This window comes from Stegostoma tigrinum, chromosome 6 (assembly GCF_030684315.1).
Source record: "Stegostoma tigrinum isolate sSteTig4 chromosome 6, sSteTig4.hap1, whole genome shotgun sequence".
Lineage (NCBI taxonomy): Eukaryota > Metazoa > Chordata > Chondrichthyes > Orectolobiformes > Stegostomatidae > Stegostoma > Stegostoma tigrinum.
Window position 1 is genome coordinate 46,777,890 of NC_081359.1, and position 144,179 is coordinate 46,922,068.

At 43.4% G+C, this 144,179-nt stretch overlaps 1 protein-coding gene and 1 non-coding gene across 3 annotated transcripts; one reads left to right on the plus strand and one right to left on the minus strand.

The window, feature by feature from the left end:
- Window positions 1-53,660: 53,660 nt before the first annotated feature.
- Window positions 53,661-119,720, plus strand: cwc15 (CWC15 spliceosome associated protein homolog). Of its 2 annotated transcripts, XM_048532840.2 has the most exons (8): window positions 53,661-53,950; window positions 54,525-54,663; window positions 63,063-63,204; window positions 64,676-64,788; window positions 72,302-72,384; window positions 86,603-86,728; window positions 109,349-109,455; window positions 118,990-119,720. In XM_048532840.2, exons 3-8 carry the CDS (start codon window positions 63,074-63,076, stop codon window positions 119,117-119,119), a joined length of 690 nt encoding a protein of 229 aa, XP_048388797.1. In that variant the 5' UTR covers window positions 53,661-53,950; window positions 54,525-54,663; window positions 63,063-63,073; the 3' UTR covers window positions 119,120-119,720. The 2 variants fall into 2 exon arrangements, with proteins under 2 accessions (XP_048388797.1, XP_048388796.1); XM_048532839.2 differs by lacking the exon at window positions 54,525-54,663 and having other exon boundaries at window positions 53,815-53,950.
- A 19,086-nt stretch (window positions 119,721-138,806) lies between these two features.
- LOC125453730 (U6 spliceosomal RNA) lies at window positions 138,807-138,909 on the minus strand. Its single transcript, XR_007247838.1, has one exon. It is a non-coding gene; the product is annotated as a U6 spliceosomal RNA (small nuclear RNA).
- Between the last annotated feature and the right edge of the window lie 5,270 nt (window positions 138,910-144,179).

Genomic DNA, 144,179 nt, shown 5'->3' on the forward strand with positions numbered 1-144,179 from the left:
CTCAGAATGAAAATTGTAACAATCCTGAGTTGGGAATTATTTTTGTGAGTCTACATACCTGATTTAGGAATAAAAATTCACCTGATGATCTTAAATTGGAGCAATGAATGTCCAGCCAGTGTCTTTCGTTCACTTACTTGACAAAAAAAATCTGTACGAATTTTGGGGGGGAGGGGCAATTAATATTAACATTATTTAAGAGGTTAATTGAAGGTAAGTTAATTATCTATTGCAAATATTTAGGTGTACTTTACAGTTTGTTTGGAGTTCTAGTGAGTTTCTAGATTTGTCATAGGGTCACCACAGAGCAAATGTATGCATGTACGGTCTAAATGGCTAGTGCGGACAGAACTAACAATACTACCGAGTCTGTCTCATAAAAAGATGGTGCAGTGGCTTCTGAGAGACCAGGGTCTGTACAGTGCTCTCTACCAGAAGGGAGCCAAACACCTTTTTCCTTAGCAGTGGTGTTAAAGATGTGTGCACAGATGTCTGACTGGAAGTAAACAGTATAGATAGCAGCTTGTTGAAAGGACTCGTTTACATAAATCTAGTAACAACCAATAGCATGCACAGCAGATAAACTCTGCTGTCAGTCAGCACTTAATGTTGATAGTGTTACTATTTTATAATTGCACACTCAAGCCAAAATCCTTTGTTAACCTCACAGAGTTATTCATGACCGAGTGACCTCTTAACCATTGCTGATATTTAATTGGATCATCCACTATTTTATTCTTTATTACTGAATTAGTAGTTTTTTCTGGCTGCTAGTAAAATTATATGTATTTTGAAGCTTTCCCGTAGCAGCACGAGGTTTCAATGGTCTATAACAGGCGATTTGGCTGTTGTTGAAGCATTTGCCTGTCAACTTAAGGAATGGATACAAGAGCTAGTCTTTACTTCATAAATGTGGTTGACACCTAAAACCTGCCAATTTCTGCAACCATGATTGCAGAAGGATCGCAGTGGCTATGGTTGTAACTAATTTTACTTGTCTTGTTCCTTCCACACTGTTTCTGGAGATACAAGAACCATCTCAGTTTGTAATGCACTGCTGTATCAGGGATATCACTGAGCCTTTCTTTGCAAAGAGAAATCATTCCTTCTCGCTAGAAAAGTACAGATAAAGCTTGCACAAAGGTTTGTGCAGGTTGCTGATTCCCCCATGGTACAGGGGACCACTGACCGCATGCACATTGTGTTAAGTGTGTCTCATTTGAACTCAACTATTTTAATGAGCTGATGTATATTCCTTTGGTGTATACTTTTTGTTGAGGGTGTAGGTGTAAGTGCAGGTGTAGCACTTCCTGCAGTTGCATGAAAAAGTGCCAGGGGTGGTGGGGAGTATGGAGCAAACAAGGAAGTCACGGAGAGAGCTGTCTCTCCGGAGAGCAGATAAGGGTTGAGAGGGAAAAATATCCCTGGTAGTGGGGTCAGATTGCAGGTGACGGAAGTGGCGGAGGATGATGCATTGGATCCGGAGGTTGGTGGGCTGGTACGTGAGGATAAGGGAGATTCTGTTTCTGTTGTTATTGTGGGGAGGTTGTATGAGGCATGAGTTGCAGGAAGTGAGAGAGATGTGGTCGAGGGCATTTTCAACCACTGTGGAGGGGAAGTTGCAGCCCTTGAAAAACAGGGACATCTGAAATGTCCAGGAGTGGAATGCCTCATCATGGGAGCAGATGCGGTGGAAGCAAAGGAATTGGGAATAGGAGGTGGCATTTTTTGCAGAAAGGTTGGTGAGAGGAGGTGCATTGCGAACCACTTCAACTCCCCCTTCCACTCCTTGGACGACATGTCCATCCTAGGTCTCCTGCAGTGCCACAACAATGCCACCCGAAGGATGCAGGAACAACGCCTCATATTTTGCTTGGGAACCCTGCAGCTCAACGATATCAATGTGGACTTCACAAGCTTCAAAACCAGCCCAGATCGTCCCTGCCTCCCTGACCTGTCCATGATTCCTCCCACCTCAACCCCCACCTCCTACCTACTGGCCTCATCTCCCCCCCCCCCCCCCCCCCCTTTCTGTATTAATAACCTCAACCATACCTCAACATCTGTCAACTTTCCCATTTTCCTTATCTTTACTTCCATTACTAATCAACATATTATTCACTCTCTGAAAGCACAAAAATAAAAACACAGGAGAATACAGTTCCAATTCAATTTATTAATTCGCTTCTTTTAAGTTGTGTAATTATTGTTGTATTTTCAGTAAAGACCCTGAACACACAGTGTGGGATCAAACTATAAGATGGAGTGCCTATTTTCCATCCGCCTTTGTGTATCTTTATGCACACATTTCTCTAATGGTTGCATCATGGGTGCTGGATGGCTACTGTCTTTACTTTTGGAGGTACCCTTAGGGGAAGAACTCAAACAACTCTTGATAATAAAATGTGAGGCTGGATGAACACAGCAGGCCCAGCAGCATCTCAGGCGCACAAAAGCTGACGTTTCGGGCCTAGACCCTCTGATGAAGGGTCTAGGCCCGAAACATCAGCTTTTGTGCTCCTGAGATGCTGCTGGGCCTGCTGTGTTCATCCAGCCTCACATTTTATTATCTTGGATTCTCCAGCATCTGCAGTTCCCATTATCACTCAAACAACTCTTGTCCTGGAGTGCCTGGCTTCAATCTTTCTTTCAATTCATTCACTCATGGAATGTGGATTTGCTGAGCAACAGAGGTGAATTAGAATGCTGTCAGCCTTCCAGAAAGCCATTCATTTTCTCCAAAGAACCAACTTAATTCCAGCAAGTCAGGTCCACGTGAACTCGCAAAGTTAGCCCCCAGTTCATGGCACCATAGAAACATGACAGCACAAAAACCAGCCGTGAGTCTGGGCAAGGTGACAGTATTGGCCATCCATTCTACTCCCACTTTCTAGCACCAGATCCATAACTAGGTCATGAGTGTTTCAGGTGCAGATCTAGATTCCTTTAAAATGTATTTAAGAATTCTGCCTAACTATTAACCTGGGCAGCGAATTCCAGATACTTACAATCCTGTGAGTGAAAATGTTTCCCTTACGTCCCCTTTAATCCTTCTTACTTGTATTCGTGTGCCAGTAATTGATTTCACCATTAGGTGAAACAGATCTCTGTCCATTCCATCCAACCCCTCATTAATTTATATGCCTCAACTAAATTAACTCCTCTGCCCTAAGGAAAACAATCCTCTCCCATCCAATCTTTCCTCATTGCTACAATTTCAAGCCCTGGCAACATTTTTGTAAATCTTGAAATTGATCACATGGGATCCAGGTGGAGCTAGCCAATTGGTTACAAAATTGGCTTGAAGGTAGGTGACAGAGGGTGGTCATAGAGGTTTATTTTTTCAGACTGTAGGCCTGTGACCAGTAGTGTGCCACAAGGATCAGTGCTGGGTCCACTCCTTTTTTATGATTTTTATATAAATGATTTGGATGTGAATATAGGAGGTATAATTTGTAAATTTGCTGATGACACCAAACTGCGCAGTGAAGAAGAATTACCTCAGAGTACAATGGGACCTTAATCAGATGGGCCAATGAGTTGAGGCATGACAGGCAGAATTTAGTTTACACAAATGTGAGGTGTTAGATTTTGGTAAGACAAACCAGGGGCAGGATTTGTACAGTTAATAGTAGGGCTCTGGAGAGTTTTGCCAAACAAAGAGAACTGGGGATGCATGTGCATAGTTCCTTGAAAGTGCAGTCACACATAGATGGGGTGGTGAAGAAGTGCATTGAGTATAGGAGTTGGGATGTCATCTTGTAGCTGCACAGGACATTGAGGTCACGTTTGGAATGCTGCATACAATTCTTTTTGGCCTTCTTTAAGAGGGATGTTGTTAAACTTGAGAGGATGTAGAAAAGATTTATAAGGAGGTTGCTGGTACTGCAGGGTTTGAGCTAAAGGAAGAGGCTGAATAGTCTGGGGACTTTCTCCCCCAGAACATTGGAGACAGAAATATAACTTTATAGAGGTTTACAAAATCACAAGGGACTGTATACAGTGTATAGCCAAGGTATTTTTCTCATGGGAAGCGAGTCCAAAACTAGAGGACATAAGTTTTTTAAGGTGAGAACAGGAGGAATGTAATTGCTGCAGAGAGAATAGAGAAGATTCATAGAATTATACAGCATGAATACCGACCCTTCTGATCAACTTGTCCATGCCGACCAGATATCCTAAATAGATTTAATCCCATTTGGCAGCATTTGGTTTATATCCCTCTAAACTCTTCCCATCCATATATCCATGTATGTCTTTTAAATGTTGTAATTGTACCAGCCTCAAAGCCTTCCTCTGGCAGATCATTCCACACTTGCACATATAGTGTATGAAAAGGTTGCCGCTTGGCTCCCTTTTAAATCTTTCCCCTCTCAACTTAAATCTATGCCGTCTAGTTTTGGACTCCCCCCCCACCTTGGGGAAAACACCTTGTCGATTCATTCTATCTATGCCTCTCATGATTGTATAAACCTCTATAAAGTTCACCCCTCAGCCTCTGGTGCTCGAGGCAAAATAGCCCAAGCCAATTCAGCTTGTCTGTATAGTTCAAACCTTCCAATCTTGGCAACATCCTTGCAAATCTTTTCTGAACCTTGTCAAGTTTCACAACATCCTTCCCATAGCAGGGAGACCAGAACTGCATGTAGTATTCCAAAATAGGCCAAACTTTTACAATGCAACATGACCTCCCAATGCACTGACTAATAAAGGCAAACATACCAAACGTCTTCCTCACTATCCTGTCTATCTGGGATTCCACTTCCAAGGAACTGTGAACATGCACTGCAAGGTCCCTTTGCTCAGCAACATTCTCCAGGACCTTGCCATTATGTGTATAAGTCTTGCCCTGATTTGTCTTTTCAAAATGCAGCACCTCACATTTATCTAAATTAAACCCCATGTGCCACTTCTTGACACACCGGCTGATCTGATCAAGGTCCTGTTTTTGTCTGAGGCAACCTTCCTCATTGTCAACTACACCTCTAAATTTGGTATTGTCAGCAACCTTACTAACCATACTCGAATGTTCACATGCAAATCCTTTTATATGAATGACGAAAAGCAGTGGACCCAGCACTGAACCTTATGGCACACAGCTGGTCACAGGCTTCCTGTCTGAAAAGCAACCCCCCACTGCCACCCTCTGCCTCTTACCTTTGAGCCAGTTCTCCATCCAAATGGCTCATTCTCCCTGTGTTCCATGTGATATAACTTTGATAACCAGTCTACCACGAGGAACGTTGTCAAATGCTTTACTGAAGTCCATATAGAACATGTCCTCTGTTCTGCCTTAATCAATCCTCTTCGTTACTTCTTCAAAAATCTCCATCAATAGTGAGATATGATTTCCCATGCACAAAGCAATGTTGACTATCCCTAATGAGTCCTTGCCTTTCCAAATAGACAAAGATCCCTCCAACAATGTGCCCACCTCCGATGTTGGACTCACTGGTCTTTAGTTCCCTGGCTTTTCCTTACCAACTTTCTTAAATAGTGGCACCACGTGAGCCAACCTCCCGTGTTGCAGCACCTAACCTGTGGCTATTTGTGATAGGAATAACTCAGCAAGGGGCCCAGCAATCATTTTCTTAGCTTCCCTCATAGTTCCAGAATACTCCTGATCAAGGCCCAAGGATTTGTCCAGTTTTTTGTGCTTCAAGACATCCAGCACCACCACTTCTGTAAAATGGATATTTTTGAATATGTTGCTATTTATTTCTCCACAATCTCTATCTTCCTTACCTTCTCCATAGTAAACGCTGATGCAAAATGCTCATTGAGTATCTCCTCCATCTTCTGCAATTCCAGACATAGGTGGCCTTGCTGAACTTTAAAGGGCCCTAATCTCAACCCTTGTTACTCTTTTGTCCTTGGTGTATTTGTAGAATCCCTTTGGGGTCTCCTTAACCCTACTTGCCAAAGCCATCTCATGTTCCGTTTTGCCCCCCAATTGCCTTTATACTCCTCTAGGGATTCACTCGATCTCTGTCTGTACCTGGCATATACTTCCTTCTTTTTCTTGGCCAAAATCTCCAATTTCTTCAGCCATCCAGCATTCCCTACACCTACCAGCCTTGCCCTTCACCCTAACAGGAACGTACCGTTTCTAGACTATTGTTATCTTATTTTTTGAAGGCTTCCCATTTTCCTTTACCTGTGAATATCTGCTTCAAATCAACTTTTGAAAGTTCTTGCCTAATACTGTTAAAACTGGCCTTCCTCCAATTTAGAACTTGAACTTTTAGAATCAGTCTATCCTTTTTCCATCCCTATTTTTAAAACGAATAGAATTTGGTCACTCACCCCAAAGTGCTCCCCCTGAGTTATTTCCCAATAGTAGGTCAAGTTTTGCACCTTCCCTAGTAGGTACATCCATATACTGAATCAGAAAATTTTCTTGTACACACTTAACAAATTCCTCTCTATCCAAGCCCTTAACACAATGGCAGTCTCAGTCTGTTTGGAAAGTTAAAATCCCCTGCCAATACCACCTTCTTATTCTTACAGATAACTGAGATATCCTTACAAATTTGTTTCTCAATTTCCTTCTGACTACTGGGGGTGGGAAGGGGGGGGGGGGTCTAAAGTACAATCTCAATAAAGTGATCATTCCTTTTTTATTTCCCAGTTCCACCCAAGTAACTTCACTGGGGTGGAATCCAGCCTGGGTTCCTGGTGTCATGAGACAGCGGTGGTAACCACTCAACAAATGCCTTGGTAAAATCCATACACTCAACAGGCAATGCACTACACCAATCAATCTTCCTTGTCATTTCCTCAAAATTCAATGAAGCTAGTAATAATGACATAGCTATCTCTGATGAATCTGTGCTTCTCTAAATAACAATTAATTATATCTCTCAATATTGATTCTGGTGATCTGACCCTCCCCCATCCCCTCACTGAGGTCAGACTGGCTACTCTGAACGTATTTGGTCTATCCATCCTGAATAAGATGCAATGTCTGCAGACTGCCAATTCTCTAGTACCTCACCGTATCTTGGGAGTGTTGGAAAGTAATCCTGAGAGCATCCCTTATTTTCCCCCTGGCATCCTTTAACAGTCTAGGATACAATTTATCTGTTTTTGATTTATCCCCATTGACAGAGGTCAGTATCTCTGATTATTATGTTTTCCCTTATGCTTATTTTATCTAATATTTCATACTCCTCCTTTTAAACTAGAATGCCTGCATCATCCCTTTTTTTTGTGATGACAGAGGCAGAATATTCATTAAAGCCCTCCCCACATCATCTGCTTTCGTGCACAAATTACCATACACATCTCTGGGCCCAACCCTTTCCTTGGTCATCTTCTGGTTGTTGAAATGCTAAGAAAGCCTGTTTGGATTTTCTTTAATTTTACTGGCCAAGTTCTTTTGTATCCTCTCTTTGCTTTACTAATTGCCTTTTCCACTTCACCCTTACACTTTAGAAATTTAAGGGGCCCTAATCTCACCCTGGTTATTCAAATCCAGGTCCAGAAATTTGGCATGTGTGAACCAAGTCTTGCCATATTATTATAAACATGTGTTATTAGTGTTATATTAATAGTGCTATTTAAAACTTCTGAAAGTTTTGCTTGCTTTGAGACTGTCATAAGCTCCAGCATATGCCAGGTTTCCAGCCACACATTTAATCATTTGAATCTCCTATTTCTATGTGCATTCATACATGGGATGAGGAATAATCCTGAGATTACTACTCCAGAGCTTTTGCCTTTCAATCTCCTACCCAGGTCCCTGAAACCTGCTGTCTAACTTATGTCATTGGTTATAATGTGAACCACAATATCTGGCTGACCACCTGCCTCAGAATAATGTCCTGTAGTATTCTGTAATATCTTTCATCTGGACATCAGAGAGAAGGAATTTACTGTCTTGGACTCTGTCTGATCACCTGACTATGGAAATATTTCACTGATCCATCTGCAGAACCTCTCCCACCCCTTCCCTTGCCACCAAAACAGCGAAGCTGCAGTGGTGCCAGCTACTTGTCTCTGACTGTCCTGAGGAACCATCACCCTCACCTGTATCCAAAACAGAATACCAATTGGTAAGCTTAATAGACTCAGGGGACTCCTGAACTGCCTGACTCGGTCTCAGAGACTATGTGGCAGTCACCCATTCCTTCACTGCCTGTACATTTCAAACCTGGGGTGTGATCACGTCCTTAAATATATTATCCATTTAGTCCCCTGTCTTGGCAGTGCACACCAGTGACTCAAGCTCTGAAACCTGGGGCTCAAACTTCTGCAAACAGGTGACTCTTCCTGAAGATCAGCTAGTTAAGACATATAATATGTACATAACTTCATACACATTGCAGGATGTACATTCTACATGGCTGAGCTGACCTACCATACTATAATTTTAGAAATTATATATTATAATTAAAATAACCTTTACTCACCAATCAGCTTCTTCCCCTTTAGCAAATTACAAGCCAACTGCAGGAGGCACTACTAGTGCGGACTTCCCTCTCTGAATGATTTAGTTTTTCAGACCATACCCCTCTTAAACTGTTTTCAAGCTCTGAGAACTCTCCTTTCACATTTGAAGTCCTGCATACCAGATTATTGTATGTTGTATATTGTGCTGTATTCTATTATTTTCACAAGAAAATAAAGGTTTTTGAAAGACCCAAAAGCTAATCTAAATGTGGCTACTAAGAACAAGAACAAAGAACAATACAGCACAGGAACAGGCCCTTTGGCACTCCAAACCTGCACCAACATATTTTGCCCTTCCAGACTAAAACTGTCTTCACTTACTATTCACTTACTTCACATTCCTATTCGTGTATTTGTCCAGGTATTTCTTTTATGCTATTGTGCCTGCTAAAACTACTGTTAAATTTGTACTGCTAAACTAGTGTGTCTACTAGTGGTAAAAGTAAATTAATACATAATGCATTTGAAGAACTCCTCTTTTACTTGAAGGCAGAAATGCATTTACTTTTAATTGATTAACTTCACTATCAAAATGACCAAGAGGGAATTGTCATAAAAGCATGTGAAACCTCCACCTGCTACTATAACAAATAGCAATTTTAAGTTCTCTTAAAGTATGTAAAATGTATGCCAGTTTAATAAGCATCCAAAACTCGAATGCAATATTGAATGTGACCATTTATGATAACTGTTGTTTCATGCATAGTGGCTCACAATTAATCTACTAAAGACTATGAAGAATAGTTGTTTATTTGAGATGGTTAAATAAACAACATTTAGAACATGTAATCCTACGCATGCCTTCTGTTGGAAGTTGGGGTTAGGAACACGTAACAGTTTGCCTCATGCTTAGAATATCAAAGGGCGCATTGCTGCTTGGCATTTTTGGGTATGTGTTCGCAGTTCACAGATACTAGGGCTGAGCTTTACTCTTGGCCGTAAAGTTGAATTGAAGTCCAGAAAGTGCTGTTTTTAAAAGTTCAGAAATAATGTTTGAATTGGTGGTAGACTTCTAGTAGGCTTTATTATGTCATAAATTGCACCAGTTCACTCTCAAAATGAAAATTTCATGATGACAGTCCCAAGTTTCCCAAATAAATAAATGCCATGACTCCAACATTTAAACCTCCTTTCAACTGTCTGAAAATGTTTCCTGGATAGCATAATGAACATGGCCCTGGACTGAAATGATCGTAATATGATTTACTTTTACATACAGTTTGAGACGAGATGAAGAGGTTAACAGACATGTAGTGACAGACATTTAATGGGATGTTTTAGAATACTTGGAATAGATGTATTCCAACAAGAAAGAAAAACTCCCAACAGAGGTTCCACCATGTGTGGTTAACTAAAGAAATTTGAAGATAATATCGACTTAAAGGAAAAAAAGTACATAATTATGCAAATATGGCTGGTGGGACAGTAGATTGGGCAGAATATTTCCAAAATTGAAGGATGACTCAAAATTAATAATGGAAAATAAATTGATGGCCAATGAATTGACTAGTTATTTTTGTATTGATCTTCATCGTGAAGAGCACAAATAATATCCCAGAAGTAGTTATAAATCAGGAAGTGGAAGGGAGGGATAAAGTCAAGAGGTTGTAATCATGGTGGACTGACAAGTCTCTGGGTCTTAATGGATGTCATTCAAGGATTGCAAAAAAAATGGTGAGAGAGATATTTGGCGCATTGATCTTAATTTTCCAAAATTCCCTAGACTCATGGTGAGATTCAACTAAATTTGAAAATACCAATTTTAAATCCTTAATTCAAATGTGAAGAAGATAGAAAGCAGGAAACTATAAGCCAAAAAGAGTTAGCTTAAAATCTGCTGTTGAGAAAATGTTAGAAGCTTTTATTCAAGAAGTAATCGTAGAACACTTAGAAGTACAAGGCAATCAGGTGCTGTTATCATGGTTTGTATAAAGGAAATCATAAAGAACTAATTTATTTGAGTTCTTTTAGGAAGTACTAATACTATGGATAAAAGGAACCAGTGAATGCATTATACTTAGATTTCCAGAAGCAATTTGACGAGGTCCTAAATCAAATCTTATTACAGAAATAAAAGCTTCTATTGATTGAATAGTTGGCTTGGAAACTGAGTAGGCATAAATGGCTCATTTCTGGTTGACAAGATGCAAGAAGAGGTACATCACAGATGTGAATGAAAGGCCAAGAATACAGTTATATTTCTGATACAAAATAAGACTAAGAAATAGGAACAAGAGCAGGCCATTCGGCACCTTGAGCTGACTTCACCATTAAATTGGATCACAACTGATTCACCACGACTCATGTCCACTTTCCTGCCTTTTCCACACAAACCTTGATCCCCAACTAATCAAGAATCTATCTTAACCTTAAATATACACAAGCACTCAGCCCCCAAAGCACTCAGTGGCAAGGTATTCCAAAGATTCTCAACCCTCTTCATTGTAAAGGCATGGGGTGGCGTGGTGGTTCATTGATTAGCATTGCTGCCTCAGTGCCAGGCACCCGTGTTCAATTCCAACCTCGGGCAAGTATCTGTTTGGAGTTTACATATTCTCCTCATAACTGCATAGGTTTCGTCTGGGATGTGCAGGTTAGGTGGACTGGTCACACTAAATAGCTCATGGTGCAGGGATGTGCAGACTGGCATAGGAAATGCAGGGTGACAGGGATAGGGATGGGGGGAGTGGGTCTTGGTGGCATGCAGTTTGGAAAGTAAGTGTGGGCACGATAGGCTGAATGGCCTACTTCCAAATGTCAGCAATCTGTCATTCTAGAAGAAATTCTTCGTCCTCTCAGTCGAATGTCGGCCCCCTTTTGTTTTGAGATTATGTCCTCAGGTCCTAGGGGAAACGTTCTCTCGGTGTTTACCCTGTCAAGCCCCTTAAGAATCCTACATGTTTCAATGAGAATGCCTCTTATTCTTCTGAACTCCAGTGCATAGAGTCCCAGCATGTTTATAAGACAGCCCCTCCATACGAGTCATCATCCTAGAGCTTTCTCTGAACTGCCTCCAATGAAATGATTATATTGCCTTAAATAAGGGGACCTAAATGTGCTCCAGATGTGGTCTCACCAGCACCTTCTACAGTTGCAGTAAAAATTCCCCACTTTATTTGAGGAAGACGATTGGCAAAGTAAAGGTGTACAAGGGAGCAGCCATTAAGAGAGTGGGCCAGTGTTAAATTGGAAGTGCTGAGGCCATTGCTCAAGAGGTTTCAGTGTGGGGAGGCTGAGAAGGGGTGCAGGTTAGGACTCTTAAATTCAGGGCAGATGCATGCTCCTCTTGCAGGATGTGGGAGTTTAGGGAGACTTCCAGTGTATCCGATGGCTACACCTGTGAGAAGTACACCCAGCTGCAGCTCCTGACAAACTACATTTGGAAAATGGAGCTGGAGCCCCATCCAGGGTGCAGAGAACATTGTTGAAAAGAGCTACAGTGAAATGAATACTCCTAAGGTGCAGGCTGCAGGTAGCCGGATGACCACCAGAAGAGGTAAAGGGAGAAGTCAGGTAGTGCACGGTTCCCCTGTGGCCAGACCCCTCAACAATAGGTATACCAGTTTAGATACTATTGGGGAGAATGAACTTTCAGGGTCAAGCAACAACAGTCAGGTCAGTGGCACTGTGACCGGCCCAAGGCTCAGAGGGAAAGGGCGTAGTCAGACAGAGCAATACTGATAAGCATATGGACGTGCATGGAATAGTGCAGGTTAGATGGGCTTGAGATCGGTATGACAGGTCGGCACAACATCGAGGGCCGAAGGGCCTGTACTGTGCTGTTATGATCTATGTTCTACGTTCTATGACATTCAGTTGTGAGGGGGACAGACAGGAGATTCTGTAGCTACAGAACAGACACTAGGATGGTGTGTTGCTTGCTGGGTGCCAGGGTCAAGTGTGTCTCTGAGCGGTTGCAGAACATTCTGAAGGGGGAGGGTGAACAGCTAGAGGTCATTGTCTAACTATGTCACTTGTACCAATGTGCACAAAGAGATGGAGTCCTGCGAAATGAGCATAGGGATATAAGTAAGAAGTTAAAAAGCAGGACTTCAAGTGTAATGACCTCCGGATTACTCTCAATGCCACACACCAGTGAAGATAGAAATAAAAAGCTCAGCCAGATGAATGAGTGGCTGAAGAGCTGGTGTAGGGGACAGAGTTTTCAGTTCTTGGATCATTGGGATCTTTTCTGGGGTAAAGGTGACCGGCCCAAGAGGGCTGAGTTGCACTTGAACCAGAACAGCAGCATGGTAGCTCAGTGTTTAGCGCTGCTGACTCACAGCACCAGGGACCAGGTTTGATTCTGCCCTCAGGTGACTGTCGATGTGGAGTTTGCACAATCTACCTGTGTCTGTGTGGGTTTCCTCCAGGTGCACTGGTTACCTTCACAGTCCAATGGATGTGTAGGCTCGGTGAATTGGCCATGCTAAATTGCCCATAGTGTTCAGGGATGTGTAGATTTAAGTGGGTTTAAAGGGGGATAGGTCTAGGTGGGATGTGGTGTGGACTTGTTGGGCTGAAGGGCATGTTTCCACACTGTAGGCATTCTATGATCGACACCTACACAGGTCACCATTGAAATAAGGGCCAAAATTCCATCAGCCTTCCTGATTACCTGCAGCACCTGTGTGCTAACTTTCTGTGCTTCATGCACAAATTCTCCTAAGTCCGCTTGTGTTGTTACTTTCTACAGTTTTTTTCTCCATTTTAAATAAAAAAGCTCTTAGAACTTAGAAAAGTACAGCACAGTACAGGCCCTTTGACCCAGAATGCTGTGCCATGGATTAATCCTAATCCAAAAATAAAATAACCTAACGTACATTCCCCTCAATTCACTGCTGTCCATATGCATGTCCATCAGTTGCTTAAATGTCACTAATGACTCTGCTTCCACGACTACCACTGGCAAAGCATTCATGCACTCACAACTCTCTGGGTGAATAACCTCCCTCTGATTTCTCCTCTATACCTTCCTCCTAACACCTTAAAACTATGACCCCTTGTGGCAGTCAATCTTGCCCTGGGGAAAAGTCTCTGGCTATCGACTCTATCTATGCCTCTCATTACCTTGTACACCTCGATCAGGTCACCTCTCTTTCTCCTTCTCACCAGAGAGAAAAGTCCAAGCTCAGTTAACCTCTCCTCATCAGACAAGCCCTCCAGTCCAGGCAGCACCCTGGTAAACCTCCTTTGCACCCTCTCCAAAGCCTCCACATCTTTCCTATAATAGGGCGACCAGAACTGGACACAATATTCCAAGTGTGGTCTCACCAGGGTTTTGCAGAGCTGCAGCAAAACCTCGCGGCTCTAAAACCCGATCCCCCTGTTAATGAAAGCCAAAACACCATATGCTTTCTTAACAACCTTATCCACTTGAGTGGCAACTTTGAGGGAGCTATGCACTTGAACACCAAGATCCCGCTGTTCCTCCACACTGCGAGAATCCTGCCTTTAATCCTATATTCGGCATTTAAGTTCAACCTTCCAAAATGCATCACTTTGCATTTATCCAGGTTGATCTCCATCTGCCATTTCTCAGCCCAGCTCTGCATACTGTCAATGTCTCACTGAAGCCTGCAATAGCCCTCGATACTATCAACGGCACCTCCAACCTTTGTGTCATCAGCAAACATACTAACCCACCCCTCAACCTCCTCATCCAAGTCATTTATAAAAACTACAAAGAGCAGAGGCCCAAGAACAGAGCCCTGCGGGACACCACTCAGCACTGACCTCCAGGCAGAATACTTACCATCTACAACCACTCTCTGCCTCCTGTCAGCCAACCAATTCTGAATCCAGACAGCCAAATCACCCTGTATCCCACACCTCCTGACTTTATGAATGAGCCTGCCGTGGGGAACCTTATCAAATGCCTTGTTGAAGTCCATGTACACCGCATCCACTGCTCAACCCTCATCAACCTGTCTCATGACCTCCTCAAAGAACTCAATAAGATTTGTAATGCATGACCTGCCCCTCACAAGACATGCTGACTCCCTTTAATCATGTTTTTCCAAATAGTCATAAATCCTATCCCTCAGAATTCTTTCCAAAACCTTTCTAACCACAGACGTAAGACTGACTGGTCTGTAATTTCCAGGGATTTCCCTATTCCCTTTCTTGAAAAGAGGAACAACATTTGCCTCCCTCCAATTTTCCAGTACGACTCCCGTGGAGAGTGAAGAAGCAAAGATCTTCGCCAGCGGCTTAGCAATCTCCTTTCTCGCTTCCCGGAGCAACCTAGGATAAATCTGGTCTGGCCCTGGGGACTTATCAATCATAATGTTTGTCAAAATTTCCAGCACATCAACTTCCTCAATCTCGATCTGTTCAAGCCTGTTTCCCTGCTCCTCAAAGTTCTCATTCACCACAAGGTCCCTTTCCTCAGTGAAAACCGAAGCAAAAAACTCATTTAGGGCTTCCCCTATCTGTTCACACTCCACGCACAAGTTCCCTACGCTATGCCTGATTGACCCTACCTTCTCCCTGATCATTCTCTTATTCCTCACGTATGAGTAAAATGCCTTTGGGTTCTCCCTAATCCTTCCTGCCAAGCCTTTTTCGTGCCCCCCGCTGGTCCTCCTCAGTCCACTTTTGAGCACCTTCCAAGCAAGCCTGTAATCCTCTAAAACTGTGCTAGACCCTTGCTTCCTCCACATTACGTAAGCTGCCTTTTTCTTTTTAACGAGAAGCACCTCTGTTCCTGTCATCCAAGGCTTCTTAATCTTACCCCTTCTTACCTGTCTCAGAGGAACTAATTCATGTATCACTTGCAACAACTGCTCCTTAAACAGTCTCCACATGTCTGTTGTGCCCTTTCTGTGGAACAATTGCTCCCAATCTGTACTTCCCAACTCCTGCCTGATAGCGTCATAGTTTCCTTTTCCCCAGTTAAATATCTTCCCCTGGTAACTGCTCCTTTCCTTTTCCGTGGCTATGGCAAACGTGAGGCTGTTGTGGTCACTGTCGCAAAAGTGTTCTCCCACCGCGAGATCTGACACCTGTCCTGGCTCATTGCCGAGCACCAAATCCAAAATGGCCTCCTCCCTCGTCGGCCTGTCCACATACTGAGTAACGAAACCCTCCTGAACACACCTGACACAAACGGCTCCATCCAAACCATCTGCACTAAGGAAGTTCCAATCAATATTGCGTAAGTTGAAGTCACCCATAACAACAACCCTGCTACGTTTGCACTTTTCAACAATCTGCTGGCCTATGAGTTCTTCGATCTCCCTACTGCTGTTTGGGGGTCTGTAGAAAACCCCCAATGAGGTGACTGCTCCCTTGCTGTTCCTAACTTCCACCCATACCGACTCAGTCGACAAACCTTCATCGGCAACCTCAGCCCATACCACCTCAGTAGATGAGTCCTCATCAAAAGTTCTTTCAGCCACCTAAGGCTGTCCTTGACTAACAAAGCCACACCTCCCCCTCTTTTACCACCTTCCCTGACCTTAATAAAAGACCTAAACCCTGGAACCTGCAACATCCATTCCTGACCCTGCTCTATCCATGTCTCAGAAATAGCCACAACATCGAAGTCCCAGGTACCTATCCAAGCTGCAAGCTTACCTACCTTATTCCGGATACTCCTGGCATTAATGTAGACACACTTCAACCCAGCTTGCTGTCTGCCAGCACACTTCTGTGACAGTGAGGTCCTGTCCATGTCCTCCCTACGCTCATCCTCCTGTATACTAGGACTACACCTCAGTTTCCCATCCCCCTTCTGAGCTAGTTTAAATCTACCTGAATAGCACTAGCAAATTTCCCACCCAGGATATTAGTGCCCCTCTGGTTCAAGTGGAGACCGTCCTGTTTGTACAGGTCCCACCTTCCCCAGAATGAGCCCCAATTGTACCTGAAGCCCTCCCTCCTGCACCATCCCTACAGCCACGTGCTCAGCTGAAATCTCTTCCTGTTCTTGGCCTCGCTATCACGTGGCACGGGTAACAAACCAGAGATAACCACTCTGTTTGTTCTAGCTCTCAGCTTCCACCCTAGCTCCCTGAAATCCTGCCTGACATCCCTATCCCTCTTTCTACCTATGTTGTTGGTGCCTATGTGGACCACGACTTGGGGCTGGTCACCCTCTTCCTTCAGGACCCCAAAGACACGACCCGAGACATCACGGAACCTGGCACCTGGGAGGCAACACACTAACCGTGAGTCTCTTTCGTTCCCGGCAAACCTTCTGTTAGTCCCTCTAACTATTGAGTCCCCAGTGACTATCACTCTCTTCCTATTCCCCCCCACCTTCCCTTCTGTGCAAAAGGGACAGACTCTGTGCCAGAGACTTGCACTCTACTGCACGCCCCTGGTAAGTCGTCTCCCCCCAACAGTATCCAAAACGGTATACTTGTTTTTCAGGGGAACGACCACAGGGGATCCCTGCACTGACTGCTTTTATCCCCCCTTCTAACAGTTAACCAGCTTTCTTCATGCTTAGGGGTAACTACTTTCCTCTAACTCTTGTCTATCACTGATTCTTATGTTCTCCCTTTCTAAAATGAACAACTTTTCATATCTCTCCGTAAATTGTTTTTATCCCTCTGACAACCTGCCTTTCCGTCTATTTTTGCCTCATCAGCAAATTTGGCTACATTTCATTTGCTTCCTTCCTCTAAGTCACTAATATACATTGTTAAAGATTGTGGCCACAAAATAAATCTCTGTGGAACCCTATGAGTCACAGGTCATCAACCTGAAAAAGAATCCTTTGTGCCCACTCTGTTTCCTGGCCATGATCCAATTCTCTGTTCACATTAATATACTACCTCAAACTATGGCCTCTTACTTTATGACATTTGTGAGGTAATTGTTAATTGCCTTCTGGGAGTCCAAATAAAACACATTTACTGGTTGCACCTATCAATTCTGGTGGAGGTTTTGTCAAAAAACTTTAATGCATTAGTCAGACACAATTTCCCTTTCATACTCACACTTTGATTTGATTGCTACTGCTTCCTTAATCATTGATTCTGTGACAATACTGTGACTTTAAGAGGTGTATTTTATCCTGGTATTTTTTGAAGAGAGATTTTAAGGCAGAGGTATTGAGCGGTCTATCAGAACCACTAGAATAAACAGCTTGTGAGGCCTTGGGTTTTTTAAAATTTGGAACAATAGAAGCAGCCTGAATAGGTGTAGTCAAGCTCTCGCAGAACCAAGATTTGTAGTTTTTAGTTTTAGCTTTCAGCAGTTACTGTTAGGGCCTTGAAGAAGTGAAAGCTCTTTTTTCCCTTTCTCAGTTACAGCCAAAAGCTAGGGATTCTCTTCCGAGTATTGGAGTTGTATGTGGGACAGTCTTTTTTTTCCTGAATTTGCCTTTTGCCATGGATATATTTAAGGGATGTTATTATATTGGAACAGTTAATTATTTACAGTTACTGTATTTATTATTCTGTTAAGTTTTCCAAATAAGTTACTTCAATTCCTTCAGCGATAGCAAGAACTGCAGATGCTAGAGTCAGAGATAATATAGTATAGAGCTGGAGAAACATCTCGACCTGAAATGTCAACTTTCCTGCTCTTCTGATGCTGCCTGGCCTGCTGTGCTTCTCCAGTTCCATACCGTGTTATCTCTATTCCAATTCCTTCTTTCTTTTGTTGTATTTTTACTATAGTGGATGAATAAAGAGACAAAAACAGAAATTGCTGAAAAGCTCAGCCAGTCTGGCAGCATCTGTGGAGAGAAATCAAGAGTTAATGTTTTGGGTCGAGTGACCCTTCCTCAGAACCTATGAGGAAGGGTTACTTGACCTGATACGTTAACTCTGATTTCTCTCCACAGATGCTGCCAGACCGGCTGAGGTTTTCAACAATTTCTGTTTTTGTTGCTGCTTTACAGCATCTGCAGATCTTTAGATTTTTATTTCGTGATTGAATAAACTGTGTTTTGCTTCAAGTCTGGTAGTTTGACCAATCGAATTGTATCTAGAATGCAACACCTGAGCATTTAATTTTTAAAATGAGAAAAAGTTAGGGTCTAGACTACCATCGAGAACACTTGTGGGGGTTGGGGGGGGTGGGGTTCGTCAGGTCCATAATAATTCCAATCCATGGTTAGCTATGGTATGTTTGTCCCTCTCTTATAATCTTTCCTCCTTACTGAGATGTATTTTTGCTAAGAGTCATGACTTACCTCCTTAAACATAGGAAAGAAACTAAGTTATGAAGAGGAAGACATAAGCAGGCTGCAAAGGAATATATAAAGGTGAGCTGGCAAAGCTGTGGAAAATGGTGTATAAAGTGGGAAAATATGAGATGCAAAGGGATTTGGGTGTCCTCCTACATGAATTGCTGAATATTAATACATACTGCAATAAGCCATTAGGAAAACTAATAGAATATCATTTATTGCAAAGGAAAATGAAGACAAAAGTAGGACAGTGTGAGGCCAGCCACTATACATTGTACCTAGAGATGTTGGCACCTAGTTTCTAATATGGAGGTCATTTGTAGCAAGCTGAATTGGCCACCTACCCACTGTGGTTACCATGTCAAGTTTTTTTTGATATCTTGCCTGTTTGGCAATGTGGTAAAATAGGAAGCTAATATTAATGAGATGAGTTGGGCCATCAACAAAGTGCTTACTATCCCATTTAACTGGCATCAGCCTAGTGAGATTTGTCTTACCACTTGTTAAGAGGATAAGAGATGGTAAGAGGTACTCCTGATGTAAGATAGGCCTGGACAGGCTTCTTGTCTCATTCTGCTAAAAGTCTTTCTACAACCTACATGACTCGGGCACCTAAGATTGCATCCATTGTTTCTTCCAGAATAAAGGAAATGTTTCAAATTTCACTGTAAACATTGAGTGCCAACCACAAAGCATGCCAGTACATTTAGTTCTGACTAAGCTTATCTCAACAAATAACAACACTGCACATATGAATAAAGAGAAACAAATGTAATATGAAACAGTTACAAGTGGCATTTCATTTTGAAAAACATATGCGTCCACAGCGCAGCATAGTGGCTCAGTGGTTAGCACTACATCCTCACAGTGCCAGAGACCCAGGTTCAATTCCAGCCTTGGGCAACTGTCTGTGTGGAGTTTGCACATTCTCCCTGTGTCTGTGCAGGTTTTCTCCAGCTGCTTCAGTTTCCTCCCACAGTCCAAAGATGTGCAGGCTAGGTGGATTGGCCATGCTAAATTGCCCATAGTGTTCAGGGGTGTGTGGGTTATAGGGGGATGAGTCTGGGTGGCATGCTTCAAGGGGCAGTGTGGACTAGTTGAGCCAAAGGGCCTGTTTCTACGCTGTAAGGAATCTAATTTATTAAAAATTCATTCACATGATGTAGCTGATTCAGCATTTATTGCACACCCTTAACTGAGAGTTTTTAAAAAAAAACACATTGCTGTGGGTAACATGAGCAAATGTGAGGTTTAGCACTTTGGAAAAAAGAATACAGGCATGGACTATTTTCTAAATGGTGAGAAAATTCGTAAAGCAGAATTACAAAGGGATCTGGGAGTGTTGGTCCAGGATTCTCTAAAAGTTAACTTGCAGATGGAGTCCGTGATTAAGAAAGCGAATGTAATGTTGTCGTTTATCTCAAGAGGGTTGGAATATAAAAGCAGTGATGTGCTTCTGAGACTTTATAAAGCTCTAGTTAGGCCCCATTTAGAATACTGTGTCCAATTTTGGGCCCCACACCTCAGGAAGGACATACTGGCGCTGGAGCGTGACCAGCGGAGATTCACGTGGATGATCCCTGGAATGGTAGATTTAACGTACGATGAATGGCTGAGGATCCTGGGATTGTATTCATTGCAGTTTAGAAGGTTGAGGGGAGATCTAATAGAAACTTACAAGATAATGCATGGCTTTAAAGGGTGGACGCTGGGAAGTTGTTTCCATTAGGCAGGGAGACTAGGACCTGTGGGCACAGCTTTGGAATTAGAGGGGGTCAATTTAAAATGGAAATGAGGAGACATTTCTTCAGCCAGAGTGTGGTGGGCCTATGGAATTCATTGCCACGTTAAATCCCTTCAAGGCAGAGATCGATAAATTCTTGATCTCACAAGGAATCAAAGGTTATGGGGAGAGTGCAGGGAAGTTGAGTTGAAATGCCCATCAGCCATGCTTTAAATGGTGGAGTAGACTCAATGGGCCGAATGGCCTTACTTCCACTCCTATGTCTTATGGTCTTGTGTCTACAGTTACATGTAGCCCACGCCAGCTGGGGACAACGGTTTATTTCTCTGTAAGACATTAGTGAACCAGTTAGGTTTTTCCCAACAATCAACAACAGTTTCATGGTCATCACAAGACTCTTAGTTCCAAATTTTTATTGAACTTAAACTGTACTGTCTGCAATTGCAGGATTTAAACTGAGGTCCACAGAACATTATCTGCTGTCTGAATTAGTAGTCTAGTAATAAGACCACTGCATCATTTGTCTCCCCAGAACCTGGAGCAAATTGGACCCAATTTTTACTTAGTTAAAAGCTTTACATCAAATTAAAATTGAGCTGCTGTATTGCACGAGTAGATAAGTCTGTACTGAGAGCTCAAATTAAAATGCTGGTCTTTGCTGTACAACCTAATGTCAGAGAAATAATAGATGTTTTTCTTTTACTATATTTTTGATTGTAGGAAGAATGTGTCAAGTTAAGTAATTTTAACAATATCATAATTATTCTTAGTGTGTCGTTCTGAATGGTAGTGGACAAATTCAGAATCTTTGTTCTGTATGGAGTCATCAAATGAAGCTAGCAATTAAATTAATCATGATTCATAAATTATTCCATTAATATTTATGCAGTAGTATAATTTTTACATTAACATATGGAGTCATTCAAACCTAGAATTTCAGTGCTGCGAGATACGTATGTTATCGTACACATCAAGAATTGCACATTTACATGTGTTTTCTCCATGAACTTGTCTCCATCTGTTCCTGTTTACTCATGCAGGTTTATTGATAGGACTAAAAAAGCCAACTCGTCTCTTGCTCAATTCTAATTGCATTAGCATGTAAGAATGAATGAAAACCTCAAGTAAATTTGATACACATCTCCAACAATTGGGTAGAATCTTATGTTCCTGAGCTGGCAAGCTTGGAGGTGGGAATAGCATTGAATTAGGCAGGAAGTTTATGGAACCAAATCAAGACGCTGTCCTGCCTCTTTCAGAACTGACTTCTGGGTGGTGGGACCCATCAATTTTTCCACCCTGCTGCAATTCTTTAAGTGGCAAATTAATCATGACTTAATGGGCTCAGTTTGGCACTCTTGGCATTAACCTAGCTGCTTTTGGGCTGGTCACCATGCAGTGTTCATGATAGTTGCTCCCTAGGTACTAGTTTTTCACCTGAGGAAGATGGTTAGCTTTTTGTGATACATGAGAACTTAAGCATAGATGAAGATCATGAAGTGATGTTGCTTTATTGCACTACCATGTGGTCTTTACAAATCTGAAATTAGGGCTAAACTAGGGAAACAGCATATTTAAAGGAATTGTATCAGATATAATAGGAACTGCAGATGCTGGAGAATCTGAAATAACAAGGTGTAGAGCTGGATAAACACAGCAGGCCAAGCAGCATCTTAGGAGCAGGAAAGCTGACGTTTTGGGCTTAGACCCTTCATCAGAAATGATCTGATCAGAAATCATCTGCTGAAAGGTCTAGGCCCGAAACATCAGCTTTCCTGCTCCTAAGATGCTGCTTGGCCTGCTGTCTTCATCCAGCTCTACACCTTGTTATTTAAAGGAATTATTTGCCCATCTCTCCCGTTCTCCATGAGGCCTCTTTTGCAAAAACACATCCTTTCCTCCAGAGAAGAACAACTTGACTGCTTGGGCGCTCCTGTTCATTACCCTCCCTACGATTGTCAATTATTACTGGAAGCTCTAATACACACTTTCTAGCTTGAGACTTCCTTCCCAGCAGCTACACATAGCATATAATGATTATTTATTGGGCAGTTATGTGATCAGCAAGTTTGATTGTATCATGGTGTCTAAAATGTTCAGATCCAAATTAATGACATTATCTTCTTGCATCTCTGGTTTGGACCAAAGATGTGATGTGGGATGATATTCAACATTTGCTTAAGAAGATCTTCTCAACCTCTAATGTGCATTAGTACTTTCCATTGAGTCAGCTGATTGGCAGCACATCTTACTTCACATTGCCATCTTCCAGTAGGACATCCTTGTACCATTTTCCAGCCCTCAAGTAGGCCTCCCTACACTAGATAAGCACTCCTACATTTACAACACAAGGTCATTCAGGACCATTCCCCTTTGCTTTTCAACTCCACCCAAGGTATCTTGCGCCCAAACTATAGGTTCCACAATACTACTGAGTAAGCTGCTAACTGTCTCGATATTATCCACCTGACATATGGTCTTAAGCAACTCCACTCTGTGAACTGTTTTCTGAGGCTGTCATCCAGCTTTCAGTTCAACAATATCAGCATGGTCAGCTGTGTCCAACCACTTTTTGACTTTCTGTGGTTTAGGATCTCAGGCATCCTGTATCTTGTTCTGACCTCTCCTATGTTGATTTTTTGGATGGATGCTTTTGTGTTAATCGGAAGGTCAGTCCTGTCAGCCTTTCTGTTTTATTCTCAGGTCTTCGCTCATGTGGTTCTATGACACCATTTCAAATGCTTGGCTGGATTTCATACAATACTTGCTGTCCTGTCACTGATGTGGCCATCTCCATCAGAACATATTCTGAAGATAGTGGTCCAGAGGAAGGACTGGTTGAGTTCAAGCAAGAAATTTGGAGAATAGCTTGTGGATGAGTGCAGGTTCTATTACAAGCATAAACCAGCCTTGAAACGTACTTGGGTCATATTTGTTTCATTGTCATGAGGCAAAGTGCATTGAGAGTCATGCAGAGAATGGTTGAGTCACTCACACTGTCAATTAAACTTCCCAGTAATAAAAGGTTATGTGTTTCTTAGCAACATTACAGATGTTGCAAAGCTCTTGCAGACTCTTTTTCTTGAAATTGTGACCTTGATCACTGTGAATTTAACATGGAAAACTGTAAAGGAAAAAAACAAACATATAGTGTCACTTTGGTTTTAGTTTAGCCCTTTTCATCACAGGTGGAAATGGCGTGCATGAAATTTCTGAAGACAATTGAGTACTAAAACATACTGTGTCCAGTTGCTCCAGTGATAAGGACCGTAAAATCCATTTCAATTTATGGCAACTATGCTTGGGTGAAGTCACTTCCCTTCTTTTGGCCAAAGTCATCATCAATGCCAGGCCAATAATGCTGCTTTCTGGTCAGGTCAGCTGGCTTTTCTGTCATTTTGTAACATGCCTTGTCATGAACTGCCACCAACAGTTGATAGTCATTGAGAAGGTTGAGTTGCTTCAGTGCCACTCCTCCTCATGAACCAGCTGCTGGAGTATTCCATCCTCCTGCCTGATTCTCTTCCAGCAACTCAACAGTTTCTGAGACTTTGGAACCTTTATCAGCTGGTACTGGGTTGGTGGATATTGATGCCCATGTCAATAAAGCAAAGCTATATAAGGTCCTCTTTCAAGATAGATGGACAAAGGTGAATCCACAACTTACTTTACCTCTCTGAAGCTAGACTGGATCTCACTCACAAAGCATTGGTAGTGCTTTGCATAATCTTAGTCTGAATTTCATAGGGGCTTGGAGTTGACATGCTGACTTTGACTTGAGACATGGTAATGGTGTCCGCCACAGTGCTCTCCAGGAAGGCAGGATTGGTTTCCCTCCAATGATCAGTCTTACAATTAAGATCATCAGCATTTGCATTACTTTTGCCCAAACTGTACTGGATCTGAAATTGAAACTGCATGAGTTCAGTGGCTCAGTCTATCTCTAACGCTTAAAGCTTGGCAGATATTTGAAAGCTGAGTGGTTTATGCTTTGCAAACAGTTCAGACTCTATATACATCAGAATATCTAATTTCTAGGAACTGGCCAACCTCAAAGCCAGCTGTTTCAATTCCATAATGTAGTAACTCTGCACATTTCCTTTCATTCGGTTTGACACTCCATCTGATGTAATTGATCATCACTCTCTTCTGTTTTTGCACCAATGACAGCACTACTCCTAGGCCAAGGAAACTGACATTGGTTTCTTGTATAAAACAGTTGTAAATCTAGGTAGCCAAGGAAAAATGATGAGGCAAGCTTCTGCGTGAGGGTGCAAGAGGAGTCTTCACATGCTGGGTTCCAGCTTGCGGCAAAGCTCTGAAGTGCTATGCCTTGCCCATCCTTTCCCATCTTCTCCTTCAGCATTTTCTGATTTCCAACAGCAAGCTGTGGAATGGTTCAGCCATCTGTACAAAACTTTGTGTAAAACTTTGTATGGGAACCAGTTAGAACAAAAGACCCACACAGTTTCTCTGTTTCTTAGGTAGGGGGCATTCTGAGCTGCTTGGATTTTCTCATTGGGAGTAAAAAAAGTGCCCAAGTTTATCATACCTTTGTCCATAAAAGTTGGCACTTCTCTGGTTTGACTTTCAAATTAAACTTAAACAAATCTTGCTGGTATCGTTTTGGATGGTCATATTTAGTCACAATCGTGTGACTTGATGAGTTACAATACACAATATAATGATCATCTTTACCAAAAATTGTCTGTTAATTGGTCATAACAGAAATGAGCTGCCTTCACTGGGCCCACCAACTCATAAATATCTGCTCTTGAAATATGGTTGGAGATGTCTCCTCGAGATGGTTCATCATCCATAACAGAAGTAGCTTTAAGGAAGCCAATGAGTGTTCTTAGTTGGGGATAAACATATTTGCACTGAAATTGGCAATTTGCGTAGGTACCTTACTCTTTTCTCCTACAATGATGAGCACAGCTCCCAGTTACACCAAGTGAGAGATCTGCTACTTGTGACTGATGACAATTCTGAAAAGCCTGATGTTTGTCTGTTGAAGTCAACCAGCATGAGCCTTCCAGAGTAGTGATGATACTGTTGGTTAAAAGAATAGACCAATTCCCGGTGACTTGAACAGTCCCAGTGACTTTACAGTCTAAAGGTTCTTCAGCATGTTAAGCTAGGTCATAGACTTCTCAGCCCCCACCTTATGATATCATGCTGATCTGTAATACTGGTCATCACCATATTACTGGTTTTCCATATTCAACCCCAAAACCATGGGTATTCTCAACTTCCTTACATCCACAGGAATGCTGGCCAGGTCACAAATGACCAGAAACTGCAGGCTGGGAACAATTTGACTATGGACAAATAAGGGCAGGTCAAGGCAGCCATGATGAGGGATGTCCAACCCCTGTGAATACTGTGGACAGTTTTAGAACATAGAACAGTATAGCACAGTACAGGTCCTTCGGCCCACTATGTTGTGCAGACCTAATAATTGACTAAGATCAATCCACCCTCTATACCCTGCATTTTACTATCCTCCATGTGCCTATCCAAGAGTTGCTTAGAAGTCTCTAAAGTATCTGACTCCACTACCATTGCTGGCAGCGCGTTCCACGCGCCCACCACTCTGTGTGAAGAGTCTACCTCTGACACCTCCCCTATACCTTCCTCCAAACAGACTAAAATTATGTACCCTTTGTAACAGTCATTTCTGCCCTGGGGAAAAGTCTCTGACACTCTTGTCTATGCCTCTTATCATCTTATATCCTTCTATCAAGTCACCTCTCATCCTTCTTTGCTCCAATGAAAATAGCCCTAGCTTCCTCAACCTTTCCTCATAAGATCTGCCCTCCAGTCCAGGCAGCATCCTGGTAAATCTCCTCTGCATGCTCTCAAAAGCTTCCACATCTTTTCTATAATGAGGTGTCCAGAACTGAATACAATATTCCAAGTGTGGTCTAACCAGCGTTTTACAGAGCTTCAGCATAACCTCTTAAGCTCAAATCCCCTGCCAATGAAAGCTAACACACCATAAGCCTTCTATACATCCCTATCAACTTGGGTAACAACTTTGAGGGATCTATGGACATGTACCCCAAGATCCCTCTGTTCCTCCACACTGCTGAGAATCCTGTCATTAACCCTGTGTTCTCATTCAAATTCAATCTTCCAAAATGAATCACTTCACATTTTTCTGGGTTGAATTCCATCTGCCAATTCTGCATCCTGTCAATGTCCCGTTGCAACCTACAACAGCCCTCCACGCTGTCAACAACTCCATCAACCTTCATGTCATCAGCAAATTTACGAACCCACCCATTCACTTCCTCATCCAAGTCATTTACAAAGATCACAGATCCCAGAACAGGTCCCAGCAGAACACCATTTGTCACTGAGCTCCAGGTTGAATACTTTCCATCTCCTACCACCCGCTGTCTTCTATTGGACAGCTGGTTTTATATCCAGACAGCCAAATTTCCCTGAGTCCCATGCCTCCTTACTTTCTGAATGAGCCTACCATGTGGAACCTTATCAAATGTCTTGCCAAAATCCATGTACAGCACATGCACAGCTCTCCATTCATGATGTGTTTTGTCACATCCTCGAAGAATTCAATAAGGCTTGTGAGGCAATGACCTTTCCCTCACAAAGCCATGCTGAATATTTCTAATCAAACTGTGCTTTTCCAAGTAATCATAAATACTATCTCTCAGAATCCTCTCCAATAATTTGCCCACCACAGAAGTAAGACTGACTGGTCTGTAATTTCCAGGATTATCCCTAGTCCTTTTCTTGAACAAGGGAATAACATTTACCACCTTCCAATCTCCTGGTACTACTCCAGTGGACAGTGAGGACGCAAAGATCATTGCCAAAGGGGCAGCAATCTCTTCCCTCACTTCCCGTAACAACCTTGGGTATATCCCATCTGGCCCAGGTGACTTATCTATGCTCATGTTTTTCTAGCAGATCCTCCTTCCTAACATCAACCTGATCGAGCATATCTGCCTGTTTCATGATGTACTCACAAACATCAAGGTCCTTCTCACTGGTGAATACTGAAGCAAAATATTCAGTAAGGACCTCTCCTACCTCTTCTGACTCCACACGTAAGTTTCCTCCACTTTCCCTGATTGGCCCTACCCTCATTCTGGCCATCTTGTTTCTCACATAAGCACAGAACGCTTTGGGGTTTTCCTCGATCCGACCCGCCAAGATTTTCTCATACATCCTTCAAGCTCTCCCAAGTCCATTCTTCAGTTCATTCCTGGCTAACTTGTAGACCTCTAGACCTGGGTCTGGTCCTTGCTTCCTCAACCTTAAATAAGCTTCCTTCTTCCTGTTGTTATCCAAGGTTCCTTCACCTTACCATCCTGTCCTTGCCTCAGTGGGACAAGCCTATCCAGTACTTTTAGCAACTGCTCCCTAAACAACCTCCACATTTGTCATGCATTTCCCTGAGAACATCAATTCCCAATTTATGCTCTACAGTTCTTGCCCAATAGCATTGTAATTCACCCTCCCCCAACTAAATACTTTCCCATGCTGTCTGCTCCTATCCATCTCCAAGATCATAGTGAAGGTCAGGGAGTTGTGATCATTATCACCAAAACGCTCTCCCACCGAGAGATTTGACACCTGGCCTGGTTTGTTGCCAAGCACCAAATCCAATGTGGCCTCTCCTCCAGTTGGCCTATATAGAACATAGACCATTACAGCGCAGTACAGGCCCTTCGGCCGTTGATGTTGTGCCAACCTGTCATACTAATCTGAAGCCCATCTAACCTACACTATTCCATGTACGTCCATATGCTTGTCCAATGACGACTTAAATGTACCTAAAGTTGGCAAATCTACTACCGTTGCAGTCAAAGCGTTCCATACCATTACTACTCTCTGATTAACGAAACTCCCTCTGACATCTGTCCTATATCTTTCACCCCTCAATTTAAAGCTATGCCCCCTCGTGCTCGCCGTCACCATCATAGGAAAAAGGATCACCCTATCAACCCTATCTAACCCTCTGATTATCTTATATGTCTCAATTCCATCACCTCTCAACCTTCTTCTCTCTAACGAAAACAGCCTCAAGTCCCTCAGCCATTCCTCATAAGACCTTCCCTCCATACCAGGCAACATCCTAGTAAATCTCCTCTGCACCCTTTCCAAAGCTTCCACATCCTTCTTATAATGCGGTGACCAGAACTGTACGCAATACCCCAAGTGCAGCCGCACGAGAGTTTTGTACAGCTGCAGCATAACCTCATGGTTCTGGAACACTATCCCTTTACTAATAAAAGCAAAAAACACTGTATGCCTTCTTAACAGCCCTGTCAACCTGGGTGGCAACTTTCAGGGATCTGTGTAGATGGACATAGAGATCTCTCTGCTCATCAGCACTACCAAGAATCTTACCATTAGCCCAGTACTTTGCATTCCGGTTACTCCTACCAAAGTGCATCACCTCACACTTGTCCGCATTAAACTCCATTTGCCACCTCTTAGCCCAGTTCTGCAGCTTATCTATGTCTCTCTGCAACCTACAGCATCCTTTGTCACTATCCACAACTCCACCGAACTCAGTGTCGTCTGCAAATTTACTAACCCATCCTTCTAAGCCCTCATGCAGGTCGTTTATAAAAATGACAAACAGCAGTGGACCCAACACCGACCCTTGCAGTACACCAATAGTAACTGGTCTCCAGGATGAACATTTCCCATCAACCACCACCCTCTGTCTTCTTTCAGCAAGTCAATTTCTGAACCAAACTGCTATATCTCCCACAATTCCATTCCTCCGCATTTTGTACAATAGCTACTGTGGGGAACCTTATTGAACGCCTTGCTGAAATCCATATACACCACATCAACCGGTTTACTCTCATCTACCTGTTTGGTCACCGTCTCAAAGAACTCAATAAGGTTTGTGAGGCACAGCCTACGCTTCACAAAACCTTACTGACTATTCCTAATCAAATTATTCTTTTCTAGATGATTACAAATCCTAATTCTTACAACCTTTTCCAACATTTTACCAACAACTGAAGTAAGGTTCACTATTCTATAATTACCAGGCTTGTGTCTACTCCCCTTCTTGAACAGGGGAACCACATTTGCTATCCTCCAGTCTTCTGGCACTATTCCTGTTGACAATGACGATTTAAAGATCAATGCCAAAGGCTCGGAAATCTCCTCCCTGGCTTCCCAGAGGATCCTAGGATAAATCCCATCCAGCCCAGGGGATTTATCTATTTTCACACTCTGTAGGATTTCTAATACCTCTTCCTTGTGAACCTCAATCCCACCTAGTCTGGTAGCCTGTATCTCAGTAATCTCCTCAACAACATTGTCGTTTTCTAGAGTGAATACTGTCAAAAAATATTCATTTAATGCTTCCCCTTATCTCCTCTGACTCCACACACAACTTCCCACTACTATCCTTGATTGGCCCGAATCTTACTCTCGTCATTCTTTTATTCCTTAAATACCTATAAAAAGCCTTAGGGTTTACCCTGATCCTATCCGCCAACAACTTCTCATGTCTCCTCCTGGCTCTTCTGAGCTCTGTGTTTAGGTCTTTCCTGGCTACCTCGTAGCCCTCAAGCGCCCTAACTGAGTTAACACATCTCATCCTAACATAAGACTTCTTCCTCTTGACCAGAGATTCCACCTCGTTCGTAAACCACGGCTCCCACGTTCTACAGCTTCCTCTCTGCCTGACAGGTACATACTTATCTAGGACACATAGGAGCTTTTCCTTGAATAAGCTTCACATTTCTAATCTGCCCATCCCCCACAGTTTCCTTCCCCATCCTATGCTCCCTAAATCTTGCCTAATCTCATTGTAATTGCCTTTTCCCCAGCTATAACTCTTGCCCAGTGGTATACACCTATCCCTTTCTATCACTCAAGTAAACATAGCAGAATTGTGATCGCTATCACCAAAGTGCTCACCTGCTTCCAAACCTAACACCTGGCCGGGCTCATTACTCAGTACCAAATCTAATGTGGCTTCGCCCCTTGTTGGCCTGTCTACATACTGTGTCAAGAAGCCCTCCTGCACACACTGGACAAAAACTGACCCATCTATAGTACTCGAACTATAGTGTTCTCAGTCAATATTTAGAAAGTTGAAGTCCCCCATGACAACTACCCTGTCTCTCTCACTCCTATCGGGAATCATCTTTGCTATCCTTTCCTCGACATATCTGGAACTATTCAGAGGCCTATAGAAAACTCCCAACAGGGTGACCTCTCTTTTCCTGTTTCTAACCTCAGCCCATACTACCTCAGTTGATGAGTCCCCAAACATTCTTTCTGCAACTGTAATACTGTCCTTGACCAACAACGCCACACCTCCCCTTCTTTTACCATCTTCTCTGCTCTTACTGAAATGTCAATATCCCGGAACCTGCAACAACCATTCCTGTCCCTGCTCTGTCCTTGTCTCCAAAATGGCCACAACATCGAAGTCCCAGGTACCAACCCATGCTGCAAGTTCACCCACCTTATTCCAGATGCTCCTGGCGTTGAAGTAGACACACTTCAAACCAACTTCTTGCTTGCCGGTGCCATCTTGCTTCCCTGAAACTTTATTTCGGACCCCCCTACTCTCAACCTTTTCTATACTCGAACTACAATTTTGGTTCTACATATTGAGTCAGGAATCTTTCCTGGACACACCTGACAAAATTTGCTCTGTCCAAACTATTTGCACTAAGGAGGTTCCAGTCTATATTTGGGAAGTTGAAGTCACCCATGATAACAACCCTATTACTTCTGCACCTTTCCAAATTATGCCTCCCAATCTGTTTTCCATGTCTGTGTTGCTATTGGTGGGGTGGCAGTGGCGGGGGCGGTGGGGGAACAGGGGTCTATAGAAAACTCCCAATAAAGTGACTGCTGCTTTCCTGTTTGACTTCCACCCATACTGACTTACTAGACAAACCACCCTTGTCAATCTCCCTTTCTGCAGCAGTGATATCATCGCTGATTGGCCACTCCCCCACCTCTTTTACCTTCCTCCCTATTTCTTTTGAAACATCTGAAACCCAGAACATCCCAACACCCATTCCTGCTCTTGTGTTATCCAAGTGTCTGTAATGGCCACAATATCGTCGTCCCAAGTACTGATCCATGCTCTAAGTTTGTCACCCTTATTCCTGACACATCTTACATTGAAGTAGACACAGCTTAACCTGTCACATTCACTGCCACTTTGCCCTATCAACTGCTTATCCTTCCTCATAGATTCTCTGCTTGCTCTATCTCTCCATACGCCAGCTACTCCATCCTCTGAACTGTAGCTCCAAGTCCCATCACCCCACCAAACTAGTTTAAACCCTCCCAAAGAGCTCTAGCAAATCTCCCACCCAGGATATTGGTGCCCTGCAAGTTCAGGCACAATCCATCCTTTCTGTACAGGTCCCACCTTCCCCAGAAGGCATCCCAAAGATCCACAAACCTGAAGCCCTCCCTCCTACACCAGCTCCTTAGCCACGTGTTCAGCTGCACTCGCTCTCTGTTTCTGGCCTCACTAGCCCGTGGCACCGGTAGCAATCCTGAGATTACTACTCTGTTTGTGCTGGCTTTCAGCTTCCATCCTAACTTTTCAGGTCCTCATCCCATTTCCTAGCTATGTGATTGGCACCGATGTGTACCACGACGTCTGGCTGCTCTCCCTCCCCCTTAAGTATCCTGAATACTTGATCCGAGGCATCCCTGACCCTGGCACCAGGGAGGCAACATACCATCCAGGAGTATTGCTCGGTACCACAGGATCTCCTGTTTGTTCCCCTAACCATTGAATCTCCTCTCACTATAGCTCTCCTATTCTTTCCCTCTTCCCTTCTAAGCCGCACGTCCAGGCTCAGTGCCAGAAACCTAGCTGCTATGACCTTCCACTGGTAGGTCCTCCTGCACCCAACCCCACACAACAGGATCCAAAGGGGTACACTTATTATTGAGGGGAACAGCCACAGGTGATCCCCGCACTGTCTACCTATTCCCTTTTCCCCCTCCTGCCAGTCACGCAGCTACCTTTGTCCTGTAACTTGGGTGTGGCCACCTCCATTTAACTCCTACCTATCACCCCCTCAGCCACCCAAATGATCTGGAGTTCATCCAGCTCTAGCTCAGTTCCCTAATGCTGTCCGTGAGGGGCCGGAGTTAGGTGCACTTCTCACAGGTGAAGTCAGACAGACACTAGTAATGACTCTTACCTCCCACGTCGTACAAGAGGTGCACGCAACCGCTCTAGCTTCCATTCTCTGTACTCTAGATTGCCAAAAGAGATAAAGGAATTAAAAAACTTACCTTACCGACCCTTCAGACAGTCTTTCTGTTTGGTTAGAGGAGGAGGATGGGTGGGAGACACTGCATGTGTAGTGTTTTGGGTTTAGACAATGTCTGAATATAACAGTTCACTTCTTGGCCTTACCTTACCTTCACAGCTGCCTCCTGGCTCGCGCCCCCACCACTGCCACTGCTGAAAGCGAGAAGACCGCTGACTCATAAGGCTAATTCCTATCAGGAAAACCCTACACCCCCGGTGACCATGCTAAATTGCCCATAGTGTCCAGGGGTGTGTAGTTTAGGTGGATTAGCTTGGGAAATACATGTTTACAGGGCTAGGGTAGATCTAGGTAGGATGACCATCAAAGGGCAGGTGTGGACTTGATGGGCCTAACGGCCTGTTTCCAAACTGTAGGGATTCTGTGGTCATAGTTCATAGAAATCCCAACAGTGTGGAAATAGGATCTTTGGCACAATAGGTCCACACGACCCTGCACAGCATCCCACCTGGACCCATCCCCCTAATCTACACATCCCTGAACACTATGGGCAATTTAGCATGGCCAATTCACCTAGTCTGCACATTCTTGGACTGTGGGAGAAAACCGGAGCAATTGGAGGAAACCCGCACAGACATGGGGAGAATGTGCAAACTCTACACAGTCAGTTGCCCAAGGGGGGAATCAAACCCAGGTTCTTGGTGCTGTGAGGCAGCACTACTAACCACTGAGCCACCGTGCCACGATTATGGTTTAAGACCTGTGTTCTCAGTACCTTGCTGTATTTCTGCAGTGAAAGACTTGCAGCAGGTGTTCATCTTCTGTGCATTATGGATATATCCTGAAAGAGTGAAATTATAAATGTGATAGTACTTCAGTAAGAACAGAGAAGATGGTAAAAGGGGGGGGAGGTGTGGCATTGTTGGTCAAGGACAGTATTACAGTTGCAGAAAGAATGTTTGGGGACTCATCAACTGAGGTAGTATGGGCTGAGGTTAGAAACAGGAAGGAGAGGAGACCCTGTTGGGAGTTTTCTATAGGCCTCCGAATAGTTCCAGAGATGTAGAGGAAAGGATAGCAAAGATGATTCTTGATAGGAGTGAGAGAGACAGGGTAGTTGTCATGGGGGACTTCAACTTTCCAAATATTGACTGGGAACAATATAGTTCGAGTACTATAGATGGGTCAGTTTTTGTCCAGTGTGTGCACGAGGGCTTCCTGACACAGTACATAAAAAGGCGACAACAAGGGGCGAAGCCACATTAGACTTGGTACTGGGTAATGATCCCAGCCAGGTGTTAGATTTGGAAGTAGGCGAGCACTTTGGAGATAGCGATCACAATTCTGTTATGTTTACTTTAGTGATGGAAAGGGACAGGTGTATACCACTGGGCAAGAGCTATAGATGGGGGAAAGGCAATTACGATGAGATTAGGCAAGATTTAGGGAGCATAGGATGGGGAAGGAAACTGCAGGGGATGGGCACATTAGAAATGTGGAGCCTATTCAAGGAAAAGCTCCTGTGTGTCCTAGATAAGTATGTACCTGTCAGGCAGGGAGGAAGCTGCAGAGCGTGGGAGCCGTGGTTTACGAAGTAAGTGGAATCTCTGGTCAAGAGGAAGAAGAAGTCTTATGTTAGGATGAGATGTGAAGGCTCAGTTAGGGCGCTTGAGGGCTACGAGGTAGCCAGGAAAGACCTAAACACAGAGCTCAGAAGAGCCAGGAGGAGACATGAGAAGTTGTTGGCGGATAGGATCAGGGTAAACCCTAAGGCTTTCTATAGGTATTTAAGGAATAAAAGAATGACGAGAGTAAGATTTGGGCCAATCAAGGATAGTAGTGGGAAGTTGTGTGTGGAGTCAGAGGAGATTAGGGGAAGCACTAAATGAATATTTTTCAATAGTATTCACTCTAGAAAACGACAATGTAGTTGAGGAGAATACTGAGATACAGGCTACCAGACTAGGTGGGATTGAGGTTCACAAGGAAGAGGTATTAGAAATCCTACTGAATGCGAAGATAGTTGAGTCCCCTGGGCTGGATGGGATTTATCCTAGGATCCTCTGGGAAGCCAGGGAGGAGATTTCCGAGCCTTTGGCATTGATCTTTAAATCGTCATTGTCAACAGGAATAGTGCCAGAAGACTGGAGGATAGCAAATGTGGTTCCCCTGTTCAAGAAGGGGAGTAGAGACAACCCTGGTAATTATAGACCAGTGAGCCTTACCTCAGTTGTTGGTAAAGTGTTGTAAAAGGTTTTAAGAGATAGGATTTATAATCATCTAGAAAAGAATAAATTGATTAGGAATAGTCAGCACGGTTTTGTGAAGGGTAGGTTGTGCCTCACAAACCTTATTGAGTTCTTTGAGAAGGTGACCAAACAGGTAGATGAGAGTAAACCGGTTGATGTGGTGTATATGGACTTCAGCAAGGCGTTCAATAAGGTTCCCCACAGTAGGCTATTGTACAAAATGCAGAGGAATGGGATTGTGGGAGATATAGAAGTTTGGATCAGAAATTGACTTGCTGAAAGAAGACAGAGGGTGGTAGTTGATGGGAAATGTTCATCCTGGAGACCAGTTACTAGTGGTGTACTGCAAGGGTCGGTGTTGGGTCCACTGCTGTTTGTCATTTTTATAAATGACCTGGATGAGGGCGTAGAAGGATGAGTTAGTAAATTTGCAGACGACACTAAGGTCGGTGGAGTTGTGGATAGTGACAAAGGATGCTGTAGGTTGCAGAGAGACAAATAAGCTGCAGAGCTGGGCTGAGAGGTGGCAAATGGAGTTTAATGCGGACAAGTGTGAGGTGATGCAGTTTGGTAGGAGTAACTGTAAGGCCAAGTACTGGGCTAATGGTAAGATTCTTGGTAGTGTAGATGAGCAGAGAGATCTCGGTGTCTATTTACACAGATCCCTGAAAGTTGCCACCCAGGTTGACAGGGCTGTTAAGAAGGCATACAGTGTTTTAGCTTTTATTAATAGAGGGATCGAGTTCCGGAACCAAGAGGTTATGGTGAAGCTGTACAAAACTCTGGTGCAGCCACGCTTGGGGTATTGCATACAGTTCTGGTCACTGCATTATAAGAAGGATGTGGATGCTTTGGAAAGGGTGCAGAGGAGATTTACTAGGATGTTGCCTGGTGTGGAGGGAAGGTCTTAAGAGGAAAGGCTGAGGGACTTTCATTAGAGAGAAGAAGGTTGAGAGGTGACTTAATTGAAACATATAAAATAATCAGAGGGTTAGATAGGGTTGATAGGGAGAGCCTTTTTCCTAGGATGGTGATGGCGAGCACGAGGGGGCATAGCTTTAAATTGAGGGTTGAAAGGTATAGGACAGATGTCAGAGGTGGTTTCTTTACTCAGAGTAGTAAGGGAATGGAACGCTTTGCCTGCAATGGTAGTAGATTCGCCAACTTTAGGTACATTTAAGTCATCATTGGACAAGCACATGGACGTACATGGAATAGTGTAGGTTAGATGGGCTTCAGATCATTATGACAGATTGGCACAACATCGAGGGCCGAAGGGCCTGTACTGTGCTGTAATGTTTTATGTTCTAATTTCAAAGGCAGTGCTTCCTGGTTTGTCATCAAAGAGAGGTGATTTTGCTTTTGTTGGCTTGGGCATGAAAATAAATAAAGATCCCCTCACACTGATCCCATCAAACACTTGCGGTACATGGACAACAGAGGGTTAAAATGAAAGCTCCTTTGGTTTGTTCAAGGGTTTCTACACAAGAGGCCTCCTCTCGCCTGATTTCCTCACAGTCCCTCTGTACTCAGTGGCAGAGGTTATCACTGCTGCCTCACAACACCAGGAACCTGGGTTCAATTCCACTCTCAGGCAACTGCCTGTGTGGAGTCTGCACATTCTCCCTGTGTCTGTGTGGGTTTCCTCCCACAGTCCAAAGATATGCAAGCTCGGTGGATTAGTAATGCTGAATTGCACATAGTATTCGGGGATGTGTAGATTATATGAGGATGGGTCTGGGTGGGATGCTGTGTGGACTTGTTGGGCCAAAGGGCCTGTTTCCACACTGTAGGGATTCTGTGATGACCCTATTACCCTTTTGCTCACTCTGGCTGTAGAACACCTGGCGTGTACTGTGCCTATCACAATCTAAGGCACCTGGTTTATGGCTCAATTGTGGTCAGTTGCAGTATCTTGAATGTTTAATTTATACCGTGGCCTTTGAGTGGAGGAACTGCCCTCGTAACAACCAGCTCAGGCTGAACATGCAAGATACCAGACAAGGTTGAAAGTTCAGGTCAGAGTATCTTAGAAGGTAACTTCAAACCAAAGCCTCTTCACAGGGAGGCCAAATGTTGTCTTTGTCTCTGCTTAAAACAATTTAGAAAACTCTGAACAGAATGCTACTAGTGAATTTGCCCAGATATCCACAATACTAAAACAGTCAAATCAATACCAACATATGTTGGTGCCAAAGCAAAACAGTCCCATTTTATTCAGAACAAAATTACAATAATCTTTAAACATACGATCCCCAATCCTATTTGCTCCCTTAAGGTAATAATACTTCCTGAGTCTCTTGTAAATTTACGCAGTCACTCTCTTTGTGGCTCTATCTCTGGGTCTGCAAAGCTACTTTCTTCCTCTCTTTCTCCTGGATGGTCAGCTGGTCTCTGCCTTTTGCCGCTCTAGACTTCTTGAAAGGCCTCAGATGATCCCAGAGATTCCAGGAGCAGTTCCATGAGTGAGGCCTGCAGGTGAACTCACTTCTGATTCCTTCCAGATAGTTTTCTGGAACTTTCTGTAGTTCTGGCCAATCAGAGAAATATACTTAATGATTTGAAACAAAAGGCAATCATTTAGACTGCATGCGACTGTTAGTATCTTCATGTAGCAGAACCCAATGCCTCTCTGTCTCGGCTCTCCTTTGTTTGGAGGCTAAGTTGTTGGGCCCATTCCAGGATATGCATACAAAAATAAAGGCTGGTACATCCATGTTTTTCTGACAGAGTCCTATATTGCCAGAGGTTCTGTCTTTCAAACAAGATGTTAAATCAAGGTCCTGCCTATCCTTTCAGATGGACCCAAAAGGTCCCATGGCTCTCTTTCAAAGAACGGCAGGGTTCCAGTGTCCTGATCAATACACATCCCTCAATGTAACACAGCAGATTATTTGGTCAATGAAGATTGCAGCCTGTAGAGGTTTCTTGAGTGCCATTTAGCTGCTGCATTTCCTTCATTGTAGTAGTGACTATATTTCAAACATTCTTCATCGAATGTAGTTCACTGTAAGATGATTGGTGATCATGGAGGGAGCTTGATGTAAGTCTTCCTTTATTTCGTAATTTCACTATATCAGTTTGCCTCTGGATCTGATTGCAGACTACAGATTGAGATCTTATTGTTTCATTTAATTCCTAGCTCTGGCATTCTTCAAACAGGCGTCATCTGTGCTGTACTATTCTAAGGTTCTGTTCTATCTTGATGAGTATGGATAACTCAAATTAATTTCTTCCTGTTGTTTGGGCACTATAATGCTTTTCTTCTTAAATTTATTTCTCAGTGTTTTTCTAACCATCCCATGAATAACTAATTAATGTAATTTTTTTACTTTATTTTCCCCTTTATTTCTTTGTTGTATCTAAATTCCGTACCTATGTATTTTGTACCTAAAGATGGCGCCACATGGGGTGACATTGCAAACTTGTCACTATTCTTGCACTTCTGTACTCGAGTACACATGACAATAAAGGATATTCTAATCCCTACCTCTTTAGGTAAAATGACACGAGGCTGTTTGGTCTAGTATGGTACATGAAAACCACTCGGCCTCTTGTATTGAACAAAAAGCAGTTTGTTGCACATTAGAAATTATTTACAATTACATTAGGCATTATATGGAAACTATGAGGAGGACCTGGATGTTAGGTGTTTCTCCATATTGATTCTAAGGTTGTTTGCTCACAATTCACATTACATCATCATTGTAGATTATGCTTAAGGCATTCCCTTTCAGACACTCACCGTTGTACAAATTCAAAATGAAAAGCTTCAACAAAACACATCTTTTTTACAGCAATAAGTTCTGTACTACTAAATAACTACCTTCTCCCACACTTTGTTCTCATAACCAAAGACAGGTGCTGGAGTTGATGTATTTTGTTATACCTAAATATAACTCACTCATTCACAGCTCTGGCATTCCCTCTCCAAATCTCGTTGCCTCTTCACTCCCTCTTCCTTTAAGGTACCGTGCACCTTCTGTGTCTGTGCATTTCATCATTCTATTTCCTCCTGAAGTTTGTTTAACTGCACTTAGGAATTTCATGTCACCTGCTAATTTGCAATTTGCCGTTTACTTCAGTGCCGCTTGGTGTTACATATCAAAAACATGAATGATCCAGGCTCTAAACAAACTCAACTGCTTCACTAAGTCTGAAATATATTATTCAGCATTATTGTCCTCTAATAATTGTTTATTAAATTCTCTCCTATTTAAGGAAAGTTGGTAAATTGTGGTAAAAAGCTTCCACAATATCCAAGAACACCTCCTTCAGGATCTTAAGATTATGTAAGGTGACTTCTCCACTGTTCTATTTTCATCTTATCCAATTTCTCCACTAACTTTTACCTGCAGTATAGCACAACATCATGGGCTGAAGGGCCTATACTGTTCTGTTTTCTATTCTGTGACAGTGGCAGTATCATCATCTTTGACAAATAGAATTTATTCATTTTAGTACTCAACCATACTCCAAGTTTTTTTTATTGTACTAAATTAAAAACTGAAAGAACTGCAGATGATGTAAATCAGGAACAGAAACAACAGTTGCTGGAAAAGCTCAGCAGGTCTGGCAGCATCTGTGAAGGAAAATACAGAGTTAACATTTGGGTCCGGTGACTCTTCCTCAATTCTGAGGTACCCCTTAATTATTTCTGTGTTATTGTGCATCTTGGCAAGATGTCGGCAGAGCAGGATGCTCCATCTGCGCTTTTTTCTTTCTTTTCATTTTTTCCTCTCTTATTTTAAGCAGTCCTGAAACAGAGTTCATGGAAGCAGTCGCTGGAGCAGCGCGAGGGAAAAGGAGAGTCCCAGAAATGCACATGTTACCTTGGTGCTGCTGAGCATCTGGTGGAGTGGACTGGAGACTTGGAGCCGAATGGGACTGTTATTGGTCTGGAGGCCTGGCGTGGGTGGTCAGACCACATCTTTGCTGAGCTGCTGCAATGTAATGTCGATCTGGAATTCTTTTCCGGACTGTAATGTCACTCCTATAACAACCTTACTTCTGACTTTTTTTACACACTAATGCTACTACTTTTCCTTTCATACCTCTTTTGTATACAAAATTTTTGTACCTAGGTCCTTGTACCAACGATGGCACTTTTGAAGCAGCCATTGTAAAAAAAGCCTTTCAGTCCTCCTGTACGTGACAATACAGGGTGTTCTGTTCTGTTATATCCATATGTAAACTCACTTGCCCTTATTTCTTTTTCAGCTTCGTTATTTATTTGAGCTATTCAGTTTGCTTCTCCCCTGCAATATTTATTATAAGCTGCCTTTATTGCTTTAGTAAAAGACAGAATGCTAACTTTAGATGCACACATATTCCTGCTGAAAATCTGAGATATCTGAAGCCAAATTATCTTCTCTTTGAAAACCTCCAACTTTTTTTTAAAAACCAGCTAATCCTTGATCTTGATCTAGCACAGCCAGACCTCTTTACAATTCATTCGAGCCACTCCTCATTCATTTGCATAGTTCCACATTCCATATTTTTCCATTATTATTCGAAACCTAAGGATATTGTGACCAATGTTTTCAAAGTTTGTCTCTGCAAAAACATGCTACAATCAACACACCTCATACCCCAGAGCTAGATCCAGCATGTCTTCCTGCCATACAAAACCAAAATAATACTAATACTGGAAATCTAAAATAAGACCAGAAAATATTGCAAATACACTGAACAGGCTTTCTGAGAGAGGGGTTTCTAGCCTGTCTGCCTGAAGTTGGATGGGGAATGCATCCCCAATTATCACAGCAGTCCACAGTTGTTTAACACCATGTTAATTGGCAGAAGATAGGGCTTTTGTCCTTGCTTGGAGGAAGTCTGACTACAATTGGTGGTGAATGTCAATGGCCAACAACTCTGCAGTAAGAGTAAATCTTGTGTCAGCAGTGGCCAGGACTCTCATTTGAGGTCCAAGAGACCAGGAACAGTTAAGTGTGGGGAAGATATTTTCTCGTGGCTCACATGGCTGTGAGTGAATGTGAAACCCAGCAGAGATGGGGACAAGGGAATGGTGGTGTTGATGGAGAGGTGGGGGCTGGGTGGGAGGCAGTACCCATGGGTATCTGACCTGGAGTGTTGCCCACTATGGAAAGATAGCACTAGTGGACAGCCTGTTGGTTTTCCCCTTGAACTCGGAATCCTTCCACTAGTCATAAGGTGCTCTTGCCAAGATCTGGGCATTTGTGGATTGTACTAATGTCATTAACACTGCTTTTCCTTTATTGACAACATAATATATTAGTGAGTAAGCTTAAATTTAACATGGAGATTGACATAGTATCAATAATCTGCTAGAACTTCACACAGTTTGTCTGTTATGCTGATCAAATCAAGCTTTTGGCCAATTCCAAATTTCTAAAGTTGTCAAAAGTATCAAAATTCTTTGACTTTTTGAGCAGCATTGCAAGAATGATTAAATTTATAACCAATGACATCCACAGCTAGCTGCAAATCTTCAATGTTTTTGGCATTTGGCACACTTTGGAGTTCAGAAAATTTAGTCACACTTTGTTGTGCAGCATATAGCACTGTAAGTTTTCACTGGGTTCATCCACTTTGGACATTGTGCAGTAACCTACCCATGTTTTGCCATGAATGTTGATTCAAAAACTTGCAATGAGGAATGGTAATTTTTGTATACAGTAACAAAAGAGATTATATACAACCTTACAAAGCAACACTTTTTGAGGAAGTCATGGAGTTACGGATCTTAACTTAGGCTGCTAATTTGAAATGGAAGTCCATTTTAAACATTTCCTTATAGTTACTGAATCAAAGAAAATGAAAATCAGATTAAGTCAACATCTATATTCATTTTGCTTAATCCAACATTATAGACTGAATTTTGGTGGAGAAAGCCATCTGGAGGATCTTTTTGTCCTGGAAGTACACTCCTTTTAAAGGGTTAGTTCCTGCCATTTTCTCATCCCAATGGCCAATGTCTTCGAAGTTCACAGCCTCATCACCTGAAATTTCAAGATTCATTTCTGGATTATTTCCATGTAAAGATTTTCATTATCAGGACAATTTCCAAAGATCCTGACTGATTTAGCTAACATTATTTAATAACTATGGGTGGAAATTAGATATTAATCTTTCACACTGCTATAATCAAATCAAAAGCAGAACCAGCACTATATTGAGGTTATAGAGGAGCAGAGTGATATAGAGGAGCAGGTTCTCGGCTCAACAGTTTGGAGCAGAAGTGCTCACAAAGTACAAAGGCAATGCAAACTCAGACTTTATTTTCCTTTATTCATTCACCAGATGAGGGAGTCACTGGCTAGGCCAGCATTTATTGCCCATCCCTCATTGCCCAAAGGCAGTTAAGTCAACCACAGTGCTGTGAATCTGGAGTCACATACAGGTCAAACCAGGTAAGGATGGCAGTTTCCTTCCCTATCAGGCCATTAGTGAGCCAGATTGTCAATTGCTGGGAAAAAAAACCAATGGATTTATGGTCAACTCTAGATTCTTAACTCCAGGTATTCACTGAATTCAATTCCACCATCTGCCATGGCAGGATTTGAACCCAGGTCCCCAGAGCGTATTGTGGGTCCCTGAATTAACAGTTCAGCAATATTGCCACTAGGCCATCTGGGCTTGTGGGACAAGGGTAGTTGGAAAGAACATACGTTGCTCTGCAGCAGCTAATATCATCCAACCCATCTGAGAGCCAACCACCCAGAGCTAAGGAGGAGAAGTCTTACAGATCATTTTAGGTACTTTCATCTTCCAGTTTCCCTGGCCCCCCTATCCAAAGCCCTCATTTATGGCACATGCCTGAGTGATCTTGCACAGTTGCAGGCACTATAATTACAAATAGGCCTTAAGCAATCATCTGTACAACTGGCATGTTACTCACTGCTTTTTCAGTCAGAAAAATAAATAGCTTGCTTCCACTTGCACAGAGCCAACAAGCATGCATGATCATAGTGCACCATGTCACCTTGTTTATTGAAAGGTTCACAGTCATTTCATTTAGTTACACAATGCTAATCATTAGATTCATCCAATACGAAAACACAGTATGAATTGGTTCACATGTGGAATTAACTTTTTAAGGAATTGGAAGATGTGGGCACAATTACAACGTAATCCCACAGATTTCAGTAAATAGTCCATTGCTTAGTGATGGTACGAGTACAAAGGGTGTCATCAGCATGTCCACCAGTGGATTGCGATATCTTCATTTAGACGCTCACATAGGGTCTGTGTAAAAAACTTGCCCTTTGTCTTTTTAAATCTCTTTTCTCTTACCTTTAAAAGTGCCCTTTGTCTTGAAATCCCCGATCCTTTATTAACCCTAACTATACCCATCATGATTTTACAAACTTTAAGGTGGTCACCTCTCAACATTCTATGCTCTAGTGATAAAAATCCCAGCCTGTCCAGCCTTTTTATAACTTAAACCTCTACACCCTGTAACATCCTGGTAAATCTCCTCTAAGCCCTCTCCAGCCTAATAATAATCTTACTACAACTGGGCAACCACAACTGAACACGGTACTTTGGAAGAGGCCTCCTCCACATCCTGTACAACCCGAGTATGACTTCCCAACTCCCACACTCAAAGGACTCAGCAATGAAGACAAGACGCTAAATGCCTTTTTAACCACACTGCCTATATATGATTCAAACTTCAAAGAATTATGTACGTGAATCCCTAGGTCCCTCTTCTATAACATCCCCAGGCCCTACCATTTGTTGCCTAAGTCCTACACTTGTTTGTTGTACCAAAATGCTATACCTCACATTAATTGAGATAGAGCCGAAAATGACAGAAGGAATTCATTCATTCATTTCATAAAGATCCCTTTGTAATCATAGAAAACCTTTATCACTGTCTTCTTTGCTACCAATTTTGGTACCATCCACAAACTTACTAACCATGCCTCCTCTATTCTCATGCAAATCATTTATATAAATGATGATCACATTATCAACTTTATATGTAGAAAAGAATATGGGACTACATTCTCAGAATTTGGCCAGGTCAGATGATATCACCTGCTGCACTTCTTTTGATGACTAAAGACATGGGTGTTTGTGTGTGTGAGAGAGAATGATATCTGCTGGTGTAGGGACTGTGGCTGTTTTGGAGATTCTGAAACCATGAGCAATCATGATGAAGAACCCCTGGTCTTAGGTGGAGCTGCGATTTGCATTGGTTGTCAGTTACAGTTTCTCACTTATGCTGATTGACATTGAGGACTTTCATCTCTCTTTTGACAGGATCCCATAATCAGAGCTTTAGGTGGTCGGCTGTTATCTTAACCTAAACTACCTCCCTGTTACAGCATATCGTCACAGCGCCAAGGACCCGGGTTCGATTCCACCCTCTGGCGACTGTCTGTGTGGAGTTTACACATTCTTCCTGTGTCTGTGTGGGGTTTCCTCCAGTTCCTCCCACAGTCCAAAGATGTGCAGGCTAGGTGGATTGGCCATGCTAAATTGCCCATAGTATTCAGGGATGTATAGATTAGGTGGGTTTTTAGGGGAATGGGTCTGGGTGGAACACTCTGTGTTGGCATGGACTTGTTGGGCCGAAGCACCTGTTTCCACACTGTAGGGATTCTATGAATAAAAATTCCTCGTGATATGGCCATTGTCCATTCTGTGAACCTACCCAAACTATAGAAGATTTCTTTGCTTATTTAACACCCGGATGATTGGCATATTTGCCCTGGAAAGGACGATTTCATTGGTGACTGTGCTAGCAAGGATATGTCATAGACACCAGAGCTTGTAATTAATAAGCTTTTTCTGTTGGTAGGTATTCAGGTTTCACGGTCATATAGCAAATTGCTTGTGAGACAAGCTTTATAATAAGCATCTTGGCCTTGAGATTAGTTTGTTGGTTCTTCAGCTGATTAACAAGACAAGCACAGAAGCTGGTAGCTGCCTTTCCATTGTGTATGTTGAGTTCTTTATCAAGGGACAATTTGTCTACTACCAGAGTTGCAAGATAGAGAAATTTACTGTCCACCTCCAATGGGGTTTTGTCGAATTTGATCAAAGCAACATTTTGTCCCAAAGCAATATTTTGGTTTGATGATCCAGCAGGAATATGATGATTTTACCTCTACAAATAATTCTTAGGTGTGTTGAGGGGTCCTGTCTATGTAAGTTTTTAGACAGTGAATTCCAGATACCAATAACCCTCTGGGTGAAAATACATTTTCCTCCAATCCCCTCTAACTCTCCCAATCTTTACTTTAAAACTATGTTCACTGGTATTTGACTCCTCCACTAAGGAGAAAAGATTCTCCCTGTCCACTGTGTCTAAGCCCCTCAAAACTTTGCACATCTTTTTCATAACGCCACTCAGTCTTTTCTGCTCCATGTAAAACAACCTTAGCCTATCTAGATCATAGTGAATCTCTTCCGTCCCCTCTCTAGTGTAATTACATCCTTCCTATAGTGCGATAACCAGAACTGCACATAGGCCATTACTGGAGTACTAATGTTATATAAAGCTTCATCCTAAGCCCTCCCTCCTGCCTTGACTAATCCTATATGCCTTCTTAACCACCTTAAGAACTTGTCCTACCACCTTCAAGGATCGATGGACATACATAGGGTTCCTCTGGTCCTCTGCACTTTTTAGGGTCCTACATTGAAACGGTACTCCCTTGCCTTGTTAGTCCTCCCAAAATGCATCACCTCAATTTTCAGGATTAAATACTATTTTCCATTGTTCAGCCCTTCTGACCACCTTGTCTATATTGTCCTGTAGTGTAAGGCTTTTCTCTTCGATATTTAGCACAGCACCAATTTTTGTGTCATCTACAACTTACTGATCACACATCTTACATTCACATCTCTTTCATTAACAGCAAGGGAATGAAATAGCATGACCAGCACTGAACACTGTTGCATGCTACCAAACACAAGCTTCCAGTCACAAAAACACCTTCAACCATCACCCTGCGCTTCCTGCCATTAAACCAATTTTGTATCCAATTTATCAAACTTACCTGGATCCCAAAGACATCAGCTTCATAACCAGTATGCCAATGCAACGTACACTTCAACCATACCACCCTCCTATACACATCTACCTACATCCTTGAAAGAATCAATCAAATTTGTTAGATATAATTTCTCCCTTAGAAAGCCATGCTGACTATGCTTGATTAATCCTCGCCTCTTCAGTTGGACTTGAATTTTGTCTCTCAAATGTTTGCAATAGATTCCTCGTCAGATGTTAACCTGCAGTTTATTAGTTTATCCCTATCACCCTTCTTGAGTAATTGTACCACATTAACTGTCCTTCAGTCCTCTTACTTTCTTTCTGTGGCTATACAGGACTTGAAAATTAATGTCATAGCCCCTGAAATGTCCTCCTTTGCCTTCCGCAGCAATCTTAGAACATAGAACAAAGAACAATACAGCGCAGAACAGGCCCTTCAGCCCTTGACGTTGCGCTGACCTGTGAACTAATCTAAGCCCAACCCCCGATACTATCCCATCATCATCCATATGCTTATCCAAGGACTGTTTAAATGCCCCTAATGTGGCCGAGTTAACTACATTGGCAGGCAGGGCATTCCACGTCCTTACCACTCTGAGTAAAGAACTTGCCTCTGACATCTGTCTTAAATCTATCACCCCTCAATTTGTAGCTTTGCCCCCTCGTACAAGCTGGCGTTATCATCCTCGGAAAAAGGCTCTCACCCTATTTGGTCCTCTGATCATCTTGTGTGTCTCTATTAAATCCCCTCTTAGCCGCCTTCTCTCCAATGAGAAGAGACCCAAGTCCCTCAGCCTTTCTTCAAAAGGCCTTTGCTCCAGACCAGGCAACATCCTGGTAAATCTCCTCTGCACCTTTTCCAATGCTTCCACATCCTTCCTGTAATGGGGCGACCAGACCTGCACGCAAGGTTCCAAGTGAGGTCGCACTAGCATTTTGTACAGTTGCAGCATGACATGACGGCTCCAGAACACAATTCCTCTACCAATAAAATCTAACACACCGTAAGCCTTCTGAACAGCACTATCAACCTGGGTGGCAATTTTCAGGGATCTATGTGCATGGACACCAAGATCCCTCTGCACATCCACTCTACTAAGAATCTTTCCAATGACCCAGTATTCTGCCTTCCTATTATTCTTCCCAAAGTGAATCACCTCATATTTATCCACATTGAACTCCATTTGCCACCCTTCAGCCCAATTCTGTAGTTTATCCAAGTCTCCCTGCAATTTGCAACATTCTTCCACACTGTCCACCACTCCACCGACTTTAGTGTCATCTGCAAACTTATTAACCCATCCACCTATGCCAGCATCCAAGTCATTTATAAAAATGATAAACAGCAGTGGTCCCAACACAGATCCTTGAGGCACACTACCAGTAACCAGACTCCAGGCTGAATATTTTCCATCAACTACCACTCATTGCCCTCTTACAGAATGGCAGTTTCAAATCCAAACTGCTAAACCTCCCTCAATCCCATGCCTCCGTATTTTCTCCAATAGCTTACCATGTGGAACCTTATCAAAAGCTTTACTGAAGTCCATGTACAGCACGTCAACTGCCCTGCCCTCATCCAGATGCTTGGTCTCCTTCTCAAAAATCTCAATGAGGTTTGAGAGATACGACCTGCCCTTGACAAATCCATGTTGACTATCTCCAATCAAATTGTTGGTTGCTAGATGATTATAAATCCTATCTCTTATAATCCTTTCCAAAACTTTTCCGACAACAGATGTAAGGCTCACTGGTCTATAATTACCTGGGTCATCTCTACTGCCCTTCATGAACTAGGGCACAACATTTGCCATCCTCCAGTCCTCGGGTACTAAACCTGCAGACAATGAGGACTCAAAGATCAAGGCTAAGGGCTCTTGGAGATAATGGGAACTGCAGATGCTGGAGAATTCCAAGATAATAAAATGTGAGGCTGGATGAACACAGCAGGCCAAGCAGCATCTCAGGAGCACAAAAGCTGACGTTTCGGGCCTAGACCCTTCATCAGAGAGGGGGATGGGGGGAGGGAACTGGAATAAATAGGGAGAGAGGGGGAGGCGGACCGAAGATGGAGAGTAAAGAAGATAGGTGGAGAGAGTGTAGGTGGGGAGGTAGGGAGGGGATAGGTCAGTCCAGGGAAGACGGACAGGTCAAGGAGGTGGGATGAGGTTAGTAGGTAGCTGGGGGTGCGGCTTGGGGTGGGAGGAAGGAATGGGTGAGAGGAAGAACCGGTTAGGGAGGCAGAGACAGGTTGGACTGGTTTTGGGATGCAGTGGGTGGGGGGGAAGAGCTGGGCTGGTTGTGTGGTGCAGTGGGGGGAGGGGACGAACTGGGCTGGTTTAGGGATGCAGTAGGAGAAGGGGAGATTTTGAAACTGGTGAAGTCCACATTGATACCATTAGGCTGCAGGGTTCCCAGGCGGAATATGAGTTGCTGTTCCTGCAACCTTCGGGTGGCATCATTGTGGCACTGCAGGAGGCCCATGATGGACATGTCATCTAGAGAATGGGAGGGGGAGTGGAAATGGTTTGCGACTGGGAGGTGCAGTTGTTTGTTGCGGACTGAGCGGAGGTGTTCTGCAAAGCGGTCCCCAAGCCTCCGCTTGGTTTCCCCAATGTAGAGGAAGCCGCACCGGGTACAGTGGATGCAGTATACCACATTGGCAGATGTGCAGGTGAACCTCTGCTTAATGTGGAATGTCATCTTGGGGCCTGGGATGGGGGTGAGGGAGGAGGTGTGGGGACAAGTGTAGCATTTCCTGCGGTTGCAGGGGAAGGTGCCGGGTGTGGTGGGGTTGGAGGGCAGTGTGGAGCGAACAAGGGAGTCACGGAGAGAGTGGTCTCTCCGGAAAGCTGACAGGGGAGGGGATGGAAAAATGTCTTGGGTGGTGGGGTCGGATTGTAAATGGCGGAAGTGTCGGAGGATAATGCGTTGTATCCGGAGGTTGGTAGGGTGGTGTGTGAGAACGAGGGGGATCCTCTTGGGGCGGTTGTGGCGGGGGCGGGGTGTGAGGGATGTGTTGCGGGAAATACGGGAGACGCGGTCAAGGGCGTTCTCGATCACTGTGGGGGGAAAGTTGCGGTCCTCGAAGAACTTGGACATCTGGGATGTGCGGGAGTGGAATGTCTTATCGTGGGAGCAGATGCGGCGGAGGCGGAGGAATTGGGAATAGGGGATGGAATTTTTGCAGGAGGGTGGGTGGGAGGAGGTGTATTCCAGGTAGCTGTGGGAGTCGGTGGGCTTGAAATGGACATCAGTTATAAGTTGGTTGCCTGAGATGGAGACAGAGGTCCAGGAAGGTGAGGGACGTGCTGGAGATGGCCCAGGTGAACTGAAGGTTGGGGTGGAAGGTGTTGGTGAAGTGGATGAACTGTTCGAGCTCCTCTGGGGAGCAAGAGGCGGCGCCGATACAGTCATCAATGTACCGGAGGAAGAGGTGGGGTTTGGGGCCTGTGTAGGTGCGGAAGAGGGACTGTTCCACGTAACCTACAAAGAGGCAGGCATAGCTGGGGCCCATGCGGGTGCCCATGGCCACCCCCTTAGTCTGTAGGAAGTGGGAGGAGTCAAAAGAGAAGTTGTTGAGTGTGAGGACGAGTTCAGCTAGGTGGATGAGAGTGTCGGTGGAGGGGGACTGGTCGGGACTGCGGGACAGGAAGAAGCGGAGGGCCTTGAGGCCATCTCCATGCGGAATGCAGGTGTACAGGGACTGGACGTCCATGGTGAATATGAGGTGTTGGGGGCCAGGGAATTGGAAGTCCTGGAGGAGGTGGAGGGCGTGGGTGGTGTCACGGACGTAGGTGGGGAGTTCCTGGACAAAGGGGAGAAAATGGAGTCCAGATAGGTGGAGATGAGTTCGGTGGGGCAGGAGCAGGCTGAGACGATGGGTCGACCAGGGCAGGCAGGTTTGTGGATTTTGGGAAGAAGATAGAAACGGGCCGTGCGGGGTTGGGGAACAATGAGGTTGGAGGCTGTGGGGTGGGAGGTCCCCTGTGGTGATGAGGTCGTGAATGGTGTTGGAGATGATGGTTTGGTGCTCGGGTGTGGGGTCATGATCGAGGAGGTGGTAGGAGGTGGTGTCGGAGAGTTGGCGTCTGGCCTCGGCGATGTAGAGGTCAGTGCGCCATACTACCACTGCGCCACCCTTGTCTGCGGGTTTGATGGTGAGGTTGGGGTTGGAGCGGAGGGAGCGGAGGGCTGCCCGTTCTGCGGGGGAGAGGTTGGAGTGGGTGAGAGGGGTGGAGAGGTTGAGGCGGTTAATGTCTCGACGGCAGTTGGAGATGAAGAGGTCGAGGGAGGGTAGGAGGCCTGGGGGTGGTGTCCAGGAGGAGGACTGGTGTTGGAAGCGGGTGAAGGGGTCAGTGGAGGGAGGGTTGGGTTCCCGGTTAAAGAAGTAGGCATGGAGGCGAAGGCGGCAGAAAAACTGCTCTATGTCCAACCGTGACTGGTATTCGTTGATGTGTGGTTGTAGGGGGACAAAGGTGAGCCCCTTGCTAAGGACTGACCGTTCGTCCTCAGTCAGTGGGAGGTCTGGGGGGATGGTGAAGATGTGGCAGGGCTCCCCAGAGGAGCTCGAACAGTTCATCCACTTCAACACCTTCCACCCCAACCTTCAGTTCACCTGGGCCATCTCCAGCACGTCCCTCACCTTCCTGGACCTCTCAGTCTCCATCTCAGGCAACCAACTTATAACTGATGTCCATTTCAAGCCCACCGACTCCCACAGCTACCTGGAATACACCTCCTCCCACCCACCCTCCTGCAAAAATTCCATCCCCTATTCCCAATTCCTCCGCCTCCGCCGCATCTGCTCCCACGATAAGACATTCCACTCCCGCACATCCCAGATGTCCAAGTTCTTCGAGGACCGCAACTTTCCCCCCACAGTGATCGAGAACGCCCTTGACCGCGTCTCCCGTATTTCCCGCAACACATCCCTCACACCCCGCCCCCGCCACAACCGCCCCAAGAGGATCCCCCTCGTTCTCACACACCACCCTACCAACCTCCGGATACAACGCATTATCCTCCGACACTTCCGCCATTTACAATCCGACCCCACCACCCAAGACATTTTTCCATCCCCTCCCCTGTCAGCTTTCCGGAGAGACCACTCTCTCCGTGACTCCCTTGTTCGCTCCACACTGCCCTCCAACCCCACCACACCCGGCACCTTCCCCTGCAACCGCAGGAAATGCTACACTTGTCCCCACACCTCCTCCCTCACCCCCATCCCAGGCCCCAAGATGACATTCCACATTAAGCAGAGGTTCACCTGCACATCTGCCAATGTGGTATACTGCATCCACTGTACCCGGTGCGGCTTCCTCTACATTGGGGAAACCAAGCGGAGGCTTGGGGACCGCTTTGCAGAACACCTCCGCTCAGTCCGCAACAAACAACTGCACCTCCCAGTCGCAAACCATTTCCACTCCCCCTCCCATTCTCTAGATGACATGTCCATCATGGGCCTCCTGCAGTGCCACAATGATGCCACCCGAAGGTTGCAGGAACAGCAACTCATATTCCGCCTGGGAACCCTGCAGCCTAATGGTATCAATGTGGACTTCACCAGTTTCAAAATCTCCCCTTCTCCCACTGCATCCCTCAACCAGCCCAGTTCGTCCCCTCCCCCCACTGCACCACACAACCAGCCCAGCTCTTCCCCCCCACCCACTGCATCCCAAAACCAGTCCAACCTGTCTCTGCCTCCCTAACCGGTTCTTCCTCTCACCCATTCCTTCCTCCCACCCCAAGCCGCACCCCCAGCTACCTACTAACCTCATCCCACCTCCTTGACCTGTCCGTCTTCCCTGGACTGACCTATACCCTCCCTACCTCCCCACCTACACTCTCTCCACCTATCTTCTTTACTCTCCATCTTCGGTCCGCCTCCCCCTCTCTCCCTATTTATTCCAGTTCCCTCCCCCCATCCCCCTCTCTGATGAAGGGTCTAGGCCCGAAACGTCAGCTTTTGTGCTCCTGAGATGCTGCTTGGCCTGCTGTGTTCATCCAGCCTCACATTTTATTATCTAAGGGCTCTTGGATCTCTCTCACCTGGCCGGGTGGCTTTATTCACTTTCAAGACTGCTAAAACCACTAATATCTCCTCCTTAACGCTAATTTGTTGAAGTATGTTACAGTCACCTCCCAAATTTCTGGAGCTACTTTGCACCTATTCACAATTGAAAAGGACAAAGTACTCATTTAAAAATTTTGGCTACGTCTTCCATCTCCACACACAGATTGGACCTTTGGTTCCTAATAGGTCTCTTTACAAGGCTATTTTCTTGCCCTATATACTTATAAAAAGCCTGTGGTCTTGCCTTATTCCTAACCACCATGGTGTTTTCAACAGCCCTCTTTGATTTCCTAATTTCTTTTAAAGCAACCCTCTGCACTTTACATTTTCTTTCAGCCAACCTGTTCAGAGATATTACTGCACTCCACTGGGGCAGGTGGGTTCTTGAAACTAAGCCTCCAGAGCCATCAAGCAGTCTGACAGGAGGAGCAGCTAGACACACTTCCAGCACGTGGAGGAGTCAGGAACATTGTTAGGGTCCCTGAATTCCCACATCTCACAGGAGGAGCATGACATGGGTCTGGGATCTCCTGCCATGACTTTATCCTTATGTTAACAGCAGTAGCAAAGCAAGGGGTAAGTAAGAGAGATGCTAAATTACTCAACAGGCACAAGCCATTCACTTACCTGCTGCCTGTGACTTCACAGTTAAACTTTCTTCTACTTCTCCTTTTCCCTTGTGTCTTCAGCAGCTGCAGTAGTTCACTCCTCCTCCAACTACCTCACCCTGCTGCTGCTCACCCTCCTCTCCCAAGCCCAGTATTCACTTAAGCCCACATCTAAACCTCCAGCAGTTCAACTAGAAAGCTGCCTTTCTCAAAATGGCTGCTCTGCTACAACTTGCCTTCCTTTTATTCACTCCAGGGCAATGACTGAGATGACTCCTCCCTGAATCTTTCTCAGCAGCACTCTCTGTTAGCAAATTGCACAGACTCAAGGCAGTTATGTAGGCTGGAATTGACATGAGCCATGACTAACCTCTCGAAGCATTTCATAATTATGGAGGTCACAGCCACTGGGAGACAATCATTGAGGCAGGCTGCATAAATTTTATGTGGCACCAGGAAAATGGTGGTCTTCTTGAAGCAAGTGGGAACTTCACATCGTAGTGAGGAGAGGTTAAAGATGTCTGTGAATGTTCCCGGCTACTGGTTCACACAGGGATCTGAGTACATAGCCTGGGACCTCATCCAGGTCAGTCGATTTCTGTGGTAAAATAAAACTCCTCTTGGTGCCTCTGATGACGTTACCAAGGTTGTATTTGGATTTTCTGCATAGGTCACTGCCAAGAGGCAACACGGGCCATCAAGCGTGTGAGGCTGTTTGGTATGGATGGTGATCAAGGAACGTGGAGTCGGGGTCACGGTACTGGAGGAGCATTCTACCTAGTTTACTACCACAGACCAGGGCTTGCCAGGTTCCTTTGCAGAGGAAGTTCACAAGCGTCCGTTGGTGCACTCAGCAGCGTATCGGATACAGGATGCCTTCGAAACATCAAAGATAATGATTAAAACATCAATATTAAAATAAAAATCCTGGGAAGGTATCATTTTCAGTCCTGAAGAAGGGTAATACTAGAAACGTTGATTGCTGCTTTCCTCCTGATGCTGCCTGGCCTGCTGTGTTCTTCCAGCCTCCTATTGTCTACCTTAGATTTCAGCAGATTTTTTGTGTTAAATTTTGTTTTTATTGACGGTTAACTTACGTATTTGGAAAAAAAATGCTTGAATCATCGCTAATAGCTACAGTTGACTTGTCATGGCATTACAGAAGAAGGAACCTCCTTTACCATCTGAAACGAGATCAGACTTCGGATCAGCGACTACACGATGAATAAAATTCAAAACGGCGATCAAGCGCTTCCGTTAGTTTCCATTTGGGCCACCATAACCTACTGCATTGTGGGATATTCGGACGTGAAAACCAGCGCTGGAATTGGGAAAGGTGTTGCTCTTTAACGTGCCGGGGTCGAGAAACATCGTTGGCCGGTGTCCGCCATAAACTCGTCTCTCTACGAGGTTCGTATGCGGTATAGTTGTTGTGGGCGTTTTAAATTCAGTTCGACGTGCTTTAGGGGCAACATTAGTTGGAGCGAAGGTGTGGATTTTACGAACGGATCGGAGGTTAGAGGGGGTGGCATTGCCGAGTTGGTTTGGGTCGTACCCTGACAGGACGAGTTCATGCGAGGGGTGATACAAACAGAATCAACAGTTCCTTTTAGAATATTTGGGGTAGGGATAGGGGCATGCGCGGGGAAAAAAATATAAGTTGGATATATACACAGATCAGACCATAGCATCCCGACAGTAAGAGGGACATAATATTTGGCCCATTGAGTCGACACCGATTCTCCGAAGAACATTCCGCCCGGACTCCATGCCTCTGGACAATTTAGCATAGCTCATCCAGATAACTTGCACGTTTTTGGATGTGAGAGGAAACCGGAACGTCAGTAGGAACCGACTTGGGGCGAATGTGCAGACTCCACACCGATAGTCACCTGAGGCTGGAATCGAACCGAGGTCCTTGGCACTTGAGGCAGCAGTGCTAACCACTGAGTTGCTGTGAAATTAATAACTGTGTTTTGTGCAGTGACATGCTGCGATATGGAAGTACTTCCCGAAAAGGATTCAGAAGTAACTTTTAGATGGGAGTCGAATAAAAAATTGGAAGAGGAAAATTCTGTAGAAAGTTTGAGGAAGTGGTGGCCCTTTTGAAAGAGCTGGCAGAGGTATGGTGGATTAAATATCTTTTGTGGTTCAGTAGAAGGGTGAGCTAGTGATATTTTGGAAGTGTTGCACGCTCATGAGTCAAAATGTTGTTGGAAACCCGTCTCCAGAACATATACATAATCTCGGGTGCGATCTACATTGCCCTGCTCTGTCAAAAAGACAGATGGTCAAATGAGGGAATGATTCAACTGGATGGAAAACAAACCTTATGGCTCCATTCAGAGTGGAGCATAATATTCTCCTGGTGTTCTGGCCAGCGTTCTGCTTTTCCAACACTGCCAAAAAAGTTCTTCTACCAGGTCATTTTGTTTGTAGTTTATGGGAACTCAGTTGTAGTTTTTTTGATATTAGAAAATAGTACGAACATAATTGCACTTCAGAATTAACAAAGTATAGAACTGGATGAACACTGCAGGCCAAGCAGCATCAGAGGAGCAGGAAGGCTGATGTTTCGGGCCTAGACTCTTCAGAAATGGGGAAGGGGATTCTGAAATAAATAGGGAGAGAGGGGGAGGTGGATAGAAGATGGATCTACAGTTCCACTCTCTCTGCACTTCAGAATTGCCTGTTTCTCCATTTCTTGAGGAAATGGAGGGATGAGGATGAATTTCCTTTCTTATGTGTGTATTAACTATCTGAACTAATTTTACTGAGAGTAACTTTTTTTAAAGATTAGTTTCCCAACAGTGTGGAAACAGGCCCTTTGGCCCAGCAAATCCACACCACCCCTTAAAGCATCCCACCCAGACCCATCCCCCTGTAACCCACACATCCCTGAACACTATGGGCAATTTAGCATGGCCAATCCACCTAGCCTGCACATCTTTGGACTGTGGGAGGAAACCGGAGCACCCGGAGGAAACCCACACAGACACGGGGAGAATGTGCAAACTCCGCACGGTTACCCGAGGCTGGAATTGAGCCCGGGTCCCTGACGCTGTGAGGCTGCAGTACTAACCACTGAGCCACCGTGCCGTCTGGCTTTTCCACAAAGAATGCTTAAAATGATGCCACATTTACCAAGGGTGGCTTTGCTGCATGACAGCTGACTGAGCTGGTTGAGTAATAGAGGAGGTAGGTGTATCAACAAGAGTGACCACCACAGTACTTGTGAAGACAAAAACCCACTTTCACATGGAGACACCCTTCATTAGAACTACCATCGTGCTCAATGGGATAGGTTGTGAACTAATCTAGCAAATCCAGACTAAACATCCGTGAGGCACTGTGGGCTGTAATGATACTCCAGAATAGAATAGCCTTTATTGTACTCCCAATGCAATCTACAACTTGATGGCCTAACACGTCTAACACCATCATTACCATCAAGTCAGGAGATTAGCTCTGTTGGGTTAAGAGTGCAGAGGACATCCAAGAGTAGCACTAGACATGCCTAAAACTGAGGCAACAACCTTGTGAAGTATAATTCGGGACTACCTTTGTGAACGTAGCATAAAAGCTGCAAGTGGTAGACAAAGTGATTTACAACCCACTGATAATAGATCCTGCCAAACCTAGGTAATGGACAATTAAACAACTCACTGGAGGTACACATATATCTATCTTCATTAATAGGGGAGCCCAGCAGATCAGAGCAAACAAAAACTGAACCATTTGCACTGAGTTGACAAATATGGTAGCCCCTTCCAGAGGTACCCAGTGTCATGGATGTCTGCCTTCATTCAAATCGATTCACTATTTGTAAGACCATAAGACATAGGAGTGGAAGTAAGGCCATTCAGCCCATCAAGTCCACCCTGCCATTTAAATCATGGCTGATGGGCATTTCAACACCACTTCCCTGCACTCTCCCCGTAGACCCGATTCCTTTTGAGATATAAGACTATAAGACATAGGAGTGGAAGTAAGGCCATTCAGCCCATCAAGTAATGGTTGAAGGCACTGCATACTACAAAGGCGATGGATCCTGACAACAATACTGAAAACCTGTGCTCCAGAATTAGCTTTTCTAGTATGGTTACAACATTGGCATCTACCTGACAATGTGAAAGTGTTTCCAAATATGTCCTGCCCACAAAATACGGGACAAGTCCTACACAACTAATAATTACACTTATCGTTTACTAATGACAGTAGACTGATACAGAGTATCGTTGACAGTGTTATCAAGAGACAGTTATACAGGAATAACCTGATCACTGATAATCAGGTTAGATTCTGTCTAAGATAATTTTTTAATTAATTTAGTAATTTTCTGAAGAGGGGTTCCAACTGTTCTCCTTTTCCTCTAATGTTGCCTGGCTTGCTGTGTTCCTTGAGCTCCACACTGTATTATCTAGATTCTGTCTGACCTCATTTTAACCTTCATCTAAACATGGAAAAGGGTTGAAGTCCAGGCTGCCTGTCTTTGGCATTGAGACATTATTTGACTGAGTATGCCATAAAGGACCTTTAGCAAAACTGAAGTTGATGAAAATTGAGAGGAGAACTGCTGTCATAGGAAAGCACAAAGGAAAGTTGTTGGAGGCTAATTTTATCAGCCACAGGACATCATGTAGAAATTCCTCAGGAGATCAAGAGATTTTTGACTCGTTACAAAATTTTCTGTCATCTCAATTTTAAATGACCAACTTCTTAACTTAAACTATACCTGCTGGTTTTGCACTCTCCAGCCAAGGAAAACACTTTTTAAAAAATGGTTACAGCACTGAAGGCAGCTATACTGTGTTAAACTTGGGTGTTTGTGACTGCAGTTAGCTAATATGCATGTTAAACCATTCATAAGGAATTCTAAGATGGTTTTTTAAGTTCGTTGGGAAGCACCTATTTAGATATGTATTAGGCAAAAAAGCTGTGACAGATGAGGATGAGTCAATAGAGAACGAATGTGCACAGAGCATGCTGATCTCATTAAAGTTATGAAGGCAGCATCCTCTCTAGCTGACGTACTGTGGAACTTTCCCTAGATCTTCCTCCAATCTCTTCTAGTTCGCCTTCCATTTAAACAAGACTGCTACCTGACAAGGCCTCGCCCGTACAAATGAAACCTCCTGCAATACAAATAAAGATAAAAGTTGCCATTGTCCTTGTAGCCTCAATGGCTGCTCTCTCACTGGGGGGAGAGCACTGGTGGGTGTTTTAACCTGAGGGTCATCACACCTTGGGCGAGGGATGGGATTGAGAAAGGGAGTACTTCATGGTAACTTCAGCCAGTGCAGGAATTCAATGCTTGTTGTTGGCATCAGTCTGTGTAACAATCTAGTCCTCCAGCCAACTGAATAACCAATCCACAAAAAACGAGAAAAATCAATTTTAAAGTAGTCCAAATTTCCAACATTACCCACTTAGGGAAGAAAATAGCTTTATTTACTTTTCACAATTGAATTCTTAACCTATCAATTTCTAAAGTACAAATTTTGTTCCCGAATGTCTCAATTTTATTGCAGACAGTATGCTGCCCTTGATTGTCTTCTGTCCCTGAGCACTTTGTTTCCTACTTGCGCAAATATTTCTTATTTGTGTACTTATTTAAATGTTTTTTTAAACATTGTAACTACCCACTTCTGCCACTTTCTCTGGAAGTTGATTCCACACACGAAACACTCTCTGTAAAAACAGTTGCCCCACATGTCTTTCATCATCTTTTTCCTCTCATCTTAAAAACGTGCTCTCTAGTTTTGAAACCCCTGATCCGAGGGAAAGGACACCTGCCATTCACATCATCTATTCCCCTCACAATTTTATAACCTCTGTAGGGTCACCCCTCTCCCCCTAAGCTCCACTGAAAAAAATCCCAGCCTATCTAGCCTCCCCTGTTAACTCAAACCCTCCGTTCCTAGCAACATCTTGGTAAGCTCTTGTGAACTCTCTCCAGCTTAATATTATCCTTATTATAACAGGGTGACCATAAGTGGGACACAGTACACCAGAAGTACACCAATATCTTGTACAATTCCCTGTAGTAGAGAATTTCACAGGTTCACCACTCTGGGTGAAGAAATCTTCCCATCCTAGTCATCCTTAGACTGTGACTCCTGGTTCCTACATCTGCCCTCTCTAATCGTGTTAGAACTTTAAAGATTTCTATGACACACACACACTTCTAACTGATCTAGTCTCCCTCCATATACCAGTCCCACCACTATGCAGTTAGGAAGTGTCCTGTTGGCTTATTTATTGTACATGTAAGAACAATGTCATGAGATCTCATGTTTGGGTGTGAGTTTGCTCGCTGAACTGGAAGGTTAGTTTTCAGACGTTTGTCACCATTCTAGGTAACGTTATCAGTGAGCCTCCAGTGAAGCGCTGGTGTTATGCCCTGCTTTCTGTTTATCTGTTTAGGTTTCCTTGGGGTGGTGATGTCATTTCCTTTTCTTTTTCTCAGAGGATGATAGTTGGGCTCCAAATCAATGTACTCAACCTGAGCTACAAATCTTCTCAAAACTTGCTAGATCTCATGTTTCTTTTATCCATTAATGGGATGTGGACACCTTTGGCTTGGCCAGCTTTTACTGCCCACCTCCATCTACCCTTGAGGTGCTGTGCTGAACTGCTTTCTTGAATCACTGCAGTCCATTTGGTGATACATCACAGTGAAATGAGTTGAATCCAAGTCTTGACTTTTGATAGACCCTAGCAGAACAACAATAATTTATGACTGCAACATAAAATTATCTCTTAGCTGACCTTTCTGAAACATTTAGATATTGAGGTTGAGCTTCCTTTGCACCTTCTCTGTAACCATAACACTATATTTTGCATTCTGTTCTAATACCCTGATGTACTTAGTTAAGTTATGATTTGCTTGGTAGCATGCAAAAAAATTACTTTTTGCTGTACCTCAGTAAATTAAATCAAATCAAATTTAATACCTATGCTGTATTTTCTAGTTTGAAATGCTACGCGAAATGCAGTAATCCATCTAGGATGCCCAGTACTCTTATCGTTGTGAAAAATAATGGATAGACTTGTCTTAGCTCACAAAATGCACCCGGCTTGAGGATCACAAAATAGAACAACCTGTCAGCTAAGACCGTTTGACGAGCCAGTAAATGTACCTTCAAATTAATTCCAGTCATGCCACTATGCAGTGTAGATGTCCTTGAGAATCACAGTACCGTCCTCATTTGGGGCATTACCTACCTGTTCCATTAATGCCAACCATGTCTTCAGCAGTAGATTCTACTCCGTGATATCACTTCCGAAGTACCTTGAGACTCCGCTTCTGTGCCCTTATTTTTGTTTTTCTGCTCTATTCGTCACTGATGTAACTTGTTGATATATTGGTGTAAGTTTCTGTTCAATATGATACCTAGCTGTACCTGAAAAGCCAAAGTCCAGCTGGAGATTCCTCTAGCTGAAGATGGGAAAGCCAGGAGATAAGTGTGGCTTCTATCAAAAACTCTCTCTTCCCCTTCTTATCTAACTACTCCAACCTGATTGTCCAAGAGGAAGAAAGCTTGCAGGTCCAGCATATATGCAGGAAAAAAAATCAGTTTTAGAGGGGCTCAGTTTCCAACAGTCAGTCTTTTTGAGAAGGCAGGAGCCTTATTTTCTTTCCAATTCTTAACCTGTCTATTTCTAAAGTCAAGTTTGGGTCCCTAATTTCTTAATTAAGTACATCTGTGGACATACTAGAGCTGTTAGAACCATTGTTATCAGGCTTTGGCAGGTAATAATCCACAAAACTAACATCCTCAACCAAGTGTGGAGCTGGATGAACACAGCAGGCCTAGCAGCTTCTTAGGAGTTTGACTGATGTTATATACCAGGTACGTTCTTAAAGCTTTTGAATTTCTTGTTCTAGTTCTGCATTCTACCGGACCATTTTAAATATGTCTTTTTCTGAAGTATTGGCCCTGTCTTGTCTGATTTGAGGTTTAAAGATGATGGGAATTAGTGACCAATTTGGGAGATGGCCTGAAGGGCCTCCTTGTAAGATCTGATATTCATTTTCTGTTCTGTGTTGCTACATATGAATATGAGACCAAGAAGTGACCTCACATCAAACTTGTCTCAGTGGATTTGAAGGAAAAGGTATCCTTTCGTGATCGATGGGCACCGCTGTGGCTGGAGGGCATCATATACCTGAACAATACAGTTTCGTTTAGTAAACCTTTTTAGTTTTGTAGTATAAGTTTCCATTTTGCCTTTTGAGTCATTTTTAGTTGTGTCTTGGTGCCCCAGGAAGCGGGCTGTCTTATTTTCCCATTGTTTCAATTTTTGACCCCTGGAAGAACCATGGGCTGTTACTTTATCAAGAAATGTTTATTCCACTTTTGACCCCCTCCATATCGGAGAGGGAATATCCTTTCACTTTCCCTGGGAGACTGGTAGAAGTCATAATTGCCTTTAGCTTGTGAGCTTAAGACCTTAATTTAGGTTCTTGAAATTGCTGGAGAAACTCAGCAGGTTTGGTAACATCTTTGGAGAGAAGGCAGGCTCAACATTTCCAGTCTATTTGAATGAAAGGCCTGACTCTGCTTTCTTTCCAGAGATGTTGCCAGGCCTGCTGAGTTTCTCCAACAATTTTTGTTTTTGTATCAATGGACTATAATGGTTAAAGAAGACAGATCTGGGGGACAATTAGGGATGAGCAATAAATGATGGCCCAGCCAGTGATAGGCACTTACCACTAAAAAATACATTTTAAAAGTAACCCTGCTGCCTTGAATCTGCCCTGTTCTTCCCAATTCAATGCTTTCTGTTCGTTAACCAATGATTCGTAGTGTATGTGTTACCCCAAAGTTCATGAGCGCTTACCTTGATGGTAGAGTATGTGTTGATAGTAATGCCATTTAATCTTAAGGGAGTGTAGTTAGGTGCTGTTTGGAATGACTGTTGATGCCACATAAGTGAAGAATAACAAATATGCCAGTTGTGTGCGAAACTATTTGCCTGATAAATCTGTTAGAACTCTTTGAGGAGGTAACAAGCAAGTTAAACAAGAGAGCCAATGGACACAGAGTCATAGGGTCATACAGCATGGAAACAGACCCTTCGGTCCAACCAATCCATGCCGAACACAATCTCAAACTAAACTTGTCCCACCTGCTTGCTCTTGGTCTGAATGCCCCTAAACCTTTACTATTCATGTACCTACCTAAATGTCTTTTAAAAGTTGTAATTGTATCAACGTTCACCACTTCTTCAGGAAGTTCATTGCATATGTGAACCACCCTCATAGAATCATAGAATCCCTACAGTGTGGAAACAGGCCCTTTGGCCCAACAAGTCCACACCGACCCTTGGTGCATTTCACCCAGACCCATCTCCCTGTAACCCCACCTAAGCTACACACTCCTGAATACTATGGGCAACTTAGCAGAGCCAGTCCACCTAACCTGCACATCTTTAGACTGTGGGAGGAAACCGGAGTGCCATTCACACAGATACAGTGAGAATGTGCAAACTCCACACAGATAGTCGCTCAGGGGTGGAATTGAACCCAGGCTCCAAGTGCTGTGAGGCAGCAGTGCTAGCCACTGAGCCACCGTGCCACACCCTCTGTTTAAAAAGTATGCCGCTCATGTCTTTTTTAAAATCTGTTTCCGCTCTCCTTAAAAATATGTCCCCGAGTCTTGAAACCCTCATCCTAGGGATAAGACAACTACGTTTGACTCTATCTTTACCTCTCATTATTTTTATAAACTTCTATCAAGTCGCCTCTTAATCTCCTATGCTCTAACGAAAAAAAGTCCCAGCCTATCCAGCCTTTCTTTATAATGCAAACCTTCCAGATCAGTTTAGATTTCCAAAAGGCGTTTGACAAGGTGCCTTACAGAAGCTGCTAAATAAGATAAGAGCCCATCTATGAGGAGCAAAGTGCTGGTGTGGGTAGAGGATTGGCTGACTGGCAGCAGGCAGGGAGGAGGGATAAAGGGGCCATAGAGTTAGACATCAAAGAAAAACACCCTTTGGTCCAGCTCATTCATGCCAACCAGACATCACAGTCTGAGCTAGCCCCATTTGCCAGCATTTGGACCGTATCACTGTAAACTGTTCCTATTCATGTAACCATCCAGCTGTTTTTTAAATGTTGTAATTCTCCCCACTTCCATCACTTCCTATGGAAGCTCATTTCATACATGCACCAACTTCTGTGTGAACAAGTTACCTCTCAGGTCCTTTCCCTCTCATCTTAAACCTGTGCCCTTCTTTGTAAGAAACAAATGAGGAATTCAAGTCAGTTAAATTTACAAATGTAATCAATAACGTGTCTAATATAAATACTTTGATTATACTGGACTAAGGTAACTGTTTGATTTTGTTTGTGTATCTGTATTGGAACAAGAAGTTCCAATTTGTCTGGAACTGTGTCTGTAAATTTTGAAAATGCAAATTCTGTTTGTTTTGCTTCAACTAATTGGATAAGCACTGTAGCGCAACTGCCCTTTTTCCTGTTGAGTAATTGCTTTCTTGACGATCTTTTATCTAGCTGACTTAAAAATGACTACTGCTGCCCGACCCACTTTTGAGCCAGCTAGAGGAGGGAAGGGAAAAGGTGAAGGAGACCTCAGTCAACTTTCGAAACAGTATTCAAGTCGGGACCTTCCTTCACATACTAAAATCAAATACAGGTTGGATTATATTATTTTGTTTTAAATTATGTGGAAAGTTGCAGTTTGAATAAAGTGCTCTTTCCGTTTCTGTTCAGGTATCAATTTTTTTAAAAGAAATGTTTAGTACTTAAAATTGTAAAAGAATTTGATAGGATAGAAATGAAAATTTGCTCCCTTTGGTTGTGTTCAGAGATGAAACTTACAACTATTTGAAGTGTTTGTTTAGTAACAAAATCAGGGAGTGCTTTTCGACAAAAAAGATGATCATATCTGGACATTTAGACAAATGGAACTTTAAAGATAAAGAGAGCTTTTTATTAGTTGAAAAGATTATCAGGAGATTTGAAACAAAAGTGAGTGAATGGTATTGTGGTACACATGATCTACTTAAATGGTCATCTTACAACTCCAACTTAACCCACTCCTCTTCTCTACTTCTCCCTCACCTATGCTGGTCTGCATTACCCTTACTGGGCTTTGCATGTAAACTAATCAATTGGAAAACCTGGATGGTTAATTGATTGGGGGGAGAAAAAACTACAGAGTGATTTGGTGATGGGAGAAAAGCTGTTATCTATAATGATCCTAGGTTCAAGACCCACATATTGCAGAGTGTGTAATGATAGCCCTGAACAGGTTGATTGGAAAATATCTAATTAAATGGGCTCAAGGAACTGATTCTTTTTGTTTAGATTCCCTACAGTGTGGAAACAGGCCCTTCAGCCCAACAAGTCCACCCTGCCCCTTGGAGCATCCCACCCAGACCCATCCCCCTAGAACCCACACACCCCTGAACACTACGAGCAATTTAGCGTGGCCAATCCACCTAGCCTGCACATCTTTGGACTGTGGGAGGAAACCGGAGCACCCGGAGGAAACCCACGCAGACACGGGGAGAATCTGCAGACTCCGCATAGACAGTTGCCTGAGGCTGGAATCGAACCGGGGCCCCTGGTGCTGTGAGGCTGCAGTGCTAACCGCTGAGCCACCATGCCACCCCTTGTTTCACTTTTCCTCCTCATGAGTAAAATCATGCATTTTGCAGTTATGAAAATCACAGGATTTGTTAATGTCACAAGTTAAGATATTCTGTTTACGTTACCGAATCACATTTCCCTCCTCATTCCCCTTTTGTAGAATAAGTACATCAGATATTTTCACTGGAAAGGTGTTTAAGTGGTACTATAAGATGTTTGCCAGTTCCAATTTGAGCTGGCCACTGCAAAGCATATCTGCTAGCATGTGACTGACCTCATTATAAAGTTCCAACTTGGATTTACCATTGTATGGTGTGCCAATCCAATTAGTTCATGACAGATCTCTGGTTGGTTGAAATTGATATACCCTGAATTTAAATTGCTCTGGTTCTCCAGTATGGATAACTCTGCTAACCTAAATATAGCTTTTATACAAATTTGTTTTGAACTTGATGTAATATTAAAAACAAAATTCTGCAAATGATACAAGTATTTGTACAATTTGTATATAGGCAACAAACCCAGGATGTCCCTGAAGAGCTGCGTAGTCGTGACTTCCGTAGGGAACTGGAGGAGAGAGAACGAGTGGCAATACGTGAGAAGAATAGGGACCGACCACCCAGAGGTACTCAATGTTTATTTCCATAAGGCTATTAGGTAGGATGCCTCACATCAAGAGTGACATTGTTTGAGCATATGTTTGAGAACCTATACAATGTTGGATTTGTGCAGTGAAGATTTGTGACTATTGTTCCCTTCACAGTCAAGAGATGAATTATACCCATACAGTAATGTAATGTGCAGAGCAAACACTTAGTTACATGGTCACTTGGATGAGGAGAATGTCACCCTGTACATTTTGTCCTAACGCCTTTATGATTATTTTGGAAACAACTAAGATTGAGTTGCACTAATTTTATAATCGAGCACGTGCCTCTAGCTTGGTGTAACAGTGAGGGACAAGATATAACGTTTGTGGATAAATTTTCGTCCTTGTGCATACTTATCAATTATTGCCTAGATGCAATGCAGAGAGGCAAATTGGGAAGTGGGTTAACATATCTGATGCAGGATTTGGCCAGCTGTGCTCAGTCTATGCTCAGTAGCTGATGAATGAGATCAATATTTATCCTTAGTGCTTGCATATCTCACCTCACGGGTTGCAGTGTTGTCAGCTGACAATGCAGTACTCATGAAATATTGTGATATTCTCCTTACCATTTATTGCAGCTGAAAGATGATGCAGGCAAGGGCACGCTGAGTTGGAAAAAGGGCTTATAAATTTCACACAACGAAGAGTGCATGTCTAGAATGTGTTGCCTGAATCTGTGATGTTGTATATTACATAGAACATAGAAAAGTACAGCACAGTACAGGCCCTTCGGCCCACGATGTTGTGCCGTGGAGTAATCCTATCCAAAAATAAAATAACCTAACCTACATTCCCCTCAATTCACTGCTGTCCATGTGCATGTCCAGCAGTCGCTTAAATGCCACTAATGACTCTGCTTCCACGACTACCACTGGCAAAGTATTCCATGCGCTCACAACTCTCTGGGTGAAGAACCTCCCTCTGATGTCTCCTCTATACCTTGCTCCTAAAACCTTAAAACTATGACCCCTCGGGGCATTCAGTCCTGCCCTGGGGAAAAGTCTCTGGCTATCGACTCTATCCATGCCTCTCATTACCTTGTATACCTCGATCAGGTCACCTCTCTTCCTCCTCCTCTCCAGAGAGAAAAGTCCGAGCTCAGTCAACCTCTGCTCATAAGACAAGCCCTCCAGTCCAGGCAGCATCCTGGTAAACCTCCTTTGCACCCTCTCCAAAGCCTCCACATCTTCCCTATAATAGGGCGACCAGAACTGGACACAATATTCCAAGTGTGGTCTCACCAGGGTTTTGTAGAGCTGCAACAAAATCTTGCGGCTCTTAAACTCGATCCCTGATAATGAAAGCCAAAAAACCATATGCTTTCTTAACAACCTTATCCACTTGGGTGGCAACTTTGAGGGAGCTATGCACTTGAACACCAAGATCCTGCTGTTCCTCCACACTGCCGAGAATCCTGTCTTTAATCCTATATTCAACATTTAAGTTCCACCTTCCAAAATGCATCACTTCGCATTTATCCAGGTTGAACTCCATCTGCCATTTCTCAGCCCAGCTCTGCATACTGTCAATGTCTTGCTGAAGCCTGCAATAGCCCTCGATACTATCAATGGCACCTCCAACCTTTGTGTCATCAGCAAACATACTAACCCACCCCTCAACATCCTCACCCAAGTGATTTATAAAAACTACAAAGATCAGAGGTCCAAGAACAGAGCCCTGTGGGATACCACTCAGCACTGACCTCCAGGCAGAATGCTTACCATCTGCAACCACTCTCTGCTTCCTGTCAGCCAACCAATTCTGAATCCAGACAGCCAAATCACCCTGTATCCCATACCTCCTGACTTTAATTGTGGAATTCAAAGAGAATTGCATAACTATCTGAAAAGAGAAAATTTGCACAGCTACAGGGAATAAAAGAAGGGGAATGTGAGATGCTTTTGCAGCGAGCACAGACACAGTGATTCTATATTTATGTGATCATAGGATGCTCCAGAGCCCTTCTTACCAATTAAGTAGCTTTGAAGTATGGATACTATTGTAATCACAGTTTCTAATTTACATGCAACAGAGCCCCGGTTGCTAATTTTCTCCAAAACGGTCTTTTCCGTTTTGTTTGAGAGATAAATATTGACCCCTTTCTCTTCCATAGATATCTTTCATCTCCTAATATCTCCCACAGTATTGTTTTGCAGTGTCTGCCCAGGTTGAAGGTTAAAGACTGTGTAGTGGGACTTAGTGAACAAATATGAATCTGTTGCAGAAATATACAAATATAAAAAATAGGAGCAGGAGTATGTCAGTTGATCCTTCGAGCCTGCTTTGCTACTTGTTACGATCATGGCTGATCATCCAGCTCTAACCCGTTCCTGTTTATTTCGCCATATACTTTGGCAGTAAATACTGAAAAGCAGAATGTTTTTATGTAGTGTGAGGTGTGTATGATCATTCTTTTTTGTTTGTGGGATATGAGCATTGCTGGCTGGCTAGCATTTATTGCTCATCCTACTTGCCCTTAGGAAGGTAGCCGTGAGCTGCCTTCTTGAACTATTGCAGTCCACCTGCATTGTGGATTGACCCACAATGCCATTAGGGAGGGAATTCCAGGATTTTGATCCAGAGACAGTGAAGGAATGGCGATATATTTGCAACTCAGGATGGTGAGTGGCTTGGAGGGGAACTTGAAGGCGGTGGTGTGTCCACATATCTGCTGTCCTTGTCCTTCTAGATGGAAGTGGTCGTGAGTTTGGAATGTGCTGCTTGAGAATCATTGGTGAATTTCTGCAGTGTGTCTTATCGATAGTACACATTGCTGATAATCAGTGAACATCAGTGGTGGAAGGAGTGGATGATTGTGGATTAGTGCCAGTCAGGAAGGCTGCTTTGTCCTGGATGTGGTCAAACTTCTTGGCTGTTGTTGGAGCTGCACTTGTCCAGGCAAGTGGGGAGTATTCCATCACATTCCTGACTTGTGCCTTGTAGGTGTTGGATGGACTTTAGGACTCAGGAGGTGAGTTAATTATGCAATATTCCTAGCCTCTGACCTCTTTTATAGCCACTATTTTAGGGTGACAGGTCCAGTTGTGTTTCTGGTCGATAATAACTTCCAGGATGTTGATAGCAGGCGAATTCAGTGAAGGTAAAACCATTGAATATCAAAGAATAGTAATTCAATTTTCTTTTATTGATGAGGGCCATAGCCAGGCATTTATGTGGCCTACTTCTTACTTACCACTTGACATGAAGACTTGGGAATTTAGGGAAGTTAGTGGTAGTATCTTGGGGACAGTCCATATCACAGTAAAGGAGATGTTGGAAGTATTAAATATATGAAGCTGGATAAATCTTCTGGTCCTGAATAGATATATCCAAGAACCCTGCAAGACGTTAGAAGAAAAAATTGAAGTCCCTGGCTGATATATTTCCATCATCGCTAGCCATGGGTAAGATCCTGGAAGACTGGAAGGTAGCGAATGTTGTGCCCTTATTGAAAAATGGCTGCAAAGAAGAATCTGGGAATTATAGACCAGTAAGCTTAACGTCTTGGTAAGTAAGTTACTTGAGAGGATTCTGAGGGGTAAGACATACATGTATTCAGAAACACTGGGTTTGATTAGGAGTAGTTAGCATAGCTTTGTGAGTGGCAAATTTTTTAGAGGTCCTTGATGAAATAAGTGACCAAGAAGGTTGATCAGGGCAAGGTGGTAAATGTAGACTATATGGATTTCAGTAAGGCCTTTGATAAGGTTCCACATGGTAGCCTGCTCTGGAAGGTTAGATCACATGGAATTCAGGCGGAGTGGACAAATTGGATGCACGTTTGGCTTAGTGGTAGGAAGCAGAGACTAATAGTGGAAGGATGCTTGTTGGACTGAAGGCCTGTGAGTAGTTGTGTGCCTCAGGGTTCAGTGCAGACCCTATTGCTGTTAGTTATCTATATCAATGATTTGGATGAGAATGTACAAGGAATGATTAGTAAGTTTTCGGATGACATGACCTTCCTCACTGTCCCTAATACCACTTATTTTTATCAGAAATTACAGCAGGATCTTGATCAGCAGGGGAAGTAGGCCAAGAAATGGCAGATGGAGTTTAATATAGACAAGTGTGAGGTGTTGTATTTTGGAAAGCCAAATCAAAGTAGAAGCTTCGGGGTGAATGGTATGGCCGTAGGAGTGTAGTGGAACAGAGAGACCATGGAGTTTAGGTGCACAGTTCTCTGAAAATGGAGTTACAAGTAAACAGGGCAGTGAAGAAGGCTTTTGGCATGCTGGCCTTCATTATTCAGGGTATTGAGTGTAGAAGTTATGTTGCAGTTTTACAGGACATTGGTAGAATTGGAGTACTGTGTTCAATTTTGGTCACCTTGCTACAGGAAGGGTGCTCTTAAAATGGAAAGAGTGCAGAAGAAATTTACAAGGATGTTGCCAGGACTCGAGGGACTGAGTTATAGAGAGGGCTTGGACAAGTTAGGTCGTTTTTCTTCAGAGCATAGGATACTGATGGGTGCTCTCATAGAAGTGTATAAGATCCAATCCTTATGGGGGATTGCACTCGGTCTTTTTCCCAGGGTTGGGATATCGAGGACTAGAGGGAATTGGTTTAAGATAACAGGGAAAAGAATACATGAAAACCTGAAGGGCAACTTTTTTTACACAGAGGGTGGTATGTGTACGGAATGAACTACCAGTGGAAATGGTTGAGGCAGGTACGCAAACAACTTTTAAAAGGCATTTGGATGAGTAGATGGATTGGAAAGGTTTAGGAGGATATGGGCCAACTGCAGGGAAACGGGGTGGGTGTGGATGGACGTTTTGATCGGCATGGACCAGTTTGGGCCGAAGGACCTATCTCCATGCTGTAGGACTCTATGACTCTGACTTGTCAGCCCAAGCCTGGATATTGTTCAGATTTTGTTGCATTTGAACATGGACTGCTTCAGTGTCTGAGGAGCTGCAAATGGTGCTGAACATCGTGCAGTCAGCGGCAAACATCCCTGCTGCCAACTGTGTGATGGAGGGAAAGTCATTGAAGCAACTGTAGATGCTTGGGCCTCAGACACTACCCTGTTGAACTCCTGCAGAGATGACCTGGAGCTGAAATGACCAATGCCCAGCAACCATGACCATCTTCCTACATGTCAGGTATGACTAATCGTCAGAGAGTTTGCCCCCGAAACTCAAAAATCCCAGTTTTGATAGGACTCCTAGATGCCACGCTTGGTTGAATATAGCCTTGTCGTCAAGAGCTGCTGTTCTCACCTCACGTCGAATTCAGCTGTCTCGTCCATCTTTGAACTAAGGCTGTCATGAGATCAGGATCTGAGTGGCCCTGGTGGAACTCAAACTAAGCCTCACTGAGCAGATGCTGTTTGATGGCACAATTGATTAACGTAATTTTACTGATGATTGAGTGTATTGATTACTATTTCTGTTACAGATTGATGAGGACGTTGCTAGGACTAGTAGGCCTGAGTTATAGGGAGAGGTTTGTCAGGATAGGACTTTATTCCTTAGAATGTAGGAGATTGAAGGGTGACCTTATTATGTGTACAACATTATGAAGGGCATAGATAGGATGAATGCATACAGTCTTTTTCCCAGGGATGAGGAATTGAAAACTGGGGGGCATAGGTTTAAGGTGAGAGGGAACAGATTTAAGAAGGATCTGAGGGGCAACCCCTTCACTTAGAGATTGGTGTGTAAATGGAGTGGGCTGCCAGAGAAAGTGGTTGAGGCAGGTGTAGTCGCAAATTTCAAAAAACACTTGGATAGGTACATAGATAGTAGGATCTGCCGATGCTGGAGAATCTGAGATAACATGGTGTGAAGCTGGATGAACACAGCAGATCAAGCAGCATCAGAATATTCACCCACCTTCCTGTAAAAAGTCCATCCCCTATTTCCAAATCCTTCGCCTCCGCCGCATCTGCTCCCGAGATGAGACATTCCACTCCCGAACATCCCAGATGTCCCCTTTTTTTTCAAAAACAGCAACTTTTCCTCCACAGTGATCGAAAATGCCCTCGACCGTGTCTCCCGCATTTCCCGCAACTCATCCCTCACACCCGCTATCCGCAATAATAACCAAAACAGAATCCCCACCAGCCTCCAAATCCAACGCATCATCCTCCAACATTTCCGCCATCTGCTATCTGACCCCACTACCGAAGATATTTCCACCACCCCCCCGCCACCCTTAGTACTTTCCAGAGGGACCACTGTCTCCATGACTCCCTTGTTCATTCCACACCCACCTCCAGCCCCACCACCCCCAGCACTTTTCCCTGCAACTGGAGCAAGTGTTACACCTGCCCTTATACCTATGCCCTCACCCCCATCCAGGCCGTAGGAAGACTTTTCACATCAAACAGATGTTCACCTGCACATCTGTTAAAGTGATATACTGTAGCCACTGTTCCCGTTGTGGCCTCCTCTACATCAGGGAAGCCAAACAGAGGCTTGAGGACCGCTTTGCGGGACACCTATGCTCAGTTTGCAAGAAACAACCAAACCTCCCAGTTGCAAACCATTTCAATTCCACCCCCCACCCCCGACTCCTCTAATGTCATGACCATCCTGGGCTTCCTGCTTTGCCACAGTGACGCCACCCAAAAATGTAGGAACAGCATCTCCTATTTCGCTTGGGAACCCTGCAGCCCAAGGGTATCAATGTGGACTTCAAAATCTCCCCTCCCCTGACTACATGCCAAAACCAGCCCAGCTATTCCCCGCCTCCCTAACCATTCCCATCTCAAGCCCCACCCACATCCCCTACCCACTAACCTCATCTCTCCCCCTCTTCCCCCCCCCCCCCCCCCCCCCCCCCCCCCCCCCCCACCAACCTGTCTGTCCTCCCTGGACTGACCTATCCCCTCCCTAACTCCCCATCTACATTCACCTTCACTGGCTCTAACCCTGCCTGTTTGACCTGTCTGTCCTTTCTCACCCTATCTTCTCCTTTGTCCATCTTCTATCCACCTACCCCTGTTTCCTTATTTGTTTCAGAATTCCCTTCCCCTCCCCCATTTCTGAATAAGGGTCCTGACCCAAAACATCAAGCTTTCCTGCTCCTCTGATGCTGGATAGGTACATGATTGGGAAGAGTTTAGAAGAATGCGGACCAAATTCAGGTAGTTGAATCTAGCTGAGTGGGCAGCATGGATCAGTTTGGCCAAGTTTGGCCTGTTGTCATGCTGGAAAACTCTGACTCTATGATTCTAAATGCTACAGTTTTAGAATACAAGGCAATTAATTAGGACTGAGATGAGGCTCATGAACCTTATTCAAGTTAATAGTTTGTAATTTTTTGGATACAGAGGGAATCAAAGGGCATAGGATAAAAGGTAAGGTAAAGTTATCAATGACCCTCTTGAATTGTGGATATGGCTCAAACCCCCTAGGCCTACGTCTTTTCCATTATGTACTGTTGAGTCAAGATTGACAGATGTAAAGTAGAACAGATATCTACTTAGCAAAATTTATCTTTGTTTGAAAATTTCTAACTTTTTTGGCTATTCTTGCAGAGCACACAACGTCATCTTCAAAGAGACCGCGCCTGGATCAGATACCTGCAGCAAACCTTGATGCTGATGACCCATTGACAGATGTAGGTTATGATCATCTTCTGCTTGGTTAATTTAAAGATAACATATAATTTATTGGTGGTCTTTTCCTTAATTGCAATTTTAGATAGTTCTTGAAAACTTTACTACTAGGTGTCTGGTCTCTCAAAAGAGATGTGACCTTTCTAGTTTTGCTCAGGTTTGCAAATGAGGGATGGGTCGTATTCTATGGACCTAGTTTGGGTAAGGGAATGAAATCTTGGTTGATGTAGGCTAGAAATTTGGAACAGTAATTCTGCCAATTCTCTGTTATTCTTGTATGCTATCAATGTCTGTTTGAGTGAGTTGTTTGTCCATCCTATCCTCAGACTGTAATCACATAAGGGAGGATAAGTAGGACTGGTGGGCTGATATACTTGCTGAAATTCATACTAGTTCTACCAATATTACCAAGTCCTACTAGTTCTACCAATATTAACACCTTGCAGACTCCAGACATGTGTCGGAGAATTAATTAGACTCTGATGACAGTGGATACTATGGAGCAATCTTTTGTCATTGTGAAATTTGTTGGTTTAAGAATATATTTAGTTGCGTAACATGGTAACAAGATGCCTTTGGAACATTTTGTCAACATGAACTGTATTTCAAAAGTACTAAATTGGCAATTTAGAGGGCAAAGTGAAGGAATACAGATTGTTCAGTTGATATTATGAAAAGGAATAACTGATTCCTTGGCCATACAGAGCTAAAGTGTTGCTAAAAGGAGATGAACTTTTTATCTCCACGAGCCCTGTTTTTCCAGAAAAAATGTGCAATATATATACAAATCTCTTTTGCCTACATAAAAGTGCTCTGAGTTTAAATATGTGTTGTTCTGGTGCACACAAATACATCACACTATAACCCCTGACAATATTGAAATAGTTATTGATATAATTCTCAGTTGCATTCACGTTATTTCACAAATTATGTACAACAGCAGAATCATATTGTTACAGAGGGTAAATAGTCGAACCTCTCTGATGGTTAAACTAAAACACAAGCCCTAATCTGTCATGATGGGAGTAGGGCTCTCCTAATAATTATCCCCCCAGGAACACACAGAGAAACTTGCCTTTCCCCTCGTACTCTGTTAAAAGTTGTTAAAAGAAAGTCATTCCATGATCTCCACTTTATAAAAAGCAAACAACAATTTATTTATTTAACCCTAACAATGAACAAATTTAGAGAAATATAAACCAAACAATTTTCCCCTAAGTGTTAATTGTTCTGTAACACAACTAAATTCTGTTGGAATGTTACTCTAAAAAACACAAGTCCCATTTATATAACCCGATTTTAATAAGTAAACAATAAATTAAAACTTAATCTCTCCAAACTCACACAGACTGTCTTCTGGAACTCTCTATTACAAATGCCTTATTTCTACCAAGCTTGCTATTGGAAGGGTTTCACTGCAATATCATCAGCGAGGTCTTTAACGTAAACTGCTGTGGTACTTTTGATAGATCTTTTTGGATAACTTCCCGAGTTTGTGAGAGCCATGGTTAAACTTCTTTTGGCTACAGCTGAATGTTGGCTCACTCTTGGGTGGGAGTTGGCTGTCCTCAGATATTCAACAATGCTGTCATTTTTGTACTCATAATGACATAAGACTTCTATTATGTAGGATTGCTTCAATGTTGTCAGCACCATCACGTTTAAATTCAGTTGGCATTCTGTATGTAGGTGCTTGTTTTAAATTAACTGGCCCAATTTAAACTGTCACAACAGCAAAACAAGACTGCTGTTTTGCCTGCCACCTGTCAGGCTTTTTTGATGCACTTGTTTCACTTTTTGAGGCTGTCTGTACTGGCAACTTCCAGATGCTGCTCGCAGACATGCATTTTTTTTTAAAAGTTCACCTCTTAAGGGGACGACGCAGTCTTTTCCTCACTATTATTTTGCCAACAAATTCTAGCTTTCTGCCTTCCAATTCACAAATACTTCACAACTTCACAACACATCTTACCTCACGAAAGAAAAGAAACATCATTACGAAAAGGTGGCTTCACTTTTTTTTTCCTAAGTCTTAACACCATTATCGTGAAATACTTAGGTCAGTATTCTAAAGTTATACCTTTCATACTAAATCAGCATATGTGTACCATTCGAGCATGTTGGTTCTATCTCAACTACAGAATCATCTGGATGTTGCCAGTACAGAGAGCCTCAAAATAAAACAAGTGCATCAAAAAAAAGCCTTACAGGTGGCAGGCAAAACAGCAGTCTTGTTTTGATGAGAGATAATGGGAACTGCAGATGCTGGAGATTCCAAGATAATAAAATGTGAGGCTGGATGAACACAGCAGGCCAAGCAGCATCTCAGGAGCACAAAAGCTGACGTTTCGGGCCTAGACCCTTCATCAGAGCCCGAAACGTCAGCTTTTGTGCTCCTGAGATGCTGCTTGGCCTGCTATGTTCATCCAGCCTCACATTTTATAGTCTTGTTTTGATGTTGTGACAACGAGTTTAAATTTGGCCAATTAATTTAAAACATGCACCATTCGAACATGTTGGTTCTATCTTAACTATAGATTTTCTTTAAACGCACGATAACGCATCGGGAATAACCTTTTTACAACACGCAACATTTATAATTAGTAAATTAGAAGCCTGGAACAAAAGACTCCAATGAAGTGGTCTCGTATTCTTGTCCTTAAATCTTTGCAAAAAGCTGAGAGGATTGTGGTCTGTACACACGACCACTGCCAAAATATTTTTTGTAACATAAACAGTAAGTTGTTGTAAGGCCAGTACCAAGCTCTAATTCTTTATCAATGATGGAGTATTTTAGAACATAGAACAGTACAGCACAGAACAGGCCCTTCAGCCCACAATGTTGTGCCGACCATTGATCCTCATGTATGCACCCTCAAATTTCTGTGACCATATACATGTCCAGCAGTCTCTTAAATGACCCCAATGACCTTGCTCCACAACTGCTGCTGGCAACGCATTCCATGCTCTCTCAACTCTCTGCGTAAAGAACTTGCCTCTGACATCGCCTCTATACTTTCCACCAACCAGCTTAAAACTATGACCCCTCGTGCTAGCCATTTCTGCCCTGGGAAATAGTCTCTGGCTATCAACTCTATCTATGCCTCTCATTATCTTGTATACCTCAATTAGGTCCCCTCTCCTCCTCCTTTTCTCCAATGAAAAGAGACCGAGCTCAGTCAACCTCTCTTCATAAGATAAGCCCTCCAGTCCAGGCAGCATCCTGGTAAACTCCTCTGAACCCTCTCCAAAGCATCCACATCTTTCCTATAATAGGGCGCCCAGAACTGGACGCAGTATTCCAAGTGCGGTCTAACCAAAGTTTTATAGAGCTGCAACAAGATCTCACGACTCTTAAACTCAATCCCCCTGTTAATGAAAGCCAAAACACCATATGCTTTCTTAACAGCCCTGTCCACTTGGGTGGCCATTTTAAGGGATCTATGTATCTGCACACCAAGATCCCTCTGTTCCTCCACGCTGCCAAGAATCCTATCGTTAATCCTGTACTCAGCTTTCAAATTCGACCTTCCAAAATGCATCACCTCGCATTTATCCAGGTTGAACTCCATCTGCCACCTCTCAGCCCATCTCTGCATCCTGTCAATGTCCCGCTGCAGCCTACAACAGCCCTCTACACTGTCAACGACACCTCCGACCTTTGTGTCATCTGCAAACTTGCTGACCCATCCTTCAATTCCCTCGTTCAAGTCATTAATAAAAATTACAAACAGTAGAGGCCCAAGGACAGAGCCCTGTGGAACCCCACTCACCACTGACTTCCAGGCAGAATATTTTCCTTCTACTACCACTCGCTGTCTTCTGTTGGCCAGCCAATTCTGTATCCAAGCAGCTAAGTTCCCCTGTATCCCATTCCTCCTGACCTTCTGAATGAGCCTACCATGGGGAACCTTATCAAATGCCTTACTGAAGTCCATATACACCACATCCACAGCTCGACCCTCATCAACTTTTCTAGTCACATCCTCAAAAAACTCGATAAGGTTTGTAAGGCATGACCTACCCCTCACAAAGCCGTGTTGACTGTATTTGATCAAGCCATGCTCTTCCAGATGGTCATAAATCTTATCCCTCAGAATTCTTTCTAACACCTTGCAGACGACAGACGTGAGACTTACCGGTCTATAATTGCCGGGGATTTCCCTATTTCCTTTCTTGAAGAGAGGAATTACATTTGCCTCTCTCCAGTCCTCAGGTACGACTCCAGTGGAGAGCGAGGATGCAAAGATCTTCGCAAGTGGCGAAGCAATTGCATTTCTCGCTTCCCAAAGCAGCCGAGGACAAATCTGGTCCGGGCCTGGCGACTTGTCAATCTTAATGTTTGACAAAATTTTCAGCACAGTTTTCTCTGATGAATATTGAGTTTCTTTGAGAAATAACCAGTTGGCCTTTTAGTTCCGTCATCATCCTCCTGCATCAATACCGCTCCAAACCCTATATCGGTAGCGACTTTAAAGGCTGTCTAGAAATTTGATGTGACTAAAACTGGTGCAGTGATTAATATAGCTTTTAAATTTTCAAATGCATGCTGGCATTGTTCTATCCACTGAAAAATTTTGTGGTGTTCTTTAGCAAATCTGCCCCCACACTACTAAAGTTCAGCACAAATTTCCAGTAGAATCCACTCAGTCCAAGAAATTGCAGCCCCTCTTTCTTCGAGGATAGCCTTGAAAATTCCTCAATGGGTTTCGTCTTTGCATTCCTTGGGATCATCCTTCCAAGTCCAGTGTTGTGGTCCCAAGGCCGTCACTTCTGCATTCACACGTACACCTTTTGCTGTTTATAACCAGTTTTGCCTCCCATAGTAAAAGAGCTCTGCCAAATTCGCCATCTGATCTTTCCATGAATGGCTAAAGATTATGGCATCATCTATGCAGATGGCACATTTGGTCAATCCTGCCAAAACTCTGTTCATAAGTCTTTGAAATGTGGCTGGTGTATTCTTCATACCAAAGAGCATCACTTTAAAACGATACAGCTCATTTAAGGTTACAGACGCAGAAACTTTCTTTGCTATCTCTGACAAAGGTATTTGCCAGCAGCCACGGAGTAAGTCCAATTTTGTGACATAATTGGCTTATCCAACTTCTTCCACACAGCCCTCCAACCTTAGGAATTGGGTATGAGACTGATTTAGTTGCTGTGTTGATTTTTCGATCAGCCACACAACCATTCAGTACCATGAGGCTTCAGAACCAACACGATTGGTGAACTTCACTCACTTTGACTTGGCTCAATGGTGTCTTCTTGGAGCATCGCTTCCACTTTCTTCTGTACCTGTGTGGCTTTAGGAGGAATAAGCCTGTAGGGGTGTTGGTTTATTGGAATAGCATTCCCTACTTCACCCTCATGCACTATAGTACTAGTCCTCCCTATCCTATTCTCACTTATGTCCTCCTATTTCTGCAGCAAACCTTTCAATTCCAGTCATTGTTCCTGCTCCAGATAGCTCACTATTCTATCCCATTCTTGAAGGACTTCCTCATTATTTAATTTACTTTGAGGCGCAGCAAAATCAAATGATTTGGATTCTGATTCCTCACTCTGAGGAGCACTAATTAATACGTGTTTCTCCAGTTCCCGGTCCAAAAGCACTAGTTTTATTACTTCCTGTGGCTTTTCTACCATTGGATAAGTATGACAGATACGGCATAGTCTTGTGCAATTCAGGCCGATCGAAGTGCTCTTATATTTTAGCCCAAGTTTTCCTCACTCCTAAATGACCACCTACAAGTAATTCATGTGGTACCCGTAATACTCCCTGTCTGTATGCAACCAGTAACACAATCTGATGCGATTCTGCTCATTTCTCCTCTGCACTAACCTGCCGGGGTCTCCATTTTCACCTTAGGACTCTATCGTTAAGATAATAACACTTGGAAACACATTATAATTTCTTTTCTGAGCAGGCATTACAATATATATCTTTTATTGGCTCATCTTTTTACTGTAACTCCAGTAATCTTTCATAACTAAACACCTCTGCCTGATCTCTACCTGCTTAGGTTCTTCTTTTGCCATTTCATCAAACAGGGTCTCAGCCAACTGGACCTCAACTCTGGTTTTTCTGTTTGTTTCCCCTCCTTCTTTAACCTTTGACTGTGGGATCTTGGAAAAATTCCAGGGTATTTTTCCTTTAATTCCTCAATTCCCTGATTTTCCTTTGGCTTCTCCATTACAAGGGGCATCACTCCCACTTCTGTTCTTACGCAGTCATTTCCAAGAACAAACTGCATCCCTGGGATTGACACTGTTTCAATCATTCCCGTTTCCACTTCCCCAGACTTCATTGGACTTTCCAACCTGATCTTACACAGGGGAAAGTTAAATCTCTGTCCTTCTATTCCACAGATTATGGCTCTGTCAGGTAACATTTCAGAAGGAGTGCAAATACTTTCATCCCTTACTATTAGCTACTGACCAGCTCCATATCTCACAACATCGTAACTTCTTTACCATCTCCACCTGATTTTACTAAGTAAACCTTACACGCAGAGGTGGCATCTTTGCAGAGCTTGAGCACTGTCGCACTATCCAGCCCATAACTAGGCTGTGTACTCTCCTGTAGCTGCTTAACTCTCTTTGAGATTTCTTTCACTACCTTAACAAATTTCACTGGTTTAGCATCTTGTACCACATCCTTTTTCCCAGTGCCTTTCTTGAACCACCAGCACAGTGACTTCATGTCCCACTCCATTACAGTGAAAACCCAAGGCCTCTTGCCTCCTTTTCACCCACTTGGGGTTTTTTTCACTGTGGTAAATTGCTTCCAATGTGATCTACTTCTTGTTTCTTGTTGAAGGATCTCCCTTTTCCCAATTTCTATCCATCACGGAATGAAATTGCTGTTGGAAGCTAAATTTCCATTTTTGCATTCATTCATAGTCATCTGCCATCTCTGCAGCTCTTCTTACTTTGGTAACTTGCTGTTCCACAATATAGTTCTTATCATTTCTGGAAGTGAGTTTTTAAACTCCTCCAGCAGCATAATCTGTCTAAGATCTTCGTATGTCTTTTCTATCTTTAATGCTGTCACTCATTTCCGAAGTTGCTGTCTTCAGTTCTTTCAAATTCGCCATAACTCTGACCTTTTTTTTCTGAACCGTTGTCTATTTGCTTCCGGTACAAACTTGTAGGCGCTCAAAATAGCCAGTTTAAGTAGAGTAGAATCCCCACAATGTGGAAACAGACCCTCCGATCCAACAAGACCATCATCAGAGTATTCCCCCCCAGACCCCTATGGGCAATTTAGCGAGGCCATTCCACCTAGCCAGCACATCTTTGGACTGAGAGGAAACCGGAGCACCCGAAGGAAACCCACGCAGACACTGGGAGAATGTGCAAACTCCATACAGACGGGTGTCCGAGGGTGGAATTGAACCTGGGTCCCTGGCGCTGTGAGGCAGCAGTGCTAAACCCTGAGCCACCGTTCCACCCCATAACCTGTCCATAATCTCTTGACACCTCATCTGACAGCACTGCCAACACCTCGCTAGCTCTGCCTACTAACTTGGTCTGAAGTAACATTACCCACCCAGTCTCTGGCTAGTCTATCTGCCTAGCTAGTTCTCCAAGGAAATGGAAAAGGCTTCTATGTCTTTTTCATCGAATTTTGGTAATGTTTGGACAGATTTGTATATATCCCTAGTAGACTGTTGGCTATGATGAGTATGCTCACTCTTACTTCCATCTTGTACTTTTACTTCTGTCATTTGAAATCTTTTTGCTGTAAATTTCAACTTCATTTTCTCCAACTTGAATATGCTTTCTCTTTTTACCCTTCTGCTTGTCTTTTTTCTTTTCCCCTCCTCTGTATTTTTGCTCAGCTAAGAGCCTTCTCTCCATTTCTTTATCTTCTAACTTCAGTTGTCTGATTTGCAGTTTAGTTTTTTCTAACTCCATGGCACCTGACTGTTTCTCTGTTTCTCTGATTCACCTGAGTGCTTGACCAACTTTCAGCTTTCCTTTTATCCCTCGTTAAGCCCAATTCTAACCTGTTTGTTAATTCTAAAAGTATATCCTTTCTTTGTCCTTTTAAATTTGCTTGGCAAATTTCAGAAGCAACTTCAAATCACAGAGATAGTGGGAATTGCCAGTGCTGGAGAATCTGAGATAACAAGGTGTAGAGCTGGATGAACGCAGCAGGCCAAGGTGCATCAGAGGAGCAGGAAAGCTGACGTTTCGGGTCTAGACCCTTTTGAAGAATCTTCTCCCCTGAAGAAGGGTCTAGACCTGAAACGTCAGCTTTCCTGCTCCTCTGATGCTGCTCCGCCTACTGTGTTCATCCAGCTCTACACCTTGTTATTTCAAATCCCAGAACCTCTTTTCATTTCCCTCACTTTTAATTTAACCTACCACATTTAACCAAAATTAAACAGATTTATCTCGCCTAAGTTTTAATTAAACATCTAGGAGACTAATCCCCAAGTCTGTTGAAGTCTTTCCAAATCCGTTCAGATCCCGGACTTGAGCCCCTAATTTGTTATGGAAGGGGGGAGTAGCTGTACCCCTTCACCAATCTGTTGTGATGCAAGCAGGGGTTTCTCTTTAATAATTAGCCCCCCAGAACACCTAGAGAAGCTTGCCTGTCCCCTTGTAATCTGCTAAAAGAAAGACAATCCCTGATCTCCACTTTATAAGAAACAAATTTATATAAGGTTTTTGAGTAGATTTGTAGCTCGGGTTGTGGTTGGTTGGCTCGCTGAGCTGGTTCACTGTTCCGCAGATGTTTCATTACCCTGCTGGGTAACATCGGTGTAGCCTCTGATGAAGCGCCGTTGTGTTTTCCCGCCTGTTATTTAAACTCTGGTGTCCATTGAGCTGGGTTACCTCACTTCTGGTGTTTCTTTGCAGTGGAGTATGTATAGGGTCTAGCTCTATGTATAGAGACAAGCATGGGAATTCCTAGAGGTCTGGTTCACCACTAGGAAGTTTATCAACAAACGCAAAGAGCCAGACAGAGATTCACTTGCACATCCGTCAGTGTGTCTGCTGCTCCCATTGTGGTCTCCTCTACATTGGTGAGACCAAGCGGAGGCTCGGAGACCGCTTTGCAGAACACCTGTGTTCTGTTCGTGACAAATGACAACACCGTCCAGTCATGAGTTATTTCAACTCTGCCCTTGCCCTCGCACTCCCTGAGTGATATGTCCATCCTGGCCCTCTTCCAGTGTCACAATGGCGCCACCTGGAAACTGGAGGAGCAGCGCCTCGTCTTCTGCCTTGGGAGCCCTCAACCCAATGGTCTCAATGCGGACTTTAACAGTTTCAACATCTCCTCACCCCTGGCCTCATCCCATGACCAACCCTCCCTCTCATCCCTGCCTCCTTGACCTGACACAACTTGTCCATCTTCTCTCTCACCTATCTGTTCTTCCCACCTCATTGACCAATCCCCACCACTTCCTACCTGCACTCACCTATCACCGTCCCACCTACCTTCCCCAGCCCCATCCCTCCTCTCTATTTAATTCAGAGTTCCCTTGTCCCTCTCCCATTTCTGAAGAAGGGCCCCAACCCAAAATGTCAAGTTTCCTGCTCCTTCGATACTGCCTGGCCCACTGTGCTCCTCCAGCTCCACGCTATTATCAAAACAAGTATTTTGGAAATGGATTCAACTTGAAACTTAAGTTACGTCTTTTTAAGTTATATTTAAGGACAGCTTCTTCCCCTCTGTTATCAGACTTAGGAACAGACCTCTGATATATTAGAGTCTATCTTTCTCTACACCTTCTCTGTAGCTGTAACACTATACTCTGCATTCTGTCTATTACCCTGATGTCCTTACAAAATGTATAATTTAGAGTCATGGAGCCATACAATATGGAAACAAGCATTTTGATCCAACTTGCCCATGCTGACCAAGTTTCCCAAACTAAACTAGTTCTATAGTTATAGAACAGTCACTTTGGGGGTTTTGGAGCAGTCATTTTGGGGATTTTTTTACAGACCCCCTAATAGTTGCAGAGAAGTAGTGGAGCGGATTGGGAGGCAGATACTGGAAAGGTGCAGAAGTCACAGGATTGTAGTCATGGGTGACTTCAACTTCCCAAATATTGATTGGAAACATTTTAGTTGTAATAGTTTAGATGGAGCAGATTTTGTCCAATGCATTCAGGAAGGATTCCTGACACAGTATGTAGATAGACCACCACGAGGAGAGGCCACTGTGCATTCAGTGCTTGGCAACAAACGGGGCCGGGTTTTAGACCTGTTGGTAGGAGAGCATTTTGGCAGTAGTGATCGCAACACTTTCTTTCACGATAGTCATGGATAAGGATAGGTACATACGGCAGGGTAAAGTTTACAATTGGGGGAAGGGTAGTTTCAATTAGGCAAGAACTGGAAAACATAAATTGGGAACAGATGCTGTCAGGGAAGACCACCACAGAAATGTGGAGATTGTTCAAGGAATGCATACTGCATGTACTCGATATGTTTGTCCCTGGCAGACAGGGAAGATGCATTCGAGTGAGGGAGCCATGGTTCTCGAGGGAGAGAGAGAGAGAGAGAGAGAGAGATCGAACAACTGGTTCAGAGGAAGAAGGAAGCTTGTGTAAGGTTTAGGAAAAGAGGAACGGAAAAGGCTGTAGAGGGATACAGATTAGCCAGGAAGGAGCTGAAGAAAGGGTTCAGGAGAGCTATGAGGGGGCATAAGAAAACCTTGGCGGATAGGATCAAGGAAAACTGCAAGGTTTTTTAAACGTATGTGCAGAACAAGAGGAAGGGTAGGGCCGATCAAGGATTGTAAAGGGAATTTGTGCACAGAGCCTAACGAGATAGGAGAGTTCCTTAATGAATACTTTTCTTCAGTATTCACAACTGAGAGGGACCTAGTTGTAGCGGAGGATGTTGTGATACAGGCAGGTAGGCTAGAGGAGGTTGATGTTAGTAAAGATGATGTACTAGGAATTCGGAGGAAGTTGAAGATAGATAAGTCCCCTGGGCCTGATGGGATTTATCCAAGGATTCTACGGGAAGTGAGGGACGAGATTGCAGGGCCTTTGGTGATGACCTTTTCGTCCTCACTGTCCACGGGTATAGTGCCGGAAGATTGGAAAGAGGCAAACTTCATTCCCAGATTCAACAAGGGGAACAGGGATAACCCTGGAAATTGCAGACCAGTTAGTCATATGTCAGTGGTGGGCAAATTATTGGAAAGGGCTCTGAGAAACAGGATTTATTATCGCTTGGAAAGACACAGTTTGATTCGTGGTAGTCGGCATGGATTTGTGAGGGGGTAGATCATGCCTCACAACTTTATTGAATTCTTTTGAAGAGGTGACCAAACATGTGGATGAAGGTGGAGCAGTGGATGTGGTATACATGGATTTAAGTGAGGCGTTTGATAAGGTTCCCCACGGTAAGTTCGTGTAGCAGGTAAGAACGCACAGTATAGGGGGAAATGTGGCAGATTGGATTCAGAATTGGCTGACCCTTAGAAGACAATGGGTGGTAGTGGACAGAAAATATTCAACATGGTGCTCAGTTACAAGTGGTGTACCACAGGGATGTGTTCTGGGTCCCGTTCTATTAATGATTTTTGTAAATGATCTGGATGAAGGACTGAAAGGATTAGCAAGGGCATGGACGATATAAAGATGGGTCACGTTGTGGACAGTGTGGAGGGCTGTTCTTGGCTCCGAAGGGACATTGATAGAATGCAGAGCTGGGCTGAGAAGTGGCAGATGGAGTTTAACCCTGAAAAGTGTGAGGTGATTCATTTTGAAAGGACAAACTTGAAAGCAGAATACAGGGTTAACAGAAAGATTCTTGGCAGTGTAGAGGAGCAGAAGGATCTTAGGGTTCATGTTCACACTTCCCCTGAGAGCTGCCACCCAAGTGGATAGAGTTGTTAAGAAGGCGAATGTTGTGTTAGCTTTCGTTAATAGAGGGATTGCGTTCAAGAGCTGTGAAGTTCTGCTCCTGCTGTTCAAAAGCCTGGCTCAACCACATCTGGAGTATTGTGTCCAGTTCTGGTCACCTCATTACAGGAAAGATGTGGAAGTGTTAGAAAAGGTGCAGAGGAGATTTACCAGGATGTTGCCTGGAACAGAGGGAAGGTCTCTTTATAATGACCCAGGATGAGAAGTGACTTGTTAGAGCTGTACAAAAGGATCAGAGGTGTCGATAGAGTGGATAGCCAGAGACTTTTTCTTCGGGTGGAGGTAGCTTTTACAAGGGGACATAGTTTTAAAGTGAAAGGAAGTAGATATCGGGGAGGCATCAGAGGTAGGTTCTTTGCTCAAGAGTGCTAGGGATGTGGAATGCCATTGCCGGAGAGGGTCGTGGAGTTGGCCTCATTAGGGGCATTTAAGTGGCTATTAGATCGGCATGTGGATGATAGTATAGGGTAGCGGTGGAGGTTAGATAGACCTTAGGTTTAGGGTAAAAGTTCGACGCAATATTGTGGGCCGAAGGGCCTGTACTGTTCTATGTTCCATTTGCCTGTATTTGGCCTATGGCCCCTAAACCTATCTTATTCGTGTACCTGCCCGTTACCTTTTAAATGTTATAACTGTACCCGTATCTACCACTTCCTCTGGCAGTTCGTTCCACAATAAACCACCGTCTGCGTGGGAAAAGTATTCCCCTCAGGTACCTTTTTAAATTTTGAGAAGTCTTGTAGCTCAGGTTCAGTTTCTGGATGTGAGTTTGCTCGCTGAGCTGGAAGGTTAGTTTTCAGACGTTTCGTCACCATTCTAGGTAACATCATCAGTGAGCCTCCGATGAAGCTTGCATATGCTAACCATCAACTAAAACATAAATTAGTATATTTGTGTTTTTGTAAGTGTATGCCAAATTTCCTTGCTATTGTGCTTTTCCTAATATGCGCACAAGTGAATTGAGGTTTTATAAACCAAATTGCTGTTTAAATTTAATTTTTGGGAACGATATTTTGAACGACAGTTGAACAAAAATAGATTGCATTTGTTTCGTTTCAGAATGTATTGGTGGTTAATTTAGTTTGTCGATATTAACGTGAGCTTGAAATTTTTGACATTTCTCCTATGAAGATTCAAATCACTAGGTGGCCCAGTTGTGCAATTCATAGTACACTGAAGTTCCATGCCATGTAAATAGAATATAGCCTCTACTACCCGATGGCCAAAAAGTGAAATCCTTACCTTTCATACATTGATTATTTCTTATTTAACATGGCATATCTGAATATATAGATTCTGTTGCGTAGGCAAGGATAAATTTAAAAGATTAGATGAAAACAGCTTTGCTTTTACAGGAATTAGAAAGCATAAGATCTGGTCCACTTCAGACAAGTTCTGAATCTTTTATCGTCCCAGAGATCACAGTTCCCTGAGGATCAGTGTGGACTAGTTGGGCCGAAGTGCCTGTTTCCACACTGTAGGGATTCTGTGATCTATGATCTGTAACTACAGGAATTCTTTCCAAACACTGGGTAAGCATTTTAACTGTTAGCAATCATTTTCCAGTCTGATACACAACCAGTTGCTTTCCGCCCTTAAGCCAGTTTCTTTTTTTAATCGTTCACAGATTGTGGGCATTTCTGGCTGGGCTAATATTTAATTGTTCATTTCTAATTCCGCTTTCAGATGATGATGATGTAGTCTGTCTTGAACTGCCATCCATAGATGGTAGGTACATGCATAGTGCTGTTCAGAAGGTTAGTTTCAAGGTTTTGACGTGAGAAGGTGAAAGAATAGCAGTATCATTACAATTCAGAATGTTGAGTGTCTTGGTGGGGAATTTAGAGGTGATGGTGTTCCCATGGATCTGCGGCCCTTATCTTTCTAGGTTCTGGAGGTCACTGGATTGCATACTGCAGTCAGATAAATCTTGATAAATTGTTACAGTACAATTTGTAGATGTATACATAGGTACCACTGTGTCAGTGGTGAAAGAAGTAAATGTTGGAGGTTGGACGAAGTGTCAAATAGGCTGTTTTATTCTGGATGGTGTTAAACTTCTTGAGTGTTGCTGGAGCGACACTCACCCAGACAAATGGAAAGTATTCTGTCACATTCTTAACTGTACCTTTGTGAACTGACCTTGAGGAGTCAAAGCATTCACAACCTTTGACCTGCTGCTGTAGCTACAAGATTATTTGTCTAGACTGGTTCAGTTTCTGATCAATCATAACCCCTAAGAATGTTGATATGCTGGCTACTTGGTAGTTTCTTTAGCTTATATTTGTAATTTATAATTTCTGTTGACTTTTAGGAAGAAGAGGAGGAAAGTTCTGACAGAGACAGTAGCAGTGAAGATGATGATGATGACGACACTGCTGCCCTTTTGGCTGAACTAGAGAAAATTAAAAAAGAACGTGCTGAAGAGCAAGCACGCAAGGTAAATTTTAAATGGCTATTCAAAATATTTTGAGTTCTCCCTTAAATCTAAACGTACATGTTCTGTATAAGTACTATAATCTGTGACTTTTAAATGAATATTTATTTAAAGATTTCATTTCATCCTCTCTAGTGTTTTTTTATTCTGCTGGCTCAAAATTGCTGTGGATGAATAAAACATTATAATCGGATAAGGTCTGTACTTTGGAGAGAGGTAATTGATGGAGTGGTTGGGGGTGGTTTAAAACTAGTGTGGCAGGGGGGTGGGAACCAGAAGAGTAGGACTGTAGTTGCAAAAATTGAGGGAGAGGTAGAAACCAAGGCAAACATGACTAAGAACAAGGACAGACAGGGAAATCCTGCTGAAAGAGCAAGGCAGGTGGTCTGAAATGCATGTGTTTCAAATCAAAAAGTATAATAGGCAAGGTAGATGAACTTAGAGCTTTGATTAGCATGTGGAACTATGATGTTATTGCAGTTCTCGGGACTTGGATGAAAGAGGGACGGGCAGCTGGCAGCTGAATGTCCCAGGATTTAGATGTGTCAAGTACAATAGAAAAGGATGTAAAAGAGATGGGTTGCATTACTGATAAAGGAGCATCTCACAGCTGTACTTAGAGGATACATCACAGGACTTATGCAGCAAGGCAATATGGGTAGAATTCAGGAATAGGAAAAGTGAAATCATTGCTGGGGGTATACCACAGGCCTCCTGGGCCCATCAAGTCCACACTGACTCTCCAAAGAACATCCCACCCAGAGTCAGCCCCCTACCCTATCCCTGCGACATTAAAGAAAACAAACCCTTGGTACATTTCAATTTGAGACTAAACTATGAAAGCATCTCAGCATGCTTTGACAATAAAGAATAGGAATAGGAGTAGGCTGTTTGGCCCATTGAGCCTGCAGTGCCGTTTAATCAAATTATCGTGATCTGACATTTCTCAACTCCACTCTCCTGCCTTTTCCTCACTACCGTTGATTCCCTCACTGATTAAAGATCCATCAGCTTCTGCCGCAGATCACAATCCTTGCATCTATCCCAGTTTTCATTTAAGGAAGCTTTACAAACTAAATCATGAAATAATTTTTTTTTTGTCCTGTTGGATTCAGTATATTTTGCAGATAGCTAAGAAACTCCAGCACATCAAGAACACAAATACAATTTTTTATTGTGAATTCATAGGTTAAAATCCACATATGTAATCTTCATTGTAATGAATAATCTTAATGTGCTACTGTCTAGTTGCTGTGGTCATGATGTTAATATTTCAGACACGATGAAAATAAGTCGTTTTGAAATTTGTTAATAATACGTGATGGTCAATATATCTAAGCATTACCTACAGTGAGAAATAACAGTGTGGAACTGGAGGAACACAGCAGGTCAGGCAGCATCGGGGGAGCAGGAAAGCTGAAGCGTCCTAACCCAAAATGTCAGTTTTCCTATTCCTCTGCAGTGTTCCTGCAACTCCACGTTGTGTTATCTCTGACTCCAGCATCAGCAGTTCTTACTATCTCTGAATGAGTTATAACCTACAGTGAGAATTTTGTTCTGTCATTTGCTGCATTGAGACCCAGCAGTGCAATTAACTGAGAGCAAAAATGGCAAGCAGTTGTGGGAGTGACTTTTAGTGACTGCATCATGAAAACTGTGAACATGGCTGCTTCAGTGTAAAGGCATTGGAAAACCATGTTTAATAGTCATGATTAATTTTACAGAATTAGAACTTTAAGCATAATTTTTGAAAATTAAAATATAAACCATTTGGCATAGTGATCTTAGTCATTTTAAGAAATGGTAAAACTATGCTACTATTGTGTTAGAAGTAGTTCCCTCAGACATTCCAGGAACCTTGAAAATGCATTCACTTATCTTGGGACCAACATTTTGTCATATTCTCTCCAGGACCCAACTTTTCAGGAGATCTAAATTTTCCTGGGGAATCTTGAAATAGCATTTAGCACGGACTTCTTGGCTGCACTGCAGCCTTGCTTAAAGATTTAGCCGTCATTTTACTGGATCTTTTTATGCCCAGAGGATCTGTAAAATTTCTGACCCCACAGTTGATTCACAACTCCTGGCAGGTGCTTCTTTTGTATAAGCTAACTACAGATTGTATTCTGTTACAGAGCTCCTTGGGGACCAGTGTACATTTCTTCTTTTAACTTAGAGCTAAGCAAATTTTGAATTTCAGCTGCATGTAAACCTTACCTTCATGCAGAGAATGATACAGTTGGTATTTTTTCAGCTGAAAATGCAAGCCTGACTAGCACTTACTTCAGTTGGTGCTTTCAACTCATGTTTACGCTTCTGTTACACTAAACTAAAATCAAACAGGAATCTTCTGAAACCTCAGCCCATCTTCATGACAGTAGGGCATGCTTTGGAATATTCAAGTAGAAATGTAAGCTAATTAGTTTTATCTTTAACACAACTGTTCTATTCATGTGGGTTACAGAATTTTTTATATCTTGAATGGGGCTTTGAAGTCTCCTGTCACAGAATTATTGGCCTTGTTGAAGACTCTCTTGATCACAAATTACCTTGTTTCTTTTCATCCAGGAACCATATAACCAATTTAAGTCTTCTAAAGAGGCAAGGGTAGACTTTCTGTCTCCATAACAAAACCAACAACATGCTATTCATTGTTTAAGTTTTACAATTTTTTTATCTCTGACCATGTAAAATAAGCAAAGGTTAACTGTGAACCATTATTAGCTCCAAGTTTCTTTGGTTTTCATTCATTCTAAATACCTACCATCTCGTAATAAGGGGCACCCATTCTTCTCAATTACCTTGTGGTTTTAGTAAGCAGAGTTCTATGTTCTATGTGATTAAAATTGTGAACTAGATTTTCACAATGCTAAAAAAATGTGAAAAGACTACTTTTTTGACAAGATTGATTTAACCTGAAATCCTTTAGAAGTTGAACAATCAGCTTTAACATTAGAATAGTGTAGGCCTCTTCATTAAGTATTTGCAAATCTTTCTGCCTGTAAATATAGATAGAGAATTGTAATTAGCCTAACTCTGTGCTTGTTCTATGTCTGCGATTTGCAGTGGTGAATCCTGAAAAAGTAGGGTAGCCTACTGCAACTTTTGGATTTCTGTTATGCTGTATATGTACACTGGAAGTTGCAGGATCTGTCCAGTATCAATTGGTGTTTAATGCTGAGTGCACAATTTGTACTCTATCCTTTTGTTGCACAGATTACTGATCCACGTAATGTGTCCAAGTCCCTTGTTGCATTGACTAAGAGCAGAATTCTGCCAGCTCCTGAACGACGTAGGCCATGGTGAGAAAGTGGGGAAAATTTTATGAAGTGGCCAGTGAGGAGAATCTCAACATCAGGAACAAAAAGGCACGTTTTATAGACTATAGACCAGTACAGCACAGTGCAGGCCCTTCGGCCCATGATGTACCAACCAATTATCCTACTAAGATCAAACTACCCGACATACCCAACATTATACCTCCATATATATCCAAGAATCGCTAAAAAGTTTCTAAAGTATCTGACTCCACTACCACTGCCGGCAGCTCTTTCCACACGCCCAACACTCTCTGTATGAAGAACCTACCTCATGCCCCTCATAATAGTAATTTAAGCCCTTGGAAAAAGTCTCTGATTATCCATGCTGCCTATCCTCTCATCATCTTGAAACCTTTGAAGAGCAGGTGTGCATGCTGGAATGGATAGAGATAGACGAAGCTGATGTGCTGAAAATTTTGTCAAACATTAAGATTGACAAGTCGCCAGGCCCGGATCAGATTTGTCCTCGGCTGCTTTGGGAAGCAAGAAATGCAATTGCTTCGCCACTTGCGAAGATCTTTGCATCCTCGCTCTCCACTGGAGTCGTACCTGAGGACTGGAGAGAGGCAAATGTAATTCCTCTCTTCAAGAAAGGAAATAGGGAAATCCCCGGCAATTATAGACCGGTAAGTCTCACGTCTGTCGTCTGCAAGGTGTTAGAAAGGATTCTGAGGGATAAGATTTATGACCATCTGGAAGAGCATGGCTTGATCAAATACAGTCAACACGGCTTTGTGAGGGGTAGGTCATGCCTTACAAACCTTATCGAGTTTTTTGAGGATGTGACTAGAAAAGTTGATGAGGGTCGAGCTGTGGATGTGGTGTATATGGACTTCAGTAAGGCATTTGATAAGGTTCCCCATGGTAGGCTCATTCAGAAGGTCAGGAGGAATGGGATACAGGGGAACTTAGCTGCTTGGATACAGAATTGGCTGGCCAACAGAAGACAGCGAGTGGTAGTAGAAGGAAAATATTCTGCCTGGAAGTCAGTGGTGAGTGGAGTTCCACAGGGCTCTGTCCTTGGGCCTCTACTGTTTGTAATTTTTATTAATGACTTGGACGAGGGGATTGAAGGATGGGTCAGCAAGTTTGCAGACGACACAAAGGTCGGAGGTGTCGTTGACAGTGTAGAGGGCTGTTGTAGGCTGCAGCGGGACATTGACAGGATGCAGAGATGGGCTGAGAGGTGGCAGATGGAGTTCAACCTGGATAAATGCGAGGTGATGCATTTTGGAAGGTCGAATTTGAAAGCTGAGTACAGGATTAAGGATAGGATTCTTGGCAGCGTGGAGGAACAGAGGGATCTTGGTGTGCAGATACATAGATCCCTTAAAATGGCCACCCAAGTGGACAGGGTTGTTAAGAAAGCATATAGTGTTTTGGCTTTCATTAACAGGGGGATTGAGTTTAAGAGTCGTGAGATCTTGTTGCAGCTCTATAAAACTTTGGTTAGACCGCACTTGGAATACTGCGTCCAGTTCTGGGCGCCCTATTATAGGAAAGATGTGGATGCTTTGGAGAGGGTTCAGAGGAGGTTTACCAGGATGCTGCCTGGACTGGAGGGCTTATCTTATGAAGAGAGGTTGACTGAGCTCGGTCTCTTTTCATTGGAGAAAAGGAGGAGGAGAGGGGACCTAATTGAGGTATACAAGATAATGAGAGGCATAGATAGAGTTGATAGCCAGAGACTATTTCCCAGGGCAGAAATGGCTAGCACGAGGGGTCATAGTTTTAAGCTGGTTGGTGGAAAGTATAGAGGCGATGTCAGAGGCAGGTTCTTTACGCAGAGAGTTGTGAGAGCATGGAATGCGTTGCCGGCAGCAGTTGTGGAAGCAAGGTCATTGGGGTCATTTAAGAGACTGCTGGACATGTATATGGTCACAGAAATTTGAGGGTGCATCCATGAGGATCAATGGTCGGCACAACATTGTGGGCTGAAGGGCCTGTTCTGTGCTGTACTGTTCTATGTTCTATGTTCTATAATCACACTTCAAATTTCCCAGTAACTAATTTCGCTTTAGCCGAGAGTCCAATTTAGAGGGATATTTTTCAGTCACATCCACCAATGTGACGTAGCTGACTGGGGACATGGATTAGCTCTCTTGGCTGTTTGACTGCTTTGTAATGTGGAGTGACACCAACAGTTGAATTCCCTCACCCAGCTAAGGTTACTATGAAAGATTCTTCTTCCCAACCTCATTGTCTGATGCGTAGTGACCTTCCAGTTCCTTCCAACTACCAGTCATTTCTGTGGTAAGGCAACATCCCTACGGTCCTCTGGGACTAATGCAATTTTACCCTTTTATAGCTGGTTGGCTTTTATCTGGTACACTAGAATAAACTCAACTTTCCAACTACTAACATCCCTGTGTTTTGTAGCTGTTATTAGTTTAATCACGTTTATTAGCAGTCATGAAAATTTTCTGGGCTTGAGGCCTTCTGCTATGAGACTGCTTTTTGGCTATCATTACATAATCGAGTCTATAATCTTGTGCTTAGGTTGCCATTGAGGACTTGTTTTGGATTGTGCTTTGTGGTTTCTCCCTTCCAGCCTCAACATCATGAATGGCCCTACAAGGTTCACAACATACCGGGAATAAACAGAACTCTCAACACTCTCACTCAACCACAACAAGGTGGTAATTCATGGAAATAATTCCAAAGCAAAATGACAGAGTCAGATTCCACCAAGTGATGCTGAGGCTTTCCAGATTTTTCAGTCACGTCCCCATCACCTCTCATCAATTGCCACAGGGCTTCGGCTGTACGTGTGTGGGTTTGAATTCCTCTCGGCATATGCCTTGTGCATCTTTTCACATGGGAATGCATAATCCTTGACTTAAGGCAAATTCAGTTCCAGTGGCAAGGAAATTTCAATGACTGAGGATATCACTACTGTTGCAGCCATCATCTGCTGTCACAGCCGTTGATATCACATGATTTTCATTCTACAAATAGAAACAGCAGAGCATTATAATGGCAAGATGAGTTTCCCAATATTAAGCAGTGAGAGGCCTATTTACATGGATTAGCTAGCATTAACATCTCATTTTAGATAATTGATACGCGTTACTATGTAGTTTCCCATTCTTCCACCCATTAGGCAGAAACTCCCAACATGAAAATCAGATAATTTACCCAGTAACTCTAGCTCACAACATGCTTCTGCGAATGCCATCTTGAATATTAGGAATAAACATCTCGGGGCATTGTTCACATGCACTCCCTGTCATGACCTGGCAGTCCACGTAGACCAGCCTCGCTGCATCACAATGGCACATCTTTAATTCATTTTTAATATGCTGCGCTTTTGAGTACACCAGTGCTTTTCAGTGGAAGTGCTGCCTGGACACTGTGCACGGGCGGACAGGCACCCAAGTCATGGACCAGACCATGGCTTATTTCGGGGCTGCTTGCTTGCTGTCTTAGAATTCACTTTGAGCTTGCTTCAGGGCTCTTAGTTTTCCTGTCTAGTCTTGCTCTTCTGCATTTTGTCCCTTTTTTGTCAGTGTATACAGATTCTTAGCACTTCCATTTTGGTTTGCAGAGACAAAGCCAGTCAGCTTGTCATGTTTGCCAAGAGTAATCAGTCAAGGGGCTGACATGTCATTGTATGTTATCAGAAACAATGTAGCTGAGAAAGGCTGACACTACACCTGGAGTAGACAATGAAAGCATTTTGTTCTGAGAGGGAGGGGGCTTCACATTTGAGCAATGTGAGACTCTTCAAAGCACAACAGCATTGCATGAGACAACTGTTGTAGTGCAGATGAAAGATACTTGCAATCCTGACATGCTACGTGGCACTTGGACATTAACCTATGGTGGACACTGCAAATCCTGACCCCAAACACACTTGATCACAGCATGCAACATCAGGAATTGTGCCAATGATGGCTGAGTTGCAGAAGTGTTGTAATTTTTCCTGAAAAAAATTCACCTTAGTTGCCAAAGTAGTAAGCATCTTCGAAGCTCCTCTAATATGCATATGGTTTAGGTGCTATTCATCTCACTCCTTGGATCGTTAAACCCAATGTAACGCTAAGGATTCCTAGGCTCTGTACACTCAAATATTGTAGTTGCTAATGAATAGATATTCAGTCAACAGTTGAGGATGAAAAGTGAACATGTATTAACAAAAGTAATAATGGTGAAGCCTCACTTACACCACCTGTTTGCTATAAAGATGTAGAGATCTACAGTATAGAATAAGGCCCTTCAGCCCATTTAGTCTGTGCCAATCAAGGACAAACGCCTAACTATTTTAATCACATTTTCAAGTACATGGCGTTAGCTTTGTATGTCTTGGCATCGCAAGTACCTATCTAAATGCTTTTTAAATAATGAGGGTTTCTGCTTCTACTACCCTTTGAAGTAAGTTGTAGATTCCCACCATCCTCTGGGTGAAAAGAGGTTTTCTCACACTTCCTCCAAATTTCCTGTCCCTAACCTTAAATTTATGCCCCAAGTTTTAAATCCCTTCAATAAGGGGAAAACCTCCTAATTATCTATGCCCCTCATAATTTTACACGTTTCAGTTATGCCCTCCCTTCATTTTCCCTACTGAAAGGAAAACAGGCCCATTGTATCTAATCTCTGTTAATGATTAAAACCATCCTAGTAAATCTTCCCTGCACCCAGTCCTGTGCAATTATATTCCTTCTGTAATGTAAATTCCAGAACTGCACATATACTCTAGCTGTATTCCAATCAACGTTTTATACAGGTCCAACACAGCCTGCCTATTCTTAAATTCCGTGCCTCAACTGATAAAGGCAAGCACCATATGTGCCTTCTTAGGCACTTTATTTACCTGCCATATTCCCTTAAGGGACTGGTGGACGTGCACACCAAGGTCCCTCTGATCCTCACCCTCAGAAGATTTATTTCCCTCCCAATATGTCTCATTGCCATCCTGGGGTCTGAGACTGGGCTGGAGGAAGCCTGTCAAATAATGGAACCACATTGGAGATTTGGTTCGATGATCATGGACCCTTTATGTCCAGAGAACCAAGGCATATTGAGCATGACCGGCTCAGAAGCAAGTGCAGCCATCTCGGTTTAAACCTCCACAGGGCTGAAGATGTCTGGTAGGGTGAAGGTTCAAGACCCAGCCAACTCTGGAGTGTTCTGAGGGAATACTTATAGGGGCTTGTATGCATTTTTCCTCAGGCTGGGCGCCTGCTGGCACTGCCTGAACTACTTGTAAGGAGGGGCGCTTGAGTGAGGCCAGGGTCATTTGTCTTGGAGTTAGCATGATCTTGGGGCTGGGCATCAATGGCAAAAATGATGGAGTGCACGTCTTGGCATATATTTGGCAGATCTGCCTGCTATTTCTGTTTCCTTGTGTATCTCAATTGAGTTGTTAACTACTGACACCATGGGATTTTCTCCTGGGGCTGAGCAACTGCTTGGACTCTAGTCCTCCAAGTGCCAATGACAGGGGTGTTTATTCTTCCAGCTGTGGAGACGTGGCAGTGATGTGCTCACCAGCAGGTGTTCCTGACTGTAGCCTTGCTAACATACCCGTAAAGGTTTCAGTATCTGAACTTGTGGGGACAGTGAATGAGACAGCTTTGTTGGTGCATCCACCGAGGCATCTGTGCTCCCTTCAGTTGAATGCGATGTCATGAGAACTGGCATCTTGGCTGCAGAGACTTTGCTGATGCCACTCATGCCTGCGGGATACAAAAGAGAGAATATGTCACGAACAATGGGGCAGACATTCTGGTCTATTAACAATACATTCACAGTTGGGGTAATGAACAACAAGTGTTGGGTACCATATCAACCATTTTAGCTCCCCCGGCCTGAATGTGGAACATTTTGTCCCAGAATGAGACAAAGGGAGAACATGGAACATAGAATGTAGAACAGTACAGCACAGTACAGGCCCTTCAGCCCACGATGTTGTGCCGAACTTTTACCCTAAACCTATGGTTTATCTAACCTCCATCCCTACCTTATACTACCATCCACATGCCTATCTAATAGTTGCTTAAATGCCCCTAATGAGGCCAACTCCACTACGCTGTCCGGCAATGCATTCCACACCTCTACCACTCTCTGAGTAAAGAATCTACCTCTGATGTCTCCCCTATATCTACCTCCACTCACTTTAAAATCATGCCCGGCCGTAATAGCTACCTCCTCCCTAGGAAAACGTCGGTGGCTGTCTACTCTACCTATACTTCTGAACATTTTGTACACCTCTGTCAAGTCACCTTTCATCCTTCGTCATTCTAAAGAGAAAAGCCCTAGCTCTCTCAACCTTTCTTCGTAAGACCTTCCCTCCATTCCAGGCAACATCCTGGTAAATCTCCTCTGTACCTTTTCCAGTGCTTCCACGTCTTTCCTGTAATGAAGTGACCAGAATTGGACTCAAGACCAGACGTGGCCAAACCAGGCTTTTGTATTGCTGGAGCATAACTTCACGTCTCTTGAACTCAATCCCTCTACTAATGAAAGATAACACACCATACGCCTTCATAACAAATCTAGCAACCTGGGTGGTAGCTTTGAGAGAACTGTGGACAGCAACCTGAAGATCCCTCTGGTCCCCCACACTGCCAAGAATCATTGCGTTAACCCTGTATTCTGCTTTCGTATTTGTCCTTCCAAAATGAAACATCTCACAACTTTTCAAAAGTTGTTGGGGGACAGGTATTCACAGGTAAAAGGACGACTGGAAAATCAGAAGCCTTCAAAAATGAGATAATGGGAATCCAGAGACAGTATGCTCCTGTTAGGGTTCAGGACAGGGCTGGTAGGTGTGGGGAATGCTGGATGCTTAGAGAAATGGAGGCTCTGGTCGAGAAAAAGAAGGAAGCATATGTCAGGTATAGACAACAGGAATCAAGTGAATCCCTAGAAAAGTATTAAATGCAGTAGAATTATACTTGAGGGAAATCAGGAGGGCAATAAAGGAACATGAGATAGCTTTGGAAGATATGGTTAAAGGGAATCGAAAGGGATTCTACAGATGCATTAAGGACACAAGAGTAACTGGGGAGGGGTAAGGGTTTCTTAAAGACCAGTAGGCCGCATGTGTGTGAAACTGCAGGAGGTCGGCGACATACTAGACGAGTATTTCGCGTCAGTGTTTACTGTGGAGAAGGATATGGAAGCTGGACAACTTGGGGAAGTAAATAGCAACTTCATGAGAAATTTCCCTATTACAGAGGTGGTGGTCCTGGACGTCTTGAAATGCATAAAGGTGGGTAAATCCCTGGGATTTGATCAGGTGTACCCTAGAATACTGTGAGAAGCTAGGGAAGTGATTGCTGGACCCCTTGCTAAGATATTTCTATCATCAATAGCCACAGGTGAGGTGCTGGAAGACTCTCTAAGTCAGCTAACGAGGTGCCACAATTTAGGAAAGGTGGTAAGGAAAAGCCAGGGAACTGTAAACCGTTGAGCCTGACATCAGTGGTGTGCAGGTTGTTGCAGGGGATTCTGAGGGACAGGATTGACATGTATTTGTAAAGGCAGGGACCAACTGGGGATTGTCAACATTGCTTTGTGCATGGGAAATTCTGATTCACTAACTTGATTGAGGTTTTTGGAAAAGTAGCAAAGAGGATTGATAAAGGCAGATAAAGGATGTGATCTATATTGACTTCAGTAAGGTTTTCGAGAAGGATTCACATGTTATACTGTTTAACAATGTTAGATCACATGGAATACAGGGAGAACTAACCATTTGGATACAGAACTAGCTTGAAGGTAAGAGATAAAGAGTGGTAACGGAGGATTGCTTTTCAGACTGGAGGCCTGTGATCAGTGGTGTGCCACAAGGATCAGTGCTGGGTCCACTGTTTTTTGTCACTTATATAAACGATTTGGATGCGAACATAGGTATGTAAATGTGCACATGATACCGAACTAGGTGGTGTAGTGGATAGCAAAGGATATTACCTTAGAGTACAACAGGATCTTCATCAGATGGGCCAATGGACCATGGAGTGTCAGATGGAGTTTAATTTAGATAAATGTGAGGTGCTGCATTTTGCCAAGGCAGATCAGGGCAGGGAAGATCCTGGGGAGTGTTGCTGAACAAAGAAACCTTGGAATGCAGGTTCGTAGTTCCTTGAAAGTGAAATCCCAGGTAAACAGGGCAATGAAGAAGACGTTTGATATGCTTGCCTTTATTTGTCAGGCCTTTGAGTGTAGGAGTTGGGAAGTCATGTTGTGGCTGTATAGGACATTGCTTAGGCCCCTTTTGGAATACTTTGTTCAGTTCTAGTCACCCTGCTGTGAGAAAGATGTTATGAAACTTGAAAGGGTTGGAAAAAGATTTAAAAGGATGTTGTTGGGGTAGGAGGGTTTGAACTACAGAGACAGAGACTGAATCAGCTCGGGCTATTTTTGCTGGACTGTCGGAGGCTGAGGGATGGCCTTTTAGAAGTTTATAAACATCATGAGGGGCATGGTAAAGGTGAATAGCCAAATGGAAAGGGTGAATAGCCAAGGCTTTGAGCATGGGGTGGAGGAGCCCAAAACTGTATGGTGTAGTTTTAAGGTGAGAGGGGAAAGATTTAAAGGATATCTAAGGGACTACATGTTTGTGCACAGTGGCCTGTGCATAGAATGAGCTGCCAGAGGAAGTGGTGGAGGCTGGTACAGTTACAAAATTTAAAAGGCATTTAGATGGGTATATGAATAGGAAGGGTTTAGAAGAATATGGTCCAAATGCTGACAAATGGGGTTGGATTAATTTAGGATACCTGGTGAGCATGTTCTCATTGGACCGGAGAGTTTGTTTGCATGCTGTACAGCTATATGACTGTAAATAGGGCATTGATACCAGGATTCCTGGAATGTCCCAGTTGTAGCTAGTGTGGTGTGTAGAAGATGGGACAAGCAGTGCACCATGGTTAATTAGGTGCATTTGGAAAATAGTGCAAGAAAATCCACGAGGTTTTGCCAACTAAAAATGTGTGTGAAACTTGCCAGAAATAACACTCAGCTGTTTTCCAGTCAGACTTGGGCCAAAATGTTTTTGTATTAAGAATCATCACAGATCGTACGTAGTGTTCTACTTCAATGCCAGGAGCATCCGGAATAAGGTGGGTGAACTTGCAGCATGAGTTAGTACCTGGGACTTCGACGTTGTGGCCATTTCGGAGACATGGATAGAGCAGGGACAGGAATGGTTGTTGCAAGTTCCGGGATTTAGATGTTTCAGTAAGAACAGAGAAGATGGTAAAAGGGGCAGAGGTGTGGCATTGTTGGTCAAGGACAGTATTACGGTTGCAGAAAGGATGTTTGGGGACACGTCAACTGAGGTAGTATGAGGTTAGAAACAGGAAAGGAGAGGTCACCCTGTTGGGAGTTTTCTATAGGCCTCCGAATAGTTCGAGAGATGTAGAGGAAAGGATAGCAAAGATGATTCTCGATAGGAGTGAGAGAGACAGGGTAGTTGTCATTGGGGACTTCAACTTTCCAGATATTGACTGGGAACACCATAGTTCGAGTACTGTAGATGGGCCAGTTTTTGTCCAGTGTGTGCAGGAGGGCTTCCTGACACAGTATGTAGACAGGCCAACAAGGGGCAAAGCCACATTTAGGTTTGGTACTGGGTAATGAGCCTGGCCAAGTGTTAGATTTGGAAGTAGGTGAGCACTTTGGTGATAGCGATCACAATTCTATTATGTTTACTTTTGTGATGGAAAGGGATAGGTGTATACCACTGGGCAAGAGTTATAGCTGGGGGAAAGGCAATTACGATGAGATTAGGCAAGATTTAGGGAGCATAGGATGGGGAAGGAAACTGCAGGGGATGGGCACATTAGAAATGTGGAGCTTATCCAAGGAAAAGCTCCTGTGTGTCCTAGATAAGTATGTACCTGTCAGGCAGGGAGGAAGCTGTAGAGTGCGGGAGCCGTGGTTTACGAAGGAGGTGGAATCTCTGGTCAAGAGGAAGAAGAAGACTTAAGTTAGGATGAGATGTGAAGGCTCAGTTAGGGCGCTTGAGGGCTACAAGGTAGCCAGGAAAGACCTAAAGAGAGAGCTCAGAAGAGCCAGGAGGAGACATGAGACGTTGTTGGCGGATAGGATCAGGGTAAACCCTAAGGCTTTCTATAGGTATTTAAGGAATAAAAGAATGATGAAAGTAAGATTAGGCCCAATCAAGGATTGTAGTGGTAAGTTGTGTGTGGAGTCAGATGAGATAGGGGAAGCGCTAAATGAATATTTTTCAACAGTATTCACTCCAAAAGACGACAATGTTGTTGAGGAGAATACTGAGATACAGGCTACTAGACTAGGTGGGATTGAGGTTCACAAGGAAGAGGTATTAGAAATCCTTCTGAGGGTGAAGATAGATAAGTCCCCTGGGCCGGATGGGATTTATCCTCGTATCCTCTAGGAAGCCAGGGAGGAGATTGCTGAGCCTTTGGCATTGATCTTTAACTCGTCATTGTCTACAGGAATAGTGCCAGATGACTGGAGGATAGCAAATGTCGTTCCCCTGTTCAAGAAGGGGAGTAGAGACAACCCTGGTAATTATAGACCTGTGAGTCTTACCTCAGTTGTTGGTAAAGTGTTGGAAAAGGTTATAAGGGATAGGATTTATAATCATCTAGAAAAGAATAAATTGATTAGGGATAGTCAGCACGGTTTTGTGAAGGGAAGGTCGTGCCTCACAAACCTTATTGAGCTCTTTGAGAAGGTGACCAAACAGGTAGATGAGAGTAAACCGGTTGATGTGGTGTATATGGACTTCAGCAAGGCGTTCGATAAGGTTCCCCACAGTAGGCTATTGTACAAAATGCGGAGGAATGGAATTGTGGGAGATATAGCAGTTTGGATTGAAAATTGGCTTGCTGAAAGAAGACAGAGGGTGGTAGTTGATGGGAAATGTTCATCCTGGAGCCCAGTTACTAGTGGTGTACCGCAAGGGTCGGTGTTGGGTCCACTGCTGTTTGTCATTTTTGTAAATGACCTGGATGAGGGCGTAGAAGGATGGGTTAGTAAATTTGCAGACGACACTAAGGTCGGTGAAGTTGTGGACAGTGACGAAGGATGCTGTAGGTTGCAGAGAGTCAGAGATAAGCTGCAGAGCTGGGCTGAGAGGTGGCAAATGGAGTTTAATGCAGACAAGTGTGAGGTGATGCACTTTGGTAGGAGTAACCAGAAGACAAAGTACTGGACTAATTGTAAGATTCTTAGTAGTGTAGATGAGCAGAGAGGTCTCGGCGTCCATGTACACAGATCCTTGAAAGTTGCCACCCAGGTTGACAGGGCTGTTAAGAAGGCATACAGTGTTTTCTCTTTTATTAATAGAGTGATCGAGTTCCGGAACCAAGAGGTTATGGTGAAGCTGTACAAAACTTTGGTGCGGCCGCACTTTGAGTATTGTGTACCATTCTGGTCACCGCATTATAAGAAGGATGTGGAAGCTTTGGAAAGGGTGCAGAGGAGATTTACTAGGATGCTGCATGGTATGGAGGGAAGGTCTTACAAGGAAAGGCTGAGGGACTTGAGGCTGTTTTCATCGGAGAGAAGAAGGTTCAGAGGTGACTTAATTGAAACATATAAAATAACCAGAGGGTTAGATAGGGTGGATAGGGAGAGCCTTTTTCCTAGGATGATGACGGCGTGCACGAGGGGGCATAGCTTTAAATTGAGGGGTGAAAGATATAGGACAGATGTCAGAGGTAGTTTCTTTACTCAGAGAGTAGTAAGGGAATGGAACGCTTTGCCTGCAACGGGAGTAGATTCGCCGACTTTAGGTACATTTAAGTCGTCATTTGATAAGCAAATGGACGTACGTGGAATAGTGTAGGTTAGATGGGCTTGAGATTGGTATGACAGGTCGGCACAACGTCGAGGGCCGAAGGGCCTGTACTGTGCAGTAATGTTCTATGTTAATGTTTCAAAACTCTGTTCTTATTGATTTGGATGTGCTGAAATTGCTGACTATTTTCATGCTCTTCTTTTGTAAATTCACCAATGAGACAGTATTCAGGAGTGGGTTCAAGTAGTTCTGATGAAGGGCCCAAACCTGGAACATCGACCTGCCTGTTCCTCTGCTGGCTGACCTCCTGTGTTTCTCCAACTCCACACCGTGTTGACAACAAATGAGTAAACCTTCTTATATGGCAGGTTTCTAAGGGTCAGAGGTTGCAATTTGTGCAGTTTTTAAATCAGTGACTATTTCCAGAACAACTGTTTAGTTCAGAGAGTGGCAGGGGGGTGGAATGCATTGCTGGAGAGTGTAATGGAGTCAGCCTCATTCGGGGCATTTACGCGGCTATTAGATAACCATATGGATGATAGTATAAAGTAGCGGTGGAGGTTAGGTAGACCTTAGGTTTGGGATAAAAGTTTGGCACAACATCATGGTCCAAAGGGCCTGTACTGTGATGTACTGTTCTGTGTTCTAACGCATTTTTTAAATTGGCCCTATATAACACAGTTTTAAATGACTTTCCTTGACAAGGTCATTTTATTAGCCTGCTTAAAAAGAACTGATGCAACTTCTCATATTTTTGACTTGTTTTCCAATTGTCAAAATCTTTGCCATCATGAACAATTATAAATTTGATGTCTTCATAATACCATTCTGATAACATTGATGAAACAAGCTCAAATTTTAGCATTTCCTCATAAATACGTTTCTTCTATTTTGCTTATCTATAAACTCTCGTGTGAAATATCCTTTTAAAAATAGGTGACCAGATCTGTGGACCATGTGCCATTTAGTAGTTGAAACCATCTTGAGCAACAACAATGCAGGTTATTTGTGAAAATTGCTGTTTGGTATTGTTTCTGCAATGTACGTAAACATTCCTAAATGCTATACAGACATGCTTAATATAAACTATCAAAGGTTGACTGTCCTCTCTCTCTTTCTATGGCCTTACACTAAGTAATTTATTACAGAAGTTTATGTATGTTGTCATTATTCCTTAATTAATTTATACTTCCTTAGAAATTAGGCTCACGAATACAAGCTTGGGATGAATCTTTTTAAACCAAGGAATTGGATGCAATGGATAACTTCCATCATACGTTGGCTTCTCTTCATATTGGCTGAAAAATAGCTTGAGGTGCATATTATTAACAATAACCGAGTTGCAAGTTTGCCTATTTGATAAATAATGTTCGCATGCAGCTTCGTTTGTGTGTGCTGGGATGGTTACTATTGAAGTTCAATACCTGGTCTGTGTGTGTGGCTTTTCGGTGTACTTTCATTTGCAGTTCCCCATTTGTCTTGCGCTCTACCATGACGTCCATCAATGGGAGTTGTTTGTTCCTCCCCTCTCTGGTGAATTTTATTCCGGTGAGGGTGTTATTTACGAGTTTGTCTAACTTGGTCCATTTAATGGGCAGGATTCTCGGCAGTGTGGAGGAACAGCAGGATCTTGGTGTTCAAGTGCATAGCTCCCTCAAAGTTGCCACCCAGATGGTTAAGGTTGTTAAGAAAGCATATGGTGTTTTGGCTTTCGTTAACAGGGGTATTGAGTTCAAGAGCCGCGAGGTTATGCTGCAGCTCTGCAAAACCCTGGTGAGACCACACTTGGAATATTGTGTCCAGTTGTGGTCGCCCTATTATAGGAAAGATGTGGAGGCTTTGGAGAGGGTGCAAAGGAGGTTTACCAGGATGCTGCCTGGACTGGAGGGCTTGTCTTACGAGGAGAGGTTGACTGGAGAGAAGGAGGAAGAGTGACGTGGAAGCAGAGTCATTAGTGACATTTAAGCGACTGCTGGACATGCACATTGACAGCAGTGAATTGAGGGGAATGTAGGTTAGGTTATTTTATTTTTGGATTAGGATTATTCCACGGCACAACATCGTGGGCCAAAGGGCCTGTACTGTGCTGTACTTTTCTATGTTCTATGTAATGATGACAAAGGTGGCATCTACATAGCGTATCCATAGTTTAGGCTGGATTTGCGGAACAGCAACGCTTTCCAGTCTTTGCATCACTGCTTCTGCTATGAGTCTGGAGATGTGCGATCCCATGGATGCCCCGTTGATTTGCTCACATGTTTGGCTGTTGAAGGTGAAGTAGGTGGTCAGGCATAGGTCCAGTAGTTTAAACATGTTATCCTTGGAGATGGTTTCACTGGGGTTGTGTTCTTGTTCAAGTAGTGTTGTCATTGTTTCCCTTGCTAGTGGTATGTCTATTGATGTGAATAGGGTGGTGACATCAATGATCTCTTAGTCCTCTATCTTTATGTCTTTGACGGAGTTGAGGAATTCTTGGGCTGAGTGGATGAAGTGCGGTGATTTGTTGACTAGGTGCTTGAGTTCTTGATTTTGAAATATTTATTGTTTAATACTACCTGATTAATTTGGGTGTTTATTAAGTGCTTGATTTCAGAATTTGTATGTTGTGCGTTGTTGCCTGTCTTTGGCACACTGTGACTTTTGCATCCTGTCTTGCCATTGAGAACAAGTTTACAAAAAAATCTCCTTTGATCCTAAGCCCCACACACTCTCAAAAAAAAGACAGACAGACACACACTTGAGGGATAAATTGATAAGAAAATAAGAGTTGTAATTTGCCAGTTCGAAAATCATTTCAGTGATGACTACCAAGTCTTTATGAAATTCATTGGACAATCTGTCATAATGCAGGCACGTGGTTGATCTTGCTAAAATGTCAAAGTCACCAGTCAAAATAAACAGTTTTCCAGTAGGCCCTGAAGAATTTTTTTTCTCATAAACCAGGATTCTTTTCTTAAGACATTTGATAATTCTTCAACTGAAGATCAACTTGAGAGAGAAAGTAAGTTTCAAATCTCAGTTTTCCAATTCAGCAGCTTCGGAACACACAGCCTTCTGATTTTTTTGAAAAAAAGCACAAAGTCAGTTCAGTATATGGTTTCTCTTAGTTTTAAACATCGTCTGTTGTTGGCTGGCAAAACCAGCCTCCACTTGATTGACTGATACAGCATCCAACACCTGCCAGTCCTTGAACATACCCCATCCTGGTATCAAAATACCTAAATACTATAAAACGTTCTGCCATGTTCTTAGAATAATGAACTTGCAATTATCTTCCAGGCCAGTTCCCATCACTAACATCAGCTTGTTTATTCTCTCCTTTGAAAACAAGCTGCTTCTCAAAGTTCCATGTTGGATTTTCAACTTCAGCTCAGGGTTCCAACCAAAAATGTAAAGACAAAGGCAGCAATGGTCTCATCAACAGATTGAAAGAGTTAATAGCATTGGAGGTGATAGAAGCTACAGGTTTTTAAATAATTTCAACAGTGAGAATTTAAGGTTTGAGATGTTGGATCAGGAACCATTGTACACCAGCAAAATTAGTTTGTTTTGCTAGCAGGGAACAACATTTAGACTGAGATGAAGCTTTAGAGAATAGGAGACTGGTCAGCAGAGCATTAGAGTAATCTGGAGGCGATGAAGAAACACATCGTGAATACTATTTAAAATTAAAGTATTTTGACAGTCCCCGCTGAGACTGTTACTTCCTCCTGAGTTTTATGGGACCATGGTATAAAATTCTTTCGGTTTGCAAATGACAACCATGCTGGTCTGGAAACACCCAATTTTATCTGATCTTGGAACATAACCACACTCGGACCTCATCAGTACTTGCATGGGAAACCACCTGGGAATACCAGGTGCAGTAGGCCATACGAGCTCTTGAAATAGTGCCCTTACCTCTGGCCAGAAGGCTCAGGTTTATGTCCTATCTGCTTCAGGTTTGCAACATAAAATATCAAAAGCAAAGTGCTGCAAATCTGGAGATCTGAAACAAAAGAAAAAGAAACTCAGCAGGTTTGTCAGCATCTGTGTCAAGAAAGGCCAAATTAAAAGGCAAAAGTCTGATGTGACTCCTCTTTGAAACAGTTCAATTTTGGTACGCTAACTTCAGTTCTAAGAGGAGGTATTTACAAATCATCAAAAGTGATAGAACTGTTTATGGGAACTACAGATGAGTATGAAAAGAAACCTCTAATTTTACAATGGGAACAAAAGGACCTCAGCACACCTTCAAAACTGGCATCTTTGATATTGTGAATAAATGTAAGCCAATGACTGGTGTGCTGAGAAACCAGTTCGTCAATATTTACAGTAAAGGGAGAAAACACAAACTTGCCAGGGATATCAAGATCAACACTCAAAAGTTAGTTACATTTGGGAAAGTAGAGTGGCCAAGAGCATTCTGTGCCTTATGAACGTAGATAATGTTGACGCTACTGGTGAAAAATAAGGAAGTGGCAACATGATGCAAAATACTTGGTCAATAACATTTAGATATTTTTAATCAGCCTTTTCAGACATGTTATAACATACCTTTGGAGCAATTAGGACTTTAACACAGGCCACAATTTGCCAGGAAGAATAGAGGAGCTAAATATTATTCGAGTGGAGAAAGACTGCAGACAGCTACAGAGCAGAGAGATTTGAAAGACCCTGTGAATCTCAAAAAGCTGATGGCCAAGTTCAGCTGGTAATGGGGAAGGCAAATGGAATATTGGCTTTTATTTCAAAAGGAATAGAGTATAAAAGTAGCGAGGCTTTGCCAAAACAGCTAGAATACTGTGAACTGTGTTTTAGGCCCCCATTCTAAGACATACTGGCATTGCACGCATTCCAGATGAGAATTTGAGTAGGTTAGACTTGTTGGAATTTAGTTGAATGAGAGGCAGCCTTATTGAGACGTACAAGACTCTTAAGAGACTTGGTTTGGAAAGGTTGTTCTCCATTTGTGGGAGAGTCTAGGACCAGAGGGCATAATCTGAGAATGAAAGGCCACATATTTGAGACTGAGATAAAGATAAATTTCTTCTTGGACGGTAGTAAGTTTGAGGAATTCTTTACTGCAGAGGGCTGATGAGACTTGTTTGTTAAATATAATCAAGACAGAGAGATTTTTAACCAATAAGGGAATTAAGGACTGAATGATTTACCGGCCCTAAGTCGCACGGTCTTCTGGTTCAAAATGCCACAAGAACCCCAACTGTGTCAGCGTTTACAGTGGAGGAAAAGGTCAGTTAAGCAACCCCAAGGAAACTGTTCTAAATTTGGGAACAGTTTTCATTAATATCAATGTAACTAAATTAACTGTATTAAAGAAAATAATAACACTAAAAAGGGACAAAGTGATCCATTCTTGAGGACTTAACGGTTTCCATCTTAGGATTTCAAAGGAACTATTGACAATTTTATAGATGCCCTAGCTATTAATCTCCTAAAATTCTTTTGATTAAGGAACCCTTCGTTAATGTTAAAGGACTCCACATCACTGCTTTTTAAGAAAGGTGAGAGGGAAAACCAGGGAATTGTAGACTAATCAATCCAACCTAATTTTTTTTTGTTGGAAAATTAATTGTCAGTGAAGGGTGGTGTGCATGAAACCCTTGAATGTTTCAGTTATTCAGAATTTGGATTCATGGAAAGCAGGTCATACCCGATGTGTGTGTTTTTTTTAAAAAGATAAATACTGTTCAAAAATTATTGGTTTAAAACAGCATGGTGGCTCAGTGGTTAGCACTGCTGCCTCACAGTGCTAGGGACCCGAGCTTGATTCCACCCTCAGGCGACTGTGCAAACTCCACACGGAGACATTCTCCCCATATCTGCTTGGGTTTCCTTCGGGTGCTCCGGTTTCCTCCCACAGTCCAAAGATGTGCAGGCTAGATAGGTTGGCCATGTTAGATTGCCCGTAGTTTTCAGGGATGAGTAGATTAGGGGGCGAAGGGGAGGTATGTTCTGTGTGGACTTGAAGGCTCTGTTTGCACACTGTAGGGATTCAACAAAAATCTATGAAAACAAACTTAAATGATATTTTTAGTCACTTGGTAGTACAGAACTTAAGTATTGCTGAAACAAAATGGTACATTTTATTGAAATTTTGATGAAAGACATCGACAAAATGTCTTTTTCTGTAATGTCCAAATCGCACTTCCTTGTTTTCTAAGCCACAACTAACTTGATTTAAAAAGCAAGTGTTTTCAGATAGCTACCAAATAAGTCGTACCCTGAAATCATTGTCTTTATTATTTTGATGTTCTAAGTTCTAGTTTTTGACAAGTAACATTGTTCAAATTTCCCCCCCTCTTTCCTTTCTGGCAAAAAGATTATTGGCCTTATTGCAAAATCTCATACTTTCTGTCGAGCTTTGGAATTATAACAGAAATAGGCTGCTGTATTTCAAAAAATCGTTTATTTATGAGTTCAGCTCAGGGGACCAATTACATTTGGTATAAAGTTGTTTAAAAATTAATCTTTGTTGTCTGATTGGGAAAAGGAACAGCTATCGGTTAAGCACTCTAGGGTATGAATTTTCTCAAAACCAAATGGACATAGCCAAAATGGCACCACTGCCGAAGTTCCAGATCTCCTGCACCAAAATCAAAATGTAGCCAAAAAGCCATAGGACCAAGAGAAACTTTTCATGTTTGTTTTGCCATTCAATGGAATCATGGCAGATTTGCACATTAATTTCCATAAATCCTCCTTTTTCCCATACCTCTCATCAAAACAAAATCTATCAACCTCAGTTTTAAAATTAGCAATTCATTCACTTTCAATTGTTGTTTGTGCAAGGGAATTCCAAATTTTAAACATACTGTCAATGAAGATACGTATCTTAACTTTTGAAATATCTGCCCATAATTTTTGTCCTTGTTCGCAGCCATAAAGTTGAAATTTTGCTCCTCGGTCAGTGTACAGTTAATTTTTACTGAGGAAGTGACAAGAAATGGTTGATTCTCAGAGGCAGCTGCACATGTAAAAGTGCAATAGAATGTTTTGTAACTGTAACATCCCAAAACACAGCCCATGGGTTATGGGAATTTGTGAAAAAGAGTTAAAGCACTGAAAATGTGTTTAAAATTTGCAATTCCCTTTCACAAACAACAATTTATAGTTTGATGGATTATTGTGTTTCAAACTGAGATTGATAGATTTTTGTTGCCTAAAAGTATTAAGCAACATATGGAAAGGACGGGTTTATGCTTATAGTTTATAAAACTGCCATGACTCCATTGAATAGTGGAACAAACTTGGAGTTAAATGGCCTGTTCTTGTTTCTATGCTTCTTTGAATAAATTTTAAATGTAGAAAAAAAAGTGGAAATGAAAACTGTATTGTCGTGAAGAATTTACATAAATCTTAATTATTGTGAATAAGAAAATCTCCAGTGAGGTTTTGGGAAATTAAAAGAATTTATGTAGTTTGAATTGCAGCACTCAGTTTCCTTGCATTTAGGAAGAAAAGTGTTTTGGCAAATATCCGATCTGTTGGAGAACAAGCTTATTCATGAATAACAAATTTGTGAATAGCACTTCTGGATAATTGATTTTATAACTTTCATAGGAGCGTGAACAAAAAGCTGAAGAGGAACGAATTAGAATGGAAAATATTCTTAGTGGCAACCCTCTACTGAACCTCATTGGACAGTCAAACTTCAAAGTGAAGCGGAGGTAATGTGAAAGACAACCACTTCGAATAATCTCTCATTAGAAATTCTCATGACTGTTTGAATAGCCAGTATACTGCTCTATAGAGATGAAACATGGAAATGTAATTCTAATGTTCTGTACACCAATGCTTAAAAACTTTCTATATAGTTTTCAGTAATTTTGCTTTATGATATTGTCAAGGACAGTATTTCTTTTCTTTTACCTGCAGTAAAATATGTTAAAGCATCAAAATTATGCTATTAAACTGCGTGAGCATAGATTCCACTGTATCAAGATGTTTCACAAAACTCAAATATCATAAAATAAAATGCTTTAAGGGCAGGGCAATTCCTAAAATTTAAGAAACAGGAGTAGGAATAACCCACATGCCTGTTTTGCTTGCTTTATCGTTCATTATGGCCATGACTGATCTTCTGTTTCAACATCAGGTAGGAACTTGTGCCTTGTAAACCAGGATTCTCTGTGAGGCCAAAAATCTTGTCAATCTTAGCATTACTTAACAATGAAACATCCATATCCATTGGATGGAAAATTCCAAAGATCCACAACCTTGACATGTTGACACTTAGTTGAAACTGTACCCCCATTTTCTAGACTTCCCAGCCAGCAGAAACAACAGCTGTGTCCAAACTACTCATCCCCTTGAAAATTCTTCAAGTGTCAACTAGATCACTCCCGATTCTTCTAAGTTCCAGCAAATATTTTACTGTTTATCTGTCTCTCACTATATCTGTTCAGCCTTGGAACAATCTGTTGAATCTTCACTGTCCATCGCTTAGCTAAATGTATTCGTCCTTAGATGTGTAGACTGAAACTCTGCATAGTACTCCAGATGTGATCTCACCAAAGTCCTTTACAATTGCAGCAAGACTTCCTTATTCTTACACTCACTCCTCTTACAATAAGGTGGAGGTGCTAGTGTTGGACTGGGTGGACAAAGTCAGAAGTCTCACAACACCAGGTTATAGTGACCCATCGTCTCAGCCTGCTCCTGCCCCACCGAACTCATCTCCACCTATCTGGACTCCATTTTCTCCCCTTTGGTCCAGGAACTCCCCACCTATGTCCGTGACACCACCCACGCCCTCCACCTCCTCCAGGACTTCCAATTCCCTGGCCCCCAACACCTCATATTCACCATGGACGTCCAGTCCCTGTACACCTGCATTCCGCATGGAGATGGCCTCAAGGCCCTCCGCTTCTTCCTGTCCCGCAGGCCCGACCAGGCCCCCTCCACCGACACTCTCATCCGCCTAGCGGAACTCGTCCTCACACTCAACAACTTCTCTTTTGACTCCTCCCACTTCCTACAGACTAAGGGGGTGGCCATGGGCACCCGCATGGGCCCCAGCTATGCCTGCCTCTTTGTAGGTTACGTGGAACAGTCCATCTTCCGCACCTACACAGGCCCCAAACCCCACCTCTTCCTCCGGTACATTGATGACTGTATCGGCGCCGCCTCTTGCTCCCCAGAGGAGCTCGAACAGTTCATCCACTTCACCAACACCTTCCACCCCAACCTTCAGTTCACCTGGGCCATCTCCAGCACATCCCTCACCTTCCTGGACCTCTCAGTCTCCATCTCAGGCAATCAGCTTGTAACTGATGTCCATTACAAGCCCACCGACTCCCACAGCTACCTAGAATACACCTCCTCCCACCCACCCTCCTGCAAAAATTCCATCCCCTATTCCCAATTCCTCCGCCTCCGCCGCATCTGCTCCCACGATAAGACATTCCACTCCCGCACATCCCAGATGTCCAAGTTCTTTAAGGACCGCAACTTCCCCCCCACGGTGATTGAGAACGCCCTTGACCGTGTCTCCCGCATTTCCCGCGACACATCCCTCACACCCCGCCCCCGCCACAACCGCCCCAAGAGGATCCCCCTCGTTCTCACACACCACCCTACCAACCTCCGGATACAACGCATTATCCTCCGACACTTCCGCCATTTACAATCCGACCCCACCACCCAAGACATTTTTCCATCCCCACCCCTGTCTGCTTTCCGGAGAGACCACTCTCTCCGTGACTCCCTTGTTCGCTCCACACTGCCCTCCAACCCCACCACACCCGGCACCTTCCCCTGCAACCGCAGGAAATGCTACACTTGTCCCCACACCTCCTCCCTCACCCCCATCCCAGGCCCCAAGATGACATTCCACATTAAGCAGAGGTTCACCTGCACATCTGCCAATGTGGTATACTGCATCCACTGTACCCGGTGCGGCTTCCTCTACATTGGGGAAACCAAGCGGAGGCTTGGGGACCGCTTTGCAGAACACCTCCGCTCAGTTCGCAACAAACAACTGCACCTCCCAGTCGCAAACCATTTCCACTCCCCCTCCCATTCTCTTGATGACATGTCCATCATGGGCCTCCTGCACTGCCACAATGATGCCACCCGAAGGTTGCAGGAACAGCAACTCATATTCCGCCTGGGAACCCTGCAGCCATATGGTATCAATGTGGACTTCACCAGTTTCAAAATCTCCCCTTCCCCCACTGCATCCCTCAACCAGCCCAGTTCATCCCCTCCCCCCACTGCACCACACAACCAGCCCAGCTCTTCCCCTCTACCCACTGCATCCCAAAACCAGTCCAACCTGTCTCTGCCTCCCTAACCGGTTCTTCCTCTCACCCATCCCTTCCTCCCACCCCAAGCCGCACCCCCAGCTACCTACTAACCTCATCCCACCTCCTTGACCTGTCCGTCTTCCCTGGACTGACCTATCCCCTCCCTACCTCCCCACCTACACCCTCTCCACCTATCTTCTTTACTCTCCATCTTCGGTCCGCCTCCCCCTCTCTCCCTATTTATTCCAGTTCCCTCCCCCCATCCCCCTCTCTGATGAAGGGTCTAGGCCCGAAACGTCAGCTTTTGTGCTCCTGAGATGCTGCTTGGCCTGCTGTGTTCATCCAGCCTCACATTTTATTATCTTGGAATCTCCAGCATCTGCAGTTCCCATTATCTCAGGTTATAGTCCAACAGGTTTATTTCAAATTACAGTCTTTCGGAGCACAGCCCCTTTGTCACATGAAGTGAGAGGGAAGCACACAGACACAGACTTTATGGACAGAGAGATCAAAAGATCATACAAATCGTGCGAGTAAAGTGTCAACTGCTGAATAATAAGTGAAAGGATGACCTGTAATCCGATTTAATGAGGCAGAGAGACAATTACAGAAAAATAAAAATAACGTGGTGCTGGAGATAACGTGACTGGAATAACATGACAGGTATAACAGTCACATGCCAAGGGTCTAACCAAAGTAATAAGTAATGCAAAACTGTACAAACTAAATTAAGGTAGCGATCATAACACTCTAGCTATGTCAAGGGCGTCTTGAAACCCATTGCAGAAGGAGTACCTAGCTCCTTTCATGATATTACGGATTTCTTATAGAAACTCAGCACCCATGGACCAGTCAAACCAGGAATGTTCCTCATCACAATGAGCATTTTGGCATTCTACACCAGCTTCCCCAACACAACGGCATCACTGCAACAGCCTCATCACTCAATACTAACAGCTTCCAATTTTCAGATGTCACTCTACAACTCATGTGCTTCACCTTGACCATAATGTCTTTACCTTCGACAACCAGTTCTTCATCCAGACACGGGGAACAACCACGGGGACCAAATTTGCATCCCGATATGTCAACATATTCGTGCACAAGTTCAACCAAGACGTCTTTGCTATGTAGGACCTCCAACCAACGCTATTCAGCAGATAAATTGACATTTTCTTCCTTTGAAGTTGCCGTGAGGCATCACCTAGAAGGACTACATATAGCTATCAACAAACTACATCCCACCATTGGACTTACCATGGACTATTCTTCAGAATCAGTCTCATTCTTGGACACGTACATCAAGGACAGACACCTCAGTACCTCACTGTACCGCAAACCCACGGATAACCTCATCATGCTGCACTTCTCTAGCTTCCACCTAAAACATATTAAAGAAGCCAACATCTACGGACAAGCCCTATGCATGCACAAAATCTGCTCAGATGAGAGGGAACGTGACGGGAACCTAAAGATTTTGAAGCATGTCTTCTCAAGAATGGGAAACAATGGTTAAATTATTCGCTGTCGGTTCCAACATACCACAGCAAAAACTGCAACGACCTCCTCAAAAGCCAGGCACAGGATACGACCGATAGAGTACCCTTCATTGTCCAGTACTTCCTGAAACGGAGAGACTACACCATGTTCGTAACAGCCTTCAACATGTCATCGATGATGATGAGCCTCTCACCAAGATTATCGCTATGCCTCCACTTTTCAACTTTAAACAACTGCCAAATCTTAAACAGATCATCACTCACAGCAAACTATCCAGCCTTCAGGACAACTTCGACCACAACACCACATAAATCTGCAATGGCAACCTCTGCAAGACACGCCAGATCATCGACATGGATACAACCATCACATGTGGGAACACTACCCACAATGTACATGGCAGATACTCGTGACTCAGGCAATGTCGTCTACCTCATTCTCTGAGACACACACGCCCCCAGGCATTGTGTATTGGTGAGACTATGCAGATGCTATGACAACGGGTGAATGGACACTGTGCAACAATTGCCAGAGAAGAATGTTCCCTCATAGTCGGGGAGCACTTCAGCAGCTGAGGGCCTTAAATCTGTGATCTTCGGGTGAGTCTCCTCCAAGGCAGCCTTTAAAATATATATATAACAATGCACAATCACCAGCCAAAACTGAAAGCCAAGTTCCCTATGCATGAGGACTGCATCAACCATGATCTTGGGTTCGTGGTTCCCTGCATGTGATCACACCATTTTGTTCTGTATGTATAAAATCTTCCTTACTATCCTGTTTTGATACCATCGCCTTGGTAAATTGTTATGAGCTCTCTACCTTTATTAGTTTGTACGCTTTTGGATTACTTGTTACTTTGGTTAGACCCTTGGCATGCGACCGTTATAAACATCATGATATTCCAGTGACTTGGCTTATCTACAGTACTGCCTTAATTTATAATTTTTTTGTAATTAACACACTGTCTCATTTAATCGGATTATAGGTCATCCCTTCACTTGTTATTCAGCTGTTTATGCTCTACTTACACCATCTGACATTTTGATCACCTGCAGAGACTTATTATTCAACACTCCACTCACACTATTTGTATGATCTTTTGATCTCTCTGCCTATAAATTCTGTGTCTATGTGCCTCCCTCTCACTTCATGTGACAAAGGGGCTGTGCTCCTGAAGCTTGTGATTTGAAATAAACCTGCTGGACTATAACCTGGTATTGTGTGATTTCTGACAGAATTAGGCACAATGTTACCTCCTTCATTATAACTGTTTGTATTCCTCATACAAGTATACAATGTTTAGAAGTTCCATATCTATTTTTAAAAAAGAAATCTTTTCTTTTTGCATTGGCAGAATGAAAATTCTTTCACTTTTCCTTTTTGTACCAGCCTCATGATACTCCATCTGCCTACATCTCCTTGCAACCTGTTTCTTCTCAGCTCACGTTCTCCTATTGCTTTGTCAGCAAAATTGATACATAACTCTTCATGTCTTTTACGTTATCAAATTCTTTAGCATAGATTATAAATAGCTGAGATCCCAGCACTGATCTTGCAGCATACTAATCATCATAGTTAACTATTTTGAAAATATCTTTTTATATCTGTTTTCTGTTTCCTAATCTAATTTTTAATCTTCAATCAGTGGTAATGCATTATCCCAACAACAAGAGTAATTGCATGTTAACCATTTGTGTGGCAGCTTATCAATGCATAACGGAAGTCTACCTACTCGTTTACTTTTTTAGTTATGTCCTCATAAAGCTCTTAATAAATGTATCAAACACATATTCCTTTTTGGAAAGCCATGTTGACTCTTTCTGATCATTCTGTGACTTTATAACTGCATTATCAAGATTTTCTGATGGGTTCCAACAATTTTTTAATGACTAATGCCAGGCTAGCCAGCCTGTGAACCTGTTTTTCTTGCTCATTTCTTGTGTAATAGTTTTATTTTTGCTAATTTCTGATCTGCTGGAACTATTTCAGAATCTAGGGAATTTCAGAATATTCTGTATCTGTTATTTCTACAGCTATCTCTTTTAGAACTTTTAAGATTATGGCAATTAAGACATGGTGATTTGTCAGCTTCTCATTCCTCGAATTTCTTTTAACACTGTCTATGCTGATAATTACTTTAAATTCCTCATGATTTTTAACTCCTTGGTTGATGTATTTTCCTAGTATGTAATTTGTGTTCCCTCCTGTAAAAAAAAAAGGACCAATTGTTTGTTCATTATTGCTGCCACTTTCTCATTTGCCAGTTAACTTCTCTTTTGCTTCTAAGAGACGGATTTTTGCTTTAGCTATATGCCTTGTATACTTTTAAAAACTCCTATCGTTTTTCTTATAATCCTAGATAGTTCGCTTTCAGCCTGTTTTATTCCCCTTTTAAATCAACTGTTCGGCTGTCTCAATACTTAGGCTTACTACTAATGACTTATTACTACCTTCCTATTATTAGCCTCTTCTTTTATGTAACATTATTTCACCAGTTTAAAATTAAGATGTGTGTTTTGAGCTCAAGTATTTCACTGTCAAACTCAATGTTAAATTCAATTGTATTATGCCCACTTTTTCCTGGAAGATCTTTACAAAGAGATGAGTAGTGAATCTTTCTTACTTTATGATGCTAGCTCTAAAATTGTTTGTTCCCCAGCATATTGGTCTAGAAAACGGTCACAAATTCAACTTTCAAGCTACTTTGGTGCATCTGATTTTCTAAGTTTACTCGAAGATTATTGCCTTGTTATAATCTCCAGTTTTTGGTGCCTTCTCCAATAGTGTGATTACTATTTGCTATTAACTATTCCAGCCATTGCTTTCTGACTTTTAATTCTATTTGCTGATCTTCAAAACTCTTATTAAAATATTGTTCTAATGCTATCCTTCACTATCAGGGCTACTTCTCCTACTCCTCTTCCATTTTGCTTGTTTTCCTGAAGTCTTTTGTACCCTGGATTGTTTATTTCCCAACCTTGGTCACATTGTAATTAAGGAGTATACCAGTTGCGTTCCTACCTGTGTTATTTTACTGATGGTGGGAGGGGCCTATCCTATCAATCCAACCGTGGTCCCCGTTTCTGGGCCTGGTGATCCTTCTGGTCATACCTCCTGTCCGCAGTCTCTGATGAATCCACGTTACTCACTGCTGTTCCGGCCACCGCTCATTGTAGTGGTTTCTTTTTGTAAAATTCATTCATTCAGGAATGTGGACATTGTGTCAAGACAAGCATTATCTCTCTTTCTCATTGGCCTGGAGAAGGTATGATGAACTGCCTCTTGAACCATTGCAGTCCATTTGGTGAAGATATAACCATAATATTGCTATTGGGGGAGTTTGAGGATTTTGGCCTAGAAATGTCAAAGGAATGGTATTAGGCAAGATTATATAAGGCTTGGAGAGGAACATGCAGGTTTTGGTGTTCCCATATGGCTGCTGCTCTTGTCCTTCTAGATGATGGTGGTCATGGGTTTTGGAAGAGGCTATCTTAAGGGGGCTTGGTGAATTTTCATAATGCATTTTGTGGATAATACTGCTACTGTGCATCAGTGGTGGAGTGAGTGAATGTTTGAAGATGTGGTACAATCAAGCAGACTGCTTCTTCCTGGATAGTATCAAGCTTTTTGAGTGTTATTAAAGACTTACTCACTCAGGAAAATAGGGAGTGTTCTCGTAGGTGGCAGCTAGACTTTGGAAGTCAGAAGGTAAGCCACACTCTGCAGATTCCTTGCCTCAGACTTGCTCTCATAGCCACAGAATATGTTGATTGTTAGATTCTCTCTTCTTAGAGATAGTAATTACTGGCACCTGTGTGGTGTGAATGTTACTTGTTCCTTGTCAGTCCAAACCTGTACATTGTTTAGGTCTTGCTGCATTTAGACACGGATTGTCTTGGTATCTGAGGAGTTATAAATGGGTGCTGAATATTGTACAATGGTCAGCAAACATTCCGACTTCAGACCTTCAACTGAAGAGAAGGTCATTGATGAAGCTATTGCAGATATTTGGACCTAGCACACAACCCTGAAGAACTGTAAGAATGACGTCCTGGAGTTGAGATGACTAATATAGAAACCAAAATCATATTCCCTTGTGCTAAGTATGAATCCATCCAGAGGCTTCCCTGATTGTCATTGACTATGGTTTGATTAGGGCTTCTTGATGCCATACTTGATCAAATGCTGCCTGATCAAAGGCAGTCTCTCTCACCTGCTATTTAGAATTCAGCTCTTTTGTCCATATTTGGACCAAGTCTGTAATCAAGTCAGGAGTAGAAGGACCCTGTTGGAACTCAAATTTGAACGTCAGTGACGAGGTGATTGCAAATGTTGTTTGCTAGAACTGTTGATGACTCCATCCATCACTTATCTAGTGATCAAGACTACACAGACTCATGGGGTGACTAATTTGTGTACAGCACAGCTGGGCAATTTTAGAAATTAGTGGACAGATGGCAGTGTTTGTAGCTGTACTTGAACATCTTGGCTAGATATATAGCAAGTTCTAGGGAAGGGTCTTCAGGACTACTGTGGGCACAATATCTGGGCCTACAGCGATTACAGTATCTAGCACCTTCAGTAGTTTCTTGACATGATGTGGAATGAATTGAGTTGACTGAAGATGGGTATCTGTGATGCTGAGGATCTCATGAAGAGGCCAAGATGGATCACCAACTTGACACCTTTGGCTGGACATTGCTACAAATGCTTCAGCCATACATTTTGATATTTCTAATATACAGTAATCTTCATTGCTAGCGTCAGAAATTGTGAGCAAATGAATACAAATGAACAAATGAAAAAGTGCAGCACAGGAGCAGGCCCTTTGGCCCACCAAGCCTGTGCTGACTATCATGCCCTAATTAATCCAAAAACAAGCCTGCCATTTTTCGATCCGTATCTTTCTATTCCCTCCCTATTCATATATCCATCTAGTTGCTGCTTAAATGTCTTCAATGTGCCCACTTCCTCCACGTCTTCTGGTAGTACATTCCAGGCTGCTACCACTATACGTGAAAACCGTCCCTCTCATGTCTCCATTAAACTTTGCCTGTCTGGCCTGGAACCTGTGTCCCCTTGTAATTGAAACTTCAACCCTGGGAAAAATTCCTCTGAATATCCGCCCTATCTCTGCCTCTCATAATTTGTAGACCTCTATAAGGTCTCCTCTCAGACGTCGTCTTTCCATTGAAAACAATTCTAGTCTTTTTAACCTTTTCTCATAGTCAGTGCCCTGGAGACCAGGCAGCATCCTGGTGAGCCATCTCTCTATTCTCTCCAAAACATCCACATCCTTCTGGTAGTGTGGTGTCTAAAACTGCACACGATACTCCAAATGCGGCCTAACAAGCATTTTATATAGCTGCAACATGTCCTGCCAAAAGAAAACTTTAGGTGCTTTTCTACCGAGGTCATTAGTGTGATAATGTAATTCTGTTTTCCTTCTAGGTGGGATGACGATGTAGTATTCAAGAACTGTGCGAAAGGAATAGATGAGTCAAAGAGGGATAAAAGATTTGTGAATGATACACTTCGTTCAGAATTCCACAAGAAGTTTATGGAAAAGTACATTAAGTAATTAACATTAAGCACCCTGTTCGCTGGTTGCAGGGAACTTAATTTTCTCTCCTGAGGACTACAAACTAAATTTTCCTCTGTTTCCACGGATCTTGTGTCAACTAAACGTAAGGCAATCGACATCTGCTTTGAAGTTTCTTTCAGTCCTGCTCTTAGGTATTAAGATATCAAGAAATAACGGTACACTTCTTCATGAAGCACCTGATTTCTACTTCATTGCATCCTGTTGCTGCACAGATGACATCTGTACGTCTTGAAACTTCTGGTGAATATCTGATTGTAGGTTATGAGCAATACCATGAGATGTTAAAAATAGATTTCAATTTTTTTGGTGTAGGGCAGGCTTTAAGGATATAACTTCCATCTTTCAACCTAGTAAGTCAGGAATAAAACATTTCGTTACTTGACTTTATCCTGATTTTAAAAATAAATTTTACTATTAAAATCCAGTTAATTTTAAATTGTGCTATTGGCATTGTGAACAAAGTGAATTCTTGACACAAGTTGAACGGTGATTTTGTTGTGCTTCACACTTTAAGATTTGGTGAAGCTATTAACATCAACAGAGATGAAATAAACTTTGATCTGGAACAGCAACTTTATCAAGGACATCCATCATGGAGTTATTAAAAGCAAATTGAGTACCTTAATCTAATCGAGAAAGTTGATTGAGGTAAGCAACTCAGCTCAAGAGTGTCAAAGTTTTTTTTAGCACCTTGGAACATTTGAATGTGAAATTCACTATATAATTGCAAAAGCAATTGAAGTATCCAATATTATGCAAACATTTGGTATATTGCGTGATGTCTTTGTAATTCAAAGGACATTTTGTGCTTTAGAGTTGAAGTGACGACAGTCATTCTGGGATTTTGAAATTTTATTATGAAGTTCCTATCCAAAGGATCAAAAAAGGCTCTAGAGAGATACAAGTTAGTCCGGAAGGAGCTGAAGAAAGGGCTTAGGGGATCTATAAGGGGGCATGAGAAAACTTTGGCAGAAAGGATCAAGGAAAACTCCAGGGCTTTTTACATGTACATGAGGAATAAAAGAATGACCAGAAAAAGGGTAGGGCCAATCAAGGAGTATAAAGAGAATTTGTGCACGGAGCCTAAAAAGAGAGGAGAGATCCTTAATGAATACTTCTCTCAGTTGTGAATACTGAAGAAGAACCTCGTTGTAGGGGAGGACAGTGTGAAACAGGCTGGTAGACTAGAAGAGGTGGATGTTAGTGAGGAAGATGTACTAGGAATTTTGAGGAACTTGAGGATAGGTAAGTCCCCCAGGCTTAACGGGATTTATCCAAGGATTCTATGAGAAGCGAGGGAAGAGCTCACAGGGTCTTTGGCAATGATCTTTTCACCCTTCCATCCCCTATTCCCAATTCCTCCGCCTCCGCCGCATCTGCTCCCACGATAAGACATTCCACTCCCGCACATCCCAGATGTCCAAGTTCTTTAAGGACCGCAACTTTCCCCCCACGGTGATTGAGAACGCCCTTGACCGCATCTCCCGCGACACATCCCTCACACCCCGCCCCCGCCACAACCGCCCCAAGAGGATCCCCCTCGTTCTCACACACCACCCTACCAACCTCCGGATACAACGCATTATCCTCCGACACTTCCGCCATTTACAATCCGACCCCACCACCCAAGACATTTTTCCATCCCCTCCCCTGTCTGCTTTCCGGAGAGACCACTCTCTCCGTGACTCCCTTGTTCGCTCCACACTGCCCTCCAACCCCACCACACCCGGCACCTTCCCCTGCAACCGCAGGAAATGCTACACTTGTCCCCACACCTCCTCCCTCACCCCCATCCCAGGCCCCAAGATGACATTCCACATTAAGCAGAGGTTCACCTGCACATCTGCCAATGTGGTATACTGCATCCACTGTACCCGGTGCGGCTTCCTCTACATTGGGGAAACCAAGCGGAGGCTTGGGGACCGCTTTGCAGAACACCTCCGCTCAGTTCGCAACAAACAACTGCACCTCCCAGTCGCAAACCATTTCCACTCCCTCTCCCATTCTCTTGATGACATGTCCATCATGGGCCTCCTGCACTGCCACAATGATGCCACCCGAGGGTTGCAGGAACAGCAACTCATATTCCGCCTGGGAACCCTGCAGCCATATGGTATCAATGTGGACTTCACCAGTTTCAAAATCTCCCCTTCCCCCACTGCATCCCTAAACCAGCCCAGTTCATCCCCTCCCCCCACTGCACCACACAACCAGCCCAGCTGTTCCCCCCCACCCACTGCATCCCAAAACCAGTCCAACCTGTCTCTGCCTCCCTAACCGGTTCTTCCTCTCACCCATCCCTTCCTCCCACCCCAAGCCGCACCCCCAGCTACCTACTAACCTCATCCCACCTCCTTGACCTGTCCGTCTTCCCTGGACTGACCTATCCCCTCCCTACCTCCCCACCTACACCCTCTCCACCTATCTTCTTTACTCTCCATCTTCGGTCCGCCTCCCCCTCTCTCCCTATTTATTCCAGTTCCCTCCCCCCATCCCCCTCTCTGATGAAGGGTCTAGGCCCGAAACGTCAGTTTTTGTGCTCCTGAGATGCTGCTTGGCCTGCTGTGTTCATCCAGCCTCACATTTTATTATCTTTTCACCCTTACTGTCCGCGGGTATAGTGCTGGAAAATTGGAGAGACGCAAATGTAGTTCCCTTGTTCAAAAAAGGAAATAGGGATAACCCAGAAATTACAGGCCAGTTAGACTTATTTCAGTGGTGATGGAGGTTAGATAGACCTTAGGTTTAGGTTAAAAGTTCGACGCAACATTGTGGGCCGAAGGGCCTGTACTGTTCTAAGTTAGACCAATAAGTCTAAGTTTATTTTTTATTAAAGTAACATTGATTCAGTTATAAACCTGAACTTTAAATTACCGATAGACGAAAGTTACACTTGTGAGGAAGTTATTAGGTTGGATTTGCACAGACCTGGGAATTTTTTTTAGCTCTAAAAATTGCATTGGGTCAGGAATTTGATTGTCCACTTCTGAGTTTAACCTAAATAGGTTTGTAGGTCAGTGAGGAATCTCAATTAACCTAGAATTTCAACCATATTTCTGACGTTAACAACCAGTGCATTTTTTTTTCCTTGAGCTCTATGAAACTCTCCAGGGTCAAATAAATGAGAGAACAGTGGAGCATTCTTGTTCAATGAAACAGACAAGCTGGAAGTCTTCAAAGAATTTTAACTGAATAGAGAAGAGGCTGGTTCATAGACCAGTACAGAGAATGTGCTCTAACTTTTTGAGAGCTTATTTTCAACTTCTCGGTAATCAGTTTACCTGTTTTTGACTTTAGTTATCTTAATCTGGGCTTCCATGTTGTAGCCTATCATTGTGACCTAAGAGCAGTTTCACACTCTCACCTCTAAAGAGGAACAGGAAGAACAACACAAACAGTTGCTGCCTTCTCAGCCACATTCTCATCACAGGAAAGAACAGACAAACAGAGCTCTGATTCTTAGGAGGTAAGACCTCCAATACATGGTTTAAAAAGCAGATCAGCTATCCCAATATGGATCAACAGTTCTTTAGAAGGTTCGTATTTTCACCACCAGGTTGTTGCTAATATCTGCAACCTCTTGGAAAAAGATCTCCTACCCACTGGATCAGGTGTGGCCACAGTAGTATAGTGGAGAGATGCCATCATGGTTCTCTGCTTCTCTAGAGTTCCGGACAGCTTTCTGCAAAGGTTAAAAACAGAACTGAGTTTATGATAACTGAATTGTGTGGAGAGGAGAGATTTGTGGAGGGTGACAGGGACAAGAGATGGCACAAACCTGAGTGAGTGTGACTTTTGGCTGTTCAGGTAATATGCGAAGAGGTCTGGTGAGAGGATTGGGTGGAGCTACAAAATATCACTGCAGGAAAGTACTGTTGAACTCAGAAAAGTGACATTGGCTCAAGAACCTGTTGCCAACTTGAGGGTTTAGCCTAGACATACTTGCACATGATTAGGTGAACTGCTCATTGGTCAAGGGGTATGATTTTTGCTTAGGGAATTGTACATTGTCAACATGTGAGAAGTCCCTGGTTCAAATCCTGGACGAACCCTGGCTTCTTCAAGCGGCATGGTGGTTCAGTGATTAGCACTGCTGTCTAACAGCATCAGAGACCTGCATTTGATTCCACCCTTGGGCGACCGCCTGCATAGAGTTTCTCCACATTCTCCCATGTCTGCATGGGATTCCTCTGGGTGCTGCGGTTTCCTCCCACAGGTTAAAGATGTGCAGGTTAGGATGGATTGGCCATGGGAAATGTTGAATTACAGGTATAGGATAGGTTGATGGAGGCCTACATGGAATGCTCTTCAGAAGGTCTGCTTTCACTATAGGGATTCTAAGATTCTTCTATGATATTGACTAGGCAGAGGCAGAGGCAACAAAAAATGGTGCCACTGGTCTATGTGCCAGTTCCCGAGCTTCATCCTGAATGGGGCTGTTTACCGTTTCAAATTGTCCTCTCCTTTATTTGCCTTCCATTATTTGTGCTTTAACGTTTGAAGAATGATTGGCCCTCCATCTTTCTTGCCCACTAATGTTAATTAGGCAACAGAGCTTTTCTCTAGTCATTAATTGTTGGCTTTGAGGTGAAGCATGGTGGTGACTGCTTCCCACTTGCAGCAGACTTCTGACTCTACTTGATCCTCAAGCTGGGGTTTAGAAGTCCAGAGTGAGGAACTTGGTAGCAGAAAATGTTGAGGCCATTCATCTTTTTTGCCGCCTTGATTTCCTTAAATTTGGTGAGTCACTGAATATTGTTGTAGGGGCTCACTCCCACTCTTCATTCCTCCAGTACTTCCATGCAGTAATCAGACTGTAGATGTGATTCCTTCAAAAGGCAGGTAGGGGTTAATAAACATATCAAAGATGTGCCATTATAAAATCATTAGAAAATGAGAGGGAGATCCAAGCTGTGGGATTTATGGTGGCTGAACCAAGAAGGAAGCAGCCAGCTCCACAAGTAAGTGACTGTTCTAGCACTCCTTGTGGGTAAGGAGATGGAGGGCCACAGGTCCCTCAAAAAGCTTTTGATTTCCTTCAGCCCAGATCCCCAAACCTATTTTCTTCTGTGCCCTACACATGCCTGACTTTTTCCTCTCTGTTTGCTGGCTTCCCCTTTGATTGTTGATTTCATTACAGCCATACCTAATTCCTTGTCATAATTGGCACCTGAAGTGAGCCAGGAAGCATCTTGAGGGTTCCTGCCTGCAGCCTCTAATTACTTCGCAATTATTAAGATCAACAAAGCTTCCACTTCCATTGTCTCCTTAGGTTTGTTGTCCACTTTCAGATGTTCCACAGCTCCCACGAATATTGAGGTCAGTATGCCCAAACTTGATGAAAATGGAAAAGTTTGAAGATCTGTGGCATTTGCAAACATTGGCTAAAGTGGACTGAGAAAGTAGGTTGAAAAATATGGTGATAGACAAGCAATGGCATTTAAAAAGAGAGTTTATAACTCTTGAAAAATGTCTATTCCATTTGAGAAAGAAAAGCCCTTAAAAGAATGCACCATCCATGACTGACATAGTTTAGGATCCAGCACATAGAAAGAAATAGTGTACACTGTTGCAAAAATGAGTGATGGGCCAGAATGCAAAATTTTTCTGGAAGGCCAACAAGGGATCCTTATTTTTAAAAGGGGAGAAAGTTAGCAAGAAATATAAAGACAAACAGAAAATGCTACTACACAAGTGTATAAAAAGAAAAAGAGTAGCAACAATGAGTAATTTGTCCTTTAGAGTGTGTTTAGAATTCTCCAGAATCTGTTTTCAGTAGAGTCACAATGTCTTCCCCATTTCTGTCTGACTCATTAGAGAAATTGCATTAGATCTTCGCATAACACAGTGTGGAGCTGGAAGAACATATCAGGTCGGGCAGCATCAGAGAAGCAGGAAAGTTGACGCTTTGGGTTGGGAACCTTCTTCAGAGGTAAGGAGGGGGAAGGGAGCTCAGAAATAAATAGAGGGGGGGAACTGGGGAAGGTAGGTGCGCTGGTGATGGTTGAGTGCAGGTAGAGAGTGGTGGGGATTGGTCAGTGAGGTGGGAGGGGTGGATAGAAGGGAGACAGGTTGTGTCAGGTCAAAGAGGCAGGGTTTAGCTGGAGGCTTGGACATGGGATGAGGTTGGGGATGGGGAGATTTTAAAGCTGGAGAAGCAGCACCTCCTATTCCGCCATGGGAACTTACAGCCTTACTTTTATTGGCCTTATGCTGAAAATAAACTGAATATATCTTGCAAAGCAAATGATAGTATGGGCTAAAACATTCTATCAGTTGTTATAAATTTAATTATTATCATGCTGCAACTCTTAATATCTTTTTTAAACAGCAGCTACAAATAGGTCGCCTTTCAAATCCAAGCTTGGCATTGCCTCACCACTGGTATTCATTTTTATACATGCATCTATCTCTCTCCTTCTTTTCAGTCTAGGTGTTGTTCTGTATCTTTGGCCTAAGCACGTACTAGATTTTTTCTATGTAGTTATATCCTAAGAGATGAGCAATAATTGCTGACCTAGCCAGTAACACCGACATCCTGTGAAGGTATTAAAAATCTTATCATGTCCAAACTTTCCCATTCTTTTTCCCTCTCTTTAACATGTACATTTCTTCTATTTTTAAGCCAGCAATAGAGGTGGCACAGTGCTGCCTCAGTGCCAGACACCCACGTTCAGTTCCAGGCTTGGATGACTTTGGAGTTTGCGTGTTCTCCCTGTGGGTTCCTGCTAGGTGTGCAGGTTTCTTCTTGCAGTCTAAAGATGTTCAGGTTAGGTATGGTTAAAAACCCAGTGCGGGTTTGCAAGGATGGGATGAGTCAGAGTGGAATAGACTTTGGAGGAATAGACCTCAAATGGAATAGACCTTTGTCAAGAGTTATAAACTATCTCATTAAATGCACTTTCTGCATTGTAGGGATTCTATGATTCTAATATTAGCATTTCTACCCATACAATGTAATGTTGGATGTGCTCACCTACATAAAAACTCCAGCCACTGTCAGTTCTGAGCAAGGGCCACCAGACCCAACACGTTAGCTCTGTTTTCTCCTCCACAGATGCTGCCAGACCTGCTGAGCTTTTCCAGCAACTTTGCTTTTGTTGTCATTGTTGTTATACGTAATAGCTTTGCCTCCATGCAAAACATTTCCCTTTCAAGACGTGTTCCTTACAACTGAAATCATTCGTGTATGTGTATACCAAAAAGTATTTAGTACAGAGGTTGCTTATTTCTTTATGTATCAGAAACGAAAGGACAAAACAGTATTAGAATTTCAAGTTGTTGTAAGTATAATGAGATTGCAAAGGACAAATAATTTAAAGAATTTTTCTCTGATATTTGTGTAAAGTCTATTCAATTTTAACATCAAGCTGAAGTTAAAAATTTAGATACTGAACAATATTTTGGCTTTTAGCTTTTTTTTTGAATGATATTTTAATTTGAATCTTTTGCAGTGTTTCCATCATAAGACATTAACGGCAAATGTGATTACATGTGATTCAATTTTCAACATTCCTTTAACAGCTCAGCTTCCAAGCAGCAAAGCGATACTTGGTTCAGTTACAGCAGTCTTGATTTTTAATGGATATGTTTTCACATCCCATATGAGATTTGGGAACACAATCTAGACCGAACTCTCTGCTGTTGGAGCTGCGGTCTTTTCGATAACACATTAAACCAAGGCATTGTTTGCCTCTTGGGTGCATATAAAACATTCCTCTCACAGTTCAGAGAGAGGATTTCTCATAAGCTACCATGTTGCCTTAAAGAAATTCTTGCATTTGTTTGGTGTCATTCACAGCCTAAGAACATCCCAAGGTTCTTTATCATTATGTACATACTTTTGAAGTATAATCACTGGTCTAATCCAAGAAAGACAGTCAGTTTGCACGCAGCAAATTTCTTCAAACAACAAAATGATGAGTTTTTTAAAATTGTGTTTGATGAGGGACAGTTATTGTCTGGAACAACAGTGGCTACTTTTCAGAAGCAAGGAAGGCATTTGTGAACCCAGTAAACTCGAACAGGCTGCGGCTGCACTGCATCCAACCATGAACTCTTATTCCAGGTCCAGCCAACTACCCTATAGCTATTACTTCAGTTTAAAGCCAAAATTATCATCGTGGTTTACTGATACATGATGGTAAGTTTCTTGAATGACAACATGTATGTAGCACCAGAAAACCCCTATGGTCATTCCCTTTCTCAAACAAGTATAGCAAGTTGGATATTGTTGGGGATGGGGGTGAATGGCCTCTCAGGGAAAGCAGTAACAGCCATGTTTGAGATACCATGGTTGTCTCTGCTGCACAGCAGGGGAAGTAAAAGATTGGGAGAGCTCTGTGGTAGGCGATTTCTGTGACATCAAAGCAGACTGTCAAAGGGTATGCTGCCTCCCTGGTGCCAGAGTCATTGATGTCTTAGAGTGACTGCAAGTCATCCTGAAGTGGGATGTTGAACAGCCAGCAGTTATTCTACATGTTGGTATGAACAACGTGGGTAAAAACAAAACATCCTGCAATAGATTTAGAGTGAAGATAAAGGGGAAGACTACCAAGGTTTCTGTTGATGTAGTGTAGAGCTGGAGGAACACAGGAGGTCAGGCAGCATTAGAGGAGCTGGAAAGTTGACATTTCGGATCAGGACTGTGGAGGGGTACGGAGCTCAAATAAATTGAAGAAGGGATGTGGGGCTGGGGGAAGTTAGGTGGAATGGTGATTGGTGGATGCAGGTAGGGGGTTGTGAGATGGGCCAGTGGGGAAGGTGGAGTGGATTGGTGAAAAGGAAGATGGACAGGTCGTGTCAGGTCAAGGAGGCGGGGATGAGAGGGAGGGGTGGACATGGGATGAAGCTGGTTGGTGGTTGGGGGTATTTTGAAGCTGGTGAATTCTATTTTGATTCCATTGGGCTGTAAACTCCCAAGGCGGAATATAAGGTGTTGTGCCTCAAGTTTGTGTGGCTTCATTGTGACATTGGAGGAGGCCCAGGATGCATGTGCCTCCAAGGAATGGGAAGGGGAGTTGAAATGGCTGTCAACTGGAAGTTTGTGTTGATTGGAGTGTACAGAAAGCAGATGCACCGTGAATCAGTTACCGAGTCTGTGTTTGACCCTCCAATATAGAGGTGACCACATTGGGAGCAATGGATGCAATAGACCAGGTTAGAAGACCTACAGGTGAATCCCTGTCATATTTGGAATGATTGTTTGGGGCCTTGGACGGAAGTGAGAGGGGAGGTGTAACATTTCCTGTGGTTGCAGGGAAAGTGCTAAGTGTGGTGGGGTTGGTGAGCAGTGTGGAGCAGACAAGGGAGTTGCAGAATGAGCGTTCCATACAGAAAGCAGAGGGTGTGGGAAACGCAATACTACTTTGGTGGTGGGGTCTGATTGCAGATGGCAGTGGATGATGAGTTGGATTTGGAGGTTGTTTGGGTAGTATTTGAGGACCAGAGGAACTCTATCCTTATTGTTATTGGGGGAGGGGTTTTGAGGGCAGAAGTGTGGAAAATGCAGGAGATGGAGTTGAGGGCATTATTAATCATGGAAGGAGGAAGTTACTGTCTTTGAAGTAAGAGGACATCTGGTATGTCTGGGGAGCAGAAACAGCGGGGGCAGAATTGGGAGTATGGGCTTGCAAGAGGGTAGGTGGGAGGAGGCACAGCCAAGGTAGCTATGGGAGTCAGTGGGTTTGAAATACATGTCGGTGCTGAGACAGTTGCTGGAGATGGAGATGGAGAGGGCCAGGAAGAGGAGAGATAGTCGGAGATGGTCCAAGTGAGTTTGAGGTTGAGTTGAAAGGTGGTGGTGAAGTTGATGAACTATTTGAGCTCCTCATTGGAATATGAGGCAGCTCTGATACAGTCATCAGTATAACAGAGGAAGAAGTGTGGGCTGGTGCCAGTGTAACTGTAGAAGAGAGACTGTACCACGTATCCTATGAAGAAGCAAGCACAACTCAAACGCATGTGGGTACCCATAACCACCCCTTTTGTAGGAAGTGAGATGAATTAAAGGAAATGTTGAGGGTGAACAGTTCTGCCAACGAATGTGTGTCAGTGGAGGGGGACTGGTTGGGCCTGTGGGACAGGAAGAAATAACAGGCTTATAGGCCCTTTTCCTGGGAGATACAGGTGTAGAGAGTCTGAAGGTCCACAGTGAAGACAAGCTTTGGGGCCAGGGAATTGAAAGTCTTGGAGAAGGTGGAGGGCAAGGGTAGTGTCCCGAACGCATGGGGGGAGTCCCTGGACTGGAGGGGGTGGGGTGCAGGAATAAATGGAGTTGAGGTAGGAGGAGATGGCTTCAGTGGGGCAGGAGCAAGCAGAGACATTGGGTTTACTGAGGCAGTCAGGTTTGTGGATTTTTATTAGAAGATAAAAACAGGCGGTGCAGAGTTGGGGAATAATCAGGTTGGAGGCTGTGGAAGGGAGGTCTCCTGAGATGATGAGGTTATTAATCATCTGGTAGGTGATGGTTTGGTAATCAGTGGTGGGGTCATAATCAAGAGGACAGTGAGAGAAGGTGTTGGAGAGTTAGTGTCTGGCCTCATCGATTTAGAGGTCAGCATACCATTCTGTCACCATGTCCCCTTTAATTTAGTTTAGTTTAATAGCAAGATTTAGTTTGGAGCTCTAGGCTCTGCATTCCAATGGGGAGAAGTGAGCAGGGTGGAGAGATGAAGGCGATCACTGTCACAACAGCAGTTGAAGAGATTGAGGGAGAATAGGATGCCAAGGGGTGGTGCCCAGGAGATGAGGAACAGAAACAGAAGTTTCTGAAAAAGTTCAGCAGGTCTTGAAATATCTGTTCAAAAAAACAATTAACATTTCAGGTTCAGCGACCCTTTCTTAGAAGGGTGTTTATCCACAAAGATGAGATTTGTTACAGGTGTGTTGTACTTCCATTTGAAGAGATTAGTGCCGAGGCAGACGTAGCGGAGAAAGAATTTGACATCAAGGGGGGTGCAGGTGTAATATGGCATATTGACCTCTACTTTGCTGAGGCAAAGTAGACAACTGTCTGACACCACCTCCAACCGTCCCCTCGATTATGACCCCAGCCTTGATCACCGAATCATCATCTCTTAGACCATCTCTTAGATCTCAAAAACCTCATCACATCAGGAGACTGCCTGTCCACAGCCTCTGACCTGATTGTTCCCCAACCCTGCACTGCTCTTTCTATCTCCTACCCAAAATCCACAAACCTGACTGCCCCAATCGACCCAATTTCTCTGTCTGTTCCTGCCCCACATCTCCATGTAGCTTGACTCTTTGCCCCGGACCAAGAATTCCCCACCTATGTTCCCCATGCCTGCCACTTACTCCAAGAATTTCAAGTCCTTAGCCCCCAACCCCTCATCTTAATCATGGACATTCAGTCTCTCTACACCTGTATCCCCCATGAGGATGTCCTAAGAGCCCTCTGTTTCTTCCTGTCCTGCAGGACCAACCAGTGCCCCCTCACTGACCCTCTCATCCGCTTGACAGAGCTTGTCCTTACCCTCAACAACTTTAACTCCTCCCGCATCCAAAAAATAAAGGGCACCCGTGTGGATCCGAGCTATGCCTGTGTCTTCAAACGATATGTGGAATAGTCCCTGTTCTGCAATTACACTGATAACCCCTCACATCTCCCTCTGCTACATTGATGACTGTATCGCTGCTGCCTCGTGCTCCCATGAGGAGCTTGAACAGGTTATCCACTTCACTAACACCTTTCACCCCGACCTCAAATTCACCTGGACCATCTTTGACATCTCCCTCCCCTTTCTGGACCTCTTCATCTCCATCTCTTGCAACTGACTCAGCGCTGACATCTAATTCAAACCCACAGACTCCCATAGCTACCTTGAGTACATCTCCTCACCCACCCTCTTGCGAAAATACAATCCCATACACCCAATTCCTCCATCTTCGCCACCTCTGTACCTGGGCTGAAGTGTTCCACTCCCGGACATCACAGATGTCCTCTTCAAGGACCGTAACTTCCCCTCTCCTGTGATTCGTAATGTCTGTATCTCCTGCATTTCCTGCACTTCTGCCCTCAAACCCCTCCCCCCCCCCAAACAACAGTAAGGATAGCATCCCCCAGTCCCTCACATACCACACCACCAACCTCCAAATTCAACACTTCATCCTCCGTCATGTTCGCCACCTGCAATCAGACCCCACCACAAAAGATATTCCTTCCCCACCCCTATCTGCTTTCTGTAGGGACTGCTCATTCTGCAACTCCATTGTCTGCTCCACACATGGCACCTTCCCCTGAAACTGTAGGAAATGTTACACTTATCCCTACACCTTTTTCTCTCGCCTCCAACTAAGGTCCCAAACAATCTCCAAATTTGACAGGGATTCACCTGTGTGTCTTCTAACGTGGTCTGTTGCATCCGTTGTTCCCAATGTGGTCTCCTGCACATTGCAGAGACCAGTCAATGCTTTGTATGCTCTAATTAGCACCACCTCTGGTTGCTAGCCATTTCAACTCCCCACCCCCCACTGTCCACTGGTGACATGTCCATCCTGGGCTGCCTCCAATGTCACCAGTGAGGCCACATGTGAACTGGAAGAACAACACCTTATATTTCCACCTCAGGAGTTGACAGCCCAATGGCATCAAAATAGAATTCACCAGCTTCAAAATCTTGCCATCCACCTGCCAGCTTCATCCATGTCCTGCCATTCCTCTCATCCCCACCTCCTCAAACTGACACAAGCTGAACATCTTCCTTCTCACCTATCTGCCCCCCCTTCTCATTGACCAATCTTCACAATTCCCTACCCACATCCTCTTATCACTCTTCCCCCTACCTTCCCCTAGCCCCACACCCCTCCCTCTATTCCTTTCTGAGCTCCCTTCCCACTCCCCAGTCCTAATAAAAGGCCCAGACCTGAAACATTTACTTTCCTGCTCCTCTGCTGCCTGACCTCCTGTGTTTCTCTAGCTCCACGCTGTATCATCACTGACTTCCAGCATTTGCAGTTCTTGCAAACTCCTGGACTACTAAGGTTGCTATTTCTGGATTATTTGCAGTTCCATGCGCAACTGAGATTTGGAATAGCAAGATAAATCAGATGAACACTTGGCTAAAGTATAGGAAGGAAGGCTTTATAGAATATAGAACTATACAGCACAGGAATGCGCCCTTTGGCCCATGATTTTGTGCTGAACATGACATTGAATTAAACTAATCCCTTAGTCCTATTCCCTCCATTCCTTGTATATTCCTATGCTCATCTAAAGGTCTCTTAAATGCCCTAATCGTATCTACTTTCACCACCATCCCTGGCAGTGTGTTCCACCAGCTTGCCACACTCTGTAAAAGAAAAAAAAACTATCCCTTCACATCTCCTTTGAACTTTAAAGTTTATGGTATGCCCCTTAGTTTTAGACTTTTCAACTCTTGGAGGGGGTGGGGGGCAGGGTGCGGGGTAATAGATTCTGACTGTCAATCCTATCCATGCATCTCATAATTTTACAAGTCTCCCCTCAGCTTCTACAGCTTCAGAGAAAACAACCCGAGTCCTTCTAGTCTCTCTTGATTGTTCATTCTGTCTAATCCAGGCAGCATTCTCGTAAGCTTCTCCTGCACTCTCTCCAAAGCTTTCACATTCTTCGTTTATTGTGGCAACCAGAATTGTGTGCGGTGTTCTAAATCTGGCCTAACCAAAGTCTTATAAAGCTGCAACATGACATCCTGACTCTTGTACTTGATTTCCAGATGAATAAAGACAAGCACACCATACACCACCTTTACCACCCTGCGACTTGCGTGGTCACTTTTGGGGAGCTATGGACTTGAGTCCCAAGATTCCTCTGTACATCAATACTGTTCAGGGCCCTGCCATTAACTCTATATTTTTCGTTAATGTTTGATCTCCAGAAAAGCAGCACCTCACACTTACCTGGATTAAAGTCCATCTGCCATTTCTCTACCCATGTCTGCAACTGATCTCACAGTATCTTTTAGCAACCTTCTTCACTTTCCACAGCCCTACTGATCTTTGTTCACCTGTGAACTTACTACTCGTCAATCTATATTTACATCGTGAGCCAACCATGAGGGACCTTGTTGAATGCCTTACTAAAATCCATGCAGACAACATCGACTACCCTGCCCTTATCAATCACATTTGTCATCTTCTCAAAAAGTTCAGTCAAGTTTGTAAGACTTGACCTGCCTTGCACGAAGCCGTGCTGACTGTCCCTAATTAGGCCATGCCTTTCCAAAAGCGTGTACATCCTAACCCTAAGAATTCTCTCCATTAGCTTCCCAACCACCAATGTGAGACTCCTTGGTCTATACTTTCCTGGATTTCCCTATTTCCCTTCATAAATAGAGGAACAATGTTAGCTACTCACTAGTCCTCCAGGACCCCTCCAGTGGCTAACAAGGATGCAAAGATCTTGGTCAAGGCCCCATCAATCTCTGCTCTTGCCTCTTTCAATAATCTGGAGTAGATATCATCAGGCCCTGGGGACTTATCCACCATAATGCCCTTCAAGAGACCCGATATGACTTCTTTCTTTATCTCAAAAGGCCACAGCATATTAGCATGCTCCACACAAATCTCACTATCCTCCATATTCCTTCTCCTGGGTGAATACTGCTGCAAAGTACTCACTTAGGATCTCACCTACATCCTCTACCTCCAAGCACAAGTTCCCTCCTTTATTCTTGCATTGCACCTACCTTGTCGCTAGTTATCCTGTTGTTTTTAATGTATGTATAGAATGCCTTGGGAGTCTCTTTAACCCTACTTGCCAAGGTCATTTCATAGCCCCTTCCTGCAGTCCTAATTCCCAGTTTTATTCCCTCCTGCTTTTTTTATATTCCCTTTTGGGTCCTTTCTGATTTTAGCTTCCTAAACCTTACATATGCTTCTTTTTCCCTTTTGACTAAATTCACAACCATCCTCATTATCCAAGGGCCCTGTACCTTGCCACCCTTGTCCTTCCTCCTTACTGGAACATGCCAGTTCTGAACTCTCATCGACAGGTCTTTAAACAACTCCAACATGTCAAATGTGGACTTGCCTGATAATAGCTCCTTGCCATTAAAACTCCCTATCTCCTGCTTAACACTTACGTAATTTAGTCTCCCCCAGTTTAGTACCTTGCTGCAAGTTCCTAACTCATCTTTATTCATAGCTATCTTAAAATTTAGGGAATTATGATCACTTTTTTCCCAAATGCTTACCTCGCTCAAAGGTCAGTCACCTAGCCTGGCTCATTAGTGAGTACAAGGTCTTGTATGCTCCCCTACCCCTGCAGTTGGACTCTGTATATACTGTTTCAAGAAACCCTCTTGGATGGACTTTAATTCTGCCCTATCTAAGCCTCTTGCTCAAAGGGAGTCCCAGTCTATGTTGGGGAAGTTAGTCACCCACTGAGGTAACTTTGTTACTATTGCAACTTTGCATAAAATGCCAACATATTTGTTTGTTAATGTCCCAGGGACTTGCGGGGCTTATAGTATAATCTTATCAGAGTGATTGCACCCATCTTGTTTTTGAGCACTACCTATATTGCCTTACTGATGACCCCTCCAGTATTTCCTCTGAGTGCAGATGTAACATTCACCTTTATCAGTAACGCAACTCCGTCACCCCTTTTACCTTCCTCTCTATCTCGTCTAAACAATGAAACTGTAGAACTTAGCCCTGTCCCTCTTGCAACCGAGTCTCTCTAATGGCCACAATATCATAGTCCCACATCCTGATCCAGGCTCTAAACTCATCTGCCATACCTATAATACTCTTTTTGGGCTGAAATGTGTTTACTTCAACTCAATAGTACCACCGTGTTCATTTACCGTCTCTGCCTGTCCTTCCTTTCTGATTTACTGGTCTTAACATATACCTTCCCCTCAATCCCTCTACCTGCTGACCTGCTGCTCTGGATCCCAGCCCCTATCACTCTACTTTAAACCCATCTGAGTAGCACTAGCAAATCTTCCTGCGAGGATATTGGTTCCCCGCCAGTGTAGGTGTAACCTGTCCCACTTGTACAGTCGCGCCCCCCCCCCCCCCTGCCCTCCACCGACTCCCCTCAGAAGAGGTCCCAATAATCCAAGAACCTGAAATCCTGCCCTCTGCGCTAGCTGTTTAGCCATGCATTCATCTCTCCTGTCTTTCTATTCCTTGTTTCACTGGCACATGATATTGATTATAATCCAGAGATTACTACCCTCAAGATCCTGCTTTTCAGCCTCTTTCCTGTACTCATTCCATTGGACCTCATCCTCCTTTCTACCTATGTCGTTGGTACTAATGTGCTCACCCCCTCCTTAAGAATTTTGTTCAACCTCTCAGAGACATCCTTGACCCCGGCACCAAGGAGGCAACATACTATCCTGGAGTCTCAAACATGGCCACAGAAACACCTGTCTGTGCCCCTAACTAGTGAGTCTCCTTCCTCACCCGCTGGCTTGGATCTTGTCTGACCTTGCTCTATAGCAGAGCCAGTTGTGGTGCCATAGGACTGGCTGCTGCTGTTATACTCTCCTGAGAACTACCCCCTACTCCCATCCCCTCAAACAAAGTGGCATGGTGGCTCAGTGGTTAGCACTGCTGCAACACAGTGCCTCATGGGTGATTGTCTGTAAGGAATTTGCACATTCTCTCTGTATCTGTATGGGTTTCCTCCAAGTGATCTGGTTTCTTCCACAGCCCAAAGATGTGCAGGCTAGGTGGATTGACCATACTAAATTTTCCATAGTGTTCAGGGATGAGTAGATTAGGTGGGTTATAGGGGGATGGGTCTGGGTGGGATGCTCTGAGGGTCAGTACGGACTTGTTAGGCTAAAGGGCTGTTTCCACACTGTAGGGATTCTATAATACATATACCTGTTAGAGAGGGGAATATCTACAGGAGACTCCTGCACGACCTACCTGCCTCTTCTGGCAGTCACCCATCTGTCTGACTGAACCTATGGTTGTGACTACCTCCCTGTGACTAGAGTCTATCACATTCTTTGCCTCTGTGTGTTTCTCAGTGCATCCAACTGTCAGTCCAACTGAACAATGCAGTCTGTGAGAAGCTACAGCCAGTCACACTTATTGCAGACATGGTCGAGAGGGACGCTAGACTGTTCCCTCTCCCACATCTGGCCGGAGAAGCTCACCACTGTCTTAACTGCCATCTCTGCTCCGTTTACACTAAGAAAGATAAAATAATCTTACCTTGCTTGTCTTGCTTGCTGATGTATTCACCTAAGCCCGCCCTTCTACCAACTAGCAGTGTTTACTTAAATTAAGATGCAATCTTTACAGACAAAATATCCTCTAGCATACAACAAACTTCTTCTACATAGCTGAGACAGGCTGTGTGTTTGGGGCTTACCATTCCTTGACACTGGGTTGTTCCTCACTCTGAAGATCAGCCAGTGACTGAGCTGATCTCTCCCAGAATGCACCTCAGCAAAGTCTCTCTGATGTCCTCAGCTGGATGGGTTGCACCCTTGCTGGGTGTATGCTTATGTTGCAGGGAGATTTTAAACTAATTGGCAGGGAATTGGGACACAGAGTAAATGTACAGTCAGGGGCAAGATCCAATCAGATATAGAAGAAATGCTAGGGCAGTCTGCTAGGCGGAGGAAACATGGACAGGCTAAGAGAGGACCAGAAAGCTACCTAAAGCCTTAATACTGCTGAAAATGGAGCAGTGCTAAACTTAAACCGAGGGAATGAAGCCAGTCAAGTGGTTGAAATTTCAGTGGGTGAACATTTTAGAGATGGCAACCATAATTCTTCAAGTTTCAAAATCCTTATGGAAAGGGATAAGTTAGATGTAGAAGTTAAGTATCTAAATAGGGGAAGGCCAATTCCAGTATCATTGAACAGGATCTGGTAAACATAGACTGGAAACAGCTACTTTCATGTAAGTCTGTATTTGGAAAGTGACAGTCTTTTAAAAGTGTAGTAACATAGTGAGAATTCAGGACTAGTGTGTTCCTCTAAGAGTGAAGGGTAAGGACAGCGAGTCCAGGGAATCCTAGATATCAAGGGGTATTGACCGCAGTAAATAAAATTAAGGAAGTATATGAAAGGTACAGGATATGAAAAACAGGAGAACTACTTCAAAAATATGAGAGTCTTGCTTAAAAAAGAAATAGGATGGCATAGAGGGCCACAAAATATCTTTGGCAATGGGATCACAGAAAACCCCAAGGCTTTACATACGTATATTAAGAGTAAGAGGATTACCTGGGGGGAAAGAGTGGAACCTATTAGGGACCAAAGGGACAATATCTTGATGGAGCCAGTGAACGTGTGGAATCTTAAATGAATACTTCTCATCTCTTTTCTATATCTCAGGCTGCTATGGGAGGCAAGGGAGGGGATTTCTGGAGTGCTGGTGTAGTGCCAGATGACTGGTGGATAGCTGATGTGGATAGCTTTGTTCAACAAGGACAGCAGGGATAGGCCAGATAATTAGAGGAGTTAGTTTGATGTCAATAGTAGGGAAATTGATGTGCCGCATTTGTGCATGTGAGTAGTGCAATTGATGTGATTTACATCGACTTCAGTAAGGCTCATGGAAGTCCTGGTCCAAAAAGTAAGTGCCCATGGAATCCAGGGCAAGTTGGCAAACTGGATCCAAAATCAATTGGCAAATAGGAGGTAAAAGGGTGATTGTGGAGGGATGTTTTTAGATTGGTGGCATGCGACCAGCAGTGTAACATAGGGCTCAATGGTGGGGCCCTAGCTGTTTGTTATGTACATTAACAATCTGGGTGTGAATGTAGAAAGTATAATGATTAAATTTTCAGATGACGCAAAAATTGGTATTATTGATAGCAAGGATGATGGTCTCAGTTTACAGTCTGATATTGATCAGCTAGTAAAATGGACAGAGCAATGGCAGATGAAATTTAATCCTAATAACATTAAAAGAGGCATAGACAAAAATAGGTTGTAAGAAATCTTTTTCCCATGGCATTTTTGCCGAAGACCAGAGAGCATAAGTTTAAGGTGAGGAGCAAATGGTGAGGAAGAGGTCTGAAAGAACATTTTTCACCCAGATAGTGGTAGAAATATGGAGGTGCTGCCTGAGAGAAATGTGGAGGTAGGTACTCTCCAAACACTTAAAATGCCAAGGCATGGCAGGCCATGACCCAAATGCAGATAAATGGGATTAGTGTAGTTAGTATTTGTTGGTCAGCTGAATTGTTTCAATGCTGTACGACCACAGAAAATCTTGGATGTTAATTCTCACGTAAGTATAATCATCACAGAATCCCTGCAGTGTGGAAAAAGGCCCTTTAGCCCAACAAGTCCGCACTGACCCTCAGCATCCCACCCAGAGCCATCTTCCTAAAACCCACCTAATCTGCACATCCCTGAACACCAAAAGCAAGTTATTTTGGCCAATCCGCCTAACCTACACATCTTTGGGCTTTGGGAGAGAACCCACTCAGACACAGGGTGAATGAGCAAAGTCGACATAGTCGAATCGAACCCGGGTCTCTGGTGCTGTGAGGCAGTAGTGCTAAGCACTAAGCCACTGTGTTGCCCCACACAAATGATTCTTAATTCCAGATATTTATTGAATTCAAATTCCACCATCTGCCATGGTGAGATTTGAGCCCAGGTCCCCAGAACGTTATCTGGGTCTCTGGATTAACCCTCCAGCAATAATACCACTAGGTCATTACCTCCCTGCAAAAAAAAAATGCTTTATGAATTTGTGCGTCACTCTTATGCATGGGCCATGCTAATCTTCTCTGTATTGTTCCAATTTTAGAATATGTGCTACCGATCAAAACTTGAACGTAATGCAGAATACAGTTAAAGGATAATAAGAAAGTTTGTGATAATGCCCTTAAATAAAATGTGAACTGGCTCTTATAGATAAGGTGTTAACTTATTTTCCATAATTCATTCATTAGTTGACAGACTTTCCAACTATACCAATCATTCCACTTCTAGCTAAAAGTGATGATACCTGGTACAAAACATCCATGACAGTATGTAAAAGATTCAATTCAGAACATAGAACAGTACAGCACAGTACAGGCCCTTTAGCCCACGATGTTGTGCCAAACTTTTAACCTAAACCTAATGTATATCTAACCTCCACCCCAACTTATACTACCATCCATATGCCTAATGAGGCCAACTCCACTACCCTCTCTGGCAATGCATTCCACACCCCGACCACTCTCTGAGCAAAGAACCTACCTGTGATATCTCCCTAATATCTACCTTCACTCACTTTAATACTATGCCCCCTCGTAAGATAAGGTTTTTCCCACTTTAAAAAGCTTACCTCGAGCGGGAGTGGTCTTCATTTTTGGGAGGAGAACGAGAGAGAGACAGAGTGTACCAGGAGGCTGCCAGGAAGGTAAGGTTTTTCCCACTTTAAAAAGTTTACCTCGCACGGGAGCAGCCTTCGTTTATTTGAGCAGCGGCTGAACCCGAGGCACTACACGTGTAGTGTCTCTCACCCACCCTCCTCCTCTAACCAGGGAAAAAAAAGGACTCGATGGTGTGGAGATAAGGTAAGGCTTTTTCTATTTCACGTCTTTTTATATATATCGTGTGATTGCCAATAACTTTTCTCGTTCCTTTTTCATTTATCTAACAATGTCAGGAGATCTCAAACCCATATTGTGCTCCTCTTGCTCAATGTGGGAGCTCAGGGACACGGCTGATGTCCCTGACTCCTTCACGTGCAGGAAGTGTGTCCAGCTGCAGCTCTTGTTAGACCGCATGATGGCTCTGGAGCTGCGGATGGACTCACTTTGGAGCATACACGATGCTGAGGGGGTCGTGGATAGCACGTTTAGCAAGTTGGTCACACTGCAGATTAGGATTGCTGGGGGAGAAAGGGAGTGGGTGACCAAAAGGCAGAGGAAGAGCAGGAAGACCGTGCAGGTGTCCCCTGCAGTCATCTCCCTCCAAAACAGGTATTCCATTTTGGATACTGTTGGGGGAAATGGCTTAGCAGGGGAAGGCAGCAGTAGCCAGGTTCATGCACCGTGGCTGGCTCTGCTGTACAGAAGGGTGGGAAAAAGGAGTGGAAGGGCAATAGTCATTGGGGATTCAGTTGTAAGGGGAGTAGATGGGCGGTTCTGCGGTCGAAAACGAGACTCCCTAATGGTATGTTGCCTCCCAGGTGCACGTGTCAGGGATGTCTCCGATCGGCTGCAGAACATTCTGATGGGGGAGCGTGAACAGCCAGTTGTCGTGGTGCATATAGGCACCAATGATATAGGTGGAAAACGGGATGAGGTCCTCCAAGCAGAATTTAGGGAGTTAGGAGCCAAGTTTAAAAAGTAAGACCTCAAAGGTAGTAATCTCAGGATTGCTACCAGTGCCATGTGCTAGTCAGTGCAGAAATGAAAGAATAGCCAGGATGAATGCTTGGCTTGAGAGATGGTGTAGGTGGGAGGGGTTCAGATTTTTGGACATTGGAACCAGCTCTGGGGAAGGTGGGACTATTACAAATTGGATGATCTACACCTGGGCCTGACTGGAACCAATATGCTTGGGGGTTATTTTGCTAATGCTATGGGGGAGGGTTTAAACTAATTTGGCAGGGGGATGAGAACCAAATATTGGACAGAAAAGAGGTAGTAACGAAAGCCTAGGGAACTAGATAATGGAGTCAGTGTGACTAAAGGTAATAGTAGTTGGGGAGCAGATGATGAACACAAAGGGACAGGTGGTCTGAGGTGCATTTGTTTTAATGCGAGAAGTGTAGTAGATAAGGCAGATGAGCTTAGGGCTTGGATTAGTACCTGGAAGTATGATGGTGTTGCTATTACTGAGACTTGGTTGAGGGAAGGGTATGATTGGCAACTAGTTATCCTAGGATATCGATGCTTCAGGTGGGATAGAGAGGGAGGTAAAAGGGGTGGAAGAGCTACAAAACTGGTCAAAGACGATATCACAGCTGTACTGAAGGAGGGCCCCATGGAGGACTCAAGCAGTGAGGCAATATGGGTAGAACTCAGAAATAGGAAGGATGCAGTAACAATGTTGGGGCTGTACTACAGGCCTCCCAACAATGACCGTGAGATAGAGGTACAAATATGTAAACAGATAATGGAAATTGACCGGGATTCACTCAGTGTTAGGGGCCAAGATGGAGCAGAATTTGTAAGGTGTGTCCAGGAGGGTTTTCTAGAGCAGTATATCTGTAGTCCAACTCGGGAAAGGGCCATACTGGACCTGGTGTTGGGGAATGAACCCAGCCAGTGGTTGAAATTACAGTAGGGGACTACTTTGGAAATAGTGACCACAATTCTGTAAGTTTTACAATACTCATGGACAAGGATGGGAGTGATCCTAAAGGAAGAGTTCTAAACTGGGGGAAGGCCAACTATACCAAGATTCAGCAGGATCTGGGGAATGTAGATTGGGAGAAACTGTTTGAAGGTAAATCCACATTTGATATGTGGGAGGCTTTTAAAGAGAGGTTGATTAGCATGCAGGAGAGACATGTTCCTGCGAAAATGAGGAATAGAAAAGGCAAGATTAGGGAACCATAGATGACAGGTGAAATCGTGAGACTAGCCAAGAGGAAAAAGGAAGCATACATGAGGTCTAGGCGACTGAAGACAGACGAAGCTTTGGAAGAAGATCGGGAATGAAGAGCGAATCTGAAATGAGGGATTAAGAGGGCTAAGAGAGGACATGAGATATTGCTGGCAAACACGGTTAAGGAAAATCCCAAAGCCTTTTATTCATATATAAAGAGCAAGAGGGTAACTAGAGAAAGGATTGGCCCACTTAAGGACAAAGAAAGAAAGTTATGCGCGAAATCAGAGAAAATGGGTGACATTCTACAGGAATAGTGCCAGATGACTGGAGGATAGCAAATGTGGTTCCCCTGTTCAAGAAGGGGAGTAGAGATAACCCTGGTAATTTTTAGACCAGCGAGCCTTACCTCAGTTGTTGGTAAAGTGTTGGAAAAGGTTGAAAAGGATAGGATTTATAATCATCTAGAAAAGAATAAATTGATTAGGGATAGTCAGCACGGTTTTGTGAAGGGAAGGTCATGCCTCACAAACCTTTATTGAGTTCTTTGAGAAGGTGACCAAAACAGGTAGATGAGAGTAAACCAGTTGATGTGGTGTATATGGATTTCAGCAAGGCGTTCGATAAGGTTCCCCACAGTAGGCTATTGTACAAAATGCAGAAGAATGGAATTGTGGGAGATATAGCAGTTTGGATAGGAAATTAGCTTGCTGAAAGAAGACAGAGGGTGGTAGTTGATGGGAAATGTTCATCCTGGAGACCAGTTACTAGTGGTGTACCGCAAGGGTCGGTGTTGGGTCCGCTGCTGTTTGTCATTTTTATAAATGACCTGGATGAGGGCGTTAAAGGATGGGTTAGTAAATTTGCAGACGACACTAAGATCGGTGCAGTTGTGGACAGTGACGAAGGATGCTGTAGGTTGCAGAGAGACATAGATAAGCTGCAGAGTTGGGCTGAGAGGTGGCAAATGGAGTTTAATGCGGACAAGTGTGAGGTGATGCACTTTGGTAGGAGTAACCAGAAGACAAAGTAGTGGGCTAATGGTAAGATTCTTAGTAGTGTAGATGAGCAGAGACATCATGGTGTCCATGTACACAGATCCTTGAAAGTTGCCACCCAGGTTGACAGGGCTGTTAAGAAGGCAATACAGTGTTTTAGCTTTTATTAATAGAAGGATCAAGTTCCAGAACCAAGAGGTTATGGTGAAGCTGTACAAAATCCTGGTGCAGCCGCACTTGGAGTATTGCGTACAGTTCTGGTCACCGCATTATAAGAAGGATGTGGAAGCTTTGGAAAGGGTGCAGAGGAGATTTACTAGGATGTTGCCTGGTATGGAGGGAAGGTCTTATGAGGAAAGGCTGAGGGACTTGAGGCTGTTTTCATCAGAGAGAAGAAGGTTGAGAGGTGACTTAATTGAAACATATAAAATAATCAGAGGGTTAGATAGGGTGGATAGGGAGAGCCTTTTTCCTAGGATGGTGATGGTGAGCACGAGGGGCATAGCTTTAAATTGAGGGGTGAAAGATATAGAACAGATGTCAGAGGTAGTTTCTTTACTCAGAGAGTAGTAAGGGAATGGAACGCTTTGCCTGCAACGGTAGTAGATTCGCCAACTTTAGTTACATTTAAGTCATCATTGGATAAGCATATGGACGTATATGGAATAGTGTAGGTTAGATGGGCTTGAGATCGGTATGACAGGCCGGCACAACATCGGGGGCCAAAGGTCCTATACTGTGCTGTAATGTTCTATGTTCTTAATGAAAACTTTGTATCGGTATTCACCAAGGAGAGGGACATGACAGGTGTTGAGGTTAGGGATAGATGTTTGCTTACTCTAGGTCAAGCTGACATAAGGAAGGAGGAAGTGTTGGGTATCCTAAAAGACATTAAGGTGGACAAGTCCCCACGTCCGGATGGGATCTATTCCAGGTTATTGAGGGAAGTGAGAGAGGAAATAGCCGGGGCTTTAACAGGTATCTTTGCAGCATCCTTAGACACGGGTGAGGTCCCTGATGACTGGAGACTTGCTAATGTTGTCCCCTTGTTTAAGAAGAGTAGCAAAGATAATCCAGGTAATTATCGACAGGTGAGCCTGACGTCAGTGGTTGGGAAGGTACTGGAGAAGGTACTGAGGGATAGGATCTATTCCCATTTGGAAGAAAATGGGCTTATCAGTGATAGGCAACACTCTTTTGTGCAGGGAAGGTCATGTCTTACCAACTTAGTAGAATTATTTGAGGACGTGACAAAGTTGATTGATGAGGGAAAGGCTGTAGATGTCATATACATGGACTTCAGTAAGGCATTTGATAAGGTTCCCCATGGCAGGCTGATGGAGAAAGTGAAGTCACATGGGGTCCAGGGTGTGCTAGCTTGATGGATAACAACTGCCTAGGCAACAGGAGACAGAGGGTAGTAGTAGAAGGGAGTTTCTCAAATTGGAGACCTGTGACTAGTGGTGTCCCACAGGGATCTGTGCTGGGACCACTGTTGTTTGTGATATACATAAATGATTTGGGAGAAGATGTCGGTGGTCTGATCAGTAAGT

Excerpts from the sequence above, each read along its gene's own strand:
- cwc15 (XM_048532840.2), top strand. The coding sequence starts at position 63,074 with ATGACTACTGCTGCCCGACCCACTTTTGAGCCAGCTAGAGGAGGGAAG. Across the intron at positions 63,205-64,675 it reads CATACTAAAATCAAATACAG|GCAACAAACCCAGGATGTCC; the intron begins GTTGGATTATAT and ends ATTTGTATATAG. Across the intron at positions 86,729-109,348 it reads CTGAAGAGCAAGCACGCAAG|GAGCGTGAACAAAAAGCTGA; the intron begins GTAAATTTTAAA and ends TAACTTTCATAG.